This window comes from Ranitomeya imitator, chromosome 1, assembly GCF_032444005.1.
Source record: "Ranitomeya imitator isolate aRanImi1 chromosome 1, aRanImi1.pri, whole genome shotgun sequence".
In the NCBI taxonomy this organism is placed as follows: domain Eukaryota; kingdom Metazoa; phylum Chordata; class Amphibia; order Anura; family Dendrobatidae; genus Ranitomeya; species Ranitomeya imitator.
This window is the reverse complement of record NC_091282.1, coordinates 822,477,434-822,621,612: the sequence shown is the minus strand read 5'-3', so window position 1 is coordinate 822,621,612 and position 144,179 is coordinate 822,477,434. Positions and strand designations below refer to the sequence as shown.

Here is a 144,179-nt window from a genome sequence, read left to right as displayed (position 1 = left end):
CACATGGCTTCATCACCGAGCCATCAGAACTTTTTTGCGACAAAACAGCCCCTGCTCCAATCTCAGAAGCATCAACCTCAACCTGAAACGGAAGCGAAACATCTGGCTGGCACAACACAGGGGCAGAAGAAAAACGACGCTTCAACTCCTGAAAAGCCTCTACAGCTGCAGAAGACCAATTGACCACATCAGCACCCTTCTTGGTCAAATCAGTCAACGGTTTAGCAACAGTAGAAAAATTAGCGATGAAGCGCCGATAAAAATTAGCAAAGCCCAGGAACTTTTGCATGCTCTTCACAGATGTCGGCTGAGTCCAATCGTAAATGGCCTGGACTTTAACAGGGTCCATCTCGATAGTAGAAGGGGAAAAAATGAACCCCAAAAATGAAACCTTCTGAACTCCAAAGAGACACTTTGACCCCTTCACATACAAGGAATTCGCACGAAGGACCTGGAACACCATTCTGACCTGCTTCACATGAGACTCCCAATCATCCGAAAAGACCAAAATATCATCCAAATACACAATCAGGAATTTATCCAGGTACTCTCGGAAGATGTCATGCATAAAGGACTGAAATACTGATGGAGCATTGGAAAGCCCGAATGGCATAACCAGGTACTCAAAATGGCCCTCGGGCGTATTAAATGCTGCTTTCCATTTATCGCCTTGTTTAATACGCATAAGATTATACGCCCCTCGAAGATCTATCTTGGTGAACCAACTAGCCCCTTTAATACGAGCAAACAAATCAGACAGCAATGGCAAAGGATACTGAAATTTGACTGTAATTTTATTAAGAAGGCGGTAATCAATACAAGGTCTCAAAGAACCATCCTTCTTGGCCACAAAAAAGAACCCTGCTCCTAACGGTGATGACGACGGGCGAATATGGCCTTTCTCCAAGGATTCCTTTATATAACTCCGCATAGCGGCGTGTTCTGGCACAGATAAATTGAACAATCGGCCCTTAGAAAACTTACTACCAGGAATCAAATTAATTGCACAATCGCAATCCCTATGAGGAGGTAGGGCACTGGCTTTGGGCTCATCAAATACATCCCGATAATCCGACAAAAACTCTGGAACTTCAGAAGGAGTGGAAGACTAAATAGACAAAAATGGAACATCACCATGTACCCCCTGGCAACCCCAGCTGGACACAGACATAGATTTCCAGTCCAATACTGGATTATGAACCTGTAGCCATGGCAACCCCAAAACGACCACATCATGCAGATTATGCAACACCAGAAAGCGGATATCCTCCTGATGTGCAGGAGCCATGCACATGGTCAATTGGGTCCAGTACTGAGGCTTATTCTTGGCCAAAGGCGTAGCATCAATTCCTCTCAATGGGATAGGATACTGCAAGGGCTCCAAGAAAAAACCACAGCGCCTAGCATACTCCAAGTCCATCAAATTCAGGGCAGCGCTTGAATCCACAAATGCCATAACAGAATAGGATGACAAAGAGAAAATCAGAGTAACAGACAATAGAAATTTAGACTGTACCGTACCAATGGTGGCAGACCTAGCGAACCGCTTAGTGCGCTTAGGACAATCGGAGATAGCATGAGTGGAATCACCACAGTAAAAACATAGCCCATTCCGACGTCTGTGTTCTTGCCGTTCAGCTCTGGTCAAAGTCCTATCACATTGCATAGGCTCAGGCCCATGCTCAGATAGTACCGCCAAATGGTGCACAGCTTTACGCTCACGCAAGCGTCGATCGATCTGAATGGCCAAGGACATAGACTCATTCAGACCAGCAGGCATGGGAAACCCCACCATGACATCCTTAAGGGCTTCAGAGAGACCCTTTCTGAAGATTGCTGCCAGGGCACATTCATTCCACTGAGTGAGCACAGACCACTTTCTAAACTTCTGACAATATATCTCCGCTTCATCCTGACCCTGACACAGAGCCAGCAAGATTTTCTCTGCCTGATCCACTGAATTAGGTTCGTCATAAAGCAATCCAAGCGCCAGGAAAAACGCATCAACATCACGCAATGCCGGATCTCCTGGCGCAAGGGAAAATGCCCAGTCTTGAGGGTCACCACGTAACAAAGAAATAATGATCTTTACTTGTTGAACAGGGTCACCTGAGGAGCGAGGTTTCAAGGCAAGAAACAATTTACAATTATTTTTGATATTCAAGAACTTAGATCTATCACCAAAAAACAAATCAGGAATTGGAATCCTAGGCTCCGACATCGGGTTCAGAACCACAAAATCTTGAATGTTTTGTACCCTTGTAGTGAGATTATCCATCCAAGAGGACAGACCTTGAATGTCCATGTTTACACCAGTGTCCTGAACCACCCAGAGGTAAAGGGGAAGAGAGAGACAAAACACACTGCAAAGAAAAAAAAAATGGTCTCAGAACTTCTCTTATCCCTCTATTGAGATGCATTAGTACTTTGGGCCACCTGTACTGTTATGACCTGGTGGTCAGGACAATGGTTAAGAGCACACGGAATGACCTGATAGTTTCTGATAATAAAGGACGAGCTCTGGGACGTGGGAACTCTGCTGACCGCAATCCCTAATCCTATCAAACACACTAGAAATAGCCGTGGATTGCGCCTAACGCTCCCTATGCAACTCGGCACAGCCTAAGGAACTAGCTAGCCCTGAAGATAGAAAAATAAAGCCTACCTTGCCTCAGAGAAATTCCCCAAAGGAAAAGGCAGCCCCCCACATATAATGACTGTGAGTAAAGATGAAAAGACAAACACAGAGATGAAATAGATTTAGCAAATTGAGGCCCGACTTACTGAACAGACCGAGGATAGGAAAGGTTACTTTGCGGTCAGCACAAAAACCTACAAAAAGACCACGCAGAGGGCGCAAAAAGACCCTCCGCACCGACTCACGGTGCGGAGGCGCTCCCTCTGCGTCCCAGAGCTTCCAGCAAGCAAGACAACAATAAAAATAGCGAGCTGGACAGAAAAATAGCAAACCAAAGAAATACAAGCTGGAACTTAGCTTCTGCTGGGAAGACAGGTCACAAGAACGATCCAGGAGTGAACTAGACCAATACTGGAAAGTAGTGTAGCAGAGCTAGGTTTCGTCAAACTCAATCTGACAGGTGCCCCGCCCCTATCAAAGTGTATCAAAGTGTGTAACCCCTCCCCTCCTCCTGTCAGCCAGCTGTCCCTGAGGCTGGCTGATTTCCCCTTTTGATATAGTTTGATATATTTTAATTTGTTGCAGTTTGATATTATTCCCGTATTTGTCGGATAACACATGTTTATAATTATATCCTAGTCGTGTATTTATTTTACACGTGGTTTATAACACCTTTCTCATTTGTTTTATATTAGATTTTATACGTAGCTCGAGTTTGATTCTGTAAGCTGTGTTTTATTCACAGTGTACAGATATAGTGCAGAACTTTGTTTTATAACACAACCAGCTGTTTATTTGTGTTTCTACTGACCATTAACTAAATGTTTATTTTCACAAACAGAAAAGACAGATTTTCTGTTTGTACCTGTATTGTACCTGTAGGGTTATGTAGGGTTATCTGCGGGTCAGAGGTTTATAACACCTAGGTCATTTGTTTTCTGTATTCGCTTTCTCAGAAAAGTTATTTGATGTCTCTACTGACCATTAACTAAATGCTTATTTTCACAAACAGAAAAGACAGATTTTCTGTTTGTACCTGTAGGGTTATCTGCGGGTCATGTGCACATTATGTATGCGGCCAAATTACAACACACGCAAGTAAGAAGCGGTGTGTTTTATACGAATATAAAACCAAAGACACGATATTGTAAAAATGTAAAAAAAAATTATTTCTCACAATAAAACAGCATCTCAAATTTTAAGTTAGCTAACAGCATGATGCTGACAAATGCATCTTTGCGGAATCTGATAACAACGCGCTGAACAAAGGGCTGAGCCTGAAAATCTTGATGTCACAAAATCTGATACGATTCGATCATTATTCTGCAAGTCAGACGTGAAATGCTGTAAAACCTTCTTAAATGGAAAGCCTCGCGCTAAATGGTATAATATATATATGCAATAATGACCGCATACACGGCTATACAAATCTTGAATTTGTGCGCTCTGATAACAATAAGAATAACAATTCTTGTTCAGGAATGTCACAAAAGCGCGTGGAAAGATAATATTATCCGCACGGAAGCCGTAACTGTAAAAAAATATGCCCGTCTTATCGTCGCAGAGTACGATTAATATCCAGTGGCGACCAGCTTGATTCACCGGGTCTGTATTCACAATATATGCCGCGGGTCTCTGAGTCACTCTTTCTTCCGGAAGCAAATCACACGGAAACACACCGGCGAATATGCGGTCTGTATAATTATCGGACCGCGCTACAACTGTAAGCTGCAGACTGTCCATCGTTGCTTAATTAAAATCGTACAAGATCTCTCGCCTGTTATTAATTTCCAGAATGGTGTGGTTGACTGCAAAGACAATCATATTTATCGTGTGGGGTGTCGCTATCGCAAAGCGGACTTCAGCACGCAGATTACCTGTTTTAATGAGCGAGAAATGGCCTCCAGGCTCTTGATCAGGCGATAAATCAAAAGCAAATAGCGTGAAGCCAGCCATAAATTCTTCACGATCTATCGCCATGGCACAATCAGCCTTTTGCTTGCCCGATATATGGGCAAGCGCCATATATTCTCTGATGGCTAAATCAGCATTAAAATTAGGATTATAAGGCCTCGCGGGTATCTGCTGACCATCCAGATATAATGCCGCGTGGTTGACGTGGTAGTGGTGAAAGTCCAGTGGGTTTTTTGTATAAGAACCGCTGAAGCCCTCATTATCTACAAACCCCAATATAACAGTTTTTGGTATCTGTCCTAGGAAGAGGTTCTCGTGGTTCGTGATCCGTGTCCCTGCGGCGATGCTGTACACTTTCAGGCATGTTCGGTCAACAGCGTACTTGGCGGTTGCTGCTAGGAGGGCCTGGCTGTGGCCGATTCGGACAGCCGGAGATACCTGCACTCTTTTCACATTGAGAGCCGCCTGCGAGATTTGTACCTTCAGCGGCTCGGCTTCTGCGGACATGAGGCAGAAAGTATCCTTATTTCTTGACAGCTTAACCTTAAGGTCAAGGCCGTTCAATATTAACTTTGGCTGGTTAAATATATCCCCAAAAATGGGCCCCAAAAGGTCGATGGGTTTTGAGCGAGAAGCAGCACTGGCTCTTTTGATAAATCCCGCATTTGCGCCATCCAGGCGCCTGTCATTATGATGCCCCGCAGTGTCTTTATAGAACAAACCAGCTGTAAATTGTGATGCCAGCGTCTGTGAACTGTAATTTAAAAGGGTCTCTATGTACGCTCTATAGCTGTAGAGATTGTCCGATTGTGAGATAAGTCGGTCTCCCAGAGTAATATCCACCTGGTTAAAAAGAGTGGCTAGAGGGTAGTTTATGAGCGCCACACGCGCACCATCGGCGATGGCCGTATTATCCTGCTTCACGATGCGACAGCTTATGTACAGCAGCGTGTTGTTCAGATCATAATAATAATCACCGCTACCAGATATGTAAAACTCCAACGGTCCATTATCTGCCAGAGCAGCAACCGGCTGTACTTCTACAAATAAGAGATTTCTCGCTGCTTGTTTGAGTCGGTGGTACGGCAAAAATATCCAGTTCAGATTTTGCGCACTCTACAGAAGCGTCATGCAGGAAAGCCATGATAACTGATTAGAAGATGTCGTCCGCAGAGCGTCTTACTCGTTTCTGACGGGGGCGTCTCTTGGATGTAGTTTTATTCATGAGCATCGGCGGTAAAGGAGGGCAAACGCGCCGCTTTCTTTTTTGGGCTTTTTTAGCGACATAGATTATCCCAGAGCCGTCTTGCTGGGTTGGTGTATTTATCCTTTTCATAAGGGCCGTCGATGCTGATGTCACGGCATCTGCAGCGATGTTCCGGGCAGCCGTCCGAACGTGTGGTTTTACTAATTCTAAGCCTTTTCTGAAAAGCGGCACGGCGCGACGAAATAAGCCTTTAAATAGCCCTGCCAGGCCAGAGCCATACATGTACTCGCTCCCGCGGAATCCCTCTAGCCCGTGCCCCGACTGGGCAGTATAGTAGCGGGCATAAACAGCAGGATCTCCATACACCCTTTGAGACAGCATTTTATCGTGTCAATGCTGGCGAGGTCTAAAATGTAATCGCACTGTACACTTGCCGTATCTGAATTTAACCGGCGTGCCCTGGTCCGATATGACTGTAATGTTTATGGAGTCAAAGTGTTGCTTGCACAGCGGTATGTAATCGGGCCGTGAGTAGCGCACCGTGACAATATCATTATCATCGCCGCTAACTTATACGGTTCATAGCAGTTGAACGTAACTGTCACCTACAAGTTGATGTTGAATTATATCAGTGTATACAAAAAGCGAATAAAAACCAGCCTTTGAATCGGGGTAAAAGCAGCGATTCCACGGCATTAAAGCAACGGGGGAGTCATCGACGGTCTGCAGTCCGAAAATAAATTTTAGCTTAGTACCCAGAGCAAACTGTATAGGGGATGGGTCGGGCAGGATCACCTCGCGGCGTAGCTCATCATACCGTATTCTGTAGGCAGGCGTAGATAAATACAGCGCTTCTATTCGGGCATTGACCGCGCCAACTAGCTTAGGAATGGACGAGTAAAATCCTGATTTTATGTGATACTGTACTAACGGTTCGCCGTGTTTAGCCGCGTAGAAGCTCCCTTCCAAAGCATCAAACGTGTTCCACGTATGGGGGTACTGTATTTCCGTTAACGCCACCTCATAATCTGCTGAAAGATGAACGGCCCGCGCTAACTTGGTATTGTACTCCGATATTGTGTTTTCGGGGTACATTTTAATTGACGAATTACTGGGTAATGTCACGAAAAACGAGCCCGCTTCCATTGTTATATATCTGTCAACTCCGAGGCCGGGATCCAACTATTGAATTTTTCGGGGTAGCCCAGCCATTTGACAAAGCAGTGACTCACACCCCTGACACGTTTTTTTCTCAAAATCTTTTCTACTCTGTAGACACGATCCTCATCCATAGGTATTTTTTGCAGCTCTTCCTTATAAAATGACCCCTCTACAGCCTCCCCGGCTAAATCACTGATTTTATAAAGGGGTTTATGAAATTTATTGGAGACGGCGGTAATTAAAAAAATCTCTTCGCTGTACGTCTTCTCATAGCCCTTACAGAAGGGCGACTTATAGCGCGATATTCTGACATGAGAGCCAACCGTTAAAGACGGTTTAATCGGTTTATTAGTAATAGTAGAACTGTAAATATTGCGCCAGATTTGCATCGCGTTTCTCTCTGACACAGACGCGGGACTACAGCGGATCGTTGAGTGGTACGTATGGTTGTAGCTATGCAGCAAATCCAGTAAAATATCAATATACCTAAAGGTATTATGATGCTTAAGATAGCGCCACATACGGGTTTTTAATGTGCAATTAAAACGCTCGACCATAGCGGCTTTTACATCATTGTTTGTAAAAAAGTGATGAATATTGTGCGTATTACATAGTTGCTTGAGTGATGAATTTATAAATTCTTTGCCGCGATCCGTCTGCAGTTTCTTCGGTATGCGCTTATCATTTTGAAATATTAATTCGAACGATCTGGCGACACTAGCGCCTGTCTTGTTTGTCAAGGCCACGCACCATGCGTATCTCGATAGAACATCAATCACCGTCAGGATGTATTTGACATTATCATTTTCCCTTGAATAGTCAATTAAACTTACGAGATCCGCCTGCCACTGCGCATCAATGGCCGAGACGTAAATTTTATTTGTCAAAAAGCGTTTTCTAGCAGGCTTGTGTAGCGTGTAGGTGTCTTGCTTATTCAACCAAGCAATCACATCAGATTTCTTTATTCCGCGCGCTCTTGCAGCTCTAAATAATTTGTCAATACCCGAGAATGATCCGGGTGCCTTGCTTGTAAAATATTGTTTTTCTAATATGGCATCATACGATTTAGACGTCATGATTGATTAAAATGATTGTGGCTCGTTAATCAACAGCCTGCTTCTTTCAGAAATTCAGCTGTATAAAAATTCCTGTTTTAATCCGGCTATATCATGCGTGAGTTAATGCATGCATTAATTGCATGTATGGTTGTGTTCTGGGTGTTAACAGAAGGCGTGTGATGGGGCGTAACTGGGTGTGTTTCTGGGTGTTAACAGGTGAGCTGTTTTCTGACACTCAGGATAAATACAGCTGACTGTACCACTAAGTACAGCAGACATCCACCAGAAGTCAGACTAGACTAAAAAGCAGAGCTATTCTAAATGTAAGTATATAAGACAGTTGTCTTATTATTCGCAAATGCTTAATTATATTTAACTATGCATCTCTAAAACCATAATTAAGGATGTTATTTGTTTAATAAGTTAGTGTTATACTGGAGGCTAGCTGCATATTTAGTAGCGTTGTATAATATAGTTTTACTGCATAAACATATTTGTGGTACATAATTAATATAGAAAGACTTATCCGCGGGCAACTATTATAACATAATTTATGTAATACAGTAGTTAATAACTGTTAATACGCCCTAACTAGCGTATGCAGCGCTTACTTACTACCTGTGTTTTGTTTAACATAGACATATTTATAGTCATATTTATACAGTAGCGGTATATTTAGTTGGGTTGTATAATATAGTTTTACTGCATAAACCATATTTGTGGTACATAATTAATATAGAAAGACTTATCCGTATTACCCATGATTTGCTTAGTATAAATATATTTATACACGGGGCGCCGTTTTATTTGTTGGAGTATATAAATGAGTTTGACGAGTGGTAGTTTGTGATTAATATAGATTGCACAAAAAATTTACACAGATAATTTATTTTAGATGGAATCCCAAAATTTTTCGGCTTTTTCCAGTCAAGTTGCGGATTCGGTATTCGGTATGTTTCAAGATTTATATAAATGTATCTGTTAGTGCCCCATTCTAAGTAAGGACTGTTTTATATATTAACTTTACATTGTTTTATTCTTTCTTGTTTAAGATGAATTTATCAGGGGCATCCCCGATAATGTAGATGAATTTATCGGGAACGCCGACGATGATGTAGATGACTTTATCAGGAACATTCCCGATGAGTTTTTAAACAGCTTCAGCGTGCCTACTCTGGAGTGTGATACACCTGGAGCTGAGTATAGTAACACTAATGCAGGTGACGCTGCTGTGTGGGATTTGGCTCAGGACATCATAGGTGCGTTGTGTGTCTGCGTGTATGTGTGTGTGTGTATATAGCTTTTAAGTATTTAGACGTGTAAATATATATATATTAATTCTTTACAGATGTCGACATGTTTCCAGAACCAACCACCTCGGAACACAATCAGATGCCTGTTGAGGAACTGATGTACCAGACCCCCACACCGCGAAACAGCCCTGTTTCTAGAGCCCCTAAAAAACAGCTCGGACCGGAGGGCAAGAAAGGAAAAGGTAAGAATCATATGAAAACGTGTTTTTGCACAACAGCTCTGAGAAAATCCACCACGCCTCTACTAAGGCCTATATCTTTATTTATAGCTTGTAAACTCAAGCCTAGAAGAATTTTCACAAAAGAGAATATACCGCAGCTAATGGAGAGCCTCACAGACGCTACAGAAGACGCCACGGCAATCATTCACCACATATCGCTAGCCCGTAAGTGTATATTTTGGTATACATGCACAGTCTCTGTACAATCAATGATGCACATGCTTCACCATTGAGATCCAGGGCCCACACATATCTGACACATGTTTAATCTTTCCTGCAGGTAAGCGCAGCGACCTGCGGCGGTCTCACACATATCTGACACATGTATAATCTTTCCTGCAGCTAAGCGCAGCGACCTGCGGCGGTCTCACACATATCTGACACATGTATAATCTTTCCTAAGCGCAAAGTCATGAGAAAAACGCCACCAGCACCACTACAACCGCTACAGCTCTCCGTGAATGCTGCAGCACCAGCGTGGCCGGCAATACAGACGGCTAATGGAGCTGTTAGAACATATCCGCTATCACCGATCTGCGTGGTGCAGGACGCAGGAAACCCTGTACCGTCGGACCATCGTGAAATACTCCATTCAAGCACCGGACAGCCATCAACCATCCGTGTGAATGACCCCGCGCTACTATATCCAGAAGTGGTCGAGGCACCCCGAAAACATAAGCGAAAAACAAAACATGTTACAGAGCCACCAACCACATCCTGCGCCGTGGGTGCCGCAGCCACGATGACTCGTGAAGAGCTTGATCGCGAGATTGCTCAGCTCGCTGATGGTAAGCAAGCATCCGTAGAACCGCTCATTTTACATATGCCCCACACTATGCAACCGTCAGCGCCATGTGTAACTGGACCTGCTAATGCCTCTGGGGCCGGACCCTCAGGAACCTCTAATTTGGGTGACATATCTCATGTCTGTGTATCTAACTCTGTTAATGTTAAGAAACGGGCAAAGAGGTCGCGGCCAGCGGATGTTAAGGTGTGTAAAGAGCTTAAGGTGTGTAAAAAGCCACGGATTCATGCGCCAGCTATAGATCTGCCGCATGAATCCCGCAGCTGGGGCCCCGCTGAAATGCTTGTGTTTCAGGAACACATCGCCCGCTACTTACGCTACAAACGCTGGGTCCCCAAAATAATGTTTTTTTGTGATACTTTTGAAAAATTATTAACAACACAAAGCCCAACACAGGCTAATAAGGCCGAACTATACGCACTCCGGAGCCTGCTACTGGATGGCGAGATAACAACTACAGCGACCCCATTATGACTAAATATGGTCGGCTACGGCATGCATAAACCACCTAAACTAACACTACCCAGGTATAATAGGGCTAGAGTTATAAAGAGGGCTCTAAAATTGTTGGTCAGCGCTAGACGGGTGCTATGCTCTAGGAGGCGTCGTGGTGGCATGTGTCCAGCAGTGGCTCTACAGACACTCCTGCCGTCGTCACAAGAGCCAGAACAGCACTCACATAGCCCAGGCAGCTCTGCAGATGCCGCACATGCATCTACACAAAATTCACAAGCCTCAGACGCTGACGCTGCTGGTAATGTGCGGCGCCCCGATCATACAGTATTTTTGCAACACATCCATCATCATGAAAGGGCCCTCCGCAATTTCAACGGCCATATACATACAGATCATTTTAGATTTGTAAATTTGGAGCGTGTACGATCATTTGAAGAGGGCTTGAATATTGTTCATGAAGGCATTCAGGCATTACTGGATAGAATCATCAGGGACATTGAACCTGGCGACTTTGTACAGTTAAGGTTTGATGCCGGCGATACTTTAGACCCTATTTTCACTACAAAACAGACCTGTAAAGATTTTAATTCTGAATCTTTTTTAAATGCTGTTGCCAGCGCACTTCAAAGTAACAATGAATGCATAGCATCCAATTCGCTAAAGCTAGTCGTCACCATCATTAAAAACCGACGCGGTGGTGTAAAACAAAATAGGCGCTTGAAATCTATAGCGAGCAGTCAGATCATTAAACAAAAGAGACAATGGCTGTATGATTTTAACAATTACACGACAAATCTGTGTTTGGCTGCTAGTGTGTGCGCCCTGATGGACGACACGGATGTCACTGATGGTGTTTTACTGAGCCGCTCTAAAAACATACACGCAGCACTGGGCATCCCTGATGATCAATTAGTGAGTTTTAGCGACATCCCGGCATTTGAAAAATATTTGGGGGTCACCATTAAAGTACTGTACTATAGTCAGGGCGATTGGCGTTACTTTCAGAGCGGTAATACACCTAATGACAAGACAGTATTCATATTGTTCCATGATAATCACTACTACGGGATCAAAAATATGAAGGGTTTTATCGGCGCTAAGCACTTTTGTGAGCTCTGCAATTCAGTGTTTCACCACAAAAACAACCACTCCTGTCAGTATTTTTGTAAAGCCTGTCAGAGAGAGAATTGTGAAGAAAGCAGTTCCGACCAGCAGCCCAGATGTCCTGTTTGCAGAGTTTATTGCCGCTCGAGCGAGTGCTTAGATTATCACAAACAATTGGGTTTAGGCGACCCGGCATTCTGCAGACTTAAAACATTTTGTGATAAATGCAACCGTTTTGTCCCCAGAAATAGCGAAACAGAGCATAAATGTAATGGTTTGCGCTGTCCTGTATGTCGCAGACATATAAATAAATTCGATGCCCATCTTTGTTACATGTGGAAGTATGTAGCACAGGATGAGTCAGATTGTTATATCTTTTATGATTTTGAATGTATGCAGGAGACAGGCACGCACGTCCCGAATTACATTTATGCTACAACGCTATATGGCCACCCCTCCTGGGAATTTGAGGGTGATACCTGTACACATGACTTTGTACAGTTCTTTACAAGCGGCAAATTTTCAGATCATACATTTATTGCCCACAATGGTGGAAGATACGACGCATACTTTATTGTTAAGGAGCTGATTTCTGAAAAACTACAAGTACAGTTGATAACCCAAGGTGGCCGTCTCTTGTGTGTGTCGCTACCCGATTTGTCTATAAGGTTCATAGACTCACTAAATTTTATCCCCATGAAACTCAGTAAATTACCACAGGCCATGGGCTTTTCAGGCGGCAAAGGACATTTTCCACACTTTTTCAATACCAGAGAAAACCAAAACTATGTAGGTCCCATACCTGATGTAAAATATTATGGGGTGGAGTACATGTCACCTGGTGAGAAGGTAGAGTTCCTGGAGTGGTATGAGACACAGGTAAATACAACTTTTGACTTCAAGGCCGAGCTAAAATCTTATTGCAAACAAGATGTTGAAATTTTGAGACACGCCTGCGAGATCTATAGAGAGCGTATTATGCAGATGACGCAGAAAAATGTTAAAAAATACTGTAAGCGACAAAAGCAAAGGATTGTAGTGAGCAGATGTGTTGATCCTTTTCAGCTCATAACCCTGGCCTCGGTGTGTATGACAATGTACCGGTTTAAATTTCTTCCAAAAAAGACAATCGCCATTTTACTTGGTGATAATTATCACAAGGCAAAAAAGCGCTACTCGACACCCGCTATACAGTGGCTCATGTATGTAGCCCACTCCGAGAACATCGACATACAGCACGCTTTGAGAGGCGGTGAAAAACAGGTCGGGAAGTATTTTCTAGATGGTTATGCCTATGTTAGCGGCCAGCACATAGCCTTTGAATTTCAGGGGTGTTTTTACCACGGATGCCCCGTGTGCTATAATGAAAATGACACAAATAAGGTCACAAGTACATCCTACGGCCAGTTATATTACACCTTTTTAGCTAAAAAGCGTTACTTACAGTGCTGCGGGTACACAGTAAGACTGATGTGGGAGCATGAGTGGAATGAAATGGTTGAAAATGATTCTAATCTTCAAGCATTTCTCCGCCAGATGGAATTTCCCATTCCTTTAGACCCCCGTGATGCGCTTTATGGCGGGCGAACTAACGCCATTAAGCTCTATCACCATCTGGAAGCAGGGGAGACTTTACACTACTACGACTTCACCAGTCTGTACCCCTTTGTAAACAAAACTAAAACATACCCTGTAGGCCATCCAGACATCATCTATGACAATTTTGGATTCATTAAAAAATACTTTGGCATTGCTAGAGTCAAGGTCTACCCGCCGAGAGATTTATTTTTTCCAGTTCTACCAGTAAAACTCAACAAAAAATTAATGTTTCCCCTTTGCTACACATGTGCTGCAAATTCCCAGACAGATATTTGTGACCACAGTGATGAAGAACGGGCGCTGACAGGCACCTGGTGCACTATAGAGCTCGAGATGGCTATAGAAAAAGGGTATCGGATCGCCCACATCTATGAAATATGGCATTTTCCTAAAACCACTGATGATCTGTTTGCGCCTTACATTAAATTACATCTTAGGGATAAGCAGGAAGCCTCTGGTTATCCTAGCTGGTGCACTGATGACGCCAAGAAAAGGCAGTACATTGACTCTTTTCTTGAAAAAGAAAGTGTCCAATTACGGCCTGAAAATATAGCTGTCAATCCTGCTAAGCGACAGATCTCCAAGCTTTTCTTAAATTCTTTATGGGGAAAGTTTGCTCAGAGATCTAATCTATCATGTACCAGCATTGTTCGGGATCCAGATGAGCTTTTTAAGTATTTGTTCCTGCCTTACTATGACATTTCGATGTTACATTTCCTTGATGATGACACCGCAACCATTAACTGGAAATATGCAAAAGGCCACCACACACTCAACAAAAACACAAACATTTTTATAGCGTGTTTTACAACAGCGTATGCTCGGTTAGAGCTCTATTCGCTGCTGGACCGACTGCAGGAGAGGTGCCTTTATCACGACACAGATTCAGTTATTTTTGTACAGAGAGATGGTGAGTGGCAACCGCCTTTAGGCGATTACCTGGGGGAGCTGACCAGTGAAATACCCGATGGTACACACATCACAGAATTTGTACCCGCTGGACCCAAAACTTACGGCTACAAACTCAACACCGGTAAAACTGTCTTAAAAGTTAAGGGCATAACACTAAATGTTGGTAACTCTCAATCTATTAATTTCAACAGTCTGAAAGATCTAGTTCTGGACTACCTGCGTAATTCTGCCGCAGAAACTCAGAAACGTATTGTCGTACAGCAGGCGTCCATTGTGAGAAATAAAAAGTACTGGGATATTGAAACAAGGCCATTACGCAAAACACAAAAGTGCGTTTATACAAAGCGGCGACTATTAGACGATTTCACAACATTACCTTTTGGATATTAGTCGAGTATTGTGATGGATACGCGTCTGCAGCACCCATTCTCATGCATTCTAGCAGGCCCGTCTAATTCTGGAAAGAGCTATTTTGTAAAACAGTTGCTATATAATACTGAAGCTAATTTTTCTCAGAAACCTGATAATATTGTATGGTTTTATTCGTGTTGGCAAAAACTATATGATGAAATCTCTCTCTCTTTTCCCCACGCCAGATTTGTGGAGGGTCTGCCGAATACATTCGTAGATGACGAATTATTCCCCCCCAGAGAAGGTGAATTTGGCGGTTGTTGATGATCTCATGGAGAGTGCTAGTGAGAATTGTGAGATAGAAAAAGCCTTTACCAAGTATGTGCACCACAGAAATCTCAGCATTTTCTACCTGGTGCAAAACATATTTTGTCAGGGCAAGAAAAGCCGTACGATAAATTTAAACACAAAGTACATGGTGCTTTTTAATAACCCCCGAGATAAATTACAACTTTTAACTCTAGCTCGTCAGATGTATCCCGGAAAAACACGTTTTTTCCTAGAAGCTTTTGAGGATGCCACGCGGGAGCCTTACGGGTATTTGCTTGTAGATTTGCGAGCTAATACGCCTGAGGATCTGCGTTTAAGGACTGGGTTGTTTCCACCCGCGTTGCCCGCTGTCTATGTTCAAAAGAAAAACACTTCTAAAAAGTGAATTTTACCCGGTATCAGACATTCTACGCTGTGAGCGTTGTGATGTAAAGATGTCTGAGAGGCTCCGGCGTAACTGGGCTCTCTTAAAAACCCTAGTGAAAGCAACCCCCGCTGTCAGAAAGTCTATTTTGCGCGATGCAAGCAATGATTTAATTACAGCCATAGGCGAGATTGCTTTAAATATCTTAAAAGGCAGGATTCCGCTGAAAGAGCGCCAAAAAGGTATATTAAAGAAGTGGCGTAAAGCTATAAGAACCCTGAGCGACAGATCTCAGCCCATAAAGAAAAAGAAGCGACTACTAAAACAGGCCGGCGGGTTTATCGGTCCTCTTTTAGCTTTTGCAATTCCAATAATAACAAGCCTGATCGCCGGAAGATAATGGAGCATGCAGCGAAAATGTATCTAGTCCCCAAACAGGAGCTAGACAAACTAAGATCCGGTACTACAGATAACATACGCGACAGTGTTATTCGACGCCTTGATGGTGAAATTAGTGACATTTTACATCGTCGTGACATTCCCGATGATGTGAAAATTAAAATGTATAGCTCTGTGCTACAACGCTACTTGGTACATACGAGGCACAGCTCAAAATAAGTAACGGCTTTAAACCTCGTTAGTCCTCCTGATCCTGATCAGCAGCAATTGCCAAATACCGACTCTGATAAAAATCATGAGATCGCTGAAATTGTCGGCCATATAAACCAAAGATATAAAAAGAATGCTGAATTTTTACTAAACAGGCTGCTGCAGAATAAAAATGTCACAGCATGGAATAATAATGCTGAATTTATTTTCAAAGGATCCGTAATACCAGGGTCTAACTTACTGGATTTGGTATGTAGTACAACGCAGAGCCATGCTCTGAACAGTAGAAATTTACCGCCGGGTTGGGATTCATTTATGCAGGCTATGGCCGAGCTAAATATGCCGTCTACAGTTGTGGGTAACCCCGCTACTAGGAAGCTTTTAGATGAATTAAAAATTACCAACAGTGAGACACGCTCTGTATCTACACCGCTGAAGTTAGCGGCGGCGCCCCGTACAATTCAATCTTTACATTCCCCGTCATTAGGTACCACACGTGGAACTTTGCTACCTAAAAAAAGGTCTCTACCGATGCTACAAACCATGTGGCTCACGATGTAAAGAATGTACTGGCTAAAATGCTGTACTCGCCTTATAACGCTATATTAATTATTTTGTAAGAAGTGTAATGATGTATGTTCATTGTACTATTTAATGTTTTTACTTTTTATATTCTGTAAGAATTTTTATAGTATTGAAATGTCTTTGAGATGTATTAATGTTTTTACTTTTTATCGAATCGTATCAGATTTTGTGACATCAAGATTTTCAGGCTCAGCCCTTTGTTCAGCGTGTTGTTATCAGATTCCGCAAAGATGCATTTGTCAGCATCATGCTGTTAGCTAACTTAAAATTTGAGATGCTGTTTTATTGTGAGAAATAAATTTTTTTTACATTTTTACAATATCGTGTCTTTGGTTTTATATTCGTATAAAACACACCGCTTCTTACTTGCGTGTGTTGTAATGTGGCCGCATACATAATGTGCACATGACCCGCAGATAACCCTACAGGTACAAACAGAAAATCTGTCTTTTCTGTTTGTGAAAATAAGCATTTAGTTAATGGTCAGTAGAGACATCAAATAACTTTTCTGAGAAAGCGAATACAGAAAACAAATGACCTAGGTGTTATAAACCTCTGACCCGCAGATAACCCTACATAACCCTACAGGTACAATACAGGTACAAACAGAAAATCTGTCTTTTCTGTTTGTGAAAATAAACATTTAGTTAATGGTCAGTAGCGACACAAATAACTTTTCTGAGAAATGTAGAGACACAAATAACTTTTCTGGGAAAGCGAACACAACAACAATTGACCTAGGTGTTATAAACCTCTGACCCGCAGATAACCCTACATAACCCTACAGGTACAATACAGGTACAAACAGAAAATCTGTCTTTTCTGTTTGTGAAAATAAACATTTAGTTAATGGTCAGTAGAAACACAAATAAACAGCTGGTTGTGTTATAAAACAAAGTTCTGCACTATATCTGTACACTGTGAATAAAACACAGCTTACAGAATCAAACTCGAGCTACGTATAAAATCTAATATAAAACAAATGAGAAAGGTGTTATAAACCACGTGTAAAATAAATACACGACTAGGATATAATTATAAACATGTGTTATCCGACAAATACGGGAATAATATCAAACTGCAACAAATTAAAATATATCAAACTATATCAAAAGGGGAAATCAGCCAGCCTCAGGGACAGCTGGCTGACAGGAGGAGGGGAGGGGTTACACACTTTGATACACTTTGATAGGGGCGGGGCACCTGTCAGATTGAGTTTGACGAAACCTAGCTCTGATACACTACTCTGGAACATTGACAGGTGGCATGGAGCAAAGATCTAAGTGGAGTTAAATAGAGCAGCCAGCTAACGAATTAACCTCGTCACCTGAGGAAGGAAACTCAGAAACACCCACCAGAGGAAGTCCATGGACAGAACCAGCCGAAGTACCATTCATGACCACAGGAGGGAGCCCAACAACAGAATTCACAACAGCTGTCTCTGCCTTTCAGGAGCTTAAACGCCGATTTACTTCTGCTCCGGTGTTGCGCCAACCGGATGTTTCTCTTCCGTTTCAGGTTGAGATTGACGCTTCTGAGATTGGGGCAGGGGCCGTTTTGTCTCAGAGGGATCCTGTTGGTTCCTTGATGAAACCGTGTGCCTTCTTTTCCCGTAAGTTTTCGCCTGAACGCAATTATGATGTCGGCAATCGGGAGTTGTTGGCTATGAAGTGGGCGTTTGAGGAGTGGCGACATTGGCTTGAGGGAGCTAAGCACCGTATTGTGGTCTTGACCGATCATAAGAATCTGATTTACCTCGAGTCTGCCAAACGGCTGAATCCTAGACAGGCTCGATGGTCCTTGTTTTTTTCCTGTTTTGATTTTGTGGTCTCGTATCTTCCGGGTTCTAAGAATATTAAGGCTGGTGCCCTCTCTAGGAGTTTTTTGCCTGATTCTCCTGAGGTCCTTGAACCGGTCGGCATTCTGAAAGAAGGGGTGGTCCTTTCTGCCATTTCCTCTGATTTACGACGGGTTCTTCAGGAATATCAGGCTGACAGACCTGACCGCTGTCCAGTGGGGAAACTGTTTGTTCCTGACAGATGGACTAGTAGAGTGATTTCTGAGGTTCACTGTTCTGTGTTGGCTGGTCATCCTGGTATTTTTGGTACCAGAGACTTGGTTGGTAGGTCCTTTCGGTGGCCTTCTTTGTCACGTGATGTGCGTTCTTTTGTGTAGTCTTGTAGGACTTGTGCGCGGGCCAAGCCTTGTTGTTCCCGTGCTAGTGGGTTGCTTTTGCCATTGCCGGTCCCTGAGAGGCCCTGGACGCATATTTCTATGGATTTTATTTCTGATCTTCCGGTTTCCCAGAGGATGTCGGTTATCTGGGTTGTTTGTGACCGGTTCTCTAAGATGGTTCATTTGGTGCCTTTGCCTAAATTGCCTTCCTCTTCAGATTTGGTTCCATTGTTTTTTCAGCATGTGGTTCGTTTGCATGGTATTCCGGAGAATATTGTGTCCGACAGAGGTTCCCAGTTTGTTTCTAGGTTTTGGCGGGCCTTTTGTGCTAGGCTGGGCATTGATTTGTCTTTTTCTTCTGCATTTCATCCTCAGACAAATGGCCAGTTGTACTGTTATTATCCGGTGACCTTGGAGCCGCATGAAACTTTCTCTGGAGTAGGTGGAAACTGTACTGACCGCAAATCCTGAACTAACACCGCAACTAGAAGTAGCCGTGGGTTGTGCCTAACAAACCCTAGACACCTCGACACAGCCGGAGGATTAAATACCCCTATAGATGGAAATAGGAATTCTACCTCAGAGCAGAACCCCAAAGGATAGGCAGCCCCCCACGAATATTGACTGTGAGTAGGAGAGGAAAGACACACGCAGGCAGAAAACAGGATTTAGCAAAAGAGGCCACTCTAGCTAAATAGGAAAGGATAGGACAGAATACTAAGCGGTCAGTATTAAAACCCTTCCAAAAATATCCACAGCAGATAATACAAAAAATTCCACCATCCAACTAAAGACGTGGAACATATATCTGCAACTCCTGAGAATCCAACAAGACTGAGAAAATACTGACACAATCTAAGCTGGACAAGAAAAAACAAATGAATAGCACTGAATTATCAAGCACACATGTGTGTCACAGAAACAAACCAGACACTTATCTTTGCTGATTTGGCAGCAAGGCAGGAGGAACCAGACAGAGGTCCAACACCTCCCAACAACCATGGACAACTGGCAAGGACTAATGAATCCTGCACACCTAAATACCCCAGTCAGAACTGCAATCAGCAGATACACCTGACCAGGACTGCAACCCAGGGACAACTGCATTACCACCTACAACCACCGGAGGGAGCCCAAAAGCAGAATTCACAACACCAAACACCTGAAATCACAAACACAGAGATGAAATAGATTTAGCAAAGAGAGGCCCGACTTACTGAACAGACAGAGGATAGGAAAGGTCACTTTGCGGTCAGCAAAAAAAAACCTACAAAAGCCACGCAGAGAGTGCAGGGAAAAAACCCTTCCGCACCGACTCACGGTGCGGGGGGGTGCCCCTCTGCGTCCCAGAGCTTCCAGCAAGCAAGGCAATATTTAACAATAGCAAGCTGGACAGAAAAAATAGCAAACAAGCAAAATAGCAAAGAGGAACTTAGCTTCTGCTGGAGTAACAGGAAACCAGTACGATCCAGGAGCAAACTAGAGCCATAGTACAACATTGACAGCTGGCATCTAACAATGATCCAAGTGGAGTTAAATAGAGTAGCCAGCTAACGAATTAAGCTCGTCACCTGTGGAAGGAAACTCAGAAACACCCACAGCCACCAGAGAAAGTCCATGGACAGAACCAGCCGAAGTACCGTTCCTGACCACAGGAGGGAGCTCAACAACAGAATTCACAACATCTGGGTGATGAGGGGAGAGGTGACTGCTGGGACATTGTACAGGACTGGAGGATTCTGGGTGATGAGCGGAGAGGTGACTGCTCAGACATTATACAGGACGGCACTGGAGGATTCTGGGTGATGGGCGGAGAGGTGACTGCTGGGACATTATACAGCACTGGAGGATTCTGGGTAATGAGGGGAGAGGTGACTGCTGGGACATTATACAGCACTGGAGGATTCTGGGTGATGAGCGGAGAGGTGACTGCTGGGACATTGTACAGCACTGGAGGATTCTGGGTGATGAGCGGAGAGGTGACTGCTGGGACATTATACAGCACTGGAGGATTCTGGGTGATGACGGTGTCGCTGTTGTCAGGTTCCTATAAGGTGTCAGGACGTTGCTGTCTATCTCTCCATGGAGGAGTGGGAGTATCTAGAAGGACATCAGGATCGGTACCAGGACGTGATCATGGAGGAGCTCCGGCCTCTTGCACCACGAGGTGAGAAGCGAGGCTCCTTGTTGGTTCCGGTGGATGTGATGACGTCTCTTCGGCGTCGTCCTATAATAGATGAGTTTTCTCCAGACTTGCTCCGGTTTTCTCTACATTTTCTCCGTCTGACAACAGCTTTCATTTCCTGATTATTTCCTTCTGATCTGTGAGTCGCGGTTTCTCCGCTGTCGTCTCGTCTTCATCAGTCTTGAGTCTTCGTTCTCGGCGGCTTCTTTCAGAATCTTTCTCCTTCCTTAGAGCATCGGTCACATTTTCTCTGCAGATGTCCCGTCCTTCTGTCCGTTCTCTCCTGTGAGTTCTTTCCCTAAGTCTGTCGTGGATTGTTACTCAGCAGAGTCGGGGTTAATTTCTAGGTGATTTTCCCCGTAATCTGCTGTCGCTCGTCCGTCCCTCAGAATCGGTGCAGGCTCAATGTCGTCATCAGTCGTGGTCGGCGTCCGGCTCCTCCCTCTTGGCTGACACTTGTGTCTCTTTCCTCGGTCTCCTCCTTCATTCTCGCTCTTCTTTGTGACAAATCACTTTCTTCGTTCTGCGCACAAAGTCCTGGATAAATATCGGCACCGGACCGTCCCTCAGACCTGGAAACACATAAAGATGGGACGTGGTGGAGCCGATCACCCGTCAGTCTGACTTGGAGGCTTTCCAGCTGTTCTCCGGCTCCGCGTCTGTTCACCACTCGCTCTGCAGGTGTAGAAGCCAGAACTTTCCGTTCTGGAGGAGAAGGTCGGGTCACCGCGCACTGCTCCCTATAGGTCAGGGGTCCCCAACCTGTAGCTCCAGAGCCTCCTGTGGCTCCCGGCCTGTGACGTGTGGTTCGCTCCTGCTTACTGCTTTAGCACCGGATGTAGCTACACACTATTAAGAGTAGATCTCTAGATGACTGTTGGGGGTAGTGCTGAAGAGAAGATCTGAATGAGGGTAAGAGAGGACACCCTGGAGCTTGGCATACGGCCGTGGCTGTGATTATACCGGTAATAGAGGGCTCTGGGAGTCACTGCTGTGAGTGGTGCAGGAGCTGAATGCAGCTGTCAAGGCCTGGAAGGTTGGGGACATCGGCTGCAGGCGGTCATGTTCCTCTTTGAGGAGCGCATCAGTTCACAGCACGGAGCGTTATAGGCCATGCAATGCCCCATGGGAAATAATTTCATCTTCCCAGATGCGTCGTACATGTTCTGGTCATCACGCTGAATCACATGGTGGTAGAGTAAAGATGGCTGCTGTTTCTGGCAGCAGACCATCCCTGCATGTCACTACCGGGGACTGTCCCGCCTCGCCATGTCTGCCATCGCTGTGATTGGCCAGTCTATTCTGAGCCGCCAATCACTGCATGTTAGCAATAAAGTTGCCCAAAAATAAAATGTGGCGAACTATGATTGGTAATGTCTGATAGGGCACCAGTGACAATAGATGGGGTGATCGCAGCGTCGCCTGTTTATTAACCCTTTTTGTTCCAATTGGCCTATTGGTAGTTACTGGCTGATCGCCATCAAGAGTGCATTTAACCCCTTTCTGACATCTGACGTAATATTCCGCCCATGTGCCCTGGGCCTATTTGACCAGGGACAGATTATTCCTTCATTGCGATCTGCACACATGGGGGAATGCGCGGGCGATCACCGCCAGTTGTCAGCTGATTCTGACTGCAGACACCCGGCACTAAGTGCCAGGAGCGGATGCAGCATTTTGGGACATGGCAGAGGATTGACAGCCCCTCTGCTTTTGTATTGGAGACCCTGCAGCGTGATGCAAGGTCCCAATCATTGCCATGGTGACCAGATATCGTCATGACAACATCCGGATCACCAGATCTAGGAAACTTGCTGATCATCCCCAGTGCATGATGAGCAAGTTTCTCTGTCAGTGCAGCGCTGACAGTTTCTGCAGCATTGGGATGCTGCTGCATCTCCATGCTATACAAGCGCTTAGCCTGAAAAAAATTATTGTCCCATAGTGGGACAAAGTAAAAAAATAAATAAATAAAAGTAAAACTTTTTTAAATATGTGTAAAAATATTTTAAGAAAAGATAAAAAATAATGGAAAAATCAAAAGATTTATATCTATAAATATCATAAATATCTATAAATATTTGTATGAAAAAAATCTAAACAATTAAAGTACACATATTTGGTATTGCTGCGTCCGCAACAAACCGACCTATAAAACTGTCCCACTAGTTAACCCCTTTAGTGAACACCATAAAAAAAAAAAAAAAAAACAAGGCAAAAAACAATGCTTTATCATCATACTGCCGAACAAAAAGTAGAATAAAACGCGATCAAAAAGACGGATATAAATAAACAAGGTACCGCTGAAAACGTCATCTTGTCCCGCAAAAAACGAGCCGCCATGCAGCGTCATCAATGTAAAAATAAAAAAGTTATAGTCTCAGAATAAAGCAATGCAAAAATAATAATTTTTTTCTATAAAATAATTTTTATTGTATAAAAGCGCCAAAACATTAAAAATGATATAGATGTGAGATCGCTGTAATCGTACTGACTGAAACAATAAAGCTGTTTTATCAATATTACCACACATGGAACGGCATAAACACCCGTTATAGCTCTCAAAATGTGATGCAAAAACTTGTTTTTGCAACAAAAAACTGTTTTTTAGTGTGTGATGGCAGCCAAACATTAAAAACTCACTATAAATGTGGTATCGCTGTAATAGCAGAGACTCGATGAATAAAGTCGCCTAGTCACTTATATCGCACGTGGAACGGTGAAAAAAATAAATCCAATTCTTCTCCTACTTTTGATTTTTTTTTTTTTTTTTTTTATTCTGTCTCCCAAAGATCGCAGTAAGGCTCGGTGCACATTTATTCTGCGCTGAGCGCTTACCCCGGGGTTTCCGTGTAAATCTCTGAGATACGTGTATCAGACGGAGCCTCCGTTGGAAGATTCCCTATAATGAGGCAGATGGAGGCACTACGGACGCCATAGATCCTGTGGTCTGGCGGTGTCAGTCTTTTTAGGATTTCATAAAAGTGCTGTCGACCACAGTTTTTTGCACTTCTGTAAAGAAGTATACCACTGAACAGAGGCCAGACTGAGCCCAGAGTAACTCTGCTGCCTCATTATAGTGAATGGATCCCTCGGGGATTTCATCTGTGAATGAGTTTTAGATGGAAACTGCAAAGTAAGTGCTCAGCTTAGAGCGCAGGATAAATGTGATCATAAATGTTATGTAAAATGTTCCCAATAAAAGCTTCAACTCAATCCACAAAAAAAGCAAGTACCCACTCAGGTCCATCATCTGATAATGGAAGTATAGGGGCTTCCACGTTACTGGTAGCACAAAGGCTCTGGAAAAGCAAAATGGCTCCTCACCCTCCAAAAGAAATTCAGAAAATTCTCCGCTCCCAAATCCATATGCCCCCTCCCTTCTGATCCACAGCGTGCCTAACCACTTATTGCGTCCACATTTGGCATTTCTGTAGTGATGAGAGCCTGCCTAACTTACGGGTGCATGCCTCCAGTAGCACGGGCTGGGCATAATGTACTGGTCACTACAGTGTACTGGTCACTACAACGTACTGGTCACTACAACGGCAGTTTGCAATTTTCACTCGGCAGCATTCATTGCTGCTTGTTTTTGGAAAATACACATGGAGTCAAAATCGCCGCTACACCTGTAGATAAATTCCCAAGGGGTATAGTTTCCAAAATGGGGTCACTTGAGGGGTGATTCTGCTCTTCTAGCGATTAGGGGCTCTGTATATGGAGTCCGCAAACTTCTAGGAGAGGAAAATAGCGCTCCGTCCCCCCTGAGTCTCTCCGTATGGCTAAGTAGCACTGTACCGCCACATATGCGGTATTGCCACGTTCAGTAGAAATTGTGGGACAAATTTTGGCGCCATTTTTACCCACTTGTGTAAAAATGTAAAATCTGGGGCTAAAACTAAATTTTGATTTTTAAAGACACAGCTCTTTCATCGGTTGATATTCTTTTCATTTTTATTTTCAGATGTTCAAAATATTTCATCCAAATTAAAGAGAAATTTTACAGGAATAATTGTAACTTGGGAATAACTGTGACTTTTTCAATATACGACGTTTCTGCTCCTCCCGAGCCTTTCTCACATATAGGCACTATAAATAAAAACACATTTATATTAATATCCTATAATAACTGAAGGCTAACAATTATGGGAGGATAAGGATGTAAGGGAATGGTTCTCCACAAGGACTATGTGTCCATATATTTGTTTCGGAAAATATAATCGAATTGTGACGTGGCCCCTAAAAGAATTGGTTTTATGAGTTTTGTTGAGAAATTGCTGATGAACGTTTAACCCTTCTAACCTCCTAACAAATGCACTACAGGGTGCATCAAACCCATGTTGTGAAGATGGCGGCAGCACAGGTGCAAGATACTGATGAGACGCCACTCACCGCTTCCCAACTCATGGAGGGGGGATTGCTTAGTAATACATATTCATGTGCCGACTCTCTGACTTAGATGCGGGCTCGCACGCTGAGCCTGCAACTTTCCCGGCAGATTATGGCTGATCATCTTGTGCCTCTAAAAGCTGCAATTGGAGCTGAGCCCCACCAGCAACTATTAACCTGTCAGGATATAATGGAACTAGAGAGAGTACAAAGGAGGGCAACAAAATTAATAAAGGGGATGGGAGAACTACAATACCCAGATAGATTAGCGAAATTAGGATTATTTAGTCTAGAAAAAAGACGACTGAGGGGCGATCTAATAACCATGTATAAGTATATAAGGGGACAATACAAATATCTTGCTGAGGATCTGTTTATACCAAGGAAGGTGACGGGCACAAGGGGGCATTCTTTGCGTCTGGAGGAGAGAAGGTTTTTCCACCAACATAGAAGAGGATTCTTTACTGTTAGGGCAGTGAGAATCTGGAATCTCTTGCCTGAGGAGGTGGTGATGGCGAACTCAGTCGAGGGGTTCAAGAGAGGCCTGGATGTCTTCCTGGAGCAGAACAATATTGTATCATACAATTATTAGGTTCTGTAGAAGGACGTAGATCTGGGGATTTATTATGATGGAATATAGGCTGAACTGGATGGACAAATGTCTTTTTTCGGCCTTACTAACTATGTTACTATGTTACTATGTTACCTCAAACTTGGATATGTCTGTCCATAACACTTTTTTCCACTCTTCCTCTGTCCAATGTCAGTGTTCTTTTGCCCATATTAATCTTTTCCTTTTATTAGCCAGTCTGATATACCTTTTTCTTTGCCACTCTGCCCTGAAGGCCAGCATCCCGGAGTAGACGTTGACACTGGCATTTTGCTTGTACTATTTAATGAAGCTGCCTGTTGAGGATCTGTGAGGTGTCGATTTCTCAAACTACAGACCCTAATGTACTTGTCTTGTTGCTCAGTTGTGCAGCGGGGCCTCCCACTTCTCTTTCTACTCAGGTTAGAGCCTGGTTGTGCTCTGCTCTGAAGGGAGTAGTACACACCATTGTAGGAAATCTTCAGTTTCTTGGCAATTTCTCGCATAGAATAGCTTTCATTTCTAAGAACAATAGACTGTCGAGTTTCACATGAAAGTTCTTTTTTTAATTCCATTTTTCCATTAAAAGAATTTAATGGAACCAACAAATGTAATGCTCCAGATTCTCAACTAGCTCAAAGGAAGGTCAGGTTTATAGGTTCTCTTATCAGCCAAACTGTTTTCAGCTGTGCTAACATACTTGCACAAGGGTTTTCAAGGGTATTCTACCATCTATTAGCCTTCTTACACAGTTAGCAAACACAAAGTACCATAAGAACACTGGAGTGATGGTTGTTTGGAAATGGGCCTCTATACACCTATGAAGATATTGCATTACAAACCAGACGTTTGCAGCTAGAATAATCATTTACCACATTAACAATGTATAGAGTGTATTTCTGAATCATTTAACGTTAGCTTCATTGGAAAAAAACTGTGCTTTTCTTTAAAAAATAAGGACATTTCTAAGTGACCCTAAACTTTTGAACGGTAGTGTAAGGTATCTTATATGTGTATGGTAACCCCTTTCCCTTGCTTATCCTGTACATAACAATCTTTTTTATTTTCCTTCTATCCCGTTAATTTACTTATATCTTTCATCCCTTTAAATGTTGTTTTTATTTTCATCTTGTTTGCGTCTGTATTACTGTGTATTTATAATGTGTCTCCCCGTTTTTGTTTACCCCAATTATGTAAAAAATCCTTAAAGTAGTTTTTATTAACAAAAAAGGTACCCAAGGGCACTGCTGAACTGAGCGGTTTTGGTGCTTTTTTTTTTTTCTTTAGATGTGTCTCTGTGGATCTCTGAAAAAAAAAATGCATGCAAAAAGCTGCAGATACATAATTAAATGGAACCTGTAAAGTGGTTGATGAAATCCGTCTTGTGCTAGTTAATCTTTATTTTCAGTTTTGAGTTAATGATATGCTCGTGCCCCAGGGCGGCCTGTGGGGGGCTTCATGTGGTGCTCTGCTTAGGTATTCATACTGATGGCTTATGACAGGTCACTGATCTCTCGCTGACCTGCCCCCTAGTCTGAATATTGCAGGTAATAGTGTGGGCATTGAAATTTTTTTTTTCTTTTTTTTACTTACCGATAGATGCTACTGTGCACGCGCCGCCGCCATCTTGCTGGAGCGAAATTATTTTTTTTTTCGCTTCAACTGAACGGTGCCAGCGCAATCATAGTAGCATGTAAAGCAATCCTCGTAACCTGTGCAAGCCCTGCATACTGTCAAGGAGAATATTTGGTAAATGGTTGTGCATTGTGGTGTGGCCAGGGTCATAGCCATGGCCAAAATTTGCTGGGGCGCGCAGCTATATCTATCCCTCTCTCTGTTCATAAGTTGGGAGGTATGTATTATACACGGGTTAGGACATACACCATCTGCTGGACATTAATGCGGGTTCACAAGCAGAGCTTGCATCTTTCGGGCTGATGATGACTGTGATAATCAGCCATCATCTGCCTATAACAGCAGCAGGTGGAGCAGAGCTTTGTCCGTATGTTCGATCCATGTTTTGCCACATTTGCAATTTTTTTCCCATTTTGCAGTACATTACATGATAAAATGAATGGTGTCAATCGAAAGTGCAACCTGTCCTGAGAAAAATCAAGCCATGTCTGTGTGGAAGGAAAAATACAAATTTTATAGCTCTTGGAAGACAGGCAGAAAAAAAATTAGGAATCGCCCGAAGTGTGGATATCAGAATCTGTGTAGTGGACCGGACTGGTGCAGACAACGGCTTCGGCGTTTGGGAGCGCTAATTCACAGGCGATGTACAGTGCAGGCTCTGTCACACGGAACACCACCCAAGTCGCTCCCACATGAGGAGAGCTTGGCCTGCGCTGCTCAACTCAAGAGCTGACATTAGTGGCGCTGTACTGCAGAACATAAGCGCTGACGTTGGTGGTGCTGCCTGCAGAGCATAAGAGCTGACGGTAGTGGCTCTGCCAGCAGAGCATAAGCGCTGACGTTGGTGGTGCTGCCTGCAGAGCATAAGAGCTGACGTTAGTGGCGCTGCACCGCAGAACACAAGAGCTGACATTGGTGGCGCTGCACCGCAGAACATAAGAGCTGACGTTAGTGGCGCTGTACTGCAGAACATAAGAGCTGACGTTAGTGGCGCTGTACTGCAGAACATAAGAGCTGACATTGGTGGCGCTGTACTGCAGAACATAAGAGCTAACGTTGGTGGCGCTGCACCGCAGAACATAAGAGCTGACGTTAGTGGCGCTGTACTGCAGAACATAAGAGCTGATGTTGGTGGAGCTGTACTGCAGAACATAAGAGCTGACATTGGTGGCGCTGTACTGCAGAACATAAGAGCTGACGTTGGTGGCGCTGCACCGCAGAACACAAGAGCTGATGGTGGTGCTGCCTGCAGAACCTAAGCGCTGACGGTGGTGCTGCCTGCAGAACATGAGAGCTGACATTGGTGGCGCTGTACTGCAGAACATAAGAGCTGACGTTGGTGGCGCTGTACTGCAGAACATAAGAGCTGACGTTTGTGGCGCTGTACTGCAGAACATAAGAGCTGACATTGGTGACGCTGTACTGCAGACCATAAGAGCTGACGTTAGTGGCGCTGTACTGCAGAACATAAGAGCTGACGTTGGTGACGCTGTACCGCAGAACATAAGAGCTGACGTTAGTGGCGCTGTACTGCAGAACATAAGAGCTGACGTTGGTGGCGCTGCACCGCAGAACATAAGAGCTGACGTTGGTGGCGCTGTACTGCAGAACATAAGAGCTGACATTGGTGGCTCTGTACTGCAGAACATAAGAGCTGACGTTGGTGGCGCTGTACTGCAGAACATAAGAGCTGACGTTGGTGGCTCTGTACTGCAGAACATAAGAGCTGACGTTGGTGGCGCTGTACTGCAGAACATAAGAGCTGACGTTGGTGGCTCTGTACTGCAGAACATAAGAGCTGACGTTGGTGGCGCTGTACTGCAGAACATAAGAGCTGACGTTGGTGGCGCTGCACCGCAGAACATAAGAGCTGACGTTAGTGGCGCAGTACTGCAGAACATAAGAGCTGATGTTAGTGGTGCTGCCTGCAGAGCATAAGAGCTGACGTTGGTGGCGCTGTACTGCAGAACATAAGAGCTGACGTTGGTGGCGCTGTACTGCAGAACATAAGAGCTGACGTTGGTGGCGCTGTACTGCAGAACATAAGAGCTGACGTTGGTGGCGCTGCACCGCAGAACATAAGAGCTGACGTTGGTGGCGCTGCACCGCAGAACATAAGAGCTGACGTTGGTGGCGCTGTACTGCAGAACATAAGAGCTGACGTTGGTGGCGCTGTACTGCAGAACATAAGAGCTGACGTTGGTGGCGCTGTACTGCAGAACATAAGAGCTGACGTTGGTGGCTCTGTACTGCAGAACATATGAGCTGACGTTGGTGGCGCTGTACTGCAGAACATAAGAGCTGACGTTGGTGGCGCTGCACCGCAGAACATAAGAGCTGACGTTAGTGGCGCAGTACTGCAGAACATAAGAGCTGACGTTAGTGGTGCTGCCTGCAGAGCATAAGAGCTGACGTTGGTGGCGCTGTACTGCAGAACATAAGAGCTGACGTTGGTGGCACTGTACTGCAGAACATAAGAGCTGACGTTGGTGGCGCTGTACTGCAGAACATAAGAGCTGACGTTGGTGGCGCTGTACTGCAGAACATAAGAGCTGACGTTGGTGGCGCTGCACCGCAGAACATAAGAGCTGACGTTGGTGGCGCTGTACTGCAGAACATAAGAGCTGACGTTGGTGGCGCTGCACCACAGAACATAAGAGCTGACGTTGGTGGCGCTGTACTGCAGAACATAAGAGCTGACGTTGGTGGCTCTGTACTGCAGAACATAAGAGCTGACGTTGGTGGCGCTGTACTGCAGAACATAAGAGCTGACGTTGGTGGCGCTGCACCGCAGAACATAAGAGATGACGTTAGTGGCGCAGTACTGCAGAACATAAGAGCTGACGTTAGTGGCGCTGCCTGCAGAGCATAAGAGCTGACGTTGGTGGCGCTGTACTGCAGAACATAAGAGCTGATGTTGGTGGCGCTGTACTGCAGAACATAAGAGCTGACGTTGGTGGCTCTGTACTGCAGAACATAAGAGCTGACGTTGGTGGCGCTGTACTGCAGAACATAAGAGCTGACGTTGGTGGCTCTGTACTGCAGAACATAAGAGCTGACGTTGGTGGCGCTGTACTGCAGAACATAAGAGCTGACGTTGGTGGCGCTGCACCGCAGAACATAAGAGCTGACATTAGTGGCGCAGTACTGCAGAACATAAGAGCTGACGTTGGTGGCGCTGTACTGCAGAACATAAGAGCTGACGTTGGTGGCGCTGCACCGCAGAACATAAGAGCTGACGTTAGTGGCGCAGTACTGCAGAACATAAGAGCTGACGTTAGTGGCGCTGTACTGCAGAACATAAGAGCTGACGTTGGTGGCGCTGCACCGCAGAACATAAGAGCTGACGTTAGTGGCGCAGTACTGCAGAACATAAGAGCTGACGTTGGTGGCGCTGTACTGCAGAACATAAGAGCTGACGGTGGCGCTGTACTGCAGAACATAAGAGCTGACGTTGGTGGCGCTGTACTGCAGAACATAAGAGCTGACGTTAGTGGCGCTGTATTGCAGAACATAAGAGCTGACGTTGGTGGCGCTGTACTGCAGAACATAAGAGCTGACGATGGTGGCGCTGTACTGCAGAACATAAGAGCTGACGTTGGTGGCGCTGTACTGCAGAACATAAGAGCTGACGTTGGTGGCGCTGTACTGCAGAACATAAGAGCTGACGTTGGTGGCGCTGTACTGCAGAACATAAGAGCTGACGTTGGTGACGCTGTACTGCAGAACATAAGAGCTGACGTTAGTGGAGCTGTACTGCAGAACATAAGAGCTGACATTGGTGGCGCTGTACTGCAGAACATAAGAACTGACGTTGGTGGCGCTGCACCGCAGAACACAAGAGCTGATGGTGATGCTGCCTGCATAACCTAAGCGCTGACGTTGGTGGTGCTGCCTGCAGAACATGAGAGCTGACATTGGTGGCGCTGTACTGCAGAACATAAGAGCTGACGTTGGTGGCGCTGTACTGCAGAACATAAGAGCTGACGTTTGTGGCGCTGTACTGCAGAACATAAGAGCTGACATTGGTGACGCTGTACTGCAGACCATAAGAGCTGACGTTAGTGGCGCTGTACTGCAGAACATAAGAGCTGACGTTGGTGACGCTGTACCGCAGAACATAAGAGCTGACGTTAGTGGCGCAGTACCGCAGAACATAATAGCTGACGTTGGTGGCGCTGCACCGCAGAACATAAGAGCTGACTTTGGTGGCGCTGTACTGCAGAACATAAGAGCTGACGTTGGTGGCGCTGTACTGCAGAACATAAGAGCTGACGTTGGTGGCTCTGTACTGCAGAACATAAGAGCTGACGTTGGTGGCGCTGTACTGCAGAACATAAGAGCTGACGTTGGTGGCTCTGTACTGCAGAACATAAGAGCTGACGTTGGTGGCGCTGTACTGCAGAACATAAGAGCTGACGTTGGTGGCGCTGCACCGCAGAACATAAGAGCTGACGTTAGTGGCGCAGTACTGCAGAACATAAGAGCTGACGTTAGTGGTGCTGCCTGCAGAGCATAAGAGCTGACGTTGGTGGCGCTGTACTGCAGAACATAAGAGCTGACGTTGGTGGCGCTGTACTGCAGAACATAAGAGCTGACGTTGGTGGCGCTGTACTGCAGAACATAAGAGCTGACGTTGGTGGCGCTGCACCGCAGAACATAACAGCTGATGTTGGTGGTGCTGTACTGCAGAACATAAGAGCTGACGGTGGCGCTGCACCGCAGAACATAAGAGCTGACGTTCGTGGCGCTGTACTGCAGAACATAAGAGCTGACGGTGGCTCTGTACTGCAGAACATAAGAGCTGACGTTGGTGGCGCTGTACTGCAGAACATAAGAGCTGACGTTAGTGGCGCAGTACTGCAGAACATAAGAACTGACGTTAGTGGTGCTGCCTGCAGAGCATAAGAGCTGACGTTGGTGGCGCTGTACTGCAGAACATAAGAGCTGACGTTGGTGGCGCTGTACTGCAGAACATAAGAGCTGACGTTGGTGGCGCTGTACTATGTACAGCAAAACTATGTAAAGCAGTTAATACAAGAGAAGATAGTATTCTGCTACAGATGGATCTGGATAAGTTGGAAACTTGGGCTGAAAGGTGGCAGATGAGGTTTAACAATGATAAATGTAAGGTTATACACATGGGAAGAAGGAATCAATATCACCATTACACACTGAATGGGAAACCACTGGGTAAATCTGACAGGGAGAAGGACTTGGGGATCCTAGTTAATGATAAACTTACCTAGAGCAGCCAGTGCCAGGCAGCAGCTGCCAAGGCAAACAGGATCATGGGGTGCATTAAAAGAGGTCTGGATACACATGATGAGAGCATTATACTGCCTCTGTACAAATCCCTAGTTAGACCGCACATGGAGTACTGTGTCCAGTTTTGGTCACCGGTGCTCAGGAAGGATATAATGGAACTAGAGAGAGTACAAAGGAGGGCAACAAAATTAATAAAGGGGATGGGAGAACTATAATACCCAGATAGATTAGCGAAATTAGGATTATTTAGTCTAGAAAAAAGACGACTGAGGGGCGATCTAATAACCATGTATAAGTATATAAGGGGACAATACAAATATCTCGCTGAGGATCTGTTTATACCAAGGAAGGTGACGGGCACAAGGGGGCATTCTTTGCGTCTGGAGGAGAGAAGGTTTTTCCACCAACATAGAAGAGGATTCTTTACTGTTAGGGCAGTGAGAATCTGGAATTGCTTGCTTGAGGAGGTGGTGATGGCGAACTCAGTCGAGGGGTTCAAGAGAGGCCTGGATGTCTTCCTGGAGCAGAACAATATTGTATCATACAATTAGGTTCTGTAGAAGGACGTAGATCTGGGGATTTATTATGATGGAATATAGGCTGAACTGGATGGACAAATGTCTTTTTTTGGCCATACTAACTATGTTACTATGTTACTGCAGAACATAAGAGCTGACGTTGGTGGCGCTGCACCGCAGAACATAAGAGCTGACGTTGGTGGCGCTGTACTGCAGAACATAAGAGCTGACGTTGGTGGCGCTGCACCGCAGAACATAAGAGCTGACGTTGGTGGCGCTGTACTGCAGAACATAAGAGCTGACGTTGGTGGCTCTGTACTGCAGAACATAAGAGCTGACGTTGGTGGCGCTGTACCGCAGAACATAAGAGCTGACGTTAGTGGCGCAGTACTGCAGAACATAAGAGCTGACATTAGTGGCGCTGCCTGCAGAGCATAAGAGCTGACGTTGGTGGCGCTGTACTGCAGAACATAAGAGCTGACGTTGGTGGCGCTGTACTGCAGAACATAAGAGCTGACGTTGGTGGCTCTGTACTGCAGAACATAAGAGCTGACGTTGGTGGCGCTGTACTGCAGAACATAAGAGCTGACGTTGGTGGCGCTGTACTGCAGAACATAAGAGCTGACGTTGGTGTCGCTGTACTGCAGAACATAAGAGCTGACGTTGGTGGCGCTGTACTGCAGAACATAAGAGCTGACGTTGGTGGCGCAGTACTGCAGAACATAAGAGCTGACGTTGAGCTGACATTGGTGGCGCTGCACCGCAGAACATAAGAGCTGACGTTGGTGGCGCTGCACCGCAGAACATAAGAGCTGACGTTAGTGGCGCAGTACTGCAGAACATAAGAGCTGACGTTGGTGGCGCTGCACCGCAGAACATAAGAGCTGACGTTAGTGGCGCAGTACTGCAGAACATAAGAGCTGACGTTAGTGGCGCTGCCTGCAGAGCATAAGAGCTGACGTTGGTGGCGCTGTACTGCAGAACATAAGAGCTGACGTTGGTGGCGCTGTACTGCAGAACATAAGAGCTGACGTTGGTGGCTCTGTACTGCAGAACATAAGAGCTGACGTTGGTGGCGCTGTACTGCAGAACATAAGAGCTGACGTTGGTGGCGCTGTACTGCAGAACATAAGAGCTGACGTTGGTGGCGCTGTACTGCAGAACATAAGAGCTGACGTTGGTGGCGCTGTACTGCAGAACATAAGAGCTGACGTTGGTGGCGCAGTACTGCAGAACATAAGAGCTGACGTTGAGCTGACGTTGGTGGCGCTGCACCGCAGAACATAAGAGCTGACGTTGGTGGCGCTGCACCGCAGAACATAAGAGCTGACGTTAGTGGCGCAGTACTGCAGAACATAAGAGCTGACGTTGGTGGCGCTGCACCGCAGAACATAAGAGCTGACGTTAGTGGCGCAGTACTGCAGAACATAAGAGCTGACGTTAGTGGCGCAGTACTGCAGAACATAAGAGCTGACGTTGGTGGCGCTGTACTGCAGAACATAAGAGCTGACGTTCGTGGCGCTGTAATGCAGAACATAAGAGCTAACGTTGGTGGCGCTGTACTGCAGAACATAAGAGCTGACGTTGGTGGCGCTGTACTGCAGAACATAAGAGCTGACGTTGGTCGCGCTGTACTGCAGAACATAAGAGCTGACGTTAGTGGCGCTGTACTGCAGAACATAAGAGCTGACGTTGGTGGCGCTGTACTGCAGAACATAAGAGCTGACGTTGGTGGCTCTGTACTGCAGAACATAAGAGCTGACGTTAGTGGCGCTGCCTGCAGAGCATAAGAGCTGACGTTGGTGGCGCTGTACTGCAGAACATAAGAGCTGACGTTAGTGGCGCAGTACTCCAGAACATAAGAGCTGACGTTGGTGGCGCTGTACTGCAGAACATAAGAGCTGACGTTGGTAGCGCTGTACTGCAGAACATAAGAGCTGACGTTGGTGGCGCTGTACTGCAGAACATAAGAGCTGACGTTGGTGGCGCAGTACTGCAGAACATAAGAGCTGACGTTGAGCTGACGTTGGTGGCGCTGCACCGCAGAACATAAGAGCTGACGTTGGTGGCGCTGCACCGCAGAACATAAGAGCTGACGTTAGTGGTGCAGTACTGCAGAACATAAGAGCTGACGTTGGTGGCGCTGCACCGCAGAACATAAGAGCTGACGTTAGTGGCGCAGTACTGCAGAACATAAGAGCTGACGTTGGTGGCGCTGTACTGCAGAACATAAGAGCTGACGTTGGTGGCGCTGTAATGCAGAACATAAGAGCTAACGTTGGTGGCGCTGTACTGCAGAACATAAGAGCTGACGTTGGTGGCGCTGTACTGCAGAACATAAGAGCTGACGTTGGTCGCGCTGTACTGCAGAACATAAGAGCTGACGTTGGTGGCGCTGTACTGCAGAACATAAGAGCTGACGTTAGTGGCGCTGTACTGCAGAACATAAGAGCTGACGTTGGTGGCGCTGTACTGCAGAACATAAGAGCTGACGTTGGTGGCTCTGTACTGCAGAACATAAGAGCTGACGTTAGTGGCGCTGCCTGCAGAGCATAAGAGCTGACGTTGGTGGCGCTGTACTGCAGAACATAAGAGCTGACGTTAGTGGCACAGTACTCCAGAACATAAGAGCTGACGTTGGTGGCGCTGTACTGCAGAACATAAGAGCTGACGTTGGTAGCGCTGTACTGCAGAACGTAAGAGCTGACGTTGGTGGCGCTGTACTGCAGAACATAAGAGCTGACGTTGGTGGCGCTGTACTGCAGAACATAAGAGCTGACGTTGGTGGCGCTGTACTGCAGAACATAAGAGCTGACGTTGGTGGCGCTGTACTGCAGAACATAAGAGCTGACGTTAGTGGCGCAGTACTGCAGAACATAAGAGCTGACGTTGGTGGCGCTGTACTGCAGAACATAAGAGCTGACGTTGGTGGCTCTGTACTGCAGAACATAAGAGCTGACATTAGTGGCGTTGCCTGCAGAGCATAAGAGCTGACGTTGGTGGCTCTGTACTGCAGAACATAAGAGCTGACGTTGGTGGCGCTGTACTGCAGAACATAAGAGCTGACGTTGGTGGCTCTGTACTGCAGAACATAAGAGCTGACGTTGGTGGCGCTGTACTGCAGAACATAAGAGCTAACGTTGGTGGCGCTGCACCGCAGAACATAAGAGCTGACGTTAGTGGCGCAGTACTGCAGAACATAAGAGCTGACGTTGGTGGCGCTGTACGGCAGAACATAAGAGCTGACGTTGGTGGCGCTGCACCGCGGAACATAAGAGCTGACGTTAGTGGCGCAGTACTGCAGAACATAAGAGCTGACGTTAGTGGCGCTGTACTGCAGAACATAAGAGCTGACGTTGGTGGCGCTGCACCGCAGAACATAAGAGCTGACGTTAGTGGCGCAGTACTGCAGAACATAAGAGCTGACGTTAGTGGCGCAGTACTGCAGAACATAAGAGCTGACGTTAGTGGCGCAGTACTGCAGAACATAAGAGCTGACGTTAGTGGCGCAGTACTGCAGAACATAAGAGCTGACGTTAGTGGCGCAGTACTGCAGAACATAAGAGCTGACGTTGGTGGCGCTGTACTGCAGAACATAAGAGCTGACGTTAGTGGCGCAGTACTGCAGAACATAAGAGCTGACGTTAGTGGCGCAGTACTGCAGAACATAAGAGCTGACGTTGGTGGCGCTGTACTGCAGAACATAAGAGCTGACGTTGGTGGCGCTGTACTGCAGAACATAAGAGCTGACGTTGGTGGCGCTGTACTGCAGAACATAAGAGCTGACGTTGGTGGCGCTGTACTGCAGAACATAAGAGCTGACGTTGGTGGCGCTGTACTGCAGAACATAAGAGCTGACGTTGGTGGCGCTGTACTGCAGAACATAAGAGCTGACGTTGGTGGCGCTGTACTGCAGAACATAAGAGCTGACGTTGGTGGCGCTGTACTGCAGAACATAAGAGCTGACGTTGGTGGCGCTGTACTGCAGAGCATAAGAGCTGACGTTAGTGGCGCTGCCTGCAGAACATAAGAGCTGACGTTAGTGGCGCAGTACTGCAGAACATAAGAGCTGACGTTGGTGGCGCTGTACTGCAGAACATAAGAGCTGACGTTGGTGGCTCTGTACTGCAGAACATAAGAGCTGACGTTGGTGGCGCTGTACTGCAGAACATAAGAGCTGATGTTGGTGGCTCTGTACTGCAGAACATAAGAGCTGACGTTAGTGGCGCTGCCTGCAGAGCATAAGAGCTGACGTTGGTGGCGCTGTACTGCAGAACATAAGAGCTGACGTTGGTGGCGCTGTACTGCAGAACATAAGAGCTGACGTTGGTGGCGCTGTACTGCAGAGCATAAGAGCTGACGTTAGTGGCGCTGCCTGCAGAACATAAGAGCTGACGTTAGTGGCGCAGTACTGCAGAACATAAGAGCTGACGTTGGTGGCGCTGTACTGCAGAACATAAGAGCTGACGTTGGTGGCTCTGTACTGCAGAACATAAGAGCTGACGTTGGTGGCGCTGTACTGCAGAACATAAGAGCTGACGTTGGTGGCTCTGTACTGCAGAACATAAGAGCTGACGTTAGTGGCGCTGCCTGCAGAGCATAAGAGCTGACGTTGGTGGCGCTGCACCGCAGAACATAAGAGCTGACGTTAGTGGCGCTGTACTGCAGAACATAAGAGCTGACGTTAGTGGTGCAGTACTGCAGAACATAAGAGCTGACGTTAGTGGCGCAGTACTGCAGAACATAAGAGCTGACGTTGGTGGCGCAGTACTGCAGAACATAAGAGCTGACGTTAGTGGCGCAGTACTGCAGAACATAAGAGCTGACGTTGGTGGCGCTGTACTGCAGAACATAAGAGCTGACGTTGGTGGCGCTGTAATGCAGAACATAAGAGCTAACGTTGGTGGCGCTGTACTGCAGAACATAAGAGCTGACGTTGGTGGCGCTGTACTGCAGAACATAAGAGCTGACGTTGGTCGCGCTGTACTGCAGAACATAAGAGCTGACGTTGGTGGCGCTGTACTGCAGAACATAAGAGCTGACGTTAGTGGCGCTGTACTGCAGAACATAAGAGCTGACGTTGGTGGCGCTGTACTGCAGAACATAAGAGCTGACGTTGGTGGCTCTGTACTGCAGAACATAAGAGCTGACGTTAGTGGCGCTGCCTGCAGAGCATAAGAGCTGACGTTGGTGGCGCTGTACTGCAGAACATAAGAGCTGACGTTAGTGGCGCAGTACTCCAGAACATAAGAGCTGACGTTGGTGGCGCTGTACTGCAGAACATAAGAGCTGACGTTGGTAGCGCTGTACTGCAGAACATAAGAGCTGACGTTGGTGGCGCTGTACTGCAGAACATAAGAGCTGACGTTGGTGGCGCTGTACTGCAGAACATAAGAGCTGACGTTGGTGGCGCTGTACTGCAGAACATAAGAGCTGACGTTGGTGGCGCTGTACTGCAGAACATAAGAGCTGACGTTAGTGGCGCAGTACTGCAGAACATAAGAGCTGACGTTGGTGGCGCTGTACTGCAGAACATAAGAGCTGACGTTGGTGGCTCTGTACTGCAGAACATAAGAGCTGACATTAGTGGCGCTGCCTGCAGAGCATAAGAGCTGACGTTGGTGGCTCTGTACTGCAGAACATAAGAGCTGACGTTGGTGGCGCTGTACTGCAGAACATAAGAGCTGACGTTGGTGGCTCTGTACTGCAGAACATAAGAGCTGACGTTGGTGGCGCTGTACTGCAGAACATAAGAGCTGACGTTGGTGGCGCTGCACCGCAGAACATAAGAGCTGACGTTAGTGGCGCAGTACTGCAGAACATAAGAGCTGACGTTGGTGGCGCTGTACGGCAGAACATAAGAGCTGACGTTGGTGGCGCTGCACCGCGGAACATAAGAGCTGACGTTAGTGGCGCAGTACTGCAGAACATAAGAGCTGACGTTAGTGGCGCTGTACTGCAGAACATAAGAGCTGACGTTGGTGGCGCTGCACCGCAGAACATAAGAGCTGACGTTAGTGGCGCAGTACTGCAGAACATAAGAGCTGACGTTAGTGGCGCAGTACTGCAGAACATAAGAGCTGACGTTGGTGGCGCTGTACTGCAGAACATAAGAGCTGACGTTAGTGGCGCAGTACTGCAGAACATAAGAGCTGACGTTAGTGGCGCAGTACTGCAGAACATAAGAGCTGACGTTGGTGGCGCTGTACTGCAGAACATAAGAGCTGACGTTGGTGGCGCTGTACTGCAGAACATAAGAGCTGACGTTGGTGGCGCTGTACTGCAGAACATAAGAGCTGACGTTGGTGGCGCTGTACTGCAGAACATAAGAGCTGACGTTGGTGGCGCTGTACTGCAGAACATAAGAGCTGACGTTGGTGGCGCTGTACTGCAGAGCATAAGAGCTGACGTTAGTGGCGCTGCCTGCAGAACATAAGAGCTGACGTTAGTGGCGCAGTACTGCAGAACATAAGAGCTGACGTTGGTGGCGCTGTACTGCAGAACATAAGAGCTGACGTTGGTGGCTCTGTACTGCAGAACATAAGAGCTGACGTTGGTGGCGCTGTACTGCAGAACATAAGAGCTGATGTTGGTGGCTCTGTACTGCAGAACATAAGAGCTGACGTTAGTGGCGCTGCCTGCAGAGCATAAGAGCTGACGTTGGTGGCGCTGTACTGCAGAACATAAGAGCTGACGTTGGTGGCGCTGTACTGCAGAACATAAGAGCTGACGTTGGTGGCGCTGTACTGCAGAGCATAAGAGCTGACGTTAGTGGCGCTGCCTGCAGAACATAAGAGCTGACGTTAGTGGCGCAGTACTGCAGAACATAAGAGCTGACGTTGGTGGCGCTGTACTGCAGAACATAAGAGCTGACGTTGGTGGCTCTGTACTGCAGAACATAAGAGCTGACGTTGGTGGCGCTGTACTGCAGAACATAAGAGCTGACGTTGGTGGCTCTGTACTGCAGAACATAAGAGCTGACGTTAGTGGCGCTGCCTGCAGAGCATAAGAGCTGACGTTGGTGGCGCTGCACCACAGAACATAAGAGCTGACGTTAGTGGCGCTGTACTGCAGAACATAAGAGCTGACGTTAGTGGTGCAGTACTGCAGAACATAAGAGCTGACGTTAGTGGCGCAGTACTGCAGAACATAAGAGCTGACGTTGGTGGCGCAGTACTGCAGAACATAAGAGCTGACGTTAGTGGCGCAGTACTGCAGAACATAAGAGCTGACGTTGGTGGCGCTGTACTGCAGAACATAAGAGCTGACGTTGGTGGCGCTGTACTGCAGAACATAAGAGCTGACGTTGGTGGCGCTGTACTGCAGAACATAAGAGCTGACGTTAGTGGCGCTGTACTGCAGAACATAAGAGCTGACGTTAGTGGCGCTGTACTGCAGAACATAAGAGCTGACGTTAGTGGCGCTGTACTGCAGAACATAAGAGCTGACGTTAGTGGCGCTGTACTGCAGAACATAAGAGCTGACGTTAGTGGCGCAGTACTGCAGAACATAAGAGCTGACGTTGGTGGCGCTGTACTGCAGAACATAAGAGCTGACGTTGGTGGCGCTGTACTGCAGAACATAAGAGCTGACGTTGGTGGCGCTGTACTGCAGAACATAAGAGCTGACGTTAGTGGCGCTGTACTGCAGAACATAAGAGCTGACGTTAGTGGCGCTGTACTGCAGAACATAAGAGCTGACGTTAGTGGCGCAGTACTGCAGAACATAAGAGCTGACGTTAGTGGTGCAGTACTGCAGAACATAAGAGCTGACGTTAGTGGCGCAGTACTGCAGAACATAAGAGCTGACGTTGGTGGCGCAGTACTGCAGAACATAAGAGCTGACGTTAGTGGCGCAGTACTGCAGAACATAAGAGCTGACGTTGGTGGCGCTGTACTGCAGAACATAAGAGCTGACGTTGGTGGCGCTGTACTGCAGAACATAAGAGCTGACGTTGGTGGCGCTGTACTGCAGAACATAAGAGCTGACGTTAGTGGCGCTGTACTGCAGAACATAAGAGCTGACGTTAGTGGCGCTGTACTGCAGAACATAAGAGCTGACGTTAGTGGCGCTGTACTGCAGAACATAAGAGCTGACGTTAGTGGCGCTGTACTGCAGAACATAAGAGCTGACGTTAGTGGCGCTGTACTGCAGAACATAAGAGCTGACGTTAGTGGCGCTGTACTGCAGAACATAAGAGCTGACGTTAGTGGCGCTGTACTGCAGAACATAAGAGCTGACGTTGGTGGCGCTGTACTGCAGAACATAAGAGCTGACTTTTGTGGCGCTGTACTGCAGAACATAAGAGCTGACGTTAGTGGCGCTGCCTGCAGAGCATAAGAGCTGACGTTGGTGGCGCTGCACCGCAGAACATAAGAGCTGACGTTAGTGGCGCTGTACTGCAGAACATAAGAGCTGACGTTAGTGGTGCAGTACTGCAGAACATAAGAGCTGACGTTAGTGGCGCAGTACTGCAGAACATAAGAGCTGACGTTGGTGGCGCAGTACTGCAGAACATAAGAGCTGACGTTAGTGGCGCTGTACTGCAGAACATAAGAGCTGACTTTGGTGGCGCTGTACTGCAGAACATAAGAGCTGACGTTAGTGGCGCTGCCTGCAGAGCATAAGAGCTGACGTTGGTGGCGCTGCACCGCAGAACATAAGAGCTGACGTTAGTGGCGCTGTACTGCAGAACATAAGAGCTGACGTTAGTGGTGCAGTACTGCAGAACATAAGAGCTGACGTTAGTGGCGCAGTACTGCAGAACATAAGAGCTGACGTTGGTGGCGCAGTACTGCAGAACATAAGAGCTGACGTTAGTGGCGCAGTACTGCAGAACATAAGAGCTGACGTTGGTGGCGCTGTACTGCAGAACATAAGAGCTGACGTTGGTGGCGCTGTACTGCAGAACATAAGAGCTGACGTTGGTGGCGCTGTACTGCAGAACATAAGAGCTGACGTTAGTGGCGCTGTACTGCAGAACATAAGAGCTGACGTTAGTGGCGCTGTACTGCAGAACATAAGAGCTGACGTTAGTGGCGCTGTACTGCAGAACATAAGAGCTGACGTTAGTGGCGCTGTACTGCAGAACATAAGAGCTGACGTTAGTGGCGCAGTAATGCAGAACATAAGAGCTGACGTTGGTGGCGCTGTACTGCAGAACATAAGAGCTGACGTTGGTGGCGCTGTACTGCAGAACATAAGAGCTGACGTTGGTGGCGCTGTACTGCAGAACATAAGAGCTGACGTTAGTGGCGCTGTACTGCAGAACATAAGAGCTGACGTTAGTGGCGCTGTACTGCAGAACATAAGAGCTGACGTTAGTGGCGCAGTACTGCAGAACATAAGAGCTGACGTTAGTGGTGCAGTACTGCAGAACATAAGAGCTGACGTTAGTGGCGCAGTACTGCAGAACATAAGAGCTGACGTTGGTGGCGCAGTACTGCAGAACATAAGAGCTGACGTTAGTGGCGCAGTACTGCAGAACATAAGAGCTGACGCTGGTGGCGCTGTACTGCAGAACATAAGAGCTGACGTTGGTGGCGCTGTACTGCAGAACATAAGAGCTGACGTTGGTGGCGCTGTACTGCAGAACATAAGAGCTGACGTTAGTGGCGCTGTACTGCAGAACATAAGAGCTGACGTTAGTGGCGCTGTACTGCAGAACATAAGAGCTGACGTTAGTGGCGCTGTACTGCAGAACATAAGAGCTGACGTTAGTGGCGCTGTACTGCAGAACATAAGAGCTGACGTTAGTGGCGCTGTACTGCAGAACATAAGAGCTGACGTTAGTGGCGCTGTACTGCAGAACATAAGAGCTGACGTTAGTGGCGCTGTACTGCAGAACATAAGAGCTGACGTTGGTGGCGCTGTACTGCAGAACATAAGAGCTGACTTTGGTGGCGCTGTACTGCAGAACATAAGAGCTGACGTTAGTGGCGCTGTACTGCAGAACATAAGAGCTGACGTTGGTGGCGCAGTACTGCAGAACATAAGAGCTGACGTTAGTGGCGCTGTACTGCAGAACATAAGAGCTGACTTTGGTGGCGCTGTACTGCAGAACATAAGAGCTGACGTTAGTGGCGCTGTACTGCAGAACATAAGAGCTGACGTTAGTGGCGCTGCCTGCAGAGCATAAGAGCTGACGTTGGTGGCGCTGCACCGCAGAACATAAGAGCTGACGTTAGTGGCGCAGTACTGCAGAACATAAGAGCTGACGTTAGTGGCGCTGTACTGCAGAACATAAGAGCTGACGTTAGTGGCGCAGTACTGCAGAACATAAGAGCTGACGTTGGTGGCGCTGTACTGCAGAACATAAGAGCTGACGTTAGTGGCGCTGTACTGCAGAACATAAGAGCTGACGTTGGTGGCGCTGTACTGCAGAACATAAGAGCTGACGTTGGTGGCGCAGTACTGCAGAACATAAGAGCTGACGTTGAGCTGACATTGGTGGCGCTGCACCGCAGAACATAAGAGCTGACGTTGGTGGCGCTGCACCGCAGAACATAAGAGCTGACGTTAGTGGCGCAGTACTGCAGAACATAAGAGCTGACGTTGGTGGCGCTGCACCGCAGAACATAAGAGCTGACGTTAGTGGCGCAGTACTGCAGAACATAAGAGCTGACGTTAGTGGCGCTGCCTGCAGAGCATAAGAGCTGACGTTGGTGGCGCTGTACTGCAGAACATAAGAGCTGACGTTGGTGGCGCTGTACTGCAGAACATAAGAGCTGACGTTGGTGGCTCTGTACTGCAGAACATAAGAGCTGACGTTGGTGGCGCTGTACTGCAGAACATAAGAGCTGACGTTGGTGGCGCTGTACTGCAGAACATAAGAGCTGACGTTGGTGGCGCTGTACTGCAGAACATAAGAGCTGACGTTGGTGGCGCTGTACTGCAGAACATAAGAGCTGACGTTGGTGGCGCAGTACTGCAGAACATAAGAGCTGACGTTGAGCTGACGTTGGTGGCGCTGCACCGCAGAACATAAGAGCTGACGTTGGTGGCGCTGCACCGCAGAACATAAGAGCTGACGTTAGTGGCGCAGTACTGCAGAACATAAGAGCTGACGTTGGTGGCGCTGCACCGCAGAACATAAGAGCTGACGTTAGTGGCGCAGTACTGCAGAACATAAGAGCTGACGTTAGTGGCGCAGTACTGCAGAACATAAGAGCTGACGTTGGTGGCGCTGTACTGCAGAACATAAGAGCTGACGTTCGTGGCGCTGTAATGCAGAACATAAGAGCTAACGTTGGTGGCGCTGTACTGCAGAACATAAGAGCTGACGTTGGTGGCGCTGTACTGCAGAACATAAGAGCTGACGTTGGTCGCGCTGTACTGCAGAACATAAGAGCTGACGTTGGTGGCGCTGTACTGCAGAACATAAGAGCTGACGTTAGTGGCGCTGTACTGCAGAACATAAGAGCTGACGTTGGTGGCGCTGTACTGCAGAACATAAGAGCTGACGTTGGTGGCTCTGTACTGCAGAACATAAGAGCTGACGTTAGTGGCGCTGCCTGCAGAGCATAAGAGCTGACGTTGGTGGCGCTGTACTGCAGAACATAAGAGCTGACGTTAGTGGCGCAGTACTCCAGAACATAAGAGCTGACGTTGGTGGCGCTGTACTGCAGAACATAAGAGCTGACGTTGGTAGCGCTGTACTGCAGAACATAAGAGCTGACGTTGGTGGCGCTGTACTGCAGAACATAAGAGCTGACGTTGGTGGCGCAGTACTGCAGAACATAAGAGCTGACGTTGAGCTGACGTTGGTGGCGCTGCACCGCAGAACATAAGAGCTGACGTTGGTGGCGCTGCACCGCAGAACATAAGAGCTGACGTTAGTGGTGCAGTACTGCAGAACATAAGAGCTGACGTTGGTGGCGCTGCACCGCAGAACATAAGAGCTGACGTTAGTGGCGCAGTACTGCAGAACATAAGAGCTGACGTTGGTGGCGCTGTACTGCAGAACATAAGAGCTGACGTTGGTGGCGCTGTAATGCAGAACATAAGAGCTAACGTTGGTGGCGCTGTACTGCAGAACATAAGAGCTGACGTTGGTGGCGCTGTACTGCAGAACATAAGAGCTGACGTTGGTCGCGCTGTACTGCAGAACATAAGAGCTGACGTTGGTGGCGCTGTACTGCAGAACATAAGAGCTGACGTTAGTGGCGCTGTACTGCAGAACATAAGAGCTGACGTTGGTGGCACTGTACTGCAGAACATAAGAGCTGACGTTGGTGGCTCTGTACTGCAGAACATAAGAGCTGACGTTAGTGGCGCTGCCTGCAGAGCATAAGAGCTGACGTTGGTGGCGCTGTACTGCAGAACATAAGAGCTGACGTTAGTGGCGCAGTACTCCAGAACATAAGAGCTGACGTTGGTGGCGCTGTACTGCAGAACATAAGAGCTGACGTTGGTAGCGCTGTACTGCAGAACATAAGAGCTGACGTTGGTGGCGCTGTACTGCAGAACATAAGAGCTGACGTTGGTGGCGCTGTACTGCAGAACATAAGAGCTGACGTTGGTGGCGCTGTACTGCAGAACATAAGAGCTGACGTTGGTGGCGCTGTACTGCAGAACATAAGAGCTGACGTTAGTGGCGCAGTACTGCAGAACATAAGAGCTGACGTTGGTGGCGCTGTACTGCAGAACATAAGAGCTGACGTTGGTGGCTCTGTACTGCAGAACATAAGAGCTGACATTAGTGGCGCTGCCTGCAGAGCATAAGAGCTGACGTTGGTGGCTCTGTACTGCAGAACATAAGAGCTGACGTTGGTGGCGCTGTACTGCAGAACATAAGAGCTGACGTTGGTGGCTCTGTACTGCAGAACATAAGAGCTGACGTTGGTGGCGCTGTACTGCAGAACATAAGAGCTGACGTTGGTGGCGCTGCACCGCAGAACATAAGAGCTGACGTTAGTGGCGCAGTACTGCAGAACATAAGAGCTGACGTTGGTGGCGCTGTACGGCAGAACATAAGAGCTGACGTTGGTGGCGCTGCACCGCGGAACATAAGAGCTGACGTTAGTGGCGCAGTACTGCAGAACATAAGAGCTGACGTTAGTGGCGCTGTACTGCAGAACATAAGAGCTGACGTTGGTGGCGCTGCACCGCAGAACATAAGAGCTGACGTTAGTGGCGCAGTACTGCAGAACATAAGAGCTGACGTTAGTGGCGCAGTACTGCAGAACATAAGAGCTGACGTTAGTGGCGCAGTACTGCAGAACATAAGAGCTGACGTTAGTGGCGCAGTACTGCAGAACATAAGAGCTGACGTTAGTGGCGCAGTACTGCAGAACATAAGAGCTGACGTTGGTGGCGCTGTACTGCAGAACATAAGAGCTGACGTTAGTGGCGCAGTACTGCAGAACATAAGAGCTGACGTTAGTGGTGCAGTACTGCAGAACATAAGAGCTGACGTTGGTGGCGCTGTACTGCAGAACATAAGAGCTGACGTTGGTGGCGCTGTACTGCAGAACATAAGAGCTGACGTTGGTGGCGCTGTACTGCAGAACATAAGAGCTGACGTTGGTGGCGCTGTACTGCAGAACATAAGAGCTGACGTTGGTGGCGCTGTACTGCAGAACATAAGAGCTGACGTTGGTGGCGCTGTACTGCAGAGCATAAGAGCTGACGTTAGTGGCGCTGCCTGCAGAACATAAGAGCTGACGTTAGTGGCGCAGTACTGCAGAACATAAGAGCTGACGTTGGTGGCGCTGTACTGCAGAACATAAGAGCTGACGTTGGTGGCTCTGTACTGCAGAACATAAGAGCTGACGTTGGTGGCGCTGTACTGCAGAACATAAGAGCTGATGTTGGTGGCTCTGTACTGCAGAACATAAGAGCTGACGTTAGTGGCGCTGCCTGCAGAGCATAAGAGCTGACGTTGGTGGCGCTGTACTGCAGAACATAAGAGCTGACGTTGGTGGCGCTGTACTGCAGAACATAAGAGCTGACGTTGGTGGCGCTGTACTGCAGAGCATAAGAGCTGACGTTAGTGGCGCTGCCTGCAGAACATAAGAGCTGACGTTAGTGGCGCAGTACTGCAGAACATAAGAGCTGACGTTGGTGGCGCTGTACTGCAGAACATAAGAGCTGACGTTGGTGGCTCTGTACTGCAGAACATAAGAGCTGACGTTGGTGGCGCTGTACTGCAGAACATAAGAGCTGACGTTGGTGGCTCTGTACTGCAGAACATAAGAGCTGACGTTAGTGGCGCTGCCTGCAGAGCATAAGAGCTGACGTTGGTGGCGCTGCACCGCAGAACATAAGAGCTGACGTTAGTGGCGCTGTACTGCAGAACATAAGAGCTGACGTTAGTGGTGCAGTACTGCAGAACATAAGAGCTGACGTTAGTGGCGCAGTACTGCAGAACATAAGAGCTGACGTTGGTGGCGCAGTACTGCAGAACATAAGAGCTGACGTTAGTGGCGCAGTACTGCAGAACATAAGAGCTGACGTTGGTGGCGCTGTACTGCAGAACATAAGAGCTGACGTTGGTGGCGCTGTAATGCAGAACATAAGAGCTAACGTTGGTGGCGCTGTACTGCAGAACATAAGAGCTGACGTTGGTGGCGCTGTACTGCAGAACATAAGAGCTGACGTTGGTCGCGCTGTACTGCAGAACATAAGAGCTGACGTTGGTGGCGCTGTACTGCAGAACATAAGAGCTGACGTTAGTGGCGCTGTACTGCAGAACATAAGAGCTGACGTTGGTGGCGCTGTACTGCAGAACATAAGAGCTGACGTTGGTGGCTCTGTACTGCAGAACATAAGAGCTGACGTTAGTGGCGCTGCCTGCAGAGCATAAGAGCTGACGTTGGTGGCGCTGTACTGCAGAACATAAGAGCTGACGTTAGTGGCGCAGTACTCCAGAACATAAGAGCTGACGTTGGTGGCGCTGTACTGCAGAACATAAGAGCTGACGTTGGTAGCGCTGTACTGCAGAACATAAGAGCTGACGTTGGTGGCGCTGTACTGCAGAACATAAGAGCTGACGTTGGTGGCGCTGTACTGCAGAACATAAGAGCTGACGTTGGTGGCGCTGTACTGCAGAACATAAGAGCTGACGTTGGTGGCGCTGTACTGCAGAACATAAGAGCTGACGTTAGTGGCGCAGTACTGCAGAACATAAGAGCTGACGTTGGTGGCGCTGTACTGCAGAACATAAGAGCTGACGTTGGTGGCTCTGTACTGCAGAACATAAGAGCTGACATTAGTGGCGCTGCCTGCAGAGCATAAGAGCTGACGTTGGTGGCTCTGTACTGCAGAACATAAGAGCTGACGTTGGTGGCGCTGTACTGCAGAACATAAGAGCTGACGTTGGTGGCTCTGTACTGCAGAACATAAGAGCTGACGTTGGTGGCGCTGTACTGCAGAACATAAGAGCTGACGTTGGTGGCGCTGCACCGCAGAACATAAGAGCTGACGTTAGTGGCGCAGTACTGCAGAACATAAGAGCTGACGTTGGTGGCGCTGTACGGCAGAACATAAGAGCTGACGTTGGTGGCGCTGCACCGCGGAACATAAGAGCTGACGTTAGTGGCGCAGTACTGCAGAACATAAGAGCTGACGTTAGTGGCGCTGTACTGCAGAACATAAGAGCTGACGTTGGTGGCGCTGCACCGCAGAACATAAGAGCTGACGTTAGTGGCGCAGTACTGCAGAACATAAGAGCTGACGTTAGTGGCACAGTACTGCAGAACATAAGAGCTGACGTTGGTGGCGCTGTACTGCAGAACATAAGAGCTGACGTTAGTGGCGCAGTACTGCAGAACATAAGAGCTGACGTTAGTGGCGCAGTACTGCAGAACATAAGAGCTGACGTTGGTGGCGCTGTACTGCAGAACATAAGAGCTGACGTTGGTGGCGCTGTACTGCAGAACATAAGAGCTGACGTTGGTGGCGCTGTACTGCAGAACATAAGAGCTGACGTTGGTGGCGCTGTACTGCAGAACATAAGAGCTGACGTTGGTGGCGCTGTACTGCAGAACATAAGAGCTGACGTTGGTGGCGCTGTACTGCAGAGCATAAGAGCTGACGTTAGTGGCGCTGCCTGCAGAACATAAGAGCTGACGTTAGTGGCGCAGTACTGCAGAACATAAGAGCTGACGTTGGTGGCGCTGTACTGCATAACATAAGAGCTGACGTTGGTGGCTCTGTACTGCAGAACATAAGAGCTGACGTTGGTGGCGCTGTACTGCAGAACATAAGAGCTGATGTTGGTGGCTCTGTACTGCAGAACATAAGAGCTGACGTTAGTGGCGCTGCCTGCAGAGCATAAGAGCTGACGTTGGTGGCGCTGTACTGCAGAACATAAGAGCTGACGTTGGTGGCGCTGTACTGCAGAACATAAGAGCTGACGTTGGTGGCGCTGTACTGCAGAGCATAAGAGCTGACGTTAGTGGCGCTGCCTGCAGAACATAAGAGCTGACGTTAGTGGCGCAGTACTGCAGAACATAAGAGCTGACGTTGGTGGCGCTGTACTGCAGAACATAAGAGCTGACGTTGGTGGCTCTGTACTGCAGAACATAAGAGCTGACGTTGGTGGCGCTGTACTGCAGAACATAAGAGCTGACGTTGGTGGCTCTGTACTGCAGAACATAAGAGCTGACGTTAGTGGCGCTGCCTGCAGAGCATAAGAGCTGACGTTGGTGGCGCTGCACCACAGAACATAAGAGCTGACGTTAGTGGCGCTGTACTGCAGAACATAAGAGCTGACGTTAGTGGTGCAGTACTGCAGAACATAAGAGCTGACGTTAGTGGCGCAGTACTGCAGAACATAAGAGCTGACGTTGGTGGCGCAGTACTGCAGAACATAAGAGCTGACGTTAGTGGCGCAGTACTGCAGAACATAAGAGCTGACGTTGGTGGCGCTGTACTGCAGAACATAAGAGCTGACGTTGGTGGCGCTGTACTGCAGAACATAAGAGCTGACGTTGGTGGCGCTGTACTGCAGAACATAAGAGCTGACGTTAGTGGCGCTGTACTGCAGAACATAAGAGCTGACGTTAGTGGCGCTGTACTGCAGAACATAAGAGCTGACGTTAGTGGCGCTGTACTGCAGAACATAAGAGCTGACGTTAGTGGCGCTGTACTGCAGAACATAAGAGCTGACGTTAGTGGCGCAGTACTGCAGAACATAAGAGCTGACGTTGGTGGCGCTGTACTGCAGAACATAAGAGCTGACGTTGGTGGCGCTGTACTGCAGAACATAAGAGCTGACGTTGGTGGCGCTGTACTGCAGAACATAAGAGCTGACGTTAGTGGCGCTGTACTGCAGAACATAAGAGCTGACGTTAGTGGCGCTGTACTGCAGAACATAAGAGCTGACGTTAGTGGCGCAGTACTGCAGAACATAAGAGCTGACGTTAGTGGTGCAGTACTGCAGAACATAAGAGCTGACGTTAGTGGCGCAGTACTGCAGAACATAAGAGCTGACGTTGGTGGCGCAGTACTGCAGAACATAAGAGCTGACGTTAGTGGCGCAGTACTGCAGAACATAAGAGCTGACGTTGGTGGCGCTGTACTGCAGAACATAAGAGCTGACGTTGGTGGCGCTGTACTGCAGAACATAAGAGCTGACGTTGGTGGCGCTGTACTGCAGAACATAAGAGCTGACGTTAGTGGCGCTGTACTGCAGAACATAACAGCTGACGTTAGTGGCGCTGTACTGCAGAACATAAGAGCTGACGTTAGTGGCGCTGTACTGCAGAACATAAGAGCTGACGTTAGTGGCGCTGTACTGCAGAACATAAGAGCTGACGTTAGTGGCGCTGTACTGCAGAACATAAGAGCTGACGTTAGTGGCGCTGTACTGCAGAACATAAGAGCTGACGTTAGTGGCGCTGTACTGCAGAACATAAGAGCTGACGTTGGTGGCGCTGTACTGCAGAACATAAGAGCTGACTTTGGTGGCGCTGTACTGCAGAACATAAGAGCTGACGTTAGTGGCGCTGCCTGCAGAGCATAAGAGCTGACGTTGGTGGCGCTGCACCGCAGAACATAAGAGCTGACGTTAGTGGCGCTGTACTGCAGAACATAAGAGCTGACGTTAGTGGTGCAGTACTGCAGAACATAAGAGCTGACGTTAGTGGCGCAGTACTGCAGAACATAAGAGCTGACGTTGGTGGCGCAGTACTGCAGAACATAAGAGCTGACGTTAGTGGCGCTGTACTGCAGAACATAAGAGCTGACTTTGGTGGCGCTGTACTGCAGAACATAAGAGCTGACGTTAGTGGCGCTGCCTGCAGAGCATAAGAGCTGACGTTGGTGGCGCTGCACCGCAGAACATAAGAGCTGACGTTAGTGGCGCTGTACTGCAGAACATAAGAGCTGACGTTAGTGGTGCAGTACTGCAGAACATAAGAGCTGACGTTAGTGGCGCAGTACTGCAGAACATAAGAGCTGACGTTGGTGGCGCAGTACTGCAGAACATAAGAGCTGACGTTAGTGGCGCAGTACTGCAGAACATAAGAGCTGACGTTGGTGGCGCTGTACTGCAGAACATAAGAGCTGACGTTGGTGGCGCTGTACTGCAGAACATAAGAGCTGACGTTGGTGGCGCTGTACTGCAGAACATAAGAGCTGACGTTAGTGGCGCTGTACTGCAGAACATAAGAGCTGACGTTAGTGGCGCTGTACTGCAGAACATAAGAGCTGACGTTAGTGGCGCTGTACTGCAGAACATAAGAGCTGACGTTAGTGGCGCAGTACTGCAGAACATAAGAGCTGACGTTGGTGGCGCTGTACTGCAGAACATAAGAGCTGACGTTGGTGGCGCTGTACTGCAGAACATAAGAGCTGACGTTGGTGGCGCTGTACTGCAGAACATAAGAGCTGACGTTAGTGGCGCTGTACTGCAGAACATAAGAGCTGACGTTAGTGGCGCTGTACTGCAGAACATAAGAGCTGACGTTAGTGGCGCAGTACTGCAGAACATAAGAGCTGACGTTAGTGGCGCAGTACTGCAGAACATAAGAGCTGACGTTAGTGGCGCAGTACTGCAGAACATAAGAGCTGACGTTGGTGGCGCAGTACTGCAGAACATAAGAGCTGACGTTAGTGGCGCAGTACTGCAGAACATAAGAGCTGACGTTGGTGGCGCTGTACTGCAGAACATAAGAGCTGACGTTGGTGGCGCTGTACTGCAGAACATAAGAGCTGACGTTGGTGGCGCTGTACTGCAGAACATAAGAGCTGACGTTGGTGGCGCTGTACTGCAGAACATAAGAGCTGACGTTAGTGGCGCTGTACTGCAGAACATAAGAGCTGACGTTAGTGGCGCTGTACTGCAGAACATAAGAGCTGACGTTAGTGGCGCTGTACTGCAGAACATAAGAGCTGACGTTAGTGGCGCTGTACTGCAGAACATAAGAGCTGACGTTAGTGGCGCTGTACTGCAGAACATAAGAGCTGACGTTAGTGGCGCTGTACTGCAGAACATAAGAGCTGACGTTAGTGGCGCTGTACTGCAGAACATAAGAGCTGACGTTAGTGGCGCTGTACTGCAGAACATAAGAGCTGACGTTAGTGGCGCTGTACTGCAGAACATAAGAGCTGACGTTAGTGGCGCTGTACTGCAGAACATAAGAGCTGACGTTAGTGGCGCTGTACTGCAGAACATAAGAGCTGACGTTGGTGGCGCTGTACTGCAGAACATAAGAGCTGACTTTGGTGGCGCTGTACTGCAGAACATAAGAGCTGACGTTAGTGGCGCTGTACTGCAGAACATAAGAGCTGACGTTGGTGGCGCAGTACTGCAGAACATAAGAGCTGACGTTAGTGGCGCAGTACTGCAGAACATAAGAGCTGACGTTGGTGGCGCAGTACTGCAGAACATAAGAGCTGACGTTAGTGGCGCAGTACTGCAGAACATAAGAGCTGACGTTGGTGGCGCTGTACTGCAGAACATAAGAGCTGACGTTGGTGGCGCTGTACTGCAGAACATAAGAGCTGACGTTGGTGGCGCTGTACTGCAGAACATATGAGCTGACGTTAGTGGCGCTGTACTGCAGAACATAAGAGCTGACGTTAGTGGCGCTGTACTGCAGAACATAAGAGCTGACGTTAGTGGCGCTGTACTGCAGAACATAAGAGCTGACGTTAGTGGCGCAGTACTGCAGAACATAAGAGCTGACGTTGGTGGCGCTGTACTGCAGAACATAAGAGCTGACGTTGGTGGCGCTGTACTGCAGAACATAAGAGCTGACGTTGGTGGCGCTGTACTGCAGAACATAAGAGCTGACGTTAGTGGCGCTGTACTGCAGAACATAAGAGCTGACGTTAGTGGCGCTGTACTGCAGAACATAAGAGCTGACGTTAGTGGCGCAGTACTGCAGAACATAAGAGCTGACGTTAGTGGTGCAGTACTGCAGAACATAAGAGCTGACGTTAGTGGCGCAGTACTGCAGAACATAAGAGCTGACGTTGGTGGCGCAGTACTGCAGAACATAAGAGCTGACGTTAGTGGCGCAGTACTGCAGAACATAAGAGCTGACGTTGGTGGCGCTGTACTGCAGAACATAAGAGCTGACGTTGGTGGCGCTGTACTGCAGAACATAAGAGCTGACGTTGGTGGCGCTGTACTGCAGAACATAAGAGCTGACGTTGGTGGCGCTGTACTGCAGAACATAAGAGCTGACGTTAGTGGCGCTGTACTGCAGAACATAAGAGCTGACGTTAGTGGCGCTGTACTGCAGAACATAAGAGCTGACGTTAGTGGCGCTGTACTGCAGAACATAAGAGCTGACGTTAGTGGCGCTGTACTGCAGAACATAAGAGCTGACGTTAGTGGCGCTGTACTGCAGAACATAAGAGCTGACGTTAGTGGCGCTGTACTGCAGAACATAAGAGCTGACGTTAGTGGCGCTGTACTGCAGAACATAAGAGCTGACGTTAGTGGCGCTGTACTGCAGAACATAAGAGCTGACGTTAGTGGCGCTGTACTGCAGAACATAAGAGCTGACGTTAGTGGCGCTGTACTGCAGAACATAAGAGCTGACGTTGGTGGCGCTGTACTGCAGAACATAAGAGCTGACTTTGGTGGCGCTGTACTGCAGAACATAAGAGCTGACGTTAGTGGCGCTGTACTGCAGAACATAAGAGCTGACGTTGGTGGCGCAGTACTGCAGAACATAAGAGCTGACGTTGGTGGCGCTGTACTGCAGAACATAAGAGCTGACTTTGGTGGCGCTGTACTGCAGAACATAAGAGCTGACGTTAGTGGCGCTGTACTGCAGAACATAAGAGCTGACGTTAGTGGCGCTGCCTGCAGAGCATAAGAGCTGACGTTGGTGGCGCTGCACCGCAGAACATAAGAGCTGACGTTAGTGGCGCTGTACTGCAGAACATAAGAGCTGACGTTAGTGGCGCTGTACTGCAGAACATAAGAGCTGACGTTAGTGGCGCAGTACTGCAGAACATAAGAGCTGACGTTAGTGGCGCTGTACTGCAGAACATAAGAGCTGACGTTAGTGGCGCAGTACTGCAGAACATAAGAGCTGACGTTAGTGGCGCTGTACTGCAGAACATAAGAGCTGACGTTAGTGGCGCTGTACTGCAGAACATAAGAGCTGACGTTAGTGACGCTGTACTGCAGAACATAAGAGCTGACGTTGGTGGCGCTGTACTGCAGAACATAAGAGCTGACTTTGGTGGCGCTGTACTGCAGAACATAAGAGCTGACGTTAGTGGCGCTGTACTGCAGAACATAAGAGCTGACGTTGGTGGCGCAGTACTGCAGAACATAAGAGCTGACGTTGGTGGCGCTGTACTGCAGAACATAAGAGCTGACTTTGGTGGCGCTGTACTGCAGAACATAAGAGCTGACGTTAGTGGCGCTGTACTGCAGAACATAAGAGCTGACGTTAGTGGCGCTGCCTGCAGAGCATAAGAGCTGACGTTGGTGGCGCTGCACCGCAGAACATAAGAGCTGACGTTAGTGGCGCAGTACTGCAGAACATAAGAGCTGACGTTAGTGGCGCTGTACTGCAGAACATAAGAGCTGACGTTAGTGGCGCAGTACTGCAGAACATAAGAGCTGACGTTGGTGGCGCTGCCTGCAGAGCATAAGAGCTGACGTTAGTGGCGCTGTACTGCAGAACATAAGAGCTGACGTTGGTGGCGCTGTACTGCAGAACATAAGAGCTGACGTTAGTGGCGCTGCAGTACCCAGGAGCTGACGTTAGTGGCGCTGCTCTGATGAAAGAGCCTTAGGCGTATCTCAGCCACTACACAACGTGTCGCACTCGCCACCCTAGCACTGCGCCTTTTACCGATAACCCCGTGACACCGCAGCACGAACCTCAGCCCTTCCAGCAGCCAATAGTGAGGGGCTACTCTGACTTGTCCTCAGCCAATTAGCGCCCAGCTCTCAGCCTGACTCGTCCGCTTAGCTAGATAAACTTTACGCAGGGATCGGCCGCTCGGATCCCCAGAGATGGGAAGCTTTCGCTTTACGTCATAGGAACAGTAACCAATTGTAATTCACTTCACGCTTGATTGACAACCCCGCCAACCAATACCGTGCAACCGCTGGTATTTCCTGTATAGTAGTTTTTAATATGGCGAAGACTTACGACTATTTGTTTAAACTGCTTCTGATCGGTGACTCGGGGGTCGGGAAGACGTGCGTGCTCTTCAGGTTTTCAGAGGATGCCTTCAACTCCACGTTTATATCCACCATAGGTGAGAGGCGCCTCAGGGCTGGGGAGCAACTAGTGTTGTGTGAGGGGATGACAGGGCGCAGGGGCCAGTGACAGGGAAGCGGTGCATGTCCTCATCATGGTGCACACAGGACATGCTGGGCGCTGTAGTCCCACCTGCCTGATGGCTGACACATGGCTGGTGTGTATGTGTGGCTCTGAGCGGTCGTTATGTGTGTGACCCCCTGGTGTATGAGGGGGATTCGCAGTGGTGGGCCATTGCAGCTTATTCAGGGGGCTTCCACCAGGACCCACCTAAAAAAAAAGGGTCGGACCTCCATAGCTTCTATCAGCGCTTTCAGCTTCGGAGGCCATGAAGCGACTAGTGGTCCGTTATTCAGGTGGAAGCCCCCATTATTTGGCGCATAGAGGTTGTTGCATTTTTTTTTTTTTTTCATTAAAAAAAAAAATGTCGAAAAGACACGTTAGGAAAAGCTCCGCTGTCGTTATCCGGGTATGTGTCCGACGTCTGTAAGACCTCAGGTTCGTGCAGCATGATTGCGCGCCTTACACGCGGACCCGTCACCGTGAGAAATGAAGTTCTGGTCCAGAAAACTGGGACGAGTGTCATGAGCTTTTACATAGAGTAATTCTGTCATTTACACATCGTTTTCAAAGGAAATATTCTTCAAGATCGCGCTTACATCATGAGAACTTTCTATACAGGCAGGCTGTATGGTCGCATCGTTCAACAATGCAGCCTGCCATCTAGATGTAGCAGAGCTAGACGTGTCGCAGGACAAGTGGATTATCTTCTCGGCGGACAGGTGAGGAATATGGCTGTTTATTATTTTAATTCTGTTACAGGGGATATTGGCTTCAGTGGATGGGCGATGACGTGAGTATACCTGGTTGTTTAATTTAGATTCATTATAGGAGCCTGTGTCAGGTAAATGACTTTATTCTGGGTGTTTTTTTTTTTTTTTAATATGCAGTATCACTATGGGGTTTGAAATGGTTGTGTCTTACAGCCGCTTCTCCATTACTAACCTTTAAGCTTGATGTCACCTTGACAGTATTGGGATTGATGTCACCTTTGTATTATCACCCCCACTTGCTACCGCACCAGAGCAAGTGGGAAGAGTGAGGCTAAGTGCAAGATTTGGCAAATCCTATGGATGTGCCATTTCTGGGGCAGCTGAGAGCTGATGGTTTTTAGTTTGAGAGGGATCCAATATCCATGGCCCCTTCCTAGGCTATTAATATCAGCCCACAGCTGTCTGCCTAGCCTTTGCTAGTTAATAATTATAGGGGGCTTTTTTTTAAGGGGTGGGGGGAGTTTAGTAACCAGGAAATGCTTAGTATACAGCTGTGAGTTGATATTAATAGCCTGTGAAGCTCCATGATTATTACCCACCCCTCTCCCAGGCTATAAACATCTGCCCCCATCTGTCCGCTTTCCCTCTGCTGGTTAATAAAATGTTGGGGCGATCCCACTTTTTTATTTTCAGAAAATAATTCGTGTACTAATTATATATGTGCCCGGCGTATTTATATTTCTTCTATGTGTATATATTCTATTTTGTTGGGTCACGCTGTAATTTTCCTGTACACGGCACATGAATTGCCGGCTTTTCAAAATGACATTGATGTGTAAAAATCAGACTGCGCTCGCATGGTCCGAGTGCAGTGTTATTCCCCCCCCCCTTCATTGAATTGCATTGGCGAGTCTCATCCGACATACGAGGAGGATGTCAGCATGCTTCAATTTTTATTTTATTTTTGTTCTCAGTCCGATTTTGGCTGAGATAAAAATGGCAGATGAGCAGTGATTCCTAGATTAATATTGGTCAGAGGACAATCGGTGTTTGTTTGTTTTTTTTTTTTTTTGTTTTTTTTATCGGACTGCACTTGTCTGTGTTCCTCGCCAATGATTATGAGTAGTGATGAGCGAGTGTACCCGTTGCTCGGGTTTTCCGGAGCACGCTCGGGTAACCTCCGAGTATTTGTTATTGCTCGGAGATATAGTTTTCATCACCTCAGCTGCCTGATTTACGGCTTCCAGATACGCTGAATACATGAGGGGGATTCCCTAACAAACAGGCAATCCTCACATGTATTCAGCCTGTCTGGCAGCTGTAAATCAGGCAACTGAGGCAGTGAAAACTATATCTCCGAGCAATAACAAATACTCGGAGGTTACCCGAGCGTGCTCTGGAAAACCCGAGCAACGAGTACACTTGCTCATCACTAATTATGAGCCCTTGCACTCATACAGACTTGCTTATATCCTAACCAGCCCTGAGTGACACTTCCATATGGGCACTTTATGTCCCAGCATTCTGTACGCTGTGCCTTCGCCGGTGATTGTTACTGTGGGAAATCCCAGTCTTGTCCTGACTTCTGTCCCTAATCATTCCGCAACATACTATAGTGAACGCCAGTGGCCGCCATATTGATTGGCACAAGTTACAGACTTTCCAGTCGAGGACACATACACTTGTGATCTGCATTCTCTGATCAGATTGCAGCGGACGGTCCTGCAGACATTTTGGCGGATTCCCCTCGAAGCGCTTGCTCTAGATGTTTCTGCTGTATAGTAGGACAATGACTTGTGCCAGTGGTTTGGGGCCCATTAGTGGCCTTCTCCGCTCTCCCTTGGTTGAACGCCTGTGTATAGCTATAGGTGTATGGGCATCTTTGTCGTCTCTCACATAACAATTTTGTCACTATAGTGTTGGCGTAATAGTGTATTCAGTAATTCTGGTGCTTACATAGGGTCTAATGCTTCACAGTCCCATTGGGGGAGGAAGATGGGGGATGTTTATCGTAAAAACAGCCCACAGTGTGAAATCCTGTCAAGCCCCCTTTAAGTAAGTCAGATCAGTTACTGGCACATGGGCCATATTTCCATTAAATGTATTGCATATTTAAAAAGAATCTGTCCCATCTGTGTGGTGTAGTTTATGAAAGCTATCACACTGTTCACACTTATCTGCAGCGTGGTTCTAGCTCTGGGGGTCCTAAATGATTGGTGCTCTCTGGGGTCCCCCGTTGTTATTAGTTGCGGCTCCCTATGCATGGTAAGGGTAGGTTCACACAAGCATATTTTAGGGCTAAGTGCTGTCCAGAAAGCTGTCAATCAGTCGCAGGGGGGAGGGGGACATCACTCATGAAGATGAAGGCTCCTGGTTTGCACAGTATGCTATTTGTGCTGCATCTGATAACCTGCAACCACATTCCCCTTTAATGCGGAAGCATTACCTGATTTCACAATTACATTTGCACACATTATGAGATGGATCGTAGACCTGATAAGGCTGCTGTATTTGCTCTGAAAACTCCATGTCGCATTAGACCATTGACTAAGCCTGGCGATTTCTGCGGGTTTGGCTTACAGTGGTCTAATGTGTATGGTGGCCTATAGTAGCAGTTATCTTTGTTACTGAGGTGTTGTCACATTCAAGCAGCCCCCCAAACACCTGATCGGGGAGCGAGTAGTGCTGTAAATATTGGTAAGTAATGGAATTGTATTTACTACACTTTACATTTTTTTGTGGCAGTGATAACTGTGTTATCCCGTGTTTTCAATCACTTATGTGACCATTGATTGGCTGCAGCGTTCACGTGATGCAGACATGATGTTACCACTGCAGCTGGAGTGGTGGTGGATGAGAACTACTGCCTTTGTTATCTTTGTCGCGCTTGGATAAGGTGTTATCTGAGCATGCTCATGTGCTGACCGAGTGTCTTCTGCATGCTCAAATAATATGCTCCGAGTCCCCGCGGCTGTTCGACAGGTGCAACACATGTAGGGATTGGCAAACAGTCTGGCGTCCCCGGCATGTGTTGCGGCTCGCCTATTACCCTTCTAATGCGATTTATCAAGGGGTTAACAGATAATCAGGATGGGTCATCTATATTGTAGGCTCGTACGTACATATACCCTTGTATTCTGTGCATTGCATATGTAATATTTGGACCTTCTATCCGTATCTTTTGCTTTTGAGGCTCCTTTTTATTTATAAATGTATTGTGATATTTATCTAGTAATGATTAATACTAGCTTGTAGACATTGGTGTACACTTCTTGTATCTAGAGAACAGCTGTGTCTCTGGTAGTGTTCAGTTTTTACCCCTCGCCACGACAGCACCCTACAGGAGAGGGATCCGCCCCACAGGAACAGGAAACCTACAGAAAGATAAAAGGGGGCGGTCCGCCTTTCCTCCTCAGTTTAGGTTTCCTGTTCCTGCGGGAACGACAGGACTCTAAGAAGCTACGGAAGTACCTGGGCATGCACGCCGCCTGTGCAGTCTCTTCGGAACGGCAGGGGCTGCAGCCTGGAAGCAGCGTCGGGGGAGTTCCGCTAGACGGCTCCCTCCTCGTCTGGGAGGCATACAGATGCCCGGGTCCGGAGAAAGCCACCCGGCATCTGCGTTATGCGGCGGCTTCAGCGTGGGAGTTCCTCGCCCGGCAGAAGGGGTGAGTGAGAGGAGCCTGCATGGAGGTCCGGAGACTAGAGGCCGCTCCTCGCACGCTGACCGCCATTAGTAAGTTCACTTCCGGGGTAAGCAGGCCGAGATCAGCGGTGGGGGTAGCGCGAGTTCGCGCATGCGCAGTACCGCTTAAAAAAAAAAAAAAAATGGCGCTCTATATAAACTGGCTAACCACTGTTACCTGCGATGCAAGATGTCATCTCCAGGTGCCATGGATCCTGCAGCAGGAGACTCAGTTCCCTCCAAGGACCGCTCCAGCAGAGGATCATCAGATACCGGTCGGAAGAGCGACACAGTGGATAAATCCAAAGGATCTCGGCCGTCTGATCCGGTAATAGAAAGCTTCACTGGGTGAGTTTATAACTCTGCCTATTAAGCTGACGCCGTCTCCCCTCCTTTCTCTCTCTTTCTCCTCCTCTCGCTATGTCTTATCTGGACCAGGCCAAAAAACGACAGAAAACCAAACATAAAGAATGCGCCTTATGTAGCCAGCCCCTACCAGACTCATACCCCAAAAAACTCTGCAAAGATTGTATAGCAGAAACCACACAAGGAGCAGCGGTGTCTATTACGGACTTACGCGCCATTATAAGAGAGGAGTTAAAGGCTATGTCACAGGATAAACCACAAAAAAGTAAATCCAAAAAGCCAACACCTTTATCAGATTCTGATAGTGAGCAAGCCGTACTCTCAGATATCTCTATAGCCTCTTCATCATCGTCATCATCATCATCATCTTCAGAAATTGAGGGGCGTTCATGTTTCCCCTTAGATAGTGTGGATAATCTAGTGAAATCAATAAGAGACACTATGGGGTGTGAGGAAACAAAGGGCGCACAAACCACGCAAGATATAATGTTTGCGGGTTTGGCGGAGAGGAAAAGGAAATGCTTTCCAGTCATTCCAGCAGTGAAGGCATTAATAAAAAGAGAATGGGAGAAACAAGATCAGAGAAGTTTTTTGCCCTCAGCGTCAAAACGGAAATACCCGTTTAGTGATGATGAGTTACTTACGTGGACCAAAATCCCTAAGGTTGACGCAGCTGTTGCCTCTACCTCTAAACCATCCACATTGCCTGTTGAAGACGCGGGGTTACTCTCAGACCCTCTAGATCGCAAAGCCGAGTCGTCCCTTAAAAGATCCTGGGAGGCAACTACAGGCATATTTAAGCCAGCAATAGCGAGCACTTGTACCGCCAGGTCAATGCTCATCTGGATTGACCAGCTAGACCAAAGCATTGAGAATAAAATGTCACGAGAAAAACTACGAGCTGCTATTCCCTTAATACGAGGTGCAGCAGCCTTTATGGCGGACTCGTCTGCAGATTCTCTCCGCCTAGCGGCTAGATCCACAGGTCTGGTAAACAATGCAAGACGGGCATTATGGATGAAAAGCTGGAAAGGGGACGCACAATCAAAATCTAAGATATGCGCAATCCCATGTGAGGGTGAGTTCCTCTTTGGAAAAACCTTAGACGACATACTCAAGAAGGCAAAAGACAGGAAAAAGGCTTTTCCTGATACCTCTATTCCCTTTAAGAGAAGGCCATTCGGCAAGAGAAGGCAGACGGACAGGTCGGCAACATGGTTCCCTAAGGAAGATAAACAAAGAGGTACCATGTTCAGAAGACCCAACCCCCCAAAAGACAGCAAATTCTGAGGATATAACCATTCCAGTAGGGGGCAGATTAAAATTTTTCACTCCCCAGTGGGAAAATATTACAACTAGTTCGTGGATTTTAAATATAATCAGAGATGGAATAAAATTACAATTCTCTCGCTTTCCCCACGAATCATACATTATAACATCTCTCAGCTCGCCTATACAACAGGAGGCCCTGGAGAGTGAAATCCAAACCCTATTATCAAAAGGGGTTTTAGTCCAAGTTCCGGAAGGACAAGAGACTAGAGGATTCTATTCTCCTCTATTCTTAATTTCCAAACCCGATGGTTCATTCAGAACAATCCTAAACCTCAAAAAGCTTAATTCATTTATTAAAAATGATACATTTAAAATGGAGTCTATAAAATCCACCATAAAGTTACTTTTTCCAAACTGTATGATGGGGGGCATTGATCTAAAAGATGCTTACTACCATCTCCCTATTCATGACAGATACCAGAAGTTCTTCAGGGTAGCGGTGGCAATCAAAGGCAAGATTTGTCATTTCCAGTATGCAGCCATGCCCTTCGGCCTTTCTACAGCGCCAAGGATTTTCACCAAAGTGATTCTAGAGGTGATGGCTTATCTTCGCCAAAAAGAGACATTAATTGTGCCCTACTTAGATGACTTTTTAGTCATCGGAAATTCAGTTTCTCAGTGTGCTGACCGTTTAGCTCATGCAGTTTCATCTCTACAGGATCTAGGTTGGATAATCAATATCGACAAATCCAGACTGATTCCACTGTCACTTCAAGCGTTTCTGGGGTTCCATCTAGACTCCATAACTCAAAAATGTCTGCTCCCTCAGGTAAAAATCTCACTCATCAGACATAAAGTCACAACAGCAATAAATAATCCTCACATGACCCTAAGAAAAGCCATGTCATTACTGGGATCTCTTATTTCCTGTATACCTGCAGTCCAGTGGGCACAATACCATACCCGGACACTGCAGCACCAAATCCTCCAAGAGGAAAGACGGCTACTTAGCTTAAATGCAAAGATAACGTTGTCCCAGGAAGTTTTATCTTCTTTAACGTGGTGGCTGGATTCTAACCATTTGATGAGTGGTGTTCCATGGGTTATAACACCATCTCATATTATAACCACTGACGCCAGTCCTCATGGATGGGGCGCTCATATGGGGAATGATTTTTGCCAAGGGTTATGGGACACTGAAGAATGCCACAACTCATCTAATCTGAAAGAACTAAATGCAGTAAGATACGCCCTATGTCATTTTCTCCCACAGCTCCGGGGAAAAGACGTTCGAATCCTTTCAGACAACACCACCACAGTGGCCTATATAAACAGACAAGGAGGTACTCAGAGACTCTGATGTCGTCCGCTGGGAAAATTCTGGATTTGGCAGAAGAACATCTATTATCCCTCACTGCAGTTCACATAAGGGGGTAAAACAACCAGCAGGCAGACTTCTTAAGTCGACATACCCTAAGGCAGGGAGAGTGGTGCCTAAACCATCATATCTTCCAACGGATAGTATCCCTATGGGGTTGTCCGCAAATAGACCTCTTTGCCACGAGAAAAAACAGGCAAGTCCAGAAATTTGCATCCCTATCGTTAGCAGATCATCCGGACATTCTAGACGCTTTCCAAACCCCTTGGCAATACAGTCTCGCGTACGCCTTCCCTCCGATAATATTGTTACCACAGGTCATTCGGAAGATCAGGGAGGATGGAGCGAGAGTTGTACTAATAGCACCATTCTGGCCCAAAAGGCCATGGTTCTCATGCCTACAAGCCATGTCGGTTTCGGATCCTTGGGTCCTCCCCTCGACACCCAACCTTCTCTTCCAGGGTCCGTTTCTCCACCCCCAGGTGGACAATCTCCATCTGACAGCCTGGAATTTGAGAGGCAGATGCTAAAATTAAGGGGATTTTCCGAGGGACTAATTGACACACTCCTCCAAAGTAGAAAACGCTCTACCACAAAAATTTATACAAAAATCTGGAAAAAAATTCCTACAGTTCCATAAATCTCCCAACACATCAGAAATTCCGGTACAATCTATATTGGAATTCCTTCAAAAAGGGAGGGAACTAGGTTTAGCTGTAAATACGTTAAAAGTTCACGTATCAGCACTGGGAGCCCTCTATGGCCATAATATTGCAGGAAATAGATGGGTATCCCGATTTATCACGGCTTGTGAAAGGATAAATCCTGTTAATATACCTAGAATTCCACCCTGGGATCTAAATTTAGTTCTACAAGCCCTAACAGACTCTCCATTTGAACCAATAGATTCAGTATCCATTAAATATTTATCACTTAAAACTGTCCTCTTGGTAGCACTGACTTCAGCTAGGAGAATCAGTGACATCCAAGCTCTTTATATAGATCCACCTTTCCTGCTAACTTTTCAGGATAAGTTGATTCTTAAATTAGACCCTTCCTATCTCCCCAAGGTAGCGAAGAAATTCCATAGGTCACAAGAAATAGTCCTACCCACCTTTTTCAGTAACCCTTCCACTCCTGAAGAATGTAAATATCACACTCTAGATGTTAAAAGAGTAGTTTTAAAATACATTGAAAGGACCAGTAGCTGGCGACAGTGTAGGGCTCTGTTTATATCCTTTCAGGGTCACAAGTAGGGGCTTGCAGTCACAAAAAGCACCTTATCCCGGTGGATCAGGGAGTCTATCACACTGGCTTACTCCGCGAGGAAAGAAAACCCTCCGGAAGGCATAACTGCACACTCTACCAGAGCTATGGCATCCTCCTGGGCCGAAAGAGGAGACGTCCCAATAGAAACCATATGTAAGGCGGCAACTTGGTCAGATCCTTCTACTTTCTATAACCACTATAGGCTTGACCTATCGTCAACTTCTGACCTAGACTTTGGCAGGACTGTCCTCAGCACGGTGGTACCCCCCCCCCCCCTAGGTCATGGTCTCTGAAAGATCTCCTGTAGGGTGCTGTCGTGGCGAGGGGTAAAAAGCCGGATTACTCACCGGTAATACTCTTTTAGTGAGTCCACGACAGCACCCTGTTACATCCCTCCCTAGGTTAATATAGTACTTACTATTGAGTAAAATTCTTTTAATCATACATGAGCAAATAAGTTTGAAAATAAAATAAATTATATTTGCCTAATACTGGCGGTCCTCCGGGTACTCTGAAATCAAAACTGAGGAGGAAAGGCGGACCACCCCCTTTTATCTTTCTGTAGGTTTCCTGTTCCTGTGGGGCGGATCCCTCTCCTGTAGGGTGCTGTCGTGGACTCACTAAAAGAGTATTACCGGTGAGTAATCCGGCTTTTCTCAAGGGCTGTCCCCTTATTTTGCTTTTCACTAATGGGACCACCATGTGTTGATGTAGAGCAGGTTATCAGTTCAGCTGTAGCGGATGCTCATTTTGCTTTGAGGATTATACAGATTTTCTGAGCTGGATTTTCAAAGCGAGTACAATGGTTTCCTCAGGTCTAAGAGATCTGTTTGTTAATATTTGTGGCTTGTGTAGTGAAATCAGAAGATCCGCTGTCCTTAAGTCATTTTGTTTCTGAAAAACCAGCGTGGTTAACATGGCATTAAGGCTTGGATTCTTAGGCCATGTTCACACAGTGCGTTTTTTACCGCGGAACCGCGGCGGTTTTGCCGCTGCGGTTCCGCAGCTGTTTTCCATGCAGGGTACAGTACACTGTACCCTATGGAAAACAGGACACACTGTGCACATGGTCCGGAAATTGTAAAAAAAAAGACGCGCTGAATAGCTCCCGGAAAAAAGAAGGAGCATGTCAATTCTTTTTCCGGAGCCGCAGCGGTTCTGCACCCATAGACCTCCATTGTGAGGTCCAAACCGCAGTAAAACCCGCAGATCAAAAATATATCTGCGGGTTTTACTGCGGTTTGATGTGCAGAACCGCTGCAGCAGGAAGTGCGGGGAGCGGGCGGAAGTGCGTGGGCGGAGTGTGGCTGCCCCCCCCGTGTTCCGATCCCGCCCCCCCGTGCTCCGATGCCCCCCCCCCCCGTGCTCCGATGCCCCCCCCCAGTGCTCCGATGCCCCCCCCGTGCCCTAATCTCCCCCCCTTATACTTACCCGGCGTCCCGGTGTCCGTCCGGCCGTCTTCTCCCTGGGCGCCGCCATCTTGCAAAATGGCGGGCGCATGCGCAGTGCGCCCGCCGAATCTGCCGGCCGGCAGATTCGTTCCAAAGTGCATTTTGATCACTGAGATAGGTTATATCTCAGTGATCAAAATAAAAAAATAGTAAATGACACCCCCCCCCCCTTTGTCACCCCCATAGGTAGGGACAATAAAAAAAAATAAAGAATTTTTTTTTTTTTTTTTTCACTAAGGTTAGAATAGGGGTAGGGTTAGGGGTAGGGTTAGGGGTAGGGGTAGGGTTAGGGGTAGGGTTAGGGTTAGGGGTAGGGTTAGGGGTAGGGTTAGGGTTAGGGTATTTTCAGCCATTTTAACCCTAAAAAAATTCCTAGAAAACACACAGACTCTGGCTAGAAAACTGCATAAAAAAAACGCATCAAAAAACGCATCAAAAACGGACCAAAAAAGGACCAAAAAAAGGACCTGCGTTTTCTGCCAAGAGCTGCAGTTTTTTAAAAAACAGTCAGGAAAAAAAAAGGATGGAAATCCTGAACGTGTGAACATACCCTTAGAAGACGTGCTGGTGTAAGCCATTTGAGGTGCGATGTGTGAGGCACGTTACTGGAAAGGGGCGATTCCTGTACACTGACCTGGCTGACGCCATTATACAGGTCATCAGTTTACCTTCTAGATGTTATTGTTTTATTATCCATCAAAACAGTGTAGAATAAATGTACGAGCTGTGGGCCTTGACTGATGGGCAGTCTTCCAACAAGAAGCCTGTAAGTGGAGCAGAAGTGCGCATGCCTATCGTTCATTACACGTCTGTGAGACCATCAGCCCCATAGAAGTGAATGGGGTCGCGTATACACATTCCATTTTTCTTAGCAGTGCTCTTCACGCCACCTGCTGGCACACTGTGAAGGTACAGGAAGAGCCCAGCAGCATTCTAGAACATGTATTAATATGGAGGTATGTGTTTTGTTTTTTTTTTGTCATCCAGCACTTGACTTATCATGAAGAGGTTTCCTCATGACAATGTGACCCTGCAATATTGTCACCCATGCCCAGGGCTAAAAAATATCTTTTTGGTTAATTTCTCTATCCGTTCCCCTCCAGCATGTTTGTCGGTTGGTGATGTGTACATTGGGGCAGATTTATAACCACTATCTAATGCTGGGACAGAACACGCTAAAGCCCACCCTTCCAATGGTGTAGTCATTCGTTTGTCCGTCCAGAAGGTATCTCGCACGACTATCCTATACACGGAAGCGCTCGCTTCGCCAACAACTTATCCTTTGAATATGCTTTTCTGTTTCAAATGGATACCTCCGAGACACCAAATAGAATGGGAATGACACAAGTTTGACAAAGTGTTTGTTCCTTCCTCCGAAATAACTCCGCATAATGATCAAATGAGCCATTTGTACCTAATGGGGGACTTGCCAAGCGCTCTGTGCACCACATTTCATCAAACATTTGGCTCCGTGTAAGCCACAAATAGGTGGTTTACACTTAGATTCCAGGGACTTACAAGTATCAAACCACTGTGATAGATCCTGCGCATCGTAAGACCACTAGCCTGTTTGCCCTGTTTCAGGGTTAGACAGTGTGAATACATATGCTGCAGTAATAAAGCATTGTGTGTCTGTAAAGTAATGTAAGTTTAGCCTACCAATAGAACTCGACAGTATATCGTGAATTTCCATTGTCAGATTCCTGCCACAAGTTCAGAAAATAATAGACAAGAAATGATTTTGCTTGATGTTTGGTGCTGAAGTTGAACTACCAGTCAGTAGAAGAAATCTCACCAGGATGGGGTTGCTGTATCAAAGGGCAGCATAAAGTAATGATAATGACGCACTGCTATAATCAGTTTTTATGGCATAAAATCACTGCTTATCAGGTACAGTGTGAGCCAGGCGTACTCTTATTTGAGTGGTGAACTCCCTGTGAACAGCTACCGCTTAAAGGTCACTCTGTCAGTAGGATGGACCCCTGTAAGCTGTCTACATGGACATGTAGGTCATAGGAAGCTGAATAACATGGTACATCTGCAGTCTGATGTCTTATTCCAGAGAAATCCATGTGTTTCTAATATGGAAATGAGCTGTTGGGGTATGTGCACACGTTGCGGATGTTTTCCGGGCGGATTCTGCAGAATCCGCAAGTAAAATGACCTGCGTTTTACCTGTGGATTTTGTGCGGGTTTACATCTGTGGATTCCTATAATGGAACAGGTGTAAAATGCTGCGGAATCCGCACAAAGAATTGACATGCTGCGGAAAATAAACCACTGTGTTTCTGCACAGAATTTTCAGCAGCATGTGCACTGCGGATTTGGTTTTCTATAGGTTTACATGGTGCTTTACACCGCATGGAAAACTGCTGTGGATCTGCAGGGCCAAATCCGCTGCGGATCCGCAGCCAAATCTGCAATGTGTGCACATACCCCTTAAGATGCATTGACAGAATGAAGCAAGAGGCGTGCTAATGAGTCAGGATCACCAAATAGGATACAATATATTTTATTCAACAAGCACAAACCACCAGTGGTATATTATTAATGCTTAAATGGCACAGTGGCTAAAAGTTAATCTACCAGGTGGATTCACGTAAGAACTTGCACCTCCACCTTCTGGATTAACTTTTAGCCACTGTGCCATTTTAAACATTTATAATAATATACCACTGAGGGTTTGTGCTTGTTGCATAAAATATTTATTACATCCTATATGGTGATCCTGACTCATTAGCGCGCCTCTTTTTATATTCATTGTGTACTTGTCTTTGGGTGTGCTGTTTGTTGATCCCATATTTATTAGTAGTCCTTTCATTTATTTCTAACATCTAGAGGCAGGACATACAGTTGTGGCCAAAAGTATTGACACCCCTGCAATTCTGTCAGATAATACTCAGTTTCTTCCTGAAAATGATTGCAAACACAAATTCTTTGTGATTATTATGTTCATTTATTTTGTCGTAAATGAAAAAACACAAAAAGAATTGTCCTAAAGCCAAATTGGATATAATTCCACACCAAACATAAAAAAGGGGGTGGACAAAAGTATTGGCACTGTTCGAAAAATCATGTGATGCTTCTCTAATTTGTGTAATTAGAGAGCACCTGTAACTTACCTGTGGCACCTAACAGGTGTTGGCAATAACTAAATCACACTTGCAGGGAGTTGACATGGATTAAAGTTGACTCAACCTCTGTCCTGTGTCCTTGTGTGTACCACATTGAGCATGGAGAAAAGAAAGAAGACCAAAGAACTGTCTGAGGACTTGAGAAACCAAATTGTGAGGAAGCATGAGCAATCTCAAGGCTATAAGTCCATCTCCAAAGACCTGAATGTTCCTGTGTCTACCGTGCGCAGTGTCATCAAGAAGTTTAAAGCCCATGGCACTGTGGCTAACCTCCCTAGATGTGGACGGAAAAGAAAAATTGACAAGAGATTTCAACGCAAGATTGTGCGGATGTTGGATAAAGAACCTCGACTAACATCTAAACAAGTTCAAGCTGCCCTGCAGTCGGAGGGTACAACAGTGTCAACTCGTACTATACGTCGGTATCTGAATGAAAAGGGACTGTATGGTAGGAGACCCAGGAAGACCCCACTTCTTACCCCGAAACATAAAAAAGCCAGGCTGGAGTTTGCCAAAACTTACCTGAAAAAGCCTAAAACGTTTTGGAAGAATGTGCTCTGGTCAGATGAGACAAAAGTAGAGCTTTTTGGGCAAAGGCACCAACATAGAGTTTACAGGAGAAAAAAAGAGGCATTCAAAGAAAAGAACACGGTCCCTACAGTCAAACATGGCGGAGGTTCCCTGATGTTTTGGGGTTGCTTTGCTGCCTCTGGCACTGGACTGCTTGACCGTGTGCATGGCATTATGAAGTCTGAAGACTACCAACAAATTTTGCAGCATAATGTAGGGCCCAGTGTGAGAAAGCTGGGTCTCCCTCAGAGGTCATGGGTCTTCCAGCAGGACAATGACCCAAAATGCACTTCAAAAAGCGCTAGAAAATGGTTTGAGAGAAAGCACTGGAGACTTCTAAAGGTACCGTCACACTAAGCGACGCTGCAGCGATACCGACAACGATGTCGATCGCTGCAGCGTCGCTGTTTGGTCGCTGGAGAGCTGTCACACAGACAGGTCTCCAGCGACCAACGATCCTGAAGTCCCCGGGTAACCAGGGTAAACATCGGGTTACTAAGCGCGGCCCTGCGCTTAGTAACCCGATGTTTACCCTGGTTACCGTTGTAAATGTGAATAAACAAACACTACATACTTACATTCCCGGTGTCTGGTCAGGTCCCTCGCCTTCAGCTTCCAGCACTGACTGAGCGCCGGCCGTAAAGTACAGCGGTGACGTCACCGCTGTGCTCTGCTTTACGTCTGGCTGGCGCTCACCAGTCAGTGCGGGAAGCTGAAGGCGAGGGACATGACCAGACACCGGGAATGTAAGTATGTAGTGTTTGTTTTTTTACATTTACAACGGTAACCAGGGTAAACATCGGGTTACTAAGCGCGGCCCTGCGCTTAGTAACCCAATGTTTACCCTGGTTACCAGTGACGACATCGCTGAATCGGCGTCACACACGCCGATTCAGCGATGTCAGCGGGAGATCCAGCGACAAAATAAAGTGCTAGACTTTCTCCAGCGAACAACGATCTCCCAGCAGGGGCCTGATCTTTGGTCGCTGTCACACATAACGATTTAGTTAACGATATCGTTGCTACGTCACAAAAAGCAACGATATCGTTAACGATATCGTTATGTGTGACGGTACCTTAAGGTGGCCAGCAATGAGTCCAGACCTGAATCCCATAGAACACCTGTGGAGAGATCTAAAAATGGCAGTTTGGAGAAGGCGCCCTTCAAATATCAGGGACCTGGAGCAGTTTGCCAAAGAAGAATGGTCTAAAATTCCAGCAGAGCATTGTAAGAAACTCATTGATGGTTACCGGAAGCGGTTGGTCGCAGTTATTTTGGCTAAAGGTTGTGCAACCAAGTATTAGGCTGAGGGTGCCAATACTTTTCTCTGGCCCATTTTTGGAGTTGTGTGTGAAATGATCAATGTTTTGCTTTTTGCTTCATTCTCTTTTGTGTTTTTTCATTTAAGACAAATTAAATGAAGATAATAATACCAAAGAATTTGTGATGGCAATCATTTTCAGGAAGAAACTGAGTATTATCTGACAGAATTGCAGGGGTGTCAATACTTTTGGCCACAACTGTAGATCTCTCTGAGAATCTGCCCAAAGACCTTATTAGAAATAAAAGGGGGTCGTTACCAGTGAGAACCATGTATTGACAGTCTGCTCTCCTTATCTCACTCCAGAGCTGTGTGTGATTGTAACTGACAGTACAGCAGAGCTGAACTTTGTCTCATTACAAAACAACAGCAGTTGTCCTCTCTGCTGCAGAGCCAGTGTGTGTGTGAGGTGGGACAATACAGCAGAACGCTCTCGTTATAAACCTATCTACAACTGCTGTTGTCCTGTCGTAGTGCTGTCAGCAATTTAGCAGAGCGGACTTGTGTACTCCAGTAGTTCTCTGCATACTGTAGAATTATTGCATGCTTGTATGAAATGACGTTCTGAGCTATAGTGATGTATGGTGTCGTTTTACATACAACCCCTCCATGACTCTTAAAACGTAAAAAATGAGTCTTTGCTAAGAAAAACCTCATTCACCAATTGCTCCAAGGTGATGTGCTACTACACGGACAGCGGTGATTGTACAGTATGGGACTCGGTCAGTAATGTCTATCAGAAGAGTAGGAATTTTAAGAAAACCTGCTCCAGTGTTGCGATGCCTACTAGAACCGAAACGTCGGAGGAGTCTGAAACTAGCAATGCACAAGTGCAAAATCCACAGTGTTCCACCGACATTCCTGCTTCTCTGCTGGTACATATGAAGGACCCCCATGTACATGGTAGTGCACAGTGTTTAGAGCAGTGTTTCCCAAACTCCAGTCCTCACGGACCCCACAGGTCATGTTTTCAGGATTTCCATAGTGTTGCACAGGTGAGACAATTCCTGATGCCTTGATGAAACTTCCACCACCTGTGCAATACTAAGGAAATCCTGAGAGCATGACCTGTGAGGACTGGAGTTTGGGAAACACACTGGTTTAGAGTTATAAGGCAGCAGATGAGCCGGTGTGAAAGGCGCCAGTCACTTCCTCGGTAGCTGCAGTGTCAGCAGGAAGTGAAGACTTCTGTAAAGATGCAACGTGTTCAGTGAGAGCAAGCGTCTACTTGTAGGGTTAGGCAGTCACAATAATGAGGGGCTTGTCTGCACACGCAGATGGCCCTCCATACACCACCCTTAGGTATGCACTCTGATTTTTACAGATTCATGTCCTTGGATATTTTTTTTTTCTGGTCCATAAAATACTTGGAGTAGCCAAAGGCATGTAAGAGGAGGAAAGAGCGTAACACTGGTTGAGCCAGGGTGTCGGTATAACAGTATGTCATACACTCTGTGACCGGAAGATCTCTTGGGTCACAAAGTAGAAGAAACAACGGTTTCATATGAAAAAGTCACAAAGGGCAGAACTTGGTGGATTGAAAGGGCCCAGGTGGTGCAGGAAGGGCAGAAGAAAAGGAAACCTCAATGTCTCTCTACAGTGGCTTACAAAAGTCTTCCCCCAGTTTGTTACTTTACAACCTGTGTAAATATTTGTGTAATCTGATTTGTGTGATGTATCAGCACTAGTCTAAGTGAGAAAAATAGTCAAAAATTTAATTTATGGGATCGAATAACTAATGATTGTCATGTGCATATGTATTCACCCCTTTTGTGATGAAGCCTCTAAAATTTCTGGTTCAAGCACCTTCATCAGTCAGATGCTTAGTGACAGGAAGTCCCCCTGTGTGCAATCTAAGTGTCACATGGTCTGTCAGTATATACACACCTTTTCTGAAAGAGTACAACACCATTAACCTCTTAGTGACTGAGCTAACTTTCACCTTCCTGACCAGGCCAAATTCTGACCAGTGTTAGGGTACCGTCACACAGTGGCATTTTGATCGCTACGACGATACGATTCGTGACGTTCCAGCGATATCCTTACGATCTCGCTGTGTCTGACAAGCTCCTGCGATCAGGGACCCTGCTGAGAATCGTACGTCGTAGCAGATCGTTTGAAACTTTCTTTCGTCGCTGGATCTCCCGCTGACATCACTGAATCGGCGTGTGTGACGCCGATTCAGCGATGTCTTCACTGGTAACCAGGGTAAACATCGGGTTACTAAGCGCAGGGCCGCGCTTAGTAACCCGATGTTTACCCTGGTTACCAGCGTAAACGTAAAAAAAAACAAACACTACATACTTACATTCAGCTGTCTGTCCCCGGTGCTCTGCTTCTCTGCACTCCTCCTGCATCCTGTGTGAGCTCCAGCCAGCCGGAAAGCAGAGCGTTGACGTCAGCGCTCTGCTTTCCGGCCGCTGTGCTCACAGCCAGTGCAGGAGGAGTGCAGAGAAGCAGAGCGCCGGGGACAGACAGCGGTAGGTAAGTATGTAGTGTTTGTTTGTTTTTTACTTTTACGATGGTAACCAGGGTAAACATCAGGTTACTAAGCGCGGCCCTGCGCTTAGTAACCCGATGTTTACCCTGGTTACCAGGGGACTTCGGGATCGTTGGTCGCTGGAGAGCTGTCTGTGTCATCGTTGTCGTATCGCTGCAGCGTCGTTTCAGTGTGACGGTACCCTTACTTTGTGGTAATAACTCTGAAATGCTTCAACGGATCCCACTGTTTCTGAAATTGTGTTTTGGTTTTTTTTTTTATTTATTTTTTTTTTTTTTCTCATGAAATATTGTACTTCACAATAGTGGTAAAATTTGTTCTATATGACTTGTTTATTTGTGAAAATGTTGGAAATTTGGCAAAAATTTTGACCATTTCGCAGTTTTCAATTCTTATGTTCTTAAATCAGAGGATATGTAACACAAATTAGTTACTATAGTTAGGAAGTTATAAGGGTTAAAAGTTGATCAGCGATTTCTCTTTTTTTTTTTTTTTTCAACTAAATTTACAATCTTTTTTTAGGGACCACCTCACATTTGAAGTGACTTTCGGAGGTCTATATAACAGAAAGTAACAAAAAGTGACACCATTCTAAAAATTGCAACGCTGAAAGTCCTTAAAACCACATTCAAGAACTTTATTAACCCTTCAGGTGCTTCAACTAAAGCAATGTAGAAAAAAAAATTTACATTTTAAGTTATCTTTTTTTCCACACAATTTTTACTTTAACCCCCATTTTTTTATTTTCACAAGGGTAACCGGAAATAATGGACCTTAAAATTTGTTGTGCAATTTTTCATGAGTACGCAGATACCCCATATGTGGGGGAAAACTACTGCTTGGGCACACGGCAGGGCTCGGAAGGGAAGTAGCGCCGTTTAACTTTATAAACAAAAAATGGCTGGAATCAAGAGTGGACATCATACTTCGTTTGGAGAGCCCTTGATGTGCTTAAACAGTGGAAAATAGTAGTAATAACTCGCTTGCCCCCCAACCCCTACCAAATTCAGGTGACAGGTTCCCTTTAATGACAGGGCCAATTTTTACAATTCTGACCACTGTCCCTTTTATGAGGTTATAACTCTGGAACGCTTCAACGGATCCCGGTGATTCTGACATTGTTTTCTCGTGACGTATTGTACTTTGTGACGTATTTATTTGTGAAAAAAATGGAAATTTGGCGAAAATTATGAAAATTTCGCAATTTTCCAACTTTGAATTTTTATGCAATTAAATCACAGAGATATGTCACACAAAATACTTAATAAGTAACATTTCCCACATGTCTACTTTGTATCAGCACAATTTTGGAACCAAAATTTTTTTTTGTTAGGGAGTTATAAGGGTTAAAAGTTGACCAGCAATTTCTCATTTTTACAACACCGTTTTTTTTTTTAGGGACCTCATCTCATTTGAAGTCATTTTGAGGGGTCTATATGATAGAAAATAACCAAGTGTGACACCATTCTAAAAACTGCACCCCTCAAGGTGCTCAAAACAACATTCAATAAGTTTATTAACCCGTCAGGTGTTTCACAGGAATTTTTGGAATAATTAAATAAAAATGAACATTTAACTTTTTTTCACAAAAAATTTACTTCAGCTCCAATTTGTTTTATTTTACCAAGGGTAACAGGAGAAAATAGACCCCAAAAGTTGTTGTACAATTTGTCCTGAGTACGCCGATACACCATATGTAGGGGTAAACCACTGTTTGGGCGCATGACAGAGCTCGGAAGCGAAGGCGCGCCATTTGACTTTTCAATGCAAAATTGACTGGAATTGAGATGGGACGCTATGTTGCGTTTGGAGAGCCCCTGATGTGCCTAAACATTGAAACCCCCCATAAGTGACACCATTTTGGAAAGTAGACCCGCTAAGGAACTCATCTAGATGTGTTGTGAGAGCTTTGAACCCCCAAGTGTTTCACTACAGTTTATAACGCAGAGCGTGAAAATAAAAAAAAATTTTCCCACAAAAATTATTTTTTAGCCCCCAGTTCTGTATTTTCCCAAAGGTAACAGGAGAAATTGGACCCCAAAAGTTGTTGTCCAATTTGTCCTGAGTACGCTGATACCCTATATGGGGGGGAACCACCGTTTGAGCGCATGGCAGAGCTCGGAATGGAAGGAGCATCATTTGGAAAGCAGACTTAGATGGAATGGTCTGCAGGCGTCACATTGCGTTTGCAGAGCCCCTAATGTACCTAAACAGTAGAAACCCACCACAAGTGACCCCATATTGGAAACTAGACCCCCCCCCCAAGGAATTTATCTAGATGGGGGTTCAAAGTTCTCACAACACAAGTGTTTCACTACAGTTTATAACGCAGAGCCACGAAAATAAAAGTTCTCTTCTTTTTTTTTCCCACAGAATTTATTTTTTAGCCCCCAGTTTTGTATTTTCTCAAGGGTAACAGTTGAAATTGGACCCTAAAAGTTGTTGTTCAATTTGTCCTGAGTACGCTGATACCCGATATGTGGGAGGGAACCCCTGTTTGGGCACACGGAAGAGCTCGGAAGGGAAGGAGTACTGTTTTACTTTTTCAAGTCAGAATTGGCCGGAATTGAGATCGGACACCATGTCGCGTTTGGAGAGCCCCTGATGTGCCTAAACAGTGGAAACCCCCAAATTATAACTGAAACCATAATCCAAACACACCCCTAACCCTAATCCCAACCCTATTCCCAACCGTAAATGTAGTCCAAACCCTAACTTTAGCCCCAACCCTAACCCTAACTTTAGCCCTAACCCTAATGGGAAAATGGAAATAATTTTTTTTAATTTTTCCCTAACTAAGGGGGTGATGATGGGGGGTTTGATTTTCTTTTATAGCGGGTTTTTTAGCGGATTTTTATGATTGGCAGCCGTCACACACTGAAAGACGCTTTTTATTGCAAAAAATATTTGTTGCGTTACCACATTATGAGAGCTATAATTTTTCCATATTTGGGTCCACAGAGTCATGTGGGGTCTTATTTTTTGCGGGACGAGTTGATGTTTTTATTGGTAACATTGTCGGGCACGTGACTTTTTTTGATCGCTTTTTATTCCGATTTTTGTGAGGCAGATGACCAAAAACCAGCTATTCATGAATTTCTTTTGGGGGAGGCGTTTATACCGTTCCGCGTTTGGTAAAATTGATAAAGCAGTTTTATTCTTCGGGTCAGTACGATTACATTTATATCTTTTGTTTTGGCGCTTTTATACGATAAAAACTATTTTATAGAAAAAAAAATTTTTTTTGCATTGCTTTATTCTGCGGTCTATAACTTTTTTATTTTTTCGCTGATGACGCTGTATGGCGGCTCGTTTTTTTGCAGGACAAGATGACGTTTTCAGCGGTACCATGGTTATTTATATCAGTCCTTTTGATCGCGTGTTATTCCGCTTTTTGTTTGGCGGTATGATAATAAAGCGTGGTTGTTTTTTTTTTGTTTTTTTTTTTACGGTGTTCACTGAAGGGGTTAACTAGTGATATAGGTTTATCGGTGGGGTCATTACAGACGCGACGATACTAAATGTGTACTTTTATTGTTTTGTTGTTTTTATTTAGATAAATGTATTTATAGGAACAATATTTTATTTTTATTTTTTTTTGCAGAAATTATTATTTTTTTTTACACGTGAATATTTTTTTTTCTTTTACACTATAACATTGCTGCGGGGGTGGGGAGGGCGGCATCATGTTATAGTGTAAGATCGCTGATCTGACACTTTGCTGTGCACTGTGTCAGATCAGCGATTTGACCTGCACTCCTGCAGGCTTACCAGCGCTTGCTCTGAGCAGGCGCAGTGAAGCCACCTACCTGCAGGACCCGGATGCAGCCCCGCGGCCATTTTGGATCCGGGCCTGCTGCAGGGAGGAGGAGGTAAGAGACCCTCGCAGCAACGCGATCACATTGCGTTGCTCCGGGGGTCTCATAGAAGCCCGCAGGGAGCCCCCTCCCTGCGTGATGCTTCCCTATACCGCCGGAACACTGCGATCATGTTTGATCGCAGTGTGGCGGGGCCTAATTCGCCCGGGGCGGTCCGTGACCGCTTCTGGCACATTGCCGGATGTCAGCTGCGATAGTCAGCTGACGATCGGCCGCGCTCCCCCCGTGAGCGCGGCCGATCGCGTATGACGTTCTATCTTGTCGGTGGTCATACGGGCCCACCCCACCTCGACGGGATAGTACGTCCGATGTCAGAAAGGGGTTAACGGAGTATGCTCAGATTTTAATTTTTTTTTTTTTTAGGGTCCAGTGAAAAACGGATCTGTCGCATCAGTTTTTCACAATCTGCAACTGATCCGTTTTTTCAATAATTGACGGTGTCCTTCTTCTCAGAGGCGCACAAAACTGACGGCACTTTTATGCTCGCCTAAAAAAGATGACGTCTTTAGCGTTACTATTTATATTTTACATTCTTTTTTTTATCGCCTTTATTTGGGGATTTTTTTTTTTATTCTTAATCCTAGGGTGGGAAGTGCAGCAGCTACCGGTGAATGTCAAAAGTAAAAATAGATACCAATAAAAGTAAAATTAATTGAGACATCAGTAGGTTGTGTTTCTGAATATCCATATTGAATCAGGAGCCCCATATAATGGTCCATACAGTTTATGTGGCCCCTTCAAGATGCTCCATGATAAAATATGCCCCATATAATCCTGCACAATTGCTGATTATGGCCCCATAAGATGCTCCATAAAGATATTTGCCCCATATAGTGCTGCACAAACGTTGATTATGGCCCCATACAGACACCTGCCCCATATAGTACTGCACAAACGTTATGTCCCCATACAGTGCTGCACAAACGTTATGGCCCCATACAGACACTTGCCCCATATAGTGCTGCACAAACGTTATGGCCCCATATAATGCTGCATACAGACACTTGCCCCATTTGCTGTGATAAAAAAAAAATCACATACTCACCTCTGTCACTCAGGCCCCCGGCACTTTCAATATTCACCTGCTCCTCGTTCCGGCACCGCTCCATCTTCAGCACTGACGTTCAGGCTGAGGGCGCGCACTAACCACGTCACCGCGCCCTCTCACCTGAGCGTCACTGCTGAAGACGGAGCGGTGCCGGAACGAGGAGCAGGTGACTATCGCGCAGCGCTGCGCTCCCCTCCCCGTTATACTCACCTGCTTCCTCGGCGCTGCAGCTTCTTCCTGTAGTGAGCGGTCACCGTTACCGCTCATTACAGTAATGAATATGCGGCTGCACGTCTATGGGAATATATATAATTTTTTTTTTTTTTTTAACATTGTCCCATTCTGGGACATAACTGTATAGTTTTAGATCACTGATCTCATACTCCGCAATGCTTCTGCACTGCAGAGTATCACATCAGCGTCTGACAGGCAGGGGAGGAGGCGTCTCAACTCCTGCTCCCAGCAAGCGGTCACAAGCCACCTTCCCTGCAAGACCCCGCGGACATCTTTCATGGACACCATTAGGGACAATGCGATCAAATCGCATTGTCCTGATGGAAGCGTGCTAGGAACTCATGCGATGCTTTAGATCAATGTATGATTTATGGAGGTGCGGTTCATGCTTTTTTTTTTTTTGTGCAAAGTATGTTGCTGTCACTACTGACAGCAGCATCAGAGGGGTTAAATGCCCGTGATTGGTGCAAACACCAATCGTGGCATTGCTGCAGGGTGTCAGCTCTTACACAGCTGACCCCCGCACCCGATCGCCACGGCGCTCAGTGTGAGGCTGTGCGATCGCAGCGCCGTACATATACTGCGGTTTTCGGGAACACAGCTCCCGCAGAGCAGTATGTGTATGGTGCTTGTTGGGAAGGGGTTAAAAGATATTACAGCAGGACATTTGTTCTTTTGCAAGCCACTGTATATCACAGTTCACTCAGAGATCTGCCCGAATCTAAAGGCCGCACGCTATGTCCCGGAACACAGCAAAATACTTCCGGGACATAGTGCACCAGCGCATGCGCACTAATGGTTTTCGGCTTTGCCCGCAGTTGGGCAAAGCATACAGCGCGTGCACAAGGCAAGATTGCGTTGCACATGCGTTAACTAGGGAGGAAAGCGAATCAACGACAAGTCAATTTCGCGACCAGTGTGCGGCCAGCGGAGAAAAAAAGGGGTTAATAAAAGACCTGAAAACACTGCCCATATGACCCAAAAAAGGACCCGCCAAATTCAGGTGGCAGGTTCCCTTTAAAAATGATGTTCCACATTATTAAGCAGGCCACAGGTTTCAAGCCTTAATAGAAATAAAAAGGATCTCTCTGCTGCTGAAAAGCGTTAAATAGTGCAATGCCTTTGACAAGTTATGAAAACATTAGATATTTCATGAAAGCTTAAGAGTGATCATCATACTGTGAAGAGATTTGTGACTGAAACAGAGCACAGATAGAGTTCATGCAGATAAAGGCATAATGAGGAAGGCTTCTGCCTGACAAATTCATTGGATTAATAGAGCAGCTGCCAAAATACCATTACAAAGCAGCAAACAGTTATTTGAAGCTGCTGGTGCTTCTGGAGTCCCTTGAACCTCAAGGTGTAGGATCCTTCAAAGGCTTGCTGTGGTGCAAAAACCTACTATTCGGCCACCCCTAAACAGTTTTCACAAGCAGAAATGGTTGCAGTGGGCCCAGATATACATGAAGACTAATTTTCAAACAGTCTTGTGTACTGATGAGTGTCGAGCAACCCTAGATGGTCCAGATGGTGGCCATCCACCAACCATCCACTACTCCATCCATGTCCCAACAAGGCTGCGACGTCAGCAGGGAGGTGGAGGAGTCATGTTTTGGGCCGGAATCATGGGGAAACAGCTGGTAGGGCCCTTTAAGGTTCCTGAAGATGTGAAAATGACCTCTGCAAAGTATATAGAGTTCTGACGGACAACTTTCTTCCATGGTATAAAAAGCAGAAACGTGCCTTCAGGAGCAAAATCATCTTCATGCATCACAATGCACCATCTCATGCTGCAAAGAATACCTCTGAGTCATTGGCTGCTATGGGCATAAAAGGAGATAAACTCATGGTGTGGCCGCCATCTTCACCTGACCTCAACCCTATAGAGAACCTTTGGAGCATCATCAAGCAAAAGATCTATGAGGGTGGGAGGCAGTTCACATCAAAACGGCAGCTATGGGAGGCTATTCTGACTTTATGCAAAGAAATACAAGAAAAAACTCTCCAAAAACTCACAAGTTCATGAATTGTGAAGGTGATATCAAAGAAGAGTTCCTATGTTAACAGGTAACTTGCCTGTTAGGATGTTTTGGAGTAAAATAGCTTTTTTGTTCAGTGAATGTGACCGCCTAATGCTGCAAATTCAACAAATCAGCATTTCCAGTTCTTTAACCCCTTAGTGACAGAACCAATTTGGTACTTAATGACCGAGCCAATTTTTGCAATTCTGACCACTGTCACTTTATGAGGTTATAACTCTGGAACGCTTCAACGGATACCGCTGATTCTGAGATTGTTTTTTCGTAACATATTGTACTTCATGTTAGTGGTAACATTTCTTCGATATTACTTGCGATTATTTATGAAAAAAACGGAAATATGGCGAAAATTTTTAAAATTTTGCAATTTTCAAACTTTGTATTTTTATGCCCTTAAATCAGAGAGATATGTCCCGAAAAATAGTTAATAAATAACATTTCCCACATGTCTACTTTACATCAGCACAATTTTGGAAACCATTCTTTTTTTTTTGTTAGGGAGTTATAAGGGTTAAAAGTTGACCAGCAATTTCTCATTTTTACAGCACCATTTTTTTTTAGGGACCACATCACATTTGAAGTCATTTTGAGGGGTCTATATGATAGAAAATAATGAAGTGTGACACCATTCTAAAAACTACACCCCTCAAGGTAACCATAAATTTTGTTATGCAATTTCTCCTGAATACGCCAATACCCCATATGTGGGGGTAAACCACTGTTTGGGCGCACCGCGGAGCTTGGAAGTGAAGGAGTGCCGTTTTACTTTTTCAATGTAGAATTGGCTGGAATTGAGATCGGACGCCATGTCGCGTTTGGAGAGCCCCTGATGTGCCTAAACAGTAGAAATCCCCCACAAGTGACCCCATTTTGGAAACTAGACCCCCCCATGGAACTTATCTAGATGTGTGGTGAGAACTTTGAATGCCCAAGTGCTTCACAGAAGTTTATAATGCAGAGTCGTGAAAATAAAAAATATTTTTTTTTTCCACAAAAAAGATTTTTTAGCCCCCAAGTTTTTATTTTCACAAGGGTATCAGGAGAAATTGGACTGCAATAGTTGTTGTCCAATTTATCCCGAGTACGCTGATGCGCCATATGTGGTGGTAAACCACTGTTTGGGCGCACGGCAGAGCTCGGAAGGGAAGGAGCGCCTTTTTGGAATGCAGACTTTGATAGAATGGTCTGTGGGCATTATATTGCGATTGCAGAGCCCCTGATGCACCTAAACTGTAGTAACCCCCCCCCCCACAAGTGACCCCGTTTTGGAAACTAGACCCCCCAAGGAACTTATATAGATGTGTGGTGAGAACTTTGAATGCCCAAGTGCTTCACAGAAGTTTATAATGCAGAGTCATAAAAAAAATATATATATTTTTCCACAAAAAAGATTTTGTAGCCCCCAAGTTTTTATTTTCACAAGGGTAACAAGAGAAATTGGACCCCAGAAGTTGTTGTCCAATTTATCCCGAGTACGCTGATGCCCCATATGTGGGGGTAACCCACTGTTTGGGCGCACGGCAGAGCTCAGAAGGGAGGGAGCACCATTTGACTTTTTGAGCGCAAAATTGGCTGTCGTGTTTGGAGACCCCCTGATGTACCTAAACAGTGGAAACCCCCCAATTCTAGCTCCAACCCTAACCCCAACACACCCCTAACCCTAATCCCAACCTGATCCATAATCCTAATCACTAACCCTAACCATAATCACAACCCTTACCCCAAAACAACCCTAATGTCAACCCTAACCATAACCCTAATCAAAACCCTAAATCCAACACACCCCTAATCCTAATCTCAACCCTAACCTCAAACCTAACCCTAATCCCAATACACCCCTAATCACAACCCTAACCTTAACCCTAATCCCAACCCTAACCCTAATGCCAACCCTAACCCTAATGCCAACCCTAATCCAAACCCTAACCCTAATCCCAACTCTAACCCTAACTTTAGCCCCAACCCTTACCCTAGCCCTAAGGCTACTTTCACACTTGCGTCGTTTGGCATTCCGTCGCAATCCGTCGTTTTGGACAAGAAACGGATCCTGCAAATGTGCCCGCAGGATGCGTTTTTTGCCCATAGACTTGTATTGCCGACGGATCGTGACGGATGGCCACACGTCGCGTCCGTCGTGCACTGGATCAGTTGTGTTTTAGCGGACCATCGGCACAAAAAAAGTTCAATGAAACGTTTTTTTGTACGTCGCATCCGCCATTTCTGACCGCGCATGCGTGGCCGTAACTCCGCCCCCTCCTCCCCAGGACATAGATTGGGCAGCGGATGCGTTGAAAAACTACAGCCGCTGCCCACGTTGTGCACAATTTTCACAACGTGCGTCGGTATGTCGGGCCGACGCATTGCGACAGCCCCGTACCGACGTAAGTGTGAAAAAAGCCTAACCCTAAATTTAGCCCCAACCCTAACCCTAAATTTAGCCCCAACCCTAGCCCTAAATTTAGCCCCAACCCTAACCCTAAATTTAGCCTCAACCCTAGCCCTAATCCTAACCCTAGCCCTAACCCTAATTTTAGCCCCAACTGCTGTTCTCCTGCCGGCCAGCAGATGGAGACAGATGGCGGGCGCACTGCGCATGCGCCCGCCATTTTCTTTTGCCGCCGGCCAGGAGGATCCAGGGACACAGGTGAGTATGATAGGGTTCCCGAATCCCCCTATTTCTCTGTCCTCTGATGTGCGATCACATCAGAGGACAGAGAATTACTTTACTTTTTTTTTTTTTTTGCGGTCGCCGGTAAACAGTTAATTACCGGCGATCACAAAACGGGTCGGTAAAACCGACCCCGATCATGCTCTTTGGGGTCTCGGCTACCCCCGGCAGCCGAGACCCCAAAGATTCTCGCAGGGCCGGCCGGCGGGCGCACTGCGCATGCGCCCGCCATTTTGAAGATGGCGGCGCCCACCGGGAGCCACGAGGAGCACCGGGGGAGATAGGTGAGTATTGGGGGGCTACCTGGGACCCCTTTTCTCTGTCCTCCGATGTGCGATCACATCGGAGGACAGAGAAATTAAAAAGAGATTGCGTTTTTTTTTTTTTTTGCGATCGCCGGTAAACGGTTAATTACCGGCGATCGCAAATGCGGGCTGGGTAAAAAAAAACCCGAATCATGTTCTCTGGGGTCTCGGCTACCCCCGGCAGCCGAGACCCCGGAGAAAATCCGACTCTGGGGGGCGCTATTTACTTTTTCCACAGCGCCGTTAATTAACGGCGCTGTGGTTTAAGTACCCTTAGCGGCCGTCGTTAAAAGGCGTATCGGCGGTCGCTAAGGGGTTAAAACATATCAAATGTTTAGAAATTCTACTGTGCCTAATAATTTGGAACAGTGCATTTTGAGTTTTTATTCATTTTGGAGATTATACTGTTATCATTGGGAGGTTTCTTCAATAAAATTCAATGTATACTCTAACGGGTGATGACTTTTATTAGACTGACTGTCATTTGCACTGACCATTTAGGAAAATCCAATAAAAATGTCATTTGCATAATAATTTGGAACATGGTGTTGAAAGGTAGGGAAGCTGAATTAGTCACCACAACTCTAGTTCTGATGCTCGACTGTGCCCATGGCCACATCTGTATTAGGGCTCTTTTATTAATATTGTCATTTTTTTCTACAGGTATTGACTTTAAAATCAGGACAATAGAACTAGATGGCAAGAGAATTAAGCTACAGATATGGTAAGTTACGTTGTCCCAGATCTGTGTTATTCTCCCCTCCTCCCAGTAGTAGCACATGGAGGGCCAGTGGCATTATTATTCCATGCCATTCATATTCACGGTGTTCAGTATAAGAACCAACCAATTAATCTGAAACGCATCAGTAATGCAGAGGTGCTTTGAACAAAAAAAAATAAAGTTTGTATTTTCTAAACAGGAGCTGGTGTTTGCAATGTGATTTGTATTACTAAATAAGATATTAACATCTTCCTGACATGCTCCGCACATGTACTGCTCTGCGGGAGCTGCGTTACCGCAAATAGCAGAACATGTATGGCGGAACAATCGCGCGGCCTAACGCTCTGCACCGCGGGGATCGGGTGTGGGTGTCCCTGCAGCAACGCCCACTATCAGTGCTCGCACATTTTGCTGACATTTAACCCCTCTCCTGCTGCTGTCAGTAATGACAGCGACCTAGATGAGCATCGTGCAAGAAATAAGTTCTCTGCGCGCTTTCATCAGAACTACGCAATGCGATCGCATTGTCTTGATGGTCTCCATGGAGACCCCTGGCCGCCAAATGGGGTCCTGCAGGAAAGGTGGCTTTGCGAGTCACTGACATGCCTCCGTCCCTGCCTATCAAATGCTGATGTGATACTCTGAAGTGCAGAAGCATTGCAGAGTATCAGATCAACGATCTGACACTATACGGTGATGTCCCAGTATGGGACAATGCAAATATATATATATATATATATATACTCGAGTATAAGCCAAGAATTTCAGCCCATTTTTTTTAGGCTGAAATTGCCTCTCTCGGCTTATACTCGAGTCATTCCCAGGGGTCGGCAGGGGAGGGGGAGCGGCAGCTGTCTAATAATACTCATCTGCTCCTGGCGCGGTCCCTGCAAGTCCCTGGTTCTCCGGTCACTGACAGCTTCTTCCTGTACTGAGCGGTCGCATGGTACCGCTCATTACAGTTACGAATATGGTCTCCCATAGGGGGTGGAGCCGCATATTCATTACTGTAATGAGCGTTACCATGTGACCGCTCAATACAGGAAGAAGCTGTCAGTGCCCGGAGAACCAGGGACCGCGCCAGGAGCAGGTGAGTATAACGGGGGCAGTGCGCGATATTCACCTGTCCTGAGTTCCACCGTCGGCGCCGCTCCGTCTTCTGCGTCCTCTACAGTGACGCTCAGGTCAGAGGGTGCGATAACGTGATTAGTGTGCGCGCCACCCTCTGCCTGAACAGTCAGTGCAGAGGACGCGGAAGACACAGCGGCGCTCAGCGGTGGAACGGGAAAGGTGAGTATAGCAAGCGTCGGGGGCCTGAGCGACGAGAGGGGAGTATGTCCTTTTTTTTTTTTTTCATCTCAGCAATAGCATATGGTGCAAATATCCGTATGGAACATCGTATGGGGCCATGTGCAGCATTATATGGGGCAAATGTCTGTATGGAGCATCTTATGGGCCCATAATCAGCATTTGTGCAGCATTATATGGAGCATATTTTAATATGGAGCATCTTATGGGGCCCATCATGAACTGTATGGAGCATTATATGGGGCTCCTGACCAATATGGATATTCATAAACACTTAACCTACTGATGTCTCAATTAATTTTACTTTTATTGGTACCTATTTTTATTTTTGACATTTATCGGTAACTGCTGCATTTTCCACCCTAGGCTTATACTCGAGTCATTAAGTTTTCCCAGTTTTTTTTTTTGTGGCAAAATTAGGGGTCTCGGCTTATTTTCGGGTCAGCTTATACTCGAGTATATACTGTATAATTTTTTTTTTTTTTTTTTTTAGAAAATGTAAAAATATTTTAAAGAAACACAAACATGTTTTTCCACTAAATACATTTATGAAAATTAAAAAAAAAAAAAACAATAAACGTGCATATATTTGGTATCGCCACATCCGGAACGTTACAGTGAACACAGTAAAAAAATAAAAAAACGAGGCAAAAAACAATGCTTTATTATCATACCGCCTAACCAAAAGTGCAATAAAACGCGATCAAAAGGACAAATGTGAAAAAAAAAAAAAAGATACCACTGAAAACGTCATCTTGTCCCGCAAAAATAACAAGCCGCCATACAGCTCCATCAGCAGAAAAAAAATTGGGAAATTAGTCCCTTCTGTATGTGATTTAAGGGGTGTAATCTTCAACATTAACAGAAATAAACACTTGAAATAGATCACTCTGTAATGACCCTATATGAGATTCACTTTCTGTATTTAACAGCTGAAATTAACTTTTTGATATTTCAATTGCATACACGCATATAAATAAATATTATAATATAAATCATAATAGATATATATATATATATATATATATATTTTTTTTTTTTTTACAAAGTATTGCTGCATTTAGTATAGGGGATACCTATTTCAAATCCCCCTAAAGGGACTACCGTATATACTCGAATATAAACAGACCCCTAATTATGCCACAAAAAACTGGGAAAACTTATTGACTCAAGTATAAGCCTAGGGTGGGAAATGCAGCAGCTACTGGTAAATTTCAAAAATAAAAATAGATACCAATAAAAGTAAAATTAATTGAATCAGTAGGTTAAGTGTTTTTGAATATACATATTGAATCAGGAGCCCCATATAATGCTCCATACTGTTCATTATGGCCCCATAAGATGCTCCATACAAAATACGCCCCATATAATGCTCCATAAAGTTCATAATGGGCCCCATAAAATGTTACATCTAAAAATATGCCCCATAAAATGCTGCATAAAGGTTAATTATGGCCCCTTAAGATGCTCCATAGAAAAATATGCCCCATATACTGCTGCACAAAGGATAATGATGGCCACATAAGATGCTCCATATTAAAATATGCCCCATATAACCATATAATGCTGCACAAAGGATAAGGATGGCCCCATAAGATGTTCCATACAAAAATATGCCCCATATAATGCTGCACAAAGGTTAATGATGCCCCATTAGATGCTCCATATTAAAATATGCCCCATATAATGCAGCACAAAGGTTAATGATGCTCCATAGAAAAATATGCCCCATATAATGCTGCACAAAGGTTAATGATGCTCCATAGAAAAATATGCCCCATATAATGCTGCACAAAGGTTAATGATGGCTCCATAAGATGCTCCATATTAAAATATGCCCCATATAATGCTGCATAAAGGTTAATGATGTCCCCATAAGATGATCCATATTAAAACATGCCCCATATAATGCTGCACAAAGGTTAATGATGCCCCATAAAATGTTCCATACAAAAATATGCCCCATATAATGCTGCATAAAGGTTAATGATGGCCCCATAAGATGCTCCATATTAAAATATGCCCCATATAATGCTGCATAATGGTTAATGATGGCCCCATAAGATGCTCCATATTAAAATATGCCCCATATAATGCTGCTGCGATAAAAAAAAAAATGACATACTCACCTTGTCGCTGCCCGCTGCTCCTCAGTGTCGCCGACTCTACAGTGACAGTTCAGGCAGAGGGCGCGCACTAATCACGTCATCGCACCCTCTGACACGAGCATCACAGCCGGAGGACCCAGAAGAAACAGCGCGACAGTGGAACGGGGACAGGTAAATATCGCATGGCTCACCCTCCTCTGTCATACTCACCCTCCTGTCACTGTATATCAGTTCCTGCATCTCGGGCGCCAGCATCTATCTTCCTGTCTTCGCTCAGCACAGGAAGGGTCAGTGGCACCGCTCATTACTTTAATGAGCGGTGCCACTGACCGCTCAGCACAGGAAGGAAGACAGGAAGAGTAGTGCTGACGCAAGAGATGCAAGGACTGATATGCAGCGATGACACCAGGAGGGTGAGAGTATGATGTCTTCTGCTCACCCACCGGCAATGACTCGTGTATAAGCCGAGAGGGGCGTTTTCAGCGCAAAAAAATGTGCTGGAAATCTTAGCTTATACACGAGTATATATGGCGGTAATAAATACAGAAAAAAAAATTAAATTGAGTCACCCCTCTTTTCCCCATTTAAAGATTGTTAAAAAAAAAAAAAAAAAAAAACTACATCACTGCTTCGTAAAAGTCCACTGTTTTTAAAACCTAAAAACTCGATTAGCCTGATCGGTAGGCGCTGTGAATAGAAAAGTCAAAATATCAAAACTATGGGGGGGTTCGTCTTGGCAATGCTGCAAGAAAATTCAAAATGTTATATCTATACCAAAATGGTGTCATTAAAAACACCCTCTCGCCACACAAAAAAAGGAAAAATGAAAATGTTACAAGTCTCAGAAAATGGTGACACAAAGCCAAAACCTTTTTTTTTTTATTTACCACTACGTACAGCTTATTCCTCTGAGCCTATTGGGGACACTTGCACAAGCCGAATTTATGGGGTTGGATAACTTTTAACCCAGAGCTATAAGGCTGAGTAGATAAAATATACTGTTTGTCTGACGTTTTTGGCAAGTCTGTATTGCCCTGGTGCTATTTGGTTTGTGATGTTGGCCGTTCTGGATTGGGTCTGGCCACCCTTGTCTAGTAGCCGCTTTTTGAGTTTTGCCTTGCATTGGGAATGACGGCTGTCATAGTAATCTTCTTTGACACAACAGTCAAAATGGAGATCCAGAACTTCATAATGTACTTTGGGAGATCATAGAAGGTAATATGTATTTATAATAGGCAGATTTATTTACTCAAGCACATTTTTTTTTTCTTCACCATTGTGAGGGATAGGGGAGACAACATTTTGGATTTATTAATTTCATCCCTAATGTATTCTCCAGAGATCTCCATATGGCTAGGGAATTAGAGCAGGCGCCGGCTGACTAGATTACGTCTCCCATCAGCGGCGCCTGCTATCACTGTTACGAGTGACAGCAGGCGTAGCCTGATGGGAGTAGTAGTCTCTCATCAGCCAACGCTGATGACCTGCGGTTAGCTTTTTACCCTGGGTCACAGCAGCACTCTGACAGCGGTAACGGTCTACTGACGGTAATATTACCTCTGATCAGAACTGCTGCGTGGGTGTTTCCCATCACCATAAACACCATAGGAAGTCCGTAAAAACACAAACAAAAACTCAGCAAATCCGCAAACCTTTTTATACCTGCGTTTTTGCTGCGGATTTGACTGATTCAATTGAAGTCAATGGGTGAAAAGCGCTAAAAATCCCCAAAAAGAATTGACATGCTGCCGAAAAAAACGCACTGGAAATACTCAAAGGAAAACTACTGATCATGTGCACAACACTTCAGGATTGTTATTGAATTAGCTGGCATAGGGATTCCATAGTGTTGTTTTTGGCCCATTTCCGCTCGAAAAAACCCAACTCATACGCACCGTGTGCACATAGCCTTACAGCCATGTTTCCCCACAATTTACGAAAGATCATTGGTTTGTGAAGAGTGTTTCTCATGGGGCAACCTTGATATACAGGGCCCATTGGCATGTCTACAATTTTTAGAAACAAGACTGGGGCATCCCATAGTCTTTGTAAAACTGATGTATTGTACTAGATGCATGTCCACATTACTCTTGTGTTTTTTGTTTTTGTTTTTTTTTTTGTTCACTTTTAGGGACACAGCTGGACAAGAACGATTCCGAACTATAACCACTGCCTATTACAGAGGAGCAATGGTGAGTCATGAAAATCATTGTAAAACGAATTGTCCCTTTTTTTTTCAGCCAGTTTTACTCATGAAAACATAAATTGATGCATAAACATACTTTTGCACAAATTTCCCCAAAGTCGCCCCATTTGTTTTACCTGCTAAGCGCACATGTGAATGTATGAAGCTTTATTCTTTATATTGAGAGAAAATCCACTTCTTAATATTTCAGCTGACTAAAGTAAGACTGTAAATAGAAGACAGGGAGGGGGTTGCAGCTGCAGTTATTATTCTCTCTCCCCCCCCCCCCACTCATTATGGTCTGTTGCTGGACTGTAGGTGTACTTTTTTTATTTTAATTAAGTATATATATATTAGGAATCAAAGTATTTGGCCCCTAATGAGTTAATTTTAGCTAAGTCTAAGTGTTTATCAGACAGTTTTTACTGGCATACTTCTCCCTGTGTGATGCTTAGTAATTATAAGCAGGCAGCAACACTGAAAGGAAAGAACACACCCTTTGAGTGGCACCATAGCTTGGAACAAGATCCTCAGTGTGTGATTTTAGGCTACGTTCACATTTGCGTTGCGTCGGGCGCAACTGCGGCGACGCATGCGTCATGCGCCCCTATATTTAACATGGGGGGCGCATGGACATGCGTTGTGCTGCGTTTTGCGACGCATGCGTTTTTTTTACCGCAAGCGTAGGGCGCAGGGAACGCAGCAAGTTGCATTTTTTTTTGCGTGCAAAAAAGGACGCATGCGTCTCAAAACGCTGCGTTTTAGCGTGCGTTTTTGTGTGTTTTGTTTTGCGTACCATCGGGCCGAGTTCAGGCAGCGGGGGGCCCTGCCACGGTCTCAGGTGGATTCCTCCCTGAAGGCGCGTTCCGGGGTCGGCGGGCCTCGTGGATATGCGCGGAGGGGAGGCAGTGAAGAGGTTACCGAGCCTGCCTCTTCTCTTTTCAATGGAGTGGTCGGTAATAGGTAGCGGCGGCTACCTGGAGGTTTCCTCCGCCGGTCCATGAGGCGCACAGGGGGTGGTGACGCCGGTCACCGACAAGCGGCAGGACGCAGGGTGCAGCGGCGGCTGCAGAAGCTCCGTCCCTCCTGTGAGCCGGCAAGTAGTGAGCGCGCGCGCGAGGTCCGGCAACTTACTGCGCAGGCGCGGGGGTCACTTCCGGGGTCGGCGCAAGGTACCTCTGGGTAAACCGGAAGTTACCTGGCGCCGCTCTGTCAGCATAAAAACCGGAAAAAAAGGGGCATACCGCTGCTCAGTAATTACTACCATGAGTGGAATAGAGCAGTCGGTGGAAGAAATTTCACAGGCCCCTGTGACAAAGAATCCGAAGGAGCGCCATTCGTCACGGAAACCTACGCAGCGCAGCAGCTCAGGATCCCAGCGCAGCAGAGGCTCTGGTGGATCCAGGAGGGAGACGGTGGTTCAAGTGGAGGAGGCATCCTCAAAGCCACAACCGGTATCTTCCTCACATTAGGAGGGTAAGTGACCTCCGTGAAAGTGTATATTCTAATAGGGGTTTATTGTTTCCTAGGGAAAGAAATGCCAAGGGAAAAGTAAACATAAAGTGTGCCCACTTTGTTCAGCAGATTTGCCAGATTCGTGGGTTAAAAAACTCTGTGCGTCATGTATTAGGAACACCATTAATGAGGAGACGCCGAGTTTCACATCTGAATTAAAAGACTTAATTAAAACCCAGGTGGCAGACGCACTAAAAAGCGTAAAAAACCGTAAAAGAAAACGTAAAGAAAAAACTCCAGATTACAGCTCCAGCGAGGGAGATAGCACGAGTGAGGATTCAGATAGCTCTACAGCTTCAGCATCCTCCTCCGCATCTTCAGAAAGCGGCCGCAACTGTTTCCCAATAGATGAAACGGATGCACTGGTAAAAATGGTTAGGGCGACAATGGGCCCGGCGGACACTCGTTCCAAAAAATCCGTACAAGATCTAATGTTTAGTGGCCTGGAACAAAAGAAGTACAGAGTATTCCCATTAAACGAAAAAATACAAACCCTAATAAAAAAGGAGTGGAAAAGACCAGACAAAAAAGTACTGTTGACACCCAAAAGGAAATACCCATTTGACGACCCAGCCTGCGCATCATGGGGAAAGGCGCCAAAATTAGACGTCGCCATTGCGAAAGCCTCCAAAAAATTCGCTCTGCCTTTTGAGAACATGGGAACCCTCAAGGATCCTATGGATAAAAAGGCCGATGTCTTTCTAAAGGGGTCCTGGGAGGCCGCCAGCGGGGGGCTAAAACCCGGTATAGCTGCTACTTGTACAGCGAGAGCTCTGATGGTCTGGCTAGATCATTTAGAGACTCAATTAAAAAATAAAACCCCGAGAGAGTCTATACTGGACTCAGTGTCAGCAATGAGAGGTGCCGCTGCGTATCTAGCAGATGCCTCAATAGACTCAGTTAGGCTGACGGCAAGATCAGCTTCTTTCTCAAATGCGGCTAGGAGAGCATTATGGCTGAAGTGCTGGCCGGGGGATCTGCAAACTAAAGCCAAGCTGTGTTCCATACCGTGTGAAGGGGAATATTTGTTCGGTCCCACCCTAGACGATGTCCTCGAAAAAGCGGTGGATAAAAAGAAAGCCTTTCCAGGATTCCCAAATCAGTCTTACAGGCGGCCCTTTCGAGGGAGAAGGTTCACACAAAGACGCCCCCCAAAAAACCAAAAGGAGGGGTGGGAAGACAGAAAATTCAAAAAAGGAGGGTTTATGTTTAACAAACCGGAGAATAAAAAACAGCCACAATGAGGGTGCGCCCCAGGTAGGAGGGAGACTGACTCACTTTCTTCAAACCTGGGAAAAAATTTCTGGAAGTGCCTGGACTTTAAACATCATAAAGACGGGCCTAAAACCAGCCTTTCACACAATGCCACACAGTCAGTTTGTGGTTACACCACAAAGAAAGTCGGAGATCGAGCAACTGAGTATCCAGAGGGAAGTTCTCAGTCTTCTGGAAAAGAAAGTCTTACAGGAAGTTCCACAACAGGAAGAGACGAGGGGATTTTATTCCCCACTTTTTCTTCGAACGAAGCCGGACGGGACTTTCAGGGTGATAATAAATTTGAAACAACTAAACAAATACCTGGTGATGGCGAAATTCAAAATGGAAACAATAAAATCATGTGTCAGATCCCTTATCCCGTCTTGTTTCATGACCGTAATAGACCTAAAAGACGCGTATTATCACGTGCCAATACATCCGGAGTTCCGAAAGTACCTCAGAGTGGCAGTGATGATACAAGGGAGATTAAAACATTACCAATACAGAGCTCTTCCGTTTGGTTTAGCCATTGCCCCAAGGGTATTTACAAAATTAATGGCGGAAGTAATGGCCCATATAAGGGAACAAAACATATTGATTGTGCCTTATTTGGACGACCTACTAGTGATGGGCAGTTCCTCTCTTCATTGCAGCCAGCAACTAGACAGAGTGATGGTAGCCCTATCAAATCTAGGATGGTTTCTGAACCTGGAAAAGTCCAGGCTTATCCCGTCTCAAGTGCAGCTGTACTTAGGGATAGTAATAGACTCGACAAAGCAAGCGTGTCGTCTACCAGAAGAGAAAGTATCTAATATGATACATCTAGTGAATCAGTTAAGTGTTTCTCCTCTGATCACTCTAAGGAAAGCCATGTCCATACTGGGATCAATGACATCTTGTATCCCAGCGGTCCAGTGGGCTCAGAGCCACTCGAGAGATCTCCAGTGGGAAATACTAGAAGCAGTATCCCACGCAGGAGGAAATTTAGAGACGCAATTAAAAATATCCTCTCGGACAAAAACTTCCTTAAGCTGGTGGACAAATCCATCCAACCTCAGGAGAGGGGTTCCATGGGTATGGCCGGTCTCGATAATCCTGACCACAGACGCAAGTCCTTGGGGGTGGGGGGCCCACCTAAACAGGCAAATTGCCCAAGGTCCTTGGTCAGGGGAAGAAAAAGACCTTACTTCGAACATGAAAGAGCTTTTAGCAGTTCAGTACGCCATCAATCATTTTTTAACATCCCTCCGTTCCCACCACGTGAGAGTACTGACGGACAACAGGGTGGTAGTAGCATATTTAAATCATCAGGGAGGGACGAGGTCTCAATCCCTAATGAAAGTGACAAATTTCATCATGTCGCAAGCAGAAGCCAACTTGTCCTCCCTGACAGCCTTTCACATAAAAGGGTCAGAAAATCAAACTGCAGATTTTCTAAGCAGGACCCAATTAAAACAGGGGGAATGGGAGTTAAATACAAAAATATTCAAACGCATAGTGGATCTTTGGGGGGTCCCGGATATAGATCTATTTGCAGACAATCAAAATCGGAAAACGGAGGCCTTCTGCTCGATAGATCCTCGGGGGAGTCCAGTGGCTATAGACGCATTGTTAATTCCATGGAAATTCCATCTAGCTTATGTGTTTCCTCCGATAGCTCTAATTCCCTTAGTCTTGAAGAAAATCAGGGAAGACAGAGCCAAAGTGATATTGATAGCTCCGTTCTGGCCGAAAAGAGTATGGTTCCCATGGCTACGCCTAATGTCCATAGCGGATCCATGGGTACTCCCAGATATCCCAGACCTTCTGCATCAAGGGCCAGTGAATCACCCACAAATAAAAAGTTTGCACATGACGGCCTGGCTTTTGAAAGGGAACTGTTAACAAAAAAGGGTTTTTCTTCAAATTTAATTTCTACCCTGCTGGCCAGTAGAAAACCTATAACTACCAGAGCCTATGGCAAAGTCTGGAAAAAGTTCCTCTCCACGTCAGGGGTGATCCTATCAAATCAGATGCCAATTCAGGAAATTTTAGAATTTCTTCAAAAAGGATTAGAGAAAGGCCTAGCAACAAACACTCTGAAAGTTCAGATTGCAGCATTGGGTGCCCTTTACAACCAGGATTTGGCGGGGAATCACTGGGTAAAAAGATTTATTAGAGCATCTACTAGGTCCAGACCAGTTATACATCTCACCGCTCCTCCCTGGGATCTGAACTTAGTCCTTTCAGCACTAACTAAGGCACCGTTCGAACCTTTATCTCAGGCTTCACTGAAAATAATATCTTGGAAAACCTGTTTATTGGTGGCCCTAACCTCAGCTCGCAGGATTAGTGATCTGCAGGCCTTATCAGCTTACCCACCTCTAACCCAAATATTAGATGACAGAGTAATCCTTAAAACTGACCCTTCTTACCTTCCCAAAGTGGCGTCAAAATTCCACAGATCTCAAGAGATAGCGTTACCATCTTTTTGCCCCAATCCAAAAAACAAAAAAGAGGAGGCTCTACACACACTAGACGTAAAGAGATGTCTAACACACTATCTGTCAGCCACAAGGGAGTGTAGGAAAGGGAGGGCTCTGTTTGTCTGCTTTCAGGGACCAAATAAGGGTCACAAGGCATCGAAAGCCACGTTGGCAAGGTGGGTAAGAGATGCCATCAAGATGTCATATACCTCTTCCGGAGAACAAGCTCCGGACACAATTAAGGCCCATTCAACCAGGTCGGTGGCAACCTCTTGGGCTGAACGTGGTGGAGCATCAATAGATCAAATATGTAGAGCAGCCACTTGGTCTTCCCCCTCTACATTCTTCAAGCACTATCAGCTTAATCTATCTTCTCCCTCAGACTTAACTTTTGGTAGGAGAGTTCTTGAGGCAGTAGTCCCACCCTAAAACTTTCATTCTTTGAAATTCTCTCGTTAGTGCCGTCATGGGGTAAGAGAATATCGTAGTTACTTACCGATAACGGTATTTCTCTGATCCCATGACGGCACCTGTATATTCCCTCCCTTCACGTATGGGTGTCCACACTACTAATAATTTAAGTCACGAGGTGTGCAAAAAAAAAAAATATATATATATATATATATATTTGAGCTTATATAAGTTATATAGTTATGATTTGTTGTGTAAAAATAACCAATTAAGTTACAGAAATTCCCTGCAAGGCTCTGTAAACCAACTGAGGTGGAGGAGAGGTCCCGCCTTTTTAACCTGTGGGTTTCCTGTCCCTGAGGGCGGATCCCTCTCTCGCTCTCGTTAGTGCCGTCATGGGATCAGAGAAATACCGTTATCGGTAAGTAACTACGATATTTTTTTTTTTTTTTTTAGTGTTTCTGTCTGCTTATGATTGCTCAGCTTCATGCAGGGAGAAGTATTCTCCCCCAGTGAAAACACCCACTTGGGTGGCATCCTATTATAACGTGTGTTCAGTTCAACATTAAACTTTTGTTAAAGGTCATAAAATATTTATGCAAAACAGGAAAAGGGAGAGCGTGTAGGCAAAATATATCTTGGAATCAAATATTTCATTTTCACACTGAACGTAGGTATTCTCAACCACTGAGCAAAACCGTTTGTTTTTCCCCAAAAGTGTACTAAGAAATGGGCTCAGACAACAGTGAGGCTGATTGTGATTGGTATGGATAAAAAAAAATGGCTGCAGCAGTACCTCTAACATACATATGTAATATGGACTATATTGGTTTTTTGTTTTTTCAATTTAAAGGCGTCATATCTATGCTGGTTGTGCTATTTTATACATCATATCAATGGCAAATTGCTTAGCAGAATGATGGGCAAATACTGTCAGTGTGACCTTCTCGTGCAGAGAGATTTGACATATCTACAGGAGCCACCAATCCAGAACATTGTTTTTACTTTCTGTGTCTTCCATTTTCTTCACTGTACAGTGATCTCATTTTGTGGTGATCAGAAATTATCCCATTGTCAAACATGCTGATTAGACTTTTTTGGTATCCCGTAAAGTAATGCCATAAATGAATGTATTAACTGAAACCCTGTAAATTGACTTCATCAGCTGAGCTGTATGTCTCTGTAGATAGTACAGCCTGCCTATATATATGAGTAATGTGGCCTGTTCCTACAGGTAATACCTGCCTGATGGCCTAAGAGGATCCAGCCAGAGGTGCTGAGCTCCCAAAGAATTGACTGTTCTGACACCCAGTATCAAGCTGCAGTTGTTTCAGCAGGACTAAACTATGTTTTTTAGGCTCATTTCGCATTGCAGTTTTGCTGGCCTCATCGGGACTTGCGTCCTAACCCCTCACAATACGGGACTCGGACGGATGTGCCGTCGGGGCCATAGACTCTAATGATGCAGACAGAGCGAATGTTTTCTTTTTCGTGCATAATATTTGGGCGTATATGCATACTGGAAGCGGACGTAGTCTACTACATCTGAGTGTCCGCCTCCAGTAGGTGTATACACACAAAAATTATGCACGAAAGAGCACACGTTCAGTCTGTGTGCGTGTGCGCCCAAATCCCATTTTCGGGAGGTTCGGTAGCACGTCCTGACGGGACCACTGAACGTGGGACAGAACGCGATGCGAATGCACCCTTGTCAGCTGGCAGAGGTCACACACATACTGTTCAGAAGATCTTTTTTCTAGAAGTTTTTTCAAATCCAAAGGATGATAAGATAGCCATGTTAGACCAAGGCAAAACGACCTGTAATCTTTCTTATGGAGATATTATATTCTCCCTTGTGCAGCGTTTGATCTTTCTTTTACCAGGATGATCTGAGAGCGGCCTACGAAAAATTCTGCAAGTTTCTCGCCATATACAATACTCACAGAACTGAAATGTCACATATATTATATTCAGTATAACAGTTTTGTTATTTTTCCTTTTACTTAAGGGTATTATGTTGGTGTATGATATCACCAATGAAAAGTCTTTTGACAACATAAAGAACTGGATACGAAATATTGAAGAGGTATGAATTTCATTACTTGGTGACAGGAGAGAGTGAATCAAAAAATATGATCTTTTCACTAATGTTATTGGAAACTAAGTTATTAGCTGATGCAGAGTTCAACAATTTGTTAAAAGGATACTAAAACGATACATCCCTTGGGATGGTACTGAATACAATGTAATGGTTGATGTGTTATCTTCCAGCATGCATCGGCTGACGTTGAAAAAATGATTCTTGGCAACAAATGTGACGTCAACGATAAACGACAGGTTTCTAAGGAGAAGGGGGAGAAGGTAGGAGAGTACTAGCAACATCTCTTGGATGGAAAAGCAAAATGTTTTCATTCTACAACCCCAATTCCATGAAGGTTGGGACACTGTAAAATGTGACGAAAACAACAATGCAATGATTTCTAAACCTCTTATAGCCATATTTTATTCACCACAGAACATAAAGAAAAATAATCAGAAGTTGAAATCTAGATAGTTTTCCATTTCATTGGAAAACATTTAACTAAGTTAGAAATTGACGGCAGCAACACATTTAAAAAGAATATTGGGACACTGTTGCGTCTGCCCATTGTGTAGCATCACCTCTACTTTTACAACGGTCTGTAAGTATTTGGGAAGTGAGGAGAATGACTGGAGTTTTGGGAGAGGCATGTGGTCCCATTTTTAAATGATGTAGGATTCTAGCGGCTCAACAGTCCTGGGTCTTTGGATTTTTCCTTTTCATAATGCTCCAAATGTTTTCTATTGGTGAATGGTCTATACTACAGGTAGCAAATTCATCACTTAGTTGATCAACATTTTTATAAATGATGTAGATAAGGGAACTGAAGGTAAATGATCAAATTTGCAGACGATGCAAAGCTAGGAGGGATAGCTATAACACTACAGAAGACAGAAGGGATTCAGAAGGATCTAGATAAGCTTGAACAATGGGTAGCAACTAATAGAATTGTATGTATAAGGGAGAAATGCAAGATTCTACATCTGGGCAAGAAAAGGGAAAATTACATCTATAGAATGGGAGGAATAGACCGAAGCAACAGAATGTGTGAAAAAGACTTGGGTATACTAATAGATCACAGACTGCACATGAGTCAGCAGTGTGATGCAGCAGCAAAAAAGGCAAACACACTTCTAGGATGTATTAAGGAAAGCATAGCGTCTTGATCACGTGAAGTAATTATCTCCCGCCTAGTCCTCCATGGTCAAACCTTATCTGAAATGCTGTGTCCAGTTTTGGGCACCAGTTGAAAAACTGGAGCAAGCTCAGAGAAGAGCTACCAGGATGTTGAGTAGAATGCAAAGTATGTCCTATGAGGAACGGGTAAAGAATCTGGAAATGTCTAGCTTACAAATCAGAAGGCTAAGAGAAGACTTAATAGCTGTCTACAAATATCTGAAAGGATGTCACAGGGTAGAGGTATGATCCTTATTCTCACTTGTACATGGAAACACAAGAAGCAATGAAATGAAACTGAAAGGGAGAAACTACAGATTAGATATTAGAAAAAATGTAAAGCATTTTGACAGTGAGGGTGATCAATGAGTGAACAGGCTGCCATGAGAGGTAGTGAGTTCTCCATCAATGGAAGTCTCCAAACAGAGGCTGGACAGACATCTGTCTGAGATAGTTTAGTGAATCCTGCATTAGGCAGGAGGTTGGACACAATAACCCTGGAGGTCCCTTCCAACTCTAACATTCTATGATTCTAAACCAGTTTTCGATTATTTTAGTAGTGAGGGGAACAAAATGGAAATGTGTATAAAAAAATCTTTAGCTGATGCCCCTAACATATTCATATTTTTTTTCTGTCGATTTTGTCTATGAAGCTTTTTTTTTTTCTCTTTTGCGGGGCAAGACTTCTTTTTATTAACATTTGATTGCTAGTGCCCAAAAAATGCAACCTTTGTGTGTGTTGTGTTGTTTTTTTTTTTTTTTTAATATATTTTTTACTGTGTTTCTGATCTGGTTAATTTATTTTTATATTTTGATTGTGCTTTTCTGGACACTGCAATATTAAACGTGTGTTGTTTTTTTTTTTTTTTTTAAATTACTGTGCTTGTTAGTCCTTGTAAAGAACCTGAACCTGCTATCATACGATCGATTGTATTATATACAACAACAATGCTGCATATAGCAAAAATCCTGGTCTCCTTTGAATCTCAACTACAGCCTGAGTTTCAAGGAAGCTCTGTGATGAGGCACCGAGGTCTTCAACATATCCCTAGCTGCCACAGCAGTGCATTGGCAACCTGTGACTGTGTCACGGGGGTGCTGATGGGTGTGTGTACAATGATGCACCCCCATACCGGCGCGCTGTTAATGTCGCTGTCAGAGATTGACGGCATCATTTAACAGTTTAATGGTGACGGCCGGTGTCCTGCTTCACCCACTGCTGCTAGAGGCAGGTCCTGACTGTGCGTCACAGCCATTATCCGCTGGGTATGGAGCTGGCTTTTTATCCAAGGGATTGGGCTCTCTTAATGTTGCCTAAGCACATTGACGCGAGTCAAGCATGAGCATGAAATCTAAACATCCTCCAAGAGAAATATCTCCCAACGATCCAGGAACAGTTTGGTGATGAACAATGCTTTGCCCAGCATGACGAGACGGTTACAAGGAAAAGGTGATAACTGAGTGACTCAGTGACCAAAACGTCAACATTTTGGGTCCATGACCAGGAACCTGTGGAGAAACAGACACAGAAATTCTGATCAACTCCAAGCACCAATTAGACAAGAATGGTTGCCATAAAAAAGGATTTGGCCCAGAACCGAATATTCAGCATGTCAGGGCGAATTGCACAAGTCTTGAAAAATTAGGGACAGCACTGTAAATGAGTCTTTCCTTAACCCTTATGCATTTGTGACTAAAAGTATAAAACTTATGAAATGCTGATTTAATTGTACTTGAGTAACTATAGAAACAGCTGACTAAGGACTCGCTCCCAATTGCGATGTAATCGGACGACTACGATCCGATAAACCTATGGGGCAGTGCACATCTGCCATTATTTTCTCATACCGATTCGACATGCGCAAACACTCATAACATGCTACAATTGCATCTGCGAATCGGATCGCATGCACCCATATAAATCTATGAAACATCGCACCGCACTGGGATATGACCCGAGCGCAGTGCGATTTCCCTCAGCTGCCAGAGGATCAGGGCACGGACACTCGCAGAAAAGCTGTAGCCGATGTCATTAGCATATCGCATCCAATGTGATACACTAATGTGCCTCTGGCCTAAAAGATCTAACAACACAGATGCAGCAAACTGCAAAACTATTTGTGTCAGTCTCACAGCTTACGGCCGCGACTGTATATTCTGTTGCCAATATAATACGATTATACAGTGGCATGTGAAAGTTTGGGCACCCCTGATCAAAATTGCTGTTATTGTGAACCGTTAAGCAAGCTGAAGATTAAATGATCTCTAAAAGGGCTAAAGTTTAACCCCTGAAACTGGCATTTTAGTGACCATGCAACCGTAAATTATGTTGGCTGTCATCGCTACAGAAATACACAACATGTGGATGCTAAATGTGGTTTAGGCACCCTGGGGCTCAGAAGGGAGGGGGGCATTTGGATTTTGGAGCACTGAATTTCTTTTGGGGGGTGTGGAGCCATAGTAAGATAGATAGATAGATAGATAGAGTACAGACCAAAAGTTTGGACACGCCTTCTCATTTAAAGATTTTTCTGTATTTTCATGACTATGAAAATTGTACATTCACACTGAAGGCATGAAAACTATGAATTAACACAAGTGGAATTCTATACTTAACAAAAATGTGCGAAACAACTGAAATTATGTCTTATATTCTAGGTTCTTCAAAGTAGCCACCTTTTGTTTTGATTACTGCTTTGCACACTCTTGGCATTCTCTTGATTCCACAGTGTTTTTGGACGCGCGGAATTGCATCAAATCTGCAGTTTAGTGCACAAGCAATGTTAGTCAATGGGAGATTGAGATTTGTTGTGCACATTCTGTGGAAAAAAACATGCGGATTTGCAGTGGTTTATTTTCTGCAGCATGTCAATTCTTTTTGCGGATCTGCAGAATCTGCAGAAAATTGCGCGGGAGCTCATGCCCTTTTTTTCAATTAAACAGAAATTGTGTTTAAGACCGGGGTCACACTTGCAATAAACTCGTACGAGTCTCGCACCTCAATACTTGACACTGCCGTCAGCACTCAGGACCGGAGTGTACGGCTGCAGTCCGAGTGCTGGCAGCAGTGCTGGGTATTGAGGTGCGAGTTTCTCGCAAGTGTGACCCCGGCCTAACGCTGATTTTGTGTGTGTCTTTATTTAATTCTTTATGTACCATTTTATGTTTATTACTAAACATCAGGCTTGGTATTATCTATCTATCCATCTACCTATAGATATATCTATCCATCTATAGATAGATCTATCTATCTAGCTGTGTGTGTAAACATTATTTGTCAATGAAGTATGTAAATGAAGAGGTTGGACAAGAAATGACATCAATTTTCAATTTTTTTTTTTGTTAAATAGATCTTTATTTAGCCTACAAAAACACATACAAATCCGCATTAAAAAGGCATCAAATCCGCGTGGATTTTTACCTTCGTTTTCTGCCAAGAGATGCAGAATCTGCACAGAAAATTCCACAGGAAAATCTGCAACGTTTGCACATAGCCTAATGCAGCAGCAGAGTTACTCTGGGCTCCGCCTGGCCTCTAAGTGTTATCCTTCTTTTCAGAAGTGCACAAAACTGTGGCCGACCGCACCCAATCATAGGCGGCCAGACTGCGTCCACAGTGTCCCCATCTGCCTCATTATAGTGAAAATTCCATCGGGGGTTCCATCTGAATCACGTATTTCGCACAGAGCACAGGATAAATGTGAGCCGAGCCTTACTGCGATCTGTGGGATGCAGCATGAACAAAGCAACAGCGATTAGGTGACTTTATTCTTCGAGTCGGTACGATTACAGCGATACCAGATTTATATTGAGTTTTTATGTTTGGCAGCTGTCACACAATAAGGGTATGTGCACACGTCCGGATTTTTAGCGTTTTTTTTTGTGGAATTTCACTATAAAAACGCTATAAATCCGGTAAAAAAACGCTAACATTATGCATCCTATCTTTTAGAATGCATTCCGCATTTTTTGTGCATGCATATGTTAGCGTTTTTTTCCGCAAAAAAAACACATTCCGCAAAAAGAACAGACATGCTCATTCTTTTTGCGGATTCCATATCAAAAAGGACATTCCGGGGGAAAAAAAAAACGCAAATAATCCGCACAAAATCCACGCAAAAAAACGCGCGAAATCCGCGCGAAAAAAGACGCGGATTTCTGGCAGAATTCTCAGGATTTTGTCAGGAAAAAAACCTGACGTGTGCACATACCCTTAAAGACGCTTTTTATTGCAAAAAAAATAGTTTTTGCACCACCATATTTAGACAGCTGTAATTTTTCCGAATCTCTCCCAACAGTCTTGTGATGGCTTGTTATTTGTGGGACAAGGTGACATTTTTATCGGTACCATTTTCGGGCACATGACATTTTTTGATCGTTTTCTATTCCAAATTTTGTGTGTATATATGTATATGTATACAGGTCCTTCTCAAAAAATTAGCATATAGTGTTAAATTTCATTATTTACCATAATGTAATGATTACAATTAAACTTTCATATATTATAGATTCATTATCCACCAACTGAAATTTGTCAGGTCTTTTATTGTTTTAATACTGATGATTTTGGCATACAACTCCTGATAACCCAAAAAACCTGTCTCAATAAATTAGCATATTTCACCCATCCAATCAAATAAGTGTTTTTTAATAACAAACAAAAAAACCATCAAATAATAATGTTCAGTTATGCACTCAATACTTGGTCGGGAATCCTTTGGCAGAAATGACTGCTTCAATGCGGCGTGGCATGGAGGCAATCAGCCTGTGACACTGCTGAGATGTTATGGAGGCCCAGGATGCTTCAATAGCGGCCTTAAGCTCATCCAGAGTGTTGGGTCTTGCGTCTCTCAACTTTCTCTTCACAATATCCCACAGATTCTCTATGGGGTTCAGGTCAGGAGAGTTGGCAGGCCAATTGAGCACAGTAATACCATGGTCAGTAAACCATTTACCAGTGGTTTTGGCACTGTGAGCAGGTGCCAGGTCGTGCTGAAAAATGAAATCTTCATCTCCATAAAGCATTTCAGCCGATGGAAGCATGAAGTGCTCCAAAATCTCCTGATAGCTAGCTGCATTGACCCTGCCCTTGATGAAACACAGTGGACCAACACCAGCAGCTGACATGGCACCCCACACCATCACTGACTGTGGGTACTTGACACTGGACTTCAGGCATTTTGGCATTTCCTTCTCCCCAGTCTTCCTCCAGACTCTGGCACCTTGATTTCCGAATGACATGCAAAATTTGCTTTCATCAGAAAAAAGTGCTTGGGACCACTTAGCAACAGTCCAGTGCTGCTTCTCTGTAGCCCAGGTCAGGCGCCTCTGCCGCTGTTTATGGTTCAAAAGTGGCTTTACCTGGGGAATGCGGCACCTGTAGCCCATTTCCTGCACACGCCTGTGCACGGTGGCTCTGGATGTTTCCACACCAGACTCAGTCCACTGCTTCCTCAGGTTCCCCAAGGTCTGGAATCGGTCCTTCTCCACAATCTTCCTCAGGGTCCGGTCTCCTCTTCTCGTTGTACAGCGTTTTCTGCCACATTGTTTCCTTCCAACAGACTTACCATTGAGGTGCCTTGATACAGCACTCTGGGAACAGCCTATTTGTTGAGAAATTTCTTTCTGGGTCTTACCCTCTTGCTTGAGGGTGTCAATGATGGCCTTCTTGACATCTGTCAGGTCGCTAGTCTTACCCATGATGGGGGTTTTGAGTAATGAACCAGGCAGGGAGTTTATAAAAGCCTCAGGTATCTTTTGCATGTGTTTAGAGTTAATTAGTTGATTCAGAAGATTAGGGTAATAGGTCGTTTAGAGAACCTTTTTTTGATATGCTAATTTATTGAGACAGGTTTTTTGGGTTATCAGGAGTTGTATGCCAAAATCATCAGTATTAAAACAATAAAAGACCTGACAAATTTCAGTTGGTGGATAATGAATCTATAATATATGAAAGTTTAATTGTAATCATTACATTATGGTAAATAATGAAATTTAACACTATATGCTAATTTTTTGAGAAGGACCTGTATATATGTGTGTATATATATATAGATAGATACATTATATATATATATATATATATCTATGTGTATATATGTATGTGTGTGTATATATGTATGTGTGTTGTCACTGACCTGTCGAAGCGCCAGCCAGGCGCGAAACGGCCGTCGTCCAGCCTCGCTACCTTTCTTTGTTCGGCACCCCCGGTCGTGAAGATCATTTTTACCTTGTGTGAATAAAGTTACCTGCACCGGACCTTCAGCGAGTGCGCTCCATTACTTCTTTTGTTCTTTGGCACCTACACGTGGATTGTTTCCAGCGGAGCTTCGCACCCAGGACCGGACATAGTGGCCCGTCACATACAGGTGAGCGGTTTCCACCATATGCCTTGGTTGTAGTGCTGTCCGGCTGTCTCTCTTGTCTTTTGCATATATATATATATATATATATATATATATATATATACATACAGTTAGGTCCATATATATTTGGACACAGACAACATTTTTCTAATTTTGGTTATAGACATTACCAAAATGAATTTTAAACAAAACAATTCAGATGCAGTTGAAGTTCAGACTTTCAGCTTTCATTTGAGGGTATCCACATTAAAATTGGATGAAGGGTTTAGGAGTTTCAGCTCCTTAACATGTGCCACCCTGTTTTTAAAGGGACCAAAAGTAATTGGACAGATTCAATAATTTTAAATAAAATGTTCATTTTTAGTACTTGGTTGAAAACACTTTGTTGGCACTGACTGCCTGAAGTCTTGAACTCATGGACATCACTAGACGCTGTGTTTCCTCCTTTTTGATGCTCTGCTAGGCCTTCACTACGGTGGTTTTCAGTTGCTGTTTGTTTGTGGGCCTTTCTGTCTGAAGTTTAGTCTTTAACAAGTGAAATGCTGCTCAATTGGGTTGAGATCAGGTGACTGACTTGGCCATTCAAGAATATTCCACTTCTTTGCTTTAATAAACTCCTGGGTTGCTTTGGCTTTATGTTTTGGGTCATTGAGCATCTGTAGTATGAAACGACGACCAATCAGTTTGGCTGCATTTGGCTGGATCTGAGCACACAGTATGGCTCTGAATACCTCAGAATTCATTTGGCTGCTTCTGTCCTGTGTCACATCATCAATAAACAACTAGTGACCCAGTGCCACTGGCATCCATGCATGCCCAAGCCATCACACTGCCTCCGCCATGTTTTACAGATGATGTGGTATGCTTTGGATCATGAGCTGTACCATGCCTTCGCCATACTTTTCTCTTTCCATCATTCTGGTAGAGGTTGATCTTTGTTTCATCTGTCCAAAGAATGTTCTTCCAGAACTGTGCTGGCTTTTTTAGATGTTTTTTAGCAAAGTCCAGTCTAGCCTTTTTATTCTTGATGCTTATGAGTGGCTTGCACCATGCAGTGAACCCTCTGTAGTTACTTTCATGCAGTCTTCTCTTTATGGTAGATTTGGATATTGATACGCCGACCTCCTGGAGAGTGTTGTTCACTTGGTTGGCTGTTGTGAAGGGGTTTCTCTTCACCATGGAGATTATTCTGCGATCATCCACCACTGTTGTCTTCCGTGGGCGCCCAGGTCTTTTTGCATTGATGAGTTCACCAGTGCTTTCTTTCTTTCTCAGGATGTACCAAACTGTAGATTTTGCCACTCCTAATATTGTAGCAATTTCTCGGATGGGTTTTTTCTGTTTTCGCAGCTTAAGGATGGCTTGTTTCACCTGCATGGAGAGCTCCTTTGACTGCATGTTTACTTCACAGCAAAACCTTCCAAATGCAAGCACCATACCTCAAATCAACTCCAGGCCTTTTATCTGCTTAATTGAGAATGACATAACGAAGGGATTTCCAACACCTGTCCATGAAATAGCCTTGGAGTCAATTGTCCAATTACTTTTGGTCCCTTTAAAAACAGGGTGGCACATGTTAAGGAGCTGAAACTCCTAACCCCTTCATCCAATTTTAATGTGGATAACCTCAAATGAAAGCTGAAAGTCTGAACTTCAACTGCATCTGAATTGTTTTGTTTTAAATTCATTGTGGTAATGTCTGTAACCAAAATTAGAAAAATGTTTTCTCTGTCCAAATATATATGGACCTAACTGTATGTATGTATGTATGTATGTATAGATACACACACACACACACACACACACACACATATATATATATATATGGCTCAGTGAGCCGAAACGTCGCGCAGTGATGTGGGTCGATTAAGACTTTACCTTTTTTCACCTGAAATTTTTGGAGTGCTGCCTTCTTTCTACTATTTGGTATACATGTTGGATTAATGTTTGGACCATTTTATCCAGGGGGCTAGGCACCCACCATTGGAGAGCATTGTGCTGTTCCATTTCTCTCTCTCTCTCTCTCTCTCTCTCTCTATATATATATATATATATATATATATATATATATATACATACATACATACACACACACACACACACACACACACACACACACACACACACACACACACACACACACACACACACACACACACACACACACACACACATATATATATATATACATACATACATACATACAAACAAATACTATGGTGTTCAAAAGTCCTGCATAGGCGTGAAGAAAACTGTTTCATACTTCTGCATCTCTACAGTGAAACTGGTGGAACATATGTTTTTGTAATCCCTCATTGTATGCCATACTCATTTTTGAATGTCCCAAGTGTGTAAATTGTTTTGGTATTCTCATTTTTGATCTTTTTTTTTTTTTTTTTTTTTTTTTTACAGCATAACCATACCTACACCAGTACAGTGTGTAGAATGGTGAACAGGTTTCTAAGTTCACTAACTTCCAATGCAAGTTCACACAGACTTAAATTTTACTTTTTAAGATTTATTATTTTTTATTTAATTCAGAGTGTTGAGCAGAAGGCAGCATTTTCTTATTAATAATGTCTATGTATTTTTTTGCATTAACCATACCCTCCACAATATGAAGTCTTCAATCACCGTTGGCTGCCATACAGCCCCAGACCATTACTTTCATCGGATGTTTCACAGAGGAGCTCAAACACTCTGGCTTGTATCTTCATGTGGGAACCTTCTCACATATGACTTGCCATCATTTCCTAAAATGCAAAAAGTGCTTTCATCACTAAATAGCACTTTTTCCCACTCCTCTTTCCTCCATTTTAAATATTTCAATGCCCACAGTTTTCGCCTTTGTCTTTGTATGGCTGTCATCAATGGCTTCTTTCGGGCCTTGCACCCTCTCAATCCTGCTTCCAAACATCTCTTCCTAACAGTTGATGTTGCTCCCTCAATATTGCACTTTTCTTGCCATTCTCGCAGAAGCTGAGGAGAGGTGAGCTTTCGATTGGCAAGGGATGTTCTTATCAGTACTCTATCCTCCCTTTTAGTTGACTTTCTGGGAGCGACCAGATCTGGGCCGGTCCTGGGTAATTCCAAGCTGCTTATGATTCTGCAAAATTCTTACGACTGTACTCTGATTACAGCCGACCTTCCTTGCGATCTGGGGGCCAGTATAACCCTCTTCATGTAGCACCACAACTCGCACACGATCCTCTGCTGACAAAAATCTGAAGGCTCCCATCATAAAACTCTACAGTATGATTCACTAGATAGACCAACAGATAAAACAATGTAATGCAATGTGATTGGCTGCCATATCCAGGTTATGATTGGTCACAAGAACCTCATCTGTGATTGGCTAATTTTGGATCTGAAGCTGTACAATATCTAGTTCTGCTTTCAATTCCCAAATTGTTGCAATAATTTCAAGCAAAACTGCATCAAAAGCTAAAAATATTACAGGGAGAGAATGCAAAATTGTATTCTGAACAAAACCATATACGATATGTGACCGGAAGCTTTCAATCAGGCTTCCGGTCACACCACTCCACTGAAACTGCCCTAACTAAGGTCACCAATGACCTATTAACTGCCAAGAGCAAGCGACACTACTCTATCCTCCTCCTCCTGGACCTGTCCTCTGCCTTTGACACAGTGGACCATTCCCTGCTGCTGCAGATCCTCTCATCCCTTGGAATCACAGACTTGGCCCTATCCTGGATCTCGTCATACCTAACTGACCGTACATTCAGCGTCTCCCACTCACACACCACCTCCTCACCTCGCCCCCTATCTGTCGGAGTCCCGCAAGGTTCAGTTCTAGGACCCCTGCTCTTCTCCATTTACACCTTTGGCCTGGGACAGCTCATAGAATCTCACGGCTTTCAATATCATCTCTATGCTGACGACACACAGATCTACATCTCTGGACCAGATATTACCACCCTACTAACCAGAATCCCTCAATGTCTGTCTGCTATTTCATCCTTCTTCTCCACTAGATTTCTAAAACTTAACATGGACAAAACAGAATTCATCATCTTTCCCCCATCTCACACGACCTCCCCAACGAACCTATCCATTACAGTAAACGGCTGCCCACTCTCCCCAGTCCCACAAGCCCGCTGTCTTGGGGTAATCCTTGATACTGATCTCTCTTTTAAACCACATATCCAAGCCCTTTCCACTTCCTGCCGCCTCCAACTCAAAAATATTTCACGGATCCGCACATTCCTAAACCAAAAATCCGCAAAGACCCTAGTCCATGCCCTCATCATCTCCCGCCTTGACTACTGCAACCTCCTGCTCTGTGGCCTCCCCTCTAACACTCTTGCACCCCTCCAATCTATTCTAAACTCTGCTGCCCGAATAATCCACCTGTCCCCCCGCTATTCCCCGGCCTCTCCCCTCTGTCAATCCCTGCACTGGCTCCCCATCACCCAGAGACTCCAGTACAAAAGCCTAACCATGACATACAAAGCCATCCACAACCTGTCTCCTCCATACATCTGCGACCTCGTCTCCGGGTACTCTCCTGCACGCAACCTCCGATCCTCACAAGATCTCCTTCTCTACTCCCCTATTATCTCCTTTTCCCACAATCGCATTCAAGATTTCTCTCATGAATCCCCCCTACTCTGGAATTCTCTACCACAACATATCAGACTCTCGCCTACCATCGAAACCTTCAAAAAGAACCTGAAGACCCACCTCTTCCGACAAGCCTACAACCTGCAGTAACCACCGATCGACCAAACCGCTGCACGGCCAGCTCTACCCTACCTACTGTATCCTCACCCATCCCTTGTAGATTGTGAGCCCTCGCGGGCAGGGTCCTCTCTCCTCCTGTACCAGTTGTGACTTGTATTGTTCAAGATTATTGTACTTGTTTTATTATGTATACCCCTCCTTACATGTAAAGCGCCATGGAATAAATGGCGCTATAATAATTAATAATAATAAGTCATATTAATATTGAAGAAATTCGACAGAAAACGTTTAAAACGTGAAAAATCAATCAATTTATCCTATGCAGGACTTTTGAACACCACTGTGTGTATATATGTGTGTGTGTATGTATGTGTGTGTATATGTGTGTATGTATATATATGTATGTATATATATATATATATATATATATATATATATATATATATATATATATATATATATATATATATATATATATATATATATATATATATATATACACACACATGTATAATAATGTCATAGGGATGAATAGGGTCACTTCAGTCTGTCTGTCTGTCCTTCTGTCACGGTTATTCATTTGCTGATTGGTCTCGCCAGCTGCCTGTCATGGCTGCCGCGACCAATCAGCGACGGGCACAGTCCGGAAGAAAATGGCCGCTCCTTACTCCCCGCAGTCAGTGCCTGTCGCCCGCATACTCCCCTCCGGTAACCGCTCACACAGGGTTAATGCCAGCGGTAACGGACCGCGTTATGCTGCGGGTAACACACTCAGTTACCGGCGCTATTAACCCTGTGTGTCCCCAACTTTTTACTATTGACGCTGCCTGTGCCGCATCAATAGAAAAAATGTAATGTTCAAAAAAATACTGCTATACTCGCCTTCCGTAGTCACTCGCGCCGGCCGCCATCTTCCGTTGCAGGTTCCTGTGGCAAAGATGGTATGGGAGAAGGACCTGCCATAATATCACGGTCATGTGACCGTGACGTCATCACAGGTCCTGCGCTCATACCAACCCTGGGACCAGAAGCTGCCGTGGACTACAAGGGGCCCTCGGAAAGGTGAGTATATTTTTATTTTTTAACCTGTGACAAACCTGGCTGGGCAATATACTACGTCGCTGCGCAATATACTACGTGGCTGGGCAATATACTACGTGACTGGGCAATATACTACGTGGACATGCATATTCTAGAATACCCGATGCGTTAGAATCGTGCCACCACCTAGGGACAAGATGACGTTTCCAGCTATACTATTTTTATTTTATTGGGGTGTGTGTATATATATATATATATATATATATATATATATATATATATATATAAGTCTTTGTGATCGCATTTTATTCCACTTCTTGTTCATCGGTATGATAATAAAGCATCGTGTTTTGCTCTTTTTTTTCTCCTCACTGAAGGAGTTTGCTAATGGGACAACTTTATAGGATGTGGTGATACCAAATGTGTACTTTGATTGTCAGGTTTTTGTTTTTTTTTTCATAAAAATATTTGGTAATATATCACTATATATAGTAATAATATAGACTAGGTAAAAAAATTATATATAAAAATGTATATACCGTATTTTCCGGCGTATAAGACGACTGGGCGTATAAGACGACCCCCCAACTTTTCCAGTTAAAATATAAAATCTTAAAAATCGGGGATCTTCTTATACGCCGTATGTCATCTTATACGGCCGGTGACTAATGTGCCTTTTTTTTTGGGGGGGGGAGTGGTCCCGATGACGGAGTGGGCGTCTCACAGGGAAGTGTGAGTATGCCCCATTACCTCATATTGTAGCTGCAGCGTCAGCGTGGGGTGCTGGGGAGCGGCGGCTGCTCCTTTGTGCCGCGTGGGTGCTGTGGGGCGGCGGTTCCTTTTGGTACAGCGTCGTGGCTCTGTGCTGTGGGGCGGCAGCGGCGGCGTATCTTCAGGGAGAGTCAGTCGGGGCTCCTCCGGCATCTCCCGAAATCCCGGAGGCGCCGGCAGCTCCATTGCTGCGATGCGGTGGCCTCCGGGAAAATGGCCGCTGGGGGCGGCGCAGGCTCAGATTCAGATCTCGTCCCGAGATCTCGGGAGACGAGATCTGAATCTGAGCCTGCGCCGCCCCCAGCGGCCATTTTCCCGGAGGCCACCGCATCGCAGCAATGGAGCTGCCGGCGCCTCCGGGATTTCGGGAGATGCCGGAGGAGCCCCGACTGACTCTCCCTGAAGATACGCCGCCGCTGCCGCCCCACAGCACAGAGCCACAACGCTGTACCAAAAGGAACCGCCGCCCCACAGCACCCACGCGGCACAAAGGAGCAGCCGCCGCCGCCGCTCCCCAGCACCCCACGCTGACGCTGCAGCTATAATATGAGGTAATGGGGCATACTCACACTTCCCTGTGAGACGCCCCCTCCGTCATCGGGACCACTCCCCCCCCACCCACCATAGATACCCGGCGTATAAGACGACCCCCGACTTTTAAGAAGATTTTCAGGGGTTAAAAAGTCGTCTTATACGCCGGAAAATACGGTATGTGTTTTTTGTTAATTATTCTAATTTACTGAGATAATGACTTTTGGGTTTTCATTGGCCTTTTTGTTTGTTTTTTTTAGTCCCACTATATAAGGTATATTTATTTTGTGACCTATATATTACCCATCAATAAATACTTTTATGAAAAAAATAAAAAACAAAGACAATATAATTTTATGTTTGCTCATAAGTACCGTAGATTAGATTGTGATGTAAAGGATTCCATTAAAAAAAAAAAAACTAGAGAAAAAGAAATTGTCTTGGTCCTTAACCCCTTCATGACCCCAGATTTTTTTCATTTTTGATCTTCACTCCCCTCGTTCCCAGAGCCATACCTTTTTTTTATTTATCCCTCAATATGGCCATGTGAGGGCTTATTTTTTTGTGGTACAAGTTGTACTTTTGAACGACATCATTGGTTTTATTATGTCGTGTTCTAGAAAACGGGAAAAAAAATTCCAAGTGCGGTGAAATTGCAAAAAAGTGCAATCCCACACTTGTTTTTTGTTTGGCTTTTTTGCTAGGTTCACTAAATGCTAAAACTGACCAGCCATTGTGATTCTTCAGGTCATTACGAGTTCATAGACACCAAACATGTCTAGGTTCTTTTTTATCTAATTGGTGAAAAAAAATCCAAGTTTGCTAAAAAAAAAAAAAAAAAATTGCACAATTACCCGTAGCGTCTCCATTTTTCGGGATATCGGGTCGGATGAGGGCTTACTTTTTGCGTGCCGAGCTGGCGTTTTTAATGATACCATTTCAGTGCAGATACGTTCTTTTGATCGCCTGTTATTCCATTTTAATGCAATGTCGTAGCGACCGAAAAAAGTAATTCTGCCGTTTCTAATTTTTTTTTCTCGCTACGCCGTTTAGCGATCAGGTTAATTCTTTTTTTTTTTTTTATTGATAGATCGGGCGATTCTGAACGCGGCGATGCCAAATATGTGTAGTTTTGATTATTTTATTTGTTGTTGTTTTTTATCTTTAATTGGGCAAAAGGGGTGATTTAAACTTTTTATATATATAATTTTTTTTTTTTTTTTTTTACTTTTGCCATGTTTCAATAGCCTCCATGGGAGGCTAGAAGCTGGCATAGCCTGATCGGCTCTACTACATAGGATCGATGCATAGATTGCTCCTATGTAGCTGAATTACAGGCTTGCTATGAGCGCTGACCACAGGGTGGCCATAGAGGTCTTCAATAGACTTCTGGTTGTCATGCCGACGCATTGCTGACCCCCGAACACGTGATGGCCAGAATCGCTAGTTAAATGCTGCTGCCAGCGTTTGACAGCGGCATTTAACTCGTTAATAGCGGCGGGTGGATCGCGAGTGCGGGCACATGTCAGCTGTACAGAACAGCTGACGTGTCCCGGCTTTGAAGCGGGCTCACGGCCAGAGCCCGCCTCAAAGCAGGGGTTCTGACCTCGGACGTACTAACCCGTCCGAGGTCAGAAGGGGGTTAAAAGGAATGTACCATTATGAATGCATTTATTATAATATATATTTTTTTCTTTTATTTGTGAAAATATCTCAAATAATATACCTAATTAATATTTCCCACTGTCGGACGACACTACATGGAGCAAGCCTTTACATCTTCCCATTATCACAATGGTCACCCGTCGCTGCGCTGCCAAGGATCTGTTGCAGTAATACAGGTCCTGGGTGGCATGGAGGAGCTTAGAGCAGCACAGTGGGGCCCACAAATGTGGCCGTGCCCCTCTTGGAATGATGGTAAGGCTGTGAAGTTCACAAGCTGCGGAGCATGCACCATCCACAGTGTGTAGGGCTACTACACAGGAGACGGGTCACACATCTGCCTACTCCTCTATGCCCTTTGTTTGTCGTGTAGTGAGACTGTAGATGAAAATGGATATGTCAGCCCTCGTCTATGGGAAAGATAGAGGAAAAACCATTTTTTTATTTTGTTAATTTAAATGGGGTTAACTGAGTGTTGTACAGTTTCCATTGAAGACATCAACACAAGACAAGCAAACTTTATCTGTTCTTGTTTTTTTTAGTTGGCTCTTGAATATGGAATCAAATTTATGGAGACTAGTGCAAAGGCTAATATCAATGTGGAGAATGTAAGTATATCGGTTTTCCTATATATTGTGATGTTTTCATTTTGCAGAACGATAGGAGCAAACAAGTTGCGTGTGCTTGTCTTTAATCTTATCTCCAAGTAGATTATTACTATTTATTTATATAGCACCATTGATTCCATGGTGCTGTACATGAGAAGGGGTTACATACAAATTACAGATATCACTTACAGTAAACAAACTAACCATTACAGACTGATACAGAGGGGTCCTAGAGGGGCGAGGACCCTGTCCTTGCAAGCTTACATTCTATAGGATGGTGGGGATGGAGACAATAGGTTGAGGGTTGCAGGAGCTCCGGTGTTGGTGAGGCGGTAGCTCCAGTAGTGCTGAGGAGGCAGCGGGGTCAGTGCAGGCTGTAGGTTGTCCTGAAGAGATGGGTTTTCAGGTTCCGTCTGAAGGATCCGAATGTGGTTTATAGTCGGACGTGTTGGGGCAAAGAATTCCAGAGGATTGGGGGATATTTGGGAGAAGTCTTAGAGGCGGTTGGGTGAGGTGCGAATAAGTGTGGAGGAGAGAAGGAGGTCTTGGAAGGATCAGAGATTACATGAGGGAAGATATCGGGAGATTAGTTCAGAGATATATGGAGGAGACAGGTTATGGATGGCTTTGTAGGTCAGTATTTGTAATTTGAACTGGATACACTGAGGGAATGGGAGCCAGTGAAGAGATTTGCAGAGGGGAGAAGCGGAGGAGGAGAGAGATGAATTAGTCGGCCAGCAGAGTTAAGGATGAACTGGAGAAGTGCAAGGATGTTAGCAGGGAGACCACAGAAAAGGATGTTGCAGTAGTCGAGGTGGGACATGATGAGGGCATCCACAAGCATTTTAGTGGATTGATGAGGAAACAATGGATTCTGGAGATATTTTTGAGCTGAAGGCAACAGGAGGTGGAAAGAGCTTGGATGTGCGGTTTGAAGGACAGGACAGAGTCAAGGGTTATTCCGATGCAGCGGACTTCCGGTACGGGGGAAAGCATAATGTCGTTAATTGCGATAGATGGGTCAGGTAAGGAAGATCTATGAGATGGAGGAAAGATAATGAGTTCAGATTTGTCCATATTGAGTTTGAGGAAGCGAGAGGAGAAGGAGGATATGGCTGATAGACACTCCGAGATTCTGGACAGCTGGTCTGGGCCAAAGAGGTAGATCAGAGACTTTGAGTTTTCCCAGGCCAAGTGTATAGATTAAGAGTATGGGTCCTAGAACAGAGCCTTGGGGGACTCCAACAGAGAGAGGGTGGGATGAGGAGGTAGTGTGGGAGACACTGAATGTGCTGTTGGAAAGGTATGAGGAGATTCAGGATAGGGCGAGGTCTTTGCCAAAGAGGAGAGGATCTGTAGTAGGAGGCAGTGGTCAACTGTGTCAAAAGCAGGGGACAGGTCTAGAAGGAGGAATATAGCGTGTTGTCCGTTAGCTTTGTCTGTTAGGTCGTTAGTAATTTTGGACAGGGCTGTCTGTTGAGTGTTGGGGGCGGAAACAAGATTGTAGATTGTCAAAGACCAAGTTAGATGAGAGGTGGGAGGAAAGTTCAGTGTGAAGGTGCTGCTCCAGGAGTTTGGAAGCGAATGGGAGCAGCGATATTGGGTGATAGCTGGATATAGCAGTTGGATCGAGGGTTGGCTTTTTAAGGATTGGCGTGATTGTGGCATGTTTGAATGCAGAAGGGAAGGTACCTGGAGTTAGTGATAGGTTGAAGAGGTGGGTTAGGGATGGGATAAGAGTCGTGGGGAGGAGGTTGGAAGGGATGGAGTCGAGCGCACAGGTGGTGAAGTGTGATTTGGAGAGGAGACAATTAAGCTACCGTTCAGTGATGTTGGATAGGGAGGTTATGGGGTTTTGGCATTGGTCTGGTATACAAAGGGGTTGTGGTGGTTGAACGATGAAGACTTGCCTTGTTTGGTCGATCTTATTTTTAAAGTATGTGGCAAAGTCCTCAGCAGAGATGAGGGAGGTTGGAGGGGGCAGTGGGGGGCGGAGGAGGGAGTTAAAGGTTTTGAATAACTGTTTGGGGTTGTAGGATAGGGAAGGTATGAGGGTTGTGAAGTAGGCCTGTTTAGCAGAGGTGAGAGCAGATTTGAAAGCGAGTGTTGCCTGTTTGAATGGAGTGAAGTCGTCTTGCGAATGTGTATTTCTTCCAGCGCCGCTCTGCAACCCTGAACACTTGCCGGAGCTTTTTAGTGGTGTTATTGTGCCAGGGTTGTCTATTGATAAGCCACACTCTGCCATGAACGAGAGGGGCAACCGTGTCAATAGCTGATGCGATAGTGGCATTGTCGAAAGCAGTGGTACTCTGTGTCGTGGAGTGAGGATATGGATGCCAGTGGTAGGAGAGAGACAGAGTGTGTGGGTGTCTAGGTGTGCGAGGTTTCTGCGGGGGTGCGCATGTTGCTGGACATGGGTGACCGGTGAGTAGGACAGGGATGAGAAAGTGAGCAGATGGTGGTTGGATAGGGGGAGAGGGGAGGTGGTGAAGTTAGAGAGCAGAGATAGGTGAAGACCAGGTCTAGTGTATGGCCGTCTGTGTGGGTGGCTGCGGAGGACCACTGAGTAAGTCCAAAAGATGAATTAAGGGACAGAAGTGAAGGGTATCAGTGAGGATGTTGAAGTCACCCATGATGATAGTGCGAATGTCAGTGGAAAGAAAGTGAAGAAGCCAGGTAGAGAATTGGTCAATAAAGGCAATGGCCGAGCCCATAGGTCTGTATATGATGGCCACTTGGAGGTAGGAGGGAGAGTAGATGCGGACAGAGTGGACTTTCAAAAGAGGGGAGGATAAGGGAGGGTAGAGGTGGGATTGGGTTAAAGGTGCAGTTAGAAGAAAGGAGAAGACCCACTCCTCCACCATGTCTGTTGCCGGGGCGAGGGGTGTGGGTGAAACGGAGGCCGCTGTAACACAGCGCAGCAGGGGAGGCAGTGTCAAAAGGTGTTAGCCAAGTTTCTGTGAGGCCGAGGAAGGTAAGCTTGTGGGAGAGAAAAAGGTCATGAATCATAAATCACATGAAGCTTATTGCAGATTGAGCGGGTATTCCAGAGTGCTCCAGAGGGAGGGAGCAGGGGGGTGGGCGTCAGGGGCACGGGTTTTATGTTGGAAAGATTGCGGTAGTTCATATTAGATAGGGAGTGGTAGGAGGGGGTAATAATGGGAGGCATGAGCTGTGGGGGTCCAGGGTTGGGAGATATGTCACCAGCAGTGAGGAGAAGCAGAGAAAGGGAGAGCAGGTGGGAGAAGGAGAGTGGGCGGCTTGTTCTATGTTTTATTAGGACAGATTTGAGGTTGAGGAGCAGGTCAGCAGAGGAGGTCAGGTGGGAAGGAAAGAGGGAAGGGGAGATAATTATTTGGTTAGAGGGTGCTGGGGTTTGGGGATAGCAAAGGAGAGTAAGGATTAGTGAAGCAAACACTGTAAGGGCATATGTAAACATGGTGAAGGAGTAAGATGGGTTAATAGAAAAAGCTAGATCCAAGTAATAAGTGCTTACTCTGCAGACATACCCAAAATAGACAGGTACATAGAGTGGGGTCCTGACTCCTGCCGTGACTAACTGCCGTTGAAATAACTGTAGCGTCTCGATACTTTAGCTGCCGTGATATCCCTTCAAGTAAGATGCAGGATGGGTTCTCCTTGGATACGACTTCTTGTTCCAGCACATTTCACAGATATATACATATTTTACAAAATTCTTTTTTTTTTTTTAAGCCGCTAAAATGATAATTACTATATAAGGTTATCTAGAGAATCATCTTGACGGGTCATTTTAAATACAACAAACAATGATGGAATTGTTTTTCGTTTTGTTTTTTTCAAAATTATTCCAATTTAAAAACTTTAGTAAAATTATTCTAAATATATTATTTATATACAGTAAATGTTCTAACCTTTCCCATTCAATCCTTATGGTCCAATCCTTTTTACTTTTTCTTGCGACTCTCTAAATGTATGGCACTGAGAGTATTTACAGTTGGCCGGTGAGGCCAGTGGCATGACTAAGCTGCTCTCCCAGGTTGTGGCTCTGAAGCTGTATGTGGAAGTACTTGACTTAACCACAGCCTCTAGGGTTGTAGTGACATAATCTTTGTTTTCACATATATAAATAATAACCATATTCTGGATCATCACTTTACCCTTACAAGGAGTCTGTTTACACGTAAGTGGTGCAACCGAGCAAAGCAACCTGTAAGGCTCCTTTCACACTAGCGTCGGAATCTCCCCGTCGCAATGCGTCGGGGAGAGATTCCGACGCTAGCGTTTGCTGCATTGCACAATGGGTGCAGCGGATGCATTGTAAGGTGCGGGGAGGTGGGGGCGGAGTTCCGGCCGCGCATGCGCGGTCGGAAAAAGCGGTCTGTCAGGAGAAAAAAACGTTACATGTAGCGTTTTTTTCTCCCAACGGTCCGCCAAAGCACGACGCATCCATCGCAAGACGGATGCGAAGTGTGGCAATCCGTCGCAAATGCGTCGTCAATAGAAGTCTATGGGGAAAAAACGCATCCTGCAAGCACTTTTGCAGGATGCGTTTTTTCTGCAAAACGACGCATTGTGACGGATTTAAAAAAAAACGCAAATTGTTCTTTAAATATGGTAATGAAGTGATCAGTTCACCTTTCTCACGGTTTAATGCATTTTTACCTCCATGCGTTACAGCTGTCTCCGCCACCTTTCCCTTGATCGACAACCGCTCCGCCACAGCCGGAGTGCACTGATCACCTCATGAGCATTTTGAATAAAGATTAAGGCAATGTCCCCTACAACGTGCTGTGCTTGGTTTCACCACTCTTGCGGACAGACTTTCATTACGCACATGACTTTTTCTGTCTTTAAAAGTTGTTTTTGTATTTTATCATTTTGTCATTTATGTTGTAGGCATTTTTGACTTTGGCGCGGGACATCAAAGCAAAAATGGACAAGAAAATGGTAAGATAAGTGGATGTTAGTCCTTAATGGGTGTAAATTTGTAAATCCTTAATACCGGGTTAGGGGTGTTGGATGGGCAGTTCAGTTGGAAAATTTTGATCCAAGCCATGTGCAGGAGTTTGTTTTTGCTGTGATTTGTACACTTAAGACAAGAATTATCTAGGACATATCTCAAATCCATCTAGTTGCCTGAAAGGGGATTTCCACTTTTCTAAAAGTGAACCCCAAACAAATCTAGCACTGTAAAATAGCAAAACCAGCTACTGCTGTCCTGCTCCAGCGTTGGCTCTCTGCTGCTGTTCCTGTCTGTTTTGTCTGCAGCGTTGACGTCACATCACCACTGCAGCCAATCGCCACATCAGCGGATCATACCTTCAATATTAGCAGAGCTGTTGATCTCCGTGATTGGCTGCGTCGGTGATGTAAGCTGTGATGTCATCCCTTTAGCCAAAACAGAGCAGATGTGGAGAGCTAACACTTTTGTACGCTCATCTGCAGGGGCCCTTTATCGTTAGGAAAGCACCGCTCCTCTGCCTCTTGACTGCCTGATTCAGACCAGCGACATGGCTGAGCCGAGGACCCAAATTGTGTGCTCTCCCAGTCCCAGCATTCTGTATAGGAAACTGCTTACAAGTAGGAGAGGTGGCCAATGTCTTGGCAAGAAGCTGAGAGAGAAAATAATGCACATTGCTTTTTGAAGTGTTCTGGATATATTGTAGATCCCATACCTTGCGTTCAGGGTCAGACTCTGACTGTATCCAGTTTAAGGGGTTGCGAAGGTGCTCCTGAATACTCAATATATGGGCTATATCCTTTGGGCTACTGACTGAAGTGTATAATTTGTTTATTTCAGGAAGGAAATAGTGCCCAAGGCAGCAACCAAGGAGTCAAAATTACCCAAGAACAGCAAAAGAAGAGCAGCTTCTTCCGATGTGTCCTTCTTTGAGGGACATTGCCTTATTAAAGGAGTACTTTGCTCCCTCCAACTGGACTGTGCCTGTATCTGAAGTCCCACCATCACAGACCCTGATCCTTAAAGCACCAGCTCTGCCAAACTGTGGCTACCTTAAAGAGCGTGACAAGCTCTGTCTACGTTGGTAACTGTTTCACTTGGCGGGTGTGGAACATATTCTAAGTTTGTACATTTCTTCCTCATTATTCCAATTGTCATGTTATTACTATTTTTGTTGGAGTTAAACACCGGACAATCTTCATTAGTTTATTCCAAGCCCAGTGTTTGTTTTCAGACATTCCTACAAAGCCATATCTTCTTCTATGTCTCTTTTGACCATCCTCATGTGACTTTTTTTTTTCTAAATTCAGGCACTTAATTAAAGCGCACACACGCGCACACACACACACACACACACACACACACACACACACACACACACACACACACGCACCTTCCTCTTGCATTCCAATACAAGTCTTCCATGTTGGATCTCACGATGAAACCAAAATCATTTTGTTTTTGCTTTAATTTCAAGCGACTTAGATTTGTGAAATTTATGTACATGTTTATACTCTCTGAAGTCTAATTTCATTTTACTATCTACGGCAAATTTCTTATGGTTTAAACTTTATCTTGAAGACACATTCTATGTTATTTAATGAGATTTTCACCAAAAAACTTAAGATACCCCTATAGAAAATAAGTTTTAGTGATGGCAGAGCTGATAAGTAATGCTGGCTTCCATAGAGATTTGTTATTTTTGTTTATATTTAATTGTACATGTCATGTTTGCAAAAAAAAAGTCATTATCTACCGTTGTATTGATTGCCACCTTATCATTTTTACAGTGGTAGCTAGAATTTGGCCTTAGCAAAAAAAATGGCTACTGCAATAGAGTAGAACCATGCCACAAGTCAGAGTTTGGAAATTGAGAAACCTTGGCTGCTCCAACTTCTTTCATTAGTGTGCGGCCATTAATACGCTTTAGTTACACCTGCTCTTTGATGAAAGGTTTATCCTAAATATTAATTGTGATGTAGACTTGTGTGAAGATCTCTAATATGTGATGTATCCATATTAGAGAGATTCTGTTGCTCCAAGGCACATCCATAGTGATAATTACTTGACTGTACAAGATTTCTGACTAGTATTCCATAGTCCTACATTTTCTCTTAACGAACTTGTTGCTAAAAGACGACCTCAAGAAATTAGCATTCATCCTTCATGTGCTGCCCACTTCACCACGGTCCTATTCCAAGAAGCTGAGTGACTATTTCTTGCAGTTTTCCTTTGGTCATACACCAAAGTATCGCAGAAATAATACATCTCTGGAAATAATCACCCTTCATATCCCCACACACTAGTTCTTCCTGGCAGACTTTACATTTTTATGTAAAAGGAGTCTGTTCCTGGGAAAACCTATTTAAGTTCATAACTCATTGGGCAAAGTACATGTTAATCAATAGATCTTGGATAAAAATAAGCTCCGCAATTGGATGTGCTTAAATAAATGTTCTTGTGCTGAAATAATGTTATATACATGTCCCTGCTGTGTACTGTGTAATGGCTGTGTCTGACCGTACAGGGACATGTCTGATCATATCACATCTCCTGAGCAGGTGAGGAAACGAGCGTATACAGGCTGGTTTCTGTAAAGTAAAATATTTTGGTGCCTATTTGATCAGATGAGCAAGTGTTTCCGCCTCATCTTCAGCCCTCTGAGAGCATCATAAATCAAGTCAGTGAGGTAGGAGCTCCGGCTGTTGCATCCCATTCTGTCCTGTCTGTATACTCCCTTTCGTGTCCTCTCCTGCCCGGGAGATGTGGTATGATCAGACCATGTTCCTGTACAATCAGACACTGCCGTTACTCAGCAGGGGCACATGTATAAGGTTATCTCAGCACAGGAACAATTTTAATTGTAACACCTTTAATTGTAAATAATCTTTTTATTCCAAGATCTATTGATTAAAATGTACTTTGTTCATGGGACAACCCCTTCAACCATCCTCAATTTTGGATAGGGAATCTGTTCAAACATCCCTATGGGACCAGAGATGGACTGAACATTGTAGAGAAAATCCTTTTTACTCTGTTATGCAAATGATCTGTCAAGTGCTCCTAGGTCTGTCCTAGTAAGTGCTCCAGCTCTCTTCACTAAACCCTACATAAACTTTCCCCTTTGGGCCTGGTTGATGGCTCCACCATTCTGATTTGCACTGAAATCTTACACGAGCCTTGCTCTCTGACCAGTTGTTCCAAGTCACTGGACTAAAGTTCTTGCTTGTCATGTTAGTGTTTGTTTCCCACAGCAGAAAGAGTACCATGCATACATTGGGTGAGCATGGGATATGTGTTCGAGATTTCATAGTCTGTCAAGAAGGTGGAGCCATCAATCAAGGCTAAAGAGAAGGTCTTGGATGGAACTTAGTATGGAGAGCAAGCACTTTTGTGGCAGTGGGACTGCCCCTTTGAGCTTGCTAGGTTATTTTATATAATAGAACAGCATAGGTTGAGCGGGCACCATCCAATACCAATATATTCAAAGGGGATCACCTGATGCATACATGAGTAACTGAACACTTCACAAGAGAAAAGACAGCATCATAGAAATGGGATCACCACAAATCGATTTTACAAAAGTATAACAAATTTTATTTAGACCACACCACACAAACAACTGTAGTAAAAACAATTAAAAACTCCCACAAACAATGGGAGATGAGGGTCCATAGAATACCAGGTATAATACTACGGAAGCATTATAGAGTCTAATAACAGCAAATAATACCAGGTTATGCAATCTTACAATGGGAGAAAAAGGGAAAAAATGATGAAGCAAACCCCTATGTGCATGCTGTGTCGCCCATCATAATCTAGTTGGCCTCCCAACCTATGTTTCAAATATGTAGGACACAAACTTCCCATGTGAACTTGTAAGGGTGTGCTGGAAATCCAAAGGGACCTAGCTGAAAGCGGCTGTAGGGTAGAGGAGAAGCCGCCCAGAATAAAGCCCCCTTCCCACAAAAAGAGCAGGTAACCGGCTGGATAAACACCAAGACTCTAGTAATGCATGACCCACGCGTATCGACGCTGGTATTGTTTTTACTACAGTTGATTATGTGGTGTGGTCTAAATAAAATTTGTTATACTTTTGTAAAATCGATTTGTGGTGATCCCATTTCTATGATGCTGTCTTTTCTCTTGTCAAGTGTTCAGTTATTTTATATAATGAAGCATATACTCGGTATAGTAGAGAAGATCAGCTACCTGGGGTTGCACAGGTATGTTCAGTATGTCTTAAGGTTCCCTACCTGACTGTTTGGATGGTTCAATAGGCAAAAACCTTTTGGCAGCGTCCCTCTGGTCTGGCTGTGTGGTGACTTCTCTACTAAAGAGTGCTCTCCATTAAACTCGGGAAGCCTTGTCCTTTTACATTTTCGGAGATCCTACATTTCTGTATAGCATGGTTATTTCCTTTTGCATTTTATGAACATAAAATCATCATTTCCAAGTCTCCATATTTAAAAGCTTTAATTTTCTTTTTTTTTTTTGCCTTTTCTATAGAAATGTGTTAAGTATGTCTGGCTGTGCATGAAACCAATGACCACTCTGCCATCCGTCTTTGACTCGTACATGATGACACATTTTACAATGGTTTTCTGTACAGATATACAGCTTCTTTTGTACATTTCCTCTTGAAGATGGATATGGGGCATATGTTGATTCCAAGCAGTATACTGTGTATTATGACTAAAGAGTGGATCTGGTGGATTTGCAGCCTTTCACATAAGGCAATTTTTGCTTCTAATAAATGGACCAACATTTGTTATAAAACTGAGCACAAAAAATTGTAAGGCAAGCTTTCTTATATGTATATATTGTTTTATGTAACTCTGGTTCGTAATCCACTACTCGCCAGTACTGATTGTCTGGGTCTGGAATGGTTGACAACTGCACACAATGCGTGGAGCACCTTGCTCTGTTTTCTTGAAACGCATGGAGTTGTACTGCAGATGGTTAGGCTTCTGCTCTATACATCAGCTATGGTGACGTTGCACCAGCACCAAGCTGCTTGTAACAGTACAATCCCTCCGTACAGGGCGCTTGTGCCTGCCGAGGCCACTAAAAGGGAACTAGGAAGTTAAGAAACTTGAATATTAGGAATGTGGCATCTTATCACTCAAGTTGACTCTGACTTTTGCACCGTTTAATGTCAGTAGTGGTAGTATACTTCTAGTGTTCACCTTTTCTGAGTCACTAAGGGTTTCTTCCATAGTCTGTTTTTTTTTTTCGTTATTGTGTTTTTTTTTTTTTTTGTTTGTTTGTTTTTTTTGACGCCCTTTGGCACTTTCTCAGGCATTGCTAATCTAGACTGGAGGTGAACATGCGTTCTTGTTATTATCATTCCAACTAAAGTCCAGATCAGTGGCTGACAAAAGAGAAGCAGGTTGGCAGTATTGATCCGTGCTTTACTTTATTCCTTTTTAGGGTAATGCATGTAGTCACACGCTCACCAGTCGTCACCTTCACTCCGGCACTCCGTGTCACACAGCAATCGCTATGTGATTTGGCAGGTCACAACTGCAGTCACCGAAGTCACGTTTTAAAAGCAAGTCAGTGGGAAATCCTAATGAGACCACATTCGGAGTCCTACAGACTTGTATTGACAAAAAGTGACTTTCTGACGCAGTGATCTGGTGAGTTATAATAGTTTTTCATACTTGAGCAGCGCTGAAAAGATGCCATCCGGTGAGTATGTAACTACACACATTGCACTTGCATACGTGGTCCCCAACAAAGGGAAAGAATAACATTGGACTGGCGCTTTAGGGTAACTATTAGCTTCCTTATTCCCTACATTCAAAAGGGATTACTAAACTAGCTCCCTGGGAATGGAAAAAAAAATACCATAACTGAAGGAAATGTCATTATTGGTAAATTCTTACATGTCTTTAATTAGCAAATCTCAATAGTTTTTCCTAGGGTAGTAATCTCTATAGAATTAACGTGGCCACATCATGATGGATACCTGTATTATCTTAGTGCAGATGCTTGTGAGCATGTACAGTAGTAGCCCTGCTGCTGTAACCTGGAGATACCAATACCATATATCGACAGGATGGACAGCTGTGTGAACAGACTCTTCTTACCATCAGCAGTCCTGGTATCTCTAGTGTTGGATCAGAAGGACATGGTGAACAGCAGTGTGAGCAGTCTCTTCTTACCTTGGCACCCCTGGTATCTCCAATGTTAGATCGCAAGGACAGGTGAATAGCAGTGTGAGCAGCCTCTTCTTATTTTGGCACTCCTGGTATCTCCAATGTTAGATCACAAGGACAGGTGGACAGCAGTGTGAGCAGCCTCTTCTTACCTTGGCACCCCTGGTATCTCCAATGTTAGATCACAAGGACAGGTGGACAGCAGTGTGAGCAGCCTCTTCTTACCTTGGCACCCCTGGTATCTCCAATGTTAGATCACAAGGACAGGTGGACAGCAGTGTGAGCAGCCTCTTCTTATTTTGGCACTCCTGGTATCTCCAATGTTAGATCACAAGGACAGGTTGACAGCAGTGTGAGCAGCCTCTTCTTACCTTGGCACCCCTGGTATCTCCAATGTTAGATCACAAGGACAGGTGGACAGCAGTGTGAGCAGCCTCTTCTTACCTTGGCACCCCAGGGTATCTCTAATGTTAGATCACAAGGACAGGTGGACAGCAGTGTGAGCAGCCTCTTACCTTGGCACTCCTGGTATCTCCAATGTTAGATCACAAGGACAGGTGGACAGCAGTGTGAGCAGCCTCTTCTTACCTTGGCACCCCTGGTATCTCCAATGTTAGATCACAAGGACAGGTGGACAGCAGTGTGAGCAGCCTCTTCTTACCTTGGCACCCCTGGGTATCTCTAATGTTAGATCACAAGGACAGGTGGACAGCAGTGTGAGCAGCCTCTTACCTTGGCACTCCTGGTATCTCCAATGTTAGATCACAAGGACAGGTGGACAGCAGTGTGAGCAGCCTCTTACCTTGGCACTCCTGGTATCTCCAATGTTAGATCACAAGGACAGGTGGACAGCAGTGTGAGCAGCCTCTTCTTACCATGGCCCTCCTGGGTTCTCCAGTGTTAGATCAGAAGGACAGGTGGACAGCAGTGTGAGCAGCCTTTTCTTACCTTGGCACTCCTGGTATCTGTAGTATTACATCAGAATATCCACTGAAAGCACATCTTCCTACACATGAATATGGGGTACACATGCTCACACACCTCTTGTAAAATTCTAGGACAGGCTTCTGTCAGAGTAACAATGAGGCAGCCATTATAATTCTTATAATGATTATTTCCCTAGACAAAACTATTTGCTAATTATATGAATTTAGGAATTTATTTGTAATGACATTTCGTTGTTGTTTCTATTTCCAGAGAAGCCCTTTTAATACGGCAATATCTGATTTATAGCCGTTTCCTCTCATTGCACGGGTTCCTCAGATATAGGGTTGTCCGCTTACCTTGCTTCTCCGCAATGGAACATCTGGGGGCAGGCTATCCTAAATGGTTAGTCGTTGGAGTTACATTTTAGGAACCTCTCTAAGGTTTTACACTCAGGAACCACAGAACAAGTACCGAGGTTACATTTACAGATTAATTTTCGTCATAAACCAGTTGCTATTTGTTTTGTTTCTTTTTATTTGATGTTGGCTTATTCGCTTTATGCTCTGTAATGCTTTGTAACAGCAGGTATAGTGATGCTCTGAAAAAAAATCCCTATATACTTCTGTAAGACGCTACATTAGCTTTATCCAAATTCTATATGCTTTTAAGTTTTAAGATACCGTATATAGTCCCAAGCAAATTAATGGTATTTATTAACATTCGATTTTCCCTTGCTTCTAATGCTGATACATGGTGTAAGTGGTTGCCACCTTATTGGTGAATAGTCAGAGATCCAGCTGCTTAATCCCTTGTATTGCCAAAGAAAATGGCCACTTGTGCAGCTTTGTATGGTATCCACTTAATTTAACCACTGCAAAACACCTAAGATGGAGAAACCTTGTCTAACTTTTGGTGACACACTGGAGAAAATTCATTATTCTGATGGCTTTATTTAAAACTGATAGTTTTGATTTAGGGGATTATTACATGTGTTTTTCTATTAACTCTTACAAGTGCTTGTGCAGTCAGCAATTCATGATAAACTGCGTGTGCTAGCTGCTAATGCATGTATAATAGCTCCCTAATATGACGTTTCCGTTCATTAAAGGAGATTTGTCATCAGGTTTTTGCTGTTTAATCCGAGAGCACCATATTATTATAAGGCTGATTCCAGGGATGTGCCACTTATTAGGATGTGTTCGTAGTTTCAATACAATCAATGTTTTATCTGCAGGAGATTATCACTGCCTCACTAGGTCGCACACGCACAGTCCAGCTAATCTGTAACCCCGAACCCACCATTGTGTGGCAGCTTGCTGACAATGTACACAGGAATCTGCGGTGTGAGTTGGGTTATACACAGATTAGCATAATGACTACTCTTACATCTACAACAGAAATAACAAAGATTCTATCAAAACTGCACCAAGCATCCCAGTGACACATCACTGGAATCAGGCTCTCTTACCCTATACTATGCTGCTCTCAGATTACATGGCAAATAACCTGCTGACCGATTCCCTTTAAATGTAGTCTTCCATTTGAGGTTGTTTAGATAATGTCAAATCTTTGCAACATAATTTCTTGGACTGATTAGCTGTGCTGTGCTGTACATACACGCCATAAGTATACAGTCTCGCTCCCAGATTAGGCCGTGTTTACATATGAGTACAGGACAAGATGGCATAGCATGCAGTTTTTTTTTGTCCGGTAATGTGGTGGCTATCTTGACCAAAAACCCAATTGTCTCCATTAAAGTTAACGGAGTCTCATTCGCGTGGGATTTCAGTCACTGCTGTCAGTCCCGCTTTTCTATTCTTAGACTACAAATCTGAAAATAAAAGGTAACACAGATGTGAACGAAGCCTTATAAGTTTACAATGAAACTTTTCTGTGAAGAAGTAGAGAATAGCTCAGATCAGCAGAGTCTGATGCCTTTTGTCGTGCAGCGAGTAGGACAAATGCATCTGGGCCTCTGTAATAACCTGCTTTGTTTACAATGACCACTGCACTTCAGGAAAAATACTGATTAAAGCTTATTTTAAAGATAAACTTGAGTCTGTGTTTCATGCGATCTTACTAAAGTCTGAATTACAGTTTGATTTCTTCTGCTATTGTCCGATGCCACCATTTCACCCGCTACTAACATTAGTCTTGAGGTACTTAGCGGACTCCAGGACTTGCCTTTATCCGATTCAGTGGTTGATTCTGGATAATGCCTAACAGAAGGGAAATTGAACCAAAATGTTGTTCTTGGAAGCAAAGTATTTCTATTGAAAAACAGTAGAAGGTCCCAAAATCAACAATGAAGGATATATTGAAAAAATGTGTACAGAAGCCTGATCAGGTAGTCCAGAACTTGGGCAGATGCAGATATGCGGCACTGGAGTCTGAAAGCTGAATGGTCTGGGAACATTGGTGAAAATAGCTGGGTATGTGGTGCTATGCGAGGTAAGGCTAGGTTCACATTGCGTTCGGCAATCCCGCTAGCACAGATGCCCGATCTGTGCTAGCGAGGTCCGTCCGAAACTAACGGCACATCGCAGACGCATGCCAAAAATGGCATACGTTTGCGATGCGTTAGCGATCCGTTAGCACATTGCAGTCAATGGGTGCGCTAGCGGATCTGTTACATAGCGTTAATTGCGCCATGTAACTGAGTCCGTTAGCGGGCACCCACTAACGCAGTGTGAACCTAGCCTAACTCTTGATGAGGCTTCAAGGATTCCTAACTGCAGACAAGAAGAGCATGGTGAATGGTACAGTAGGACCTTGTGTGCTAGAGATGTCATATGAGCTGGGTCAATATAGAAGATCGACATTAACCCCTTAATGACCAGGGGTATTTTTGGTCAAAATAGCCATGTGAGGGCTTGCTTTTTGCAGGACGAGTTGTACTTTTGAACGACACTATTGGTTTTACCATCTTGTGTAATAGAAAATGGGAAACAAAATTCCAAGTGCGGTGAGATTGCAAAAAAAAAGTGCAATCCCACACTTTTTTGTTTGGCTTTTTTTTTTTTTTTTTTTTATTACTAGATTCCCAATGCTAAAACTGACCTGCCATTATAATTCTCCAGGTCATTGAGTTCATAGACACCAAACATGTCTAGCTTCTTTTTTTTTTATCTAAGTGTTGAAAATTAATTCCAAACTTTGTTAAATTTTTTTTAAAAAGTGCCATTTTCCAATACCCGTAGCATCTCCATTTTTCATGAGTGATGGCTTATTTTTTGCATGCTGAGCTGACGCTTTTAATGACACTATTTTGGTGCAGATACATTCTTTTGATCGCCCGTTATTGCATTTTAATACAATGTCGCAATTGCCAAAAAAAACGTAATTCTGACATTATGACATTTTCTTATCACTATGTCATTAAGTGATCAGGTTAATCCTTTTTTTTAATTGATAGATCAGGCGATTCTGAATGCGGTGATACCAAATGTGTGTATGTTTGACTTTTATTTTATTTTGAATGGGGCGAAAGGGGGGGTGATGTGAACTTTTTTATATTTTTAAAAACATTTTCTTATTACTTTTGTCATGCTTCAATAGTCTCCATAGGAGACTAAAAGCTGCCACAACCTGATCGGCTTTGCTACATAGAGGCGATGATCAGATCGCCTCTACAGTGGGGAAAAAAAGTATTTAGTCAGCCACCAATTGTGCAAGTTCTCCCACTTAAAAATATGAGAGAGGCCTGTAATTGACATCATAGGTAGACCACAACTATGAGAGTCAAAATGAGAAAACAAATCCAGAAAATCACCTCGTCTAATTTGGCAAGATTTATTTAGCAAATTATGGTGGAAAATAACTATGTGATCATGCCTGTCTTCGGCAACACGGACTTTCAACTCCCTCCAAAGATTTTCTATGGGGTTGAGATCTGGAGACTGGCTAGACCGCTCCAGGACCTTCATATGCTTCTTACGAAGCCACTCCTTCGTTGCCCTGGCGGTGTGCTTGGAATCATTATCATACTGAAAGACCCATCCACGTTTCATCTTCAATGCCCTTGCTGATGGAAGGAGGTTTGCATTCAAAATCTCATGATAGGCTACGTTCACACTAGCGTTCGGCTAGTGTGCATCGTGCTAGCGTCGGGCGACGCAGCGGCGACGCACGCGTCATGCGCCCCTATGTTTAACATGGGGGACGCATGCGTTTTTGCTTGTTGCGTTTTCCGACACGTGCGTCTTTTTTTACGCTAGCGTCGGACCAAGAAAACGCAACAAGGGGAAGTGGCACTGGTGGCCACGAAACGTGCGTTGGGGACCATCGCCCGACCGCCCCCCCCTACCTCTGTGTAGTGGTAAGTGCTAGCACCCTTTTTCCACCACCATACTTAATGGCATTACTATAGAATCCCACTGCTTTGGGGTGACCTTGGTTGGATAGTGTAGGTGCTTTTTCTTATGCATACCATTACAAGGGTATTTACATCTGGGGGAGTGGGGGGATGGGCGCTTTTCCAGCATTCCTGGGACATTCATCCTGTGCTCTAGTCATTAGATAATGTAATATTTTGATATATGTTTTTGTATTTATGGCAATTAAAGTTTGTTTTATAAATCATTGCTCTGAATTGCTCTCCTTTTGGCATGGTTTGTTTTGAGCTGATTTGGTGAGGTCGGGGTCTTTTGGCGTATTTACTGCCAGACCTCGTGCGCTCACAATATGTATCTGGGAGTTTTGTATTCGAACTTCAGAAGAGCCTGAACATGTACTGGCTCAAGCAGGGGGACACATCTGCACTGTTGGAGCTGAGTCCCTGGTGGCGTAGTGTGTTACCGTACTGATGGTAGCCTTTGTTACGGTGATCCCAGCTCTATGCAGGTCATTCACTAGGTCCCCCCGTGTGGTTTTGGGATTTTTGCTCACCGTTCTTGTGATCGTGTTGACCCCACGGGGTGAGATCTTGCATGGAACCCCAGATCGAGGGAGATTATCAGTGGTCTTGTATGTCATCCATTTTCTTATTGCTCCCACAGTTGATTTCATCACACCAAGCTGCTTGCCTATTGCAGATTCAGTTTTCCCAGCCTGGTGCAGGGCTACAATTTTGTTTCTGGTTTCTTTTGCAAGCTCTTTGGTCTTCACCATAGTGGAGGTGGAGTGTGACTGTTTCAGGTTGTGGACAGGTGTCTTTTATACTGATAACAAGTTCAAACAGGTGCCATTACTACAGGTAATGAGTGGAGGAAAAATGATCCTGTTAAATAAAAAGTTACAGGTCTGTGAGAGCCAGAAATCTTGCATGTTTTTAGGTGACCAAATACTTATTTTCCACCATAATTTGCAAGATAAATCTTAAGGTGATTTTCTGGATTTATCTCCTTTTGACTCTCATAGTTCTGGTGTACCTATGATATCAATTACAGGCCTCTCTCATCTCTCAAGTCCCAGATCAAGGGAGATTATTAGTGGTCTTGTATGTCTTCCATTTTCTTATTATTGCTCCCACAGTTGATTTCATCACATCAAGCTGCTTGCCTATTGAAGATTCAGTCTTCCCAGCCTTGTGCAAGGCTAAAATTTTGTTTCTGGTGTCCTTCAACAGCTCTTTGGTCTTCACCATAGTGGAGGTGGAGTGTGACTTTGAGGTTGTGGACAGGTGTCTTTTATACTGATAACAAGTTCAATCAGGTGCCAATGAGTGGAGGACAGAGGAGCCTCTTAAATAATAAGATACAGGTCTGTGATAGCCAGAAATCTTGCATGTTTTTAGGTGACCAAATACTTATTTTCCACCATAATTTGCAAAATAAATCTTGCCCAATCAGACAAGGTGACTTTCTGTTTTTGTTTTCTCAGTTTTTACTCTTAGTTGTGGTCTACCTATGATGATGTCAATTACAGACGTTTCTCATCTTTTTAAGTGGGAGAACTTGAACAGTTGGTGGCTATGGGTGGTTTCACATTTGCATTGGGCAGAGCTGCGGAGGGCTGTGTACTTCCTCTGTTAAACCCCGCCCATTGCTGAACCTCTTCCATTCAGCTCCGCCTACGTCTGCATGCATCCTGCGTACCTATCTTTAACATTGGGTATGCAGGCCATGCGGATGCGACCGCATGCGTCGTATTGACGATGTGCCGACTGCAACAAAATGCAACATGTGTTCGATGCAGTTTGACGCAGCATCAAAACGACGCATGCGGACGCATCCACATACATCCGCGTGGCCTGCGTACCCAATTCTAAAGATTGCATGCATCCTGCATACCTGACAGGCGGAGCTGAATGGAAGAGGCGACGGCAGTGGGCGGGGCTTAACAAGAAGTACGCAGCCCTCCGCAGCTCTGCCCAACGCAAATGTGAAACCAGCCTAAATACTCACTGCTATAAGCGCCGACAACTGGGTAGCGCTCACAGCAAGCCAGCACTGACAACCATAGAGGTCTCCAGGAGACCGTTTGTCATGCCAACACACCGGTGACCCACGATCCCGTGACGGGGGTCTCCTGTGTACGTATTTCTGGCGCGATTGCCGTAAGCACTTCTTAATTGCCGCTGTCAAGAGTTTGACAGCGGCATTTAACTGGTTAATAGCTGCGGGTGTATCGTGATTCCACCCGCAGCTATTGCGAACACATGTCAGCTGTTCAAAACAGCTGACATGTCCTCGGAAAGATGTAGGCTCACCGCCGAAGCCCACATCAAAGGGAGGGAGTTTACATTGACGTACTATTACGACTGATGTCGGAAAGGGGTAAAAAAACCCTACCAAAGCCAGATACTCACTGGGTTTGGGATAGCACTGGGTTCTGCAGATGCAGAGCAGGAAGAAAGACCACTCTCCATCATTGAAAGGTCCTTCCTTATGGCATCTTCAGTCCGTGCTCCTTTTATCCAGGTGCTAGGGACTCGGCGCAGCATTCTATTCAGAGGTGTACATAGCTAGGATTTTGGTTTGGGGGGTGAAACTCCTGAGCGGGCCCCTATCCAGGGAACCCTGATTCGTTCCAGGTAGAACATGATCTAGACTAATGAAGGCACTATTTGTATAGCCATCCGCAATCTACTCCCATTCCCGTCAGGTTTCTGATTGAGACACGGGTAATGAGAATAAGGGACTGGCATGCTAATTTCAATCTTCACATGGTCTCCTAAGGCTACTTTCACACTTCCGTTTATTTCTATCCGTCACAATGTGTTATTTTGGAGAAAAAAAACGCATCCTGCAAATTTGCCCACAGGATGCGTGTTTTTTTCCCATAGACTTGTATTGCCGACGGATCGCGACGTATGGCCTCAGGTTGCATCCATCGTGCACTGGATGCGTCGGGTTTTGGCGGCCTGTCGTCTCAGAAAATCGTTCAAGGGAACGTTTTTCTGTATGTCGCATCCAGTTTTCCCGTCTGCACCTGCCCGGCAGGAAATGTCTCTCTCTGACTCTTTCCTGCCCGGCAATGCAGACGGAAATGTGAAAGCAAACACTTCCGTCGGTACGTCGCACCGACGCTTCGTGACGGGTGACTACCGACAGAAGTGTGAAAGAAGCCTAACACGAGACATGAATTACCCAGGAGGTTAGCGTGAATGACTAGCACACTTTCACTCTAATAATATATACTTACGAGACAGCGGCATCTTCATCAATCCGCTCAAGCCTATAGCAGCGCAATAAGCAGAGCAGTTTGAATGACAGCGGCAACTATCTCCGTAATCAACACCCACAGTTGGATCGGGGATCACCGGCATCTGAACTTATTATATTATTGCCAGACGGCGGCACTAACCTCTATCTGCTCTGGTTTGCATTTATAACTAGCGGAGCGATTTAATTGCAGTGCCGATGATACCCGTAGTCGGCACCGACAGGTGGATCGGAGATCACCGGCATTCATATTTATTTGCTTACAGCTTTACAGTGCCACAATCATTTACTTGCTGGTAATGTATGAACTAATAACTATTTAAGTGCTGCATAATATAAGATCCTCAATCTAATATAATAACGGTACAACAATAAGAATAGAAATAAAAAAGACACGATGAAAAAAGAGGCAACACTAGTGCCACGCACGGATACTGTAGCCAGATAGTACAGAAATACAAATATATAAAAATCAATGCCAAACTATCTATGGGAGCGAATCATAAATATAGCATATGAGTAATATATTTATACATATATATATGGCGTGGTTAAATACTCAAGAAATGGATGACTGTTCTATAATTAAATACTTCCCCGAGGAAGCAACAGATGCGAAACGCGCGTCGGAGCCCCTCTTTCCACGCATGGCAGCAGGTTGGTTCGCCTCCTTATTTGTTTCTCCCATATCTCCTATCCTTCTATACTACCATGCATGTGCAGCCCTGAGTGTATCTACATATTAATATATGGGACTTCCCAGGACCTTTGTGGCTATGCACTACCACGAACGAGTCATATTGGGTATCTTTTGATGTTAGGATTGCATTAAGCACTTTATTATATTTGTATATATACTCCTCTACCCCTGAACCTTCCTACATCTGGATATTACCTTGGAGCTTGTCTATTGGTGTGGTTACCGCTATGTATAAGTATTTAATTATAGAACAGTCTTCCATTTCTTGAGTATTTAACCACGCCATATATATATGTATAAATATATTACTCATATGCTATATTTATGATTCGCTCCCATAGATAGTTTGGTATTGATTTTTATATATTTGTATTTCTGTACTATCTGGCTACAGTATCCGTGCGTGGCACTAGTGTTGCCTCTCTTTTTTCATTGTGTCTTTTTTATTTCTATTCTTATTATTGTATTTTTATCCCCTAGTTTTTTTCAATAAAGTGTTATTTTTTAGCTCAAGTGTCCATTTTTTTTTGGTATGCTATAGTTATATTATGGCGGAGCATTTATTTTGGCTGCCCTCCTTGTTGGTTTACTAATATAATAATGGGAATTTCTAGGGTGTGCTAACTATGATGGCTATTTAATCCTAAAACATGGGATCCTTTTAGTGCCACATTTAACCAAAACCCAGCCTATTATTATAGGGTCAGTTGCTGGGATATCATCTATATCATAAATCTGAGACATTTTCACTTGGGAACTAGTGGATCATAGTGGTGTTTGTAAAATAATAATACACACTATGATCCAAGGTACATCTTATGATTATGTACGATAATTCATTTAAAATTCTATATTTTATTTTCTGATTTATAATAAAGGATAATTTTTATTCACTATCCCCCTTTCCTTATTTCCCCCCCTTCCAGTCACTCAATTGGTGGTGTGCACCATGTGAATTTATCCTATGAGTGTGGATCTCTTTGTTGTTAACCCAGATTACAAGTATGGTGGATCACCGTAATTGTAGATATAGGGTAACCTCAGCAGATGGCAGCTGTTACTAAAAAAAAAAAAAAAAAAAAAACTCTAAATCTCTATACAATGACCATCACTGATATTTCCAGCATATGGTGACCATATAAAGGTAGATACCAGTCCTACAGAACATGTAATAGATTACAGTACAGTTACAGATGACATTCTTTCTCGTGGAGTCGTTCACTTTTCCCGTCTTTTCCATCTGGCCCAGACCGACATCACAACTTCTCCAGCCACGACTTGGTTGCAGAGATTATAACAAAGACACATTTGTTCACATTTAAGGCACCTTCCTCATCTATTTCCAACTTGCACAGACTACTCATCCTGCTGATACTCCAATATTTAACCACTGTTGGTGTATGGGTCCCTATTTCTGCACCTACTGTGTGCCCTCTAAATTATAAAACAATCCTCTAGAATATAGTAATGCTGTGTGCAAGTGCCATAGAAAACAGTGCCCACATTTTTGCCTCCTAGAAAGTGATAATGTCCTCTGTAAGCCCCTTTGACAGTCACAATGACCTTAGTTCCCCCATAAAAATAAGTGACCACTTAGCATTTAATATTGTCTTGAGTCTCCCCCCCTGCACAGCTCCTCTCTTACACAATACGATGCTCTCATACATAGCATGCTGCTTCCTCACTGTATAGTACCCCCCAAACAGTATACTGACCACTTAGTAGCCCCCAAACTGTTTGATTACTCCAACACTCTACGATGGCCCCCACACTGTACAAAGACCCCACATTATCTCCCACATTGTATGATGGGACCCTCACAGTAATATCTATACTGTGTAATGACCCACTAAATAGCCTCCATATAGTATAATGCACCAGTTAGTCCTCAATATAGTGTAATGCACTCCCTATAGGCCTGTATGGTATTGCACTCTCTATAGGCAGACTCTACATAGTATAATGCGCCCCCATAAGCAGACTCACCCTAAATTATTAGGTTCTGTAGAAGGACGTAGATCTGTGGATTTATTATGATGGAATATAGGCTGAACTGGATGGACAAATGTCTTTTTTCGGCCTTACTAACTATGTTGCTATGTTACTATGTTACCCCTCATAACAAAAAATAAATACAATACTCACCTCTCCTCCTCATTCCCCCTCTACTCTGAGCACCCCTTCATATCAAGACAGTGGGCCCCAAATAATGACGTCATCATGTCCACTGTCAGGGTCTGTGTCAGGGATGTCAGATGCAGAGGGGGAATGATGGGAGAAGGAACGTGATGCCCATACAGTTAACAGTAGTGTAGCTCCAGGTGGGTCACTCATAGCATGGAACCAGGGGCAACTGCCCTCTCTCCCCCCCCCCCTGCTAGTTACGCTTCTGATCCTATTGGATGATCCTCCTCCCCTTTGCCCTCAGAAGATGCAAGCAAGGTCCTGCAGGCGCTCCTAGGGCTCCAACCCCTGTTCTTCCATGTGCGCAGTTGTATGAAGCGGTGCGTTCTTCAGTGCTATTTTACCTATTTGTGTTTCATGTCCCTATTAGGGCAGGGAATATCCTCCTGTGCTGTTGTCATGGAGGGTGACTACAGAAATTTAATGTGAAGGACACCCTATAAAGATTTTGAGTGAGGGCCGCCTAATTAATCTATATTTGAATTAGCTTTATGTTCCACAGCTTTCATCTGGTGGAGTTGAGATGCCAGGGCCAATCCAGGCCTTGTTCATTTTGAGTGAGGGCCACCTGATTAGCTTATAAAGATTTTGAGTGAGGGCCATCTGATGACACTGTTGATATAATAGAGGAAGAGGAGAACAAAAAAACCGTGACTCATATACCCTTTTTGGGTGGGAAGGGGTGCATGGGAACATACCTGGAAAAAAAATAAACATTTGAATTGGCTCTTTATGGTCTGCTGCTGTCATCCGGTTGAGAAGTCATGGCCAAGCCAAGCCTTGTTCATTTCAATAAGTGTCAGGCTGTCAGCATTTTCAGTTCACAGGCGGATGCGCCTATCAGTTATTATGCCATCGGCGGCAGTATGAAAACAACTTTGACAAAATGCTAGTGGCAGGCCAGGCCAGCACCTCCATGGCATAGAGGGTCAGGTCATGCCACGTGTCCAGCTTGGATATTCAATAGTTGTATGGCATAGAGGAATCACAGAGTACGCTGGTAAGGTCAGCTATGTACTCTTTCTCCATCTTCAAAAAACTTTTCCCTCCTTGTTAGACCCTCCTTGGCCTAGGAGCTGGGAGGGTCTAATGAAACTGTCCCAGTCCTTTGATAGTGTTTCCCTGCCTCTGTTGGACCTGATGAGTGTCTCCCTCATCTTTCTTCCTTCGTTTCCCAAGGATCTATGATCTCTGCTGCCAGCGTTGTCAGATGGGAATTTTTTTTTACTAATTGTTCGATTAGGGCCTTCTGGCATTGCACCATTTTACTAGCCCACTCCACCACAGGAAAGAGAGATTGAAAGTTCTTCTTGGATAACTAGAGGAGGAAGACCTGTGAAGAGTCAGAGTTCAACCTTAGATTTCAGAAAGGCAGATTTTAAAGGGAACTTGTCACACGAACTTGGTGGGCCCTTTTTTTGGCCCGATGGGCGGTGTTTTCGGGTCTTTTATTATGAATAAAAGGCCCTACAAACACTGCCCATCGGACCAAAAAAAGGGCCTGCCAAATTCAGGTGACGGGTTCCCTTTAAAGGAATCAGAAAGAAAATCGGAGGGATCCAATGGCTGGATATCCTTAAGGACAAAAATGTACAGGAAGGTTGGGAAATCTTGAAAAATTAGATTTTCAAAGCACAATCGTTAACAATTCCAAAAAGAGGGAAGAATACAAAGCATTTAAGGATGGATGAACACAGAACTTAAACACATGCTAAAAAGATGGAAAGAAATGTTTATCAAATGGAAAGAGGGAGGCATATCTAAAGAAGAATATAATGCTGTTTGCAGAACCTGTAGGTTACGAATCAGATAAGATAAAGCTGACATTGAATTAAGGCTTGCAAGAGACTTCAAAAGCAGTAAAAAAGGATTTTGGGAATATGTCAAAAGTCAAAGATGCTATAGGAATTTTACAGGAAGAAAATGATGAAATGGTAAGAAAGGATGTTGAGAAGGCTGAACTTTTAAGTTCCTATTTTGCATCTGTTTTCTCTCAGAAAGGAAATGTAACATCAACTGATCGTCACTGTCCTATTATAGGAGTAGAAGAATACAGGATATCTATAAACAGAAAGATAGTGAGGAAACACTTAGCTAACATACAGTACAGAGGAATAGTTTGGACACACCTCATTTAAAGATTTTTGTGTATTTTCATGACTATTAAAATTGCACATTCACACTGAAGGCATCAAAACTATGAATTAACACATGTGGAATTATATACTTAACAAAAAAGTGTGAAACAACTGAAATTATGTCTTATATTCTAGATTCTTTAAAGTAGCCACCTTTTGCTTTGATGACTGCTTTGCACACTCTTGGCATTCTCTTGATGAGCTTCAAGAGGTAGTCACCGGGAATAGTTTTCACTTCACAGGTGTGCCCTGTCAGGTTTAATAAGTGGGATTTCTTGCCTTATAAATGGGGTTGGGACCATCAGTTGTGTTGAGCAGAAGTCTGGTGGATACACAGCTGGTAGTCCTACTGAATAGACTGTTAGAATTTGTATTATGGCAAGAAAAAAGCAGCTAAGCAAAGAAAAACGAGTGGCCATCATTACTTTAAGAAATGAAGGTCAGTCAGTCCGAAAAATTGGGCAAACTTTGAAAGTGTCCCCAAGTGCAGCGGCAAAAACCACAATCACATCTGTTATATGTGACAAACTCAGCTCTGCTACATTATTATTTATTTATATAGCACCATTAATTTCCTGGTGCTGTACATGAGAAAGGGATTACGTACAGAGTTATAGATATCATATACAGTAAACAAATGTACAATGACAGACTGGTACTGAGGGGAGAGGACCCTGTCCTTGCGGACTTGCATTCTACAGGATAATGGGGAAGAAACCGAAGGTCGGGGTGCGGCAGTTCTGGTGGTGGTGAGGCGGCAGCTCATGCGGTTGGTGAGGAGGCAGAATGGTTATTGCAGGCTGTAGGCTTTCCTGAAGAGATGGGTTTTCAGGTTCCGTCTGAAGGATCCGAGTGTGGTGGATAATCGGACGTGTTGAGGCATGGAATCCCAGAGGATGGGGGATATTCGGGAGACATCTTGGAGGCGGTTGTGTGAGGAACGAATAAGTGTGGAGGAGAGTAGGAGGTCTCGGGAGGATCGAAGATTACGTGAGGGAAGATATTGGGAGATTAGTTCAGAGATATAGGGAGGGGACAGGTTGTGGATAGCTTTGTAGATCAGTGTTAGTAGTTTGAACTGGATACGTTGGGGAATTGGGAGCCAGTAGAGGGATTTGCAGAGGGGAGAAACGGGAGTAGTGAGGAGAGAGGTGGATTAGCCAGGCAGCAGAGTTGAGGATAGACTGGAGTGGTGCAAGAGAGCAGGGAGGCCACAAAGGAGGGTGTTGCAGTAATCGAGGTGAGAGATGATGAGGGCATGCACAAGAGGTTTAGTAGACTGTGGGCTGAGGAAGGGATGGATTCTGCCAATATTTTTGCGTTGGAGGCGACAGGAGGTGACAAGAGTTTGGACGTGCGGTTTGAAGGACAAGGCAGAATCGAGAGTTACCCCGAGGCAGCGGATTTCAGGTGCGGGAGAGAGCGTGATGCCGTTTACCATACTAGATAGATCAGGTAGGGGGGATACGCGAGATGGGGGGGGAAAGATGATGCCGAACAGGATTATGTTATATGTGACGGTCTCGGCAGCACAACAGCTAATCAGAGAATCCATGCTGCGTATCAAAACTCACATATTTTATACTAAACAAAGTCCGCTGCCACTTTAGACAAACGCTTTTCTAGGTTGCACATAGCATAATGCAACTCAATGAGTAACCTAGAAAATGTCAGTCCATTGCTGTGCCTTTTTTGTCTGACATTAGGCATCCATTTTGTCTATTTTTTTGTTAATGTATTAAGCCCTTAGTGACAGAGCCAATTTGGTACTTAATGACGGAGCCAATTTTTACAATTCTGACCACTGTCACTTTGAGGTTATAACTCTGGAACGCTTTAACGGATCCTGATGATTCTGAGAATGTTTTTCAAGACATATTATACATCATGTTAGTGGTAACATTTCTTTGATATTCCTTGTGATTATTTATGAAAAAAACAGAAATATGACGAAAATTTTTAAAATTTTGCAATTTTCAAACTTTGTATTTTTATGCCCTTAAATCAGAGAGATATGTCACAAAAAATAGTTAATAAATAACAATTCCCAAATGTTTACTTTACATCAGCACAATTTTGGAAACAAAATATTTTTTTGTTAGGGAGTTAAGGGTTAAAAGTTGACCAGCAATTTCTCATTTTTACAACACCATTTTTTTTTAGGGACCACATCACATTTGAAGTCATTTTGAGGGGTCTATATGATAAAAAATAACCAAGTGTGACACCATTCTAAAAACTGCACCCCTCAAGGTGCTCAAAACCACATTCAAGAAGTTTATTAACCCTTTATGTGCTTCACAGGAACTGAAACAATGTGGAAGGAAAAAATGAACATTTAACTTTTTTTTTGCAAACATTTTACTTCAGAACCATTTTTTTTTTATTTTCACAAGTGTAAAAACAGAAATTTAACCATAAATTTTGTTGTGCAATTTCTCCTGAATACGCCGATACCCCATATGTTGGGGTAAACCACTGTTTGGGCGCACCGCAGAGCTTGGAAGAGAAGGAGTGCCGTTTTACTTTTTCAATGTAGAAGTGGCTGGAATTGACATCGGACGCCATGTCACGTTTGGAGAGCCCCTGATGTTCCTTAATCAGTGGAAACCCCCATAAGTGACACCATTTTGGAAACTAGACCCCTTGTGGAACTTATCTAGATGTGTGGTGAGTAGAGTTGAGCGACTTTTACTTTTTTAGGATCGAGTCGGGTTTCGCGAAACCCGACTCTGTCAAAAGTCGGGTCAAATCGGCCGATTATTGCGAAAAGTCGGGGATCGGCCGAAACACGAAACCCAATGCAAGTCAATGGGGTATCAAAGTCGGCAGTGAGTGGAGAACAGGAAAACACCTACAGTGCCCATTTTAATGCCAAAAACATCAATTCTTGTTACTTAAGCTTGTCAATCTTAATTTACCTTATAATAATAGTTAGTCATTGAAAATTGGGGGTCATTTGGCTAAAGTTGTGTGGGGTAGGGCTGGTTCAAGTTTTTCGTGAGCCCAGGAAACGCGGACTACGTCACGGCGGTGGAGCAGGGAGAGGTAAGTATTTAAACTTTACAAGTGCTGTGATCCTGAGCAAGCAGGGGGGGCCCACTAGTTGGCACTGGCACAGGGCCCCTCATAGTACGGTGGTGTGTTTGACGGCGGGCGGCGCCTCCCACTGCCAGAGACATTTTTGCGTACTATGAGGGGCCCTGTACCAGTGCCAACGAGTATGCCCCCCCCACCTGATTAAGGAACCTGCACTTTCATCTGCACCTTCATTTCTGTCCCCGTGTAAGGTGGTATAGTATGCAGGAAGGGGAACCTGACTTTCAGCAGGGTCAGATTCTGGCTGTGTAGAGTGCAAGGGGAATGTAGTCGTCTGGGTCAATCTACCAGCAGACTCATAGCAGTGGCTGGGCAATGGGCAGGATGAGAAGGAAACACAGTTAGTAGGCCCAAATAATAAAGTAGGCTAAATTTTGTTCAAAAGTGGTAACAGGAGTAAACAGGCGACACTGCTTTGTTCAGTGGAGGAGAAAAGCAAGGAGCGGCAGACACCGTTAGTAGGCCCAACCAAACAAGTAGGCCAAATGCAGTTAAATATCCGAAACAGGAGTAAACTGGCGGCTCAGCTTTGTTCAGTGGAGGACAACTGTAATGGGAGGCAGACAGTTAGTAGGCCTAAATAAGTAAGTAGGCTAAATGCAGTTCAAAATTGGTAACAGGAGTACACAGGTGGCATAGCTTTGTTCAGCGGAGGAGGACAACTGTAATAAGTGGCTCACACAGACTTAGTAGGCCTAAAATAAAAAAATTAGGCTTCATGCAGTTCAAAATTGATAACAGGAGTACACAGGCGGCATAGCTTTGTTCAGCGGAGGAGGACAACTGTAATAAGTGGCTCGGACAGACTTAGTAGGCCTAAAATAAAAAAGTAGGCTAAATGCAGGTCAAAATAGGTAACAGGAATGCACAGGCGGCATAGCTTTGTTCAGCGGAGGAGGACAACTGTTATGAGAGGCTCACACAGTTACTAGACCCAAGTAAGTAAGTAGGCTAAATGCAGTTCAAAATTGCTAACAGGACTAAACTGGCGGCATTGCTTTGTTCAGCGGAGGACAACTGTAATGAGGGGCGGACACAGTTAGTAGGCCCAAATGAGAAAGTAGGCTAAATGCAGTTCAAAATTGCTAACAGGACTAAACTGGCGGTATTGCTTTGTTCAGCGGAGGACAACTGTAAGGAGTGGCTGACACAGTTACTAGGCCCAAATAAGTAAGTAGGCTAAATGCAGTTCAAAATTGCTAACAGGACTAAACTGGCGGCATTGCTTTGTTCAGCGGAGGACAACTAATGAGGGGCAGACACAATTAGTAGGCCAAAATAATAAAGTGGGCTAAATGTCAGCCAAAAAAATGTTCATAACTAAACTGGTGGCATAGCTAGGTACAGGGGTGGGCTCTGCTGAGTAGTAGACAGTGGAAGTTGGCGCAAAGTATTAACTGGTCTAAATGGAGTCCAGGGCCCTTGTATATTTTTACTATCATCTATGATTTCAACAAATTTGTATTGGCAGTGTCATTGAAGGATTTAACAGCACAGACTACACAGTGTTGGAGCAGGGAGAGGTAAGGTTTGCAAGTGGTAGAGCACTG

General features: G+C 45.0%; 1 protein-coding gene across 3 annotated transcripts; it reads left to right on the top strand.

The window, feature by feature from the left end:
• The first annotated feature begins 55,913 nt into the window (after positions 1-55,913).
• Positions 55,914-128,956, top strand: RAB8A (RAB8A, member RAS oncogene family). 3 transcript variants are annotated; one of them, XR_011315353.1, is made up of 9 exons: positions 55,914-56,069; positions 84,624-84,684; positions 90,229-90,289; positions 97,939-98,016; positions 98,202-98,291; positions 114,806-114,871; positions 119,750-119,800; positions 120,654-126,681; positions 126,822-128,956. XR_011315353.1 is itself a non-coding variant. In XM_069740359.1 (8 exons), exons 1-8 carry the CDS (start codon positions 55,946-55,948, stop codon positions 120,744-120,746), a joined length of 624 nt encoding a protein of 207 aa, XP_069596460.1. In that variant the 5' UTR covers positions 55,914-55,945; the 3' UTR covers positions 120,747-128,956. The 3 variants fall into 3 exon arrangements, 1 of the variants encoding a protein (XP_069596460.1); XR_011315352.1 differs by having other exon boundaries at positions 120,654-126,751; XM_069740359.1 differs by having other exon boundaries at positions 120,654-128,956.
• Positions 128,957-144,179: the final 15,223 nt, after the last annotated feature.

Bases quoted from the DNA above. Each gene is read 5' to 3' on its own strand.
- RAB8A (XM_069740359.1), top strand. From the start codon at position 55,946: ATGGCGAAGACTTACGACTATTTGTTTAAACTGCTTCTGATCGGTGAC. The intron at 56,070-84,623 runs GTGAGAGGCGCC...TTTTTTCTACAG, and splicing joins CACGTTTATATCCACCATAG to GTATTGACTTTAAAATCAGG. The intron at 84,685-90,228 runs GTAAGTTACGTT...GTTCACTTTTAG, and splicing joins AGAATTAAGCTACAGATATG to GGACACAGCTGGACAAGAAC.